Source organism: Oncorhynchus kisutch, linkage group LG3, assembly GCF_002021735.2.
Source record: "Oncorhynchus kisutch isolate 150728-3 linkage group LG3, Okis_V2, whole genome shotgun sequence".
Classification (NCBI taxonomy): domain Eukaryota; kingdom Metazoa; phylum Chordata; class Actinopteri; order Salmoniformes; family Salmonidae; genus Oncorhynchus; species Oncorhynchus kisutch.
In genome coordinates, this window is record NC_034176.2 from 10,281,627 (window position 1) to 10,403,522 (window position 121,896).

A 121,896-nucleotide genomic window follows, 5' to 3' on the forward strand; every position below is an offset into this window, starting at 1 on the left:
TGATAGTGAGTCTCCCTATTCCCCCCCCCCCCCCCCCCCTACTGTAGGCTACAGTACATAACGGACCGACCTGTTCACTATCTTCAGATGATATTGATGAGTCTCAGTAAACCATGGATCCTGTTATACCGACTCAGTAAAATTACCCTACGATATTTTAATATGAACACTTGCCGTAACTGAAGTGAACTTGATCAAACAACCCCCCCCCCCCCCTTAGAAACCCCTGTCAAGTGGACCACTCGTTTAAATGTTCTCTATGCTTGTGTACTGTTAATATAGTCAGTAGGAATTCTTCCTGCATCTTTCCCAACCCGCTTACCTACAGTCCCAGCAATACATGAAGGGTTGTAAATCAAGGAGGATTTGTATTCAAATACCATACTGGCCAGATCAAATCAAACATAATTGGTTGAATGTATTATGTTGATTAATCTACTCTTCCGACTATAATAAGGAGCAGCCTGACATCTATTTTTCCTTTTAAGATCTTGACAAATGACATGAGAAATGAGAGTAGACTGTCTCTGCTCATTCCCCCTCCTGATACAAGCTTTTAGTGGGGAACAATCATGGCTGCATACAAATGTATTTACTAATTAAATGTTTTGCTAATCATCATGAGTTCCTCGAGGCAGCCATTGCATGTTGGATAATGCCGTAATTGCTGAACAATTTTGAGGGAAATCTGTGCTCGAATGTTTATTTAAGAGCCCCTGACATTATAACAGGCGAGATCTCCAACTTGCAAGTACTTTCAAGCAAATAAACCTGACAAAACAAAGCAAAGAGCTGGAGGAGCACAGGAGAATATCATGCATAATGGGTGTAAAGTGATGTGGTGGATCTTAATGTTTTTCCTCATAATCCTGGACTATCGGACCACCATTTTATTACGTTTGCAATTGCAACAAATAATCTGCTTAGACCCCAACCAAGGAACATCAAAAGTCGTGCTATAAATTCACAGACAACACAAAGATTCCTTGATGCCCTTCCAGACTCCCTCTGCCTACCCAAGGACGCCAGAGGACAAAAATCAGTTAACCACCTAACTGAGGAACTCAATCTAACCTTGATGCAGTTGCACCCCTAAAAACAAAAAAAATGTCTCATAAGAAACTACCTCCCTGGTACACAGAAAATACCCGAGCTCTGAAGCAAGCTTCCAGAAAATTGGAACGGAAATGGCGCCACACCAAACTGGAAGTCTTCCGACTAGCTTGGAAGGACGGTACCGTGCAGTACCGTAGAGCCCTTACTGCTGCTCGATCATCCTATTTTTCTAACTTAATTGAGGAAAATAAGAACAATCCGAAATTCCTTTTTAATACTGTCGCAAAGCTAACTAAAAAGCAGCATTCCCCAAGAGAGGATGACTTTCACTTTAGCAGTGATAAATTCATGAACTTCTTTGAGGAAAAGATTATGATTATTAGAAAGCAAATTACGGACTCCTCTTTAAACCTGCGTATTCCTCCAAACCTCAGTTGTCCTGAGTCTGCACAACTCTGCCAGGACCTAGGATCAAGAGAGACGCTCAAGTGTTTTAGTACTATATCTCTTGACACAATGATGAAAATAATCATGGCCTCTAAACCTTCAAGCTGCATTCTGGACCCTATTCCAACTAAACTACTGAAAGAGCTGCTTCCTGTGCTTGGCCCTCCTATGTTGAACATAATAAACGGCTCTCTATCCACTGGATGTGTACCAAACTCACTAAAAGTGGCAGTAATAAAGCCTCTCTTGAAAAAGCCAAACCTTGACCCAGAAAATATAAAAAACTATCGGCCTATATCGAATCTTCCATTCCTCTCAAAAATTTTTGAGAAGGCTGTTGCGCAGGAACTCACTGCCTTCCTGAAGACAAACAATGTATACGAAATGCTTCAGTCTGGTTTTAGACCCCATCATAGCACTGAGACGGCACTTGTGAAGGTGGTAAATGACATTTTAATGGCATCGGACCGAGGCTCTGCATCTGTCCTCGTGCTCCTAGACCTTAGTGCTGCTTTTGATACCATCGATCACCACATTCTTTTGGAGAGATTGGAAACCCAAATTGGTCTACACGGACATGTTCTGGCCTGGTTTAGATCTTATCTGTCGGAAAGATATCAGTTTGTCTCTGTGAATGGTTTGTCCTCTGACAAATCAACTGTAAATTTCGGTGTTCCTCAAGGTCCGTTTTAGGACCACTATTGTTTTCACTATATATTTTACCTCTTGGGGATGTTATTCGAAAACATAATGTAAACTTTCACTGCTATGCGGATGACACACAGCTGTACATTTCAATGAAACATGGTGAAGCCCCAAAATTGCCCTCGCTAGAAGCATGTGTTTCAGACATAAGGAAGTGGATGGCTGCAAACTTTCTACTATTAAACTCGGACAAAACAGAGATGCTTGTTCTAGGTCCCAAGAAACAAAGAGATCTTCTGTTGAATCTGACAATTAATCTTAATGGTTGTACAGTCGTCTCAAATAAAACTGTGAAGGACCACGGCGTTACTCTGGACCCTGATCTCTCTTTTGAAGAACATATCAAGACCATTTCGAGGACAGCTTTTTTCCATCTACGTAACATTGCAAAAATCAGAACCCTGATAAAGCACTAAATAAACTTCAGTTAGTGCTAAATACGGCTGCTAGAATCCTGACTAGAACCAAAACATTTGATCATATTACTCCAGTGCTAGCCTCTCTACACTGGCTTCCTGTCAAAGCAAGGGCTGATTTCAAGGTTTTACTGCTAACCTACAAAGCATTACATGGGCTTGCTCCTACCTATCTCTCTGATTTGGTCCTGCCGTACATACCTACACGTACGCTACGGTCACAAGACGCAGGCCTCCTAATTGTCCCTAGAATTTCTAAGCAAACAGCTGGAGGCAGGGCTTTCTCCTATAGAGCTCCATTTTTATGGAACGGTCTGCCTACCCATGTCAGAGACGCAAACTCGGTCTCAACCTTTAAGTCTTTACTGAAGACTCATCTCTTCAGTGGGTCATATGATTGAGTGTAGTCTGGCCCAGGAGTGGGAAGGTGAACGGAAAGGCTCTGGAGCAACGAACCGCCCTTGCTGTCTCTGCCTGGCCGGTTCCCCTCTTTCCACTGGGATTCTCTGCCTCTAACCCTATTACAGGGGCTGAGTCACTGGCTTGCTGGGGCTCTCTCATGCCGTCCCTGGAGGGGGTGCGTCACCTGAGTGGGTTGATTCACTGTTGTGGTCATCCTGTCTGGGTTGGCGCCCCCCCCTTGGGTTGTGCCGTGGCGGAGATCTTTGTGGGCTATACTCAGCCTTGTCTCAGGATGGTAAGTTGGTGGTTGAAGATATCCCTCTAGTGGTGTGGGGGCTGTGCTTTGGCAAAGTGGGTGGGGTTATATCCTTCCTGTTTGGCCCTGTCCGGGGGTGTCCTCGGATGGGGCCACAGTGTCTCCTGACCCCTCCTGTCTCAGCCTCCAGTATTTATGCTGCAGCAGTTTATGTGTCGGGGGGCTGGGGTCAGTTTGTTATACCTGGAGTACTTCTCCTGTCCTATTCGGTGTCCTGTGTGAATCTAAGTGTGCGTTCTCTAATTCTCTCCTTCTCTCTTTCTTTCTCTCTCTCGGAGGACCTGAGCCCTAGGACCATGCCCCAGGACTACCTGACATGATGACTCCTTGCTGTCCCCAGTCCACCTGGCCATGCTGCTGTTCCAGTTTCAACTGACCTGAGGCCTAGGACCATGCCCCAGGACTACCTGACATGATGACTCCTTGCTGTCCCCAGTCCACCTGGCCATGCTGCTGCTCCAGTTTCAACTTCCACCTGACTGTGCTGCTGCTCCAGTTTCAACTGTTCTGCCTTATTATTATTTGACCATGCTGGTCATTTATGAACATTTGAACATCTTGGCCATGTTCTGTTATAATCTCCACCCGGCACAGCCAGAAGAGGACTGGCCACCCCACATAGCCTGGTTCCTCTCTAGGTTTCTTCCTAGGTATTGGCCTTTCTAGGGAGTTTTTCCTAGCCACCGTGCTTCTACACCTGCATTGCTTGCTGTTTGGGGTTTTAGGCTGGGTTTCTGTACGAAGGGCTATATAAATAAATTTGATTTGATTTGATTTGATGCTTGTTCGTTGGGGACGCCGGGGAAAATAAGAGCTTTGAACCAATCGACGGGTCAGATTATCAAAGCGCTCCTGTTTGGTCCATTCTGAAGATTGACAGAAAATGATCATCCCAGACGTGTCCCAAATTATACTTTATTTATTAGACACTACTTTAGACCAGGGCCCATAGGGCTGTAGTGCACTACTTTAGACCAGGGCCAATAGGGCTGTAGTGCACTACTTTAGACCAGGACCCATAGGGATGTAGTGCACTATTTTAGTGCTTATTAAAGGAATATGGTGCCATTTGGAAGCAGCCCCACACATTGCAGTTCTCAAACGGTTTATTTTGTTACATTCACTTGTGTTAATCAGAGGTAATAACAGTATCAACTATTTATAGAATATAATTATGTCTCCTATATGAAACTGATAATAACATTAAACAATCTATGGATAACACAGTACCTAACAGTGTGCACACAGAGAGACATTGCCATTTGGATTGGCCAGAGCTTTCACATCACTACAGACATCTGCCTGTGATGTGGTCTGTAGCTGTTGGTCAGGCCTCACAGCTCACTGGGCTGCCATCCTGCCCTGAGGCCCATGTCACCCATCTCCCTGCCAGCTGTTGGGGGTTGGGCCCTGGTCCCTGCCCCATGTTGGAGGGCACAGGGCCAGTGGGAACTGGATGGTGAGGGACTGTGGGCCTGACACGGACAGCACCGAGACAGACACATGACAGGAGCAGTACCAAGACAGACACATGACAAGGACAGTACCAAGACAGACAGACACATGACAGGGACAGCACCAAGACAGACACATGACAGGGATAGTACCAAGACAGACACATGACAGGGACAGTACCAAGACAGACACATGACAGGGACAGTACCAAGACAGACACATGACAGGGACAGCACCAAGACAGACAGACACATGACAGGGACAGCACCAAGACAGACACATGACAGGGACAGTACCAAGACAGACACATGATAGGGACAGTACCAAGACAGACACATGACAGGGACAGCACCAAGACAGACACATGACAGGGACAGTACCAAGACAGACACATGACAGGGACAGTACCAAGACAGACACATGACAGGGACAGTACCAAGACAGACAAAGAAGGGCACCTTGTGGTGGATGATAGGTAAAAATAGAAAAAAGCAGACATTAAATATCCCTTTGAGCATGGTGAAGTTATTCATTACACTGGATGGTGTATCAATACACCCAGTTAGAACAAAGATCCTACCACAGATGCCGGATAGTGGAAACCACTCAGGGATTTCACCATGGGGCCAATTGTGACTTTAAAACAATTACAGAGTTTAATGGCTGTGATAGGAGAACACTGAGGATGGATCAACAACATTGTAGTTACTCCACAATACTAACCTAAAGAAGGAACCCTGTACAAAATAAAAAATATTCCAAATCATGCATCCTGTTTGCAATAAGGTTCTCAAATAAAAAAAATAGAAATGTGGCAAAGAAATTAACTTTATGTCCTGATTACAAAGGGAAATCCAATACAACACATTACTGAGGACCACTCTTCATATTTTCAAGCATGGTGGTGGCTGCATCATGTTATGGATATGCTTGTCATCGGCAAGGACTAGGGAGTTATCTTTTAATAAAAAATAAACGGAATAGAGGTAAGCATAGGAAAAATCCTAGAGGAAAACCTAGTTCAGTCTGCTTTCCAACAGACACTGTGAGACAAATTCACCTTTCAGTAAGACAATAACCTAAAACACAAGGCCAAATATAACCTGTAGTTGACTAACAGCTGTATTCACATCCAAAGCTAATTCTAACATGTATTGACTCAAGGGCGTGAAAACGTACATTACCAGTCAAAAGTTGCGACACACCTACTCATTCAAGGGTTTTTCTTTATTTGTACTATTTTCTACATTGTAGAATAATAGTGAAGACATCAAAACTATGAAATAACCCATATGGAATCATGTAGTAACCAAAAAAAGTGTTAAACGAATCAATATTTATTCGAATCAATATCTATTCTTCAAATAGTCACCCTTTGTCTTGATGACAGCTTCGCACACTCTTGGCATTCTCTCAACCAGCTTCATGAGGTAGTCACCTGGAATGCATTTCAATTAACAGGTGTTCCTTGTTAAAAGTTAATTTGTAGAATGTCTTACCTTCTTAATGCATTTGAGCCAATCAGGTTAATTGAATTTATTTTGGGTAACAGGCATATACAATCAAATGCATTTGAGCCAATCAGGTTAATTGAATTTATTTTGGGTAACAGGCATATACAATCAAATGCATTTGAGCCAATCAGGTTAATTGAATTTATTTTGGGTAACAGGCATATACAATAAAATGCATTTGAGCCAATCAGGTAAATAACACATATAATGATTAAAACGTAAGACAAAATGACAAACAACCATAAATACATACATTTATATTGACATCCTAAAAAGTGTCACTATTCACTGCACTTTTCCCGAACCTTAAAAATCAACTATATTCATTTCACATTGTGTTGTGAAAAGGTAACGGTGGTATACAGAAGATATCCCTATTTTGTAAAAGACCAAGTCCATATTGTGGCAAGAACAGCTCAAATAAGCAAAGAGAAATGACAGTCCATGAAGGTCAGTCAATCCGAAAAATGTCAAGAACTTTCTTCAAATGCAATCGCAAAAACCATGAAGAGCTATGATGAAACTGGCTCTCATGAGGACCGCCACAGGAAAGGGAGTTACCTCTGCTGCAGAGGATAAGTTCATTAGAGTTACCAGACTCAGAAATTGCAGCCCAAATAAATGCTTCACAGAGTTCAAGTAACAGACACATCTCAAAATTAATTGTTCACAAGAGACTGCATGATTCAGGCCTTGATGGTTGAATTGCTGCAATGAAACCACTACTAAAGGACACCAATAATAAGAAGAGACTTGCTTGGGTCAAGAAATACGAGCAATGGACATTAGACCGGTGGAAATCTGTCCTGTGGGCTGACAAGTCCAAATTTGAGATTTTTGGTTCCAACCGCTGTGTCTTTGTAAGATGCAGAGTAGGTGAACATATGATCTCCGCATGTGTGGTCCCCACCGTGAAGCATGGAGGAGGAGGTGTGATGGCCACCCCCACCTGGTTTGACTTAGTGGGACTATCATTTGTTTTCAACAGGACAATGACCCAACACACCTCCAGGCTGTGTAAGGGCTATTTGACCAAGAAGGAGAGTGATGGAGTGCTGCATCAGATGACCTGGCCTCCACAATCACCCACCTCAACCCAATTGAGATGGTTTGGGATGAGTTGGACCACAGAGTGAAGGAAAAGCAGCCAACAAGTGATCAACATATGTGGTAAATCCTTCAAGACTGTTGGAAACGCATTCCAGGTGAAGCTAGTTGAGAGAATACCAAGAGTGTGGAAAACTGCCATCAAGGCAAAGGGTGGCTACTTTGAACAATCCAAAATATATTTAGATTTTTGTAATACTTTTTTGGTTACTACATGATTCCATATGTGTTATTTCATAGTTTGATGTCTTCACTATTATTCTACAATGTAGAACATAGTAAAACATTAAGAAAAAACCCTGGAATGAGAAGCTGTGTTCAAACTTTTGACTGATACTGTATGTTAATTAGATATTTATGTCGTTTTAAATCATTTTGCAAAAATGTCTAAAAACAATTTTCACTTTGTCATTATGGGGTATTGTGTGTAGATGGGTGAGATACAAAAAAAAGTATTTAATCATCTTTGAATACAGGCTGTAAAACAACAAAATGTGGAATAAGTCAAAGGGTATAAATACTTTCTGAAGGCACTGCACATCTTAGGATGGGTGAGGTTGATATAGACCTGACTATAGGCACCTACTGACATTAACTGACAGCAACACTAGATCTAGACGTGTGTTTTGATATGACTGTGTTCCTAAACTTACTATCTGTCCTGTGATGCATCCAGTTTGATCACAACAAAGGAAAAAGGATAAGGTGACATGGAGATAAAGACAGAGATACCATGGAGATAAAGACAGAGATACCATGGAGATAAAGACAGAGATACCATGGAGATAAAGACAGAGATAACATGGAGATAAAGACAGGGATAACATGGAGATAAAGACAGAGATAACATGGAGATAAAGACAGAGATACCATGGAGATAAAGACAGAGATACCATGGAGATAAAGACAGAGATACCATGGAGATAAAGACAGAGATTACATAGAGATCAAGACAGTGAAAGAGTGAAACCTCTTAGGGCATCTAAGTACTGTACACTGCACTTACCCAGCACTAATGAGCCTGAAGAGAGCTTAGTGGAGGAACCTTTCAAAATTAAAGTGATCTTGAGAAGAATCGCTCCTCCACTTAAAACAGCTATGAAATCATTCACGTATGAAATAATAAGCTACGAAGCACAACATTGAAAAATAAAATACTCTTGTGTTCACCACAGATGAAAACACACATTCACATGCAGACAGTGATGACCCGCTTGCTTGTTATCGCTGGGCTTCAGAGTGTCCTGCAGTGGGAAGATGTCTCCCTTAGCAGTCGTAGTGGGGAAGGCAAGGGGGCTCTAGAGCTGCTCTCCTGGCTGTGGTACTCCATTAGTAAGACGCACAGCCAGAGCAGAGCCAGCAACAACCGTCCCTTAGTGAGTGGCTCCCAGAAAGCAGGGGCTGATTGTGGGAAGACTGGCTTAGTCAGGGTTTTACAACGCTCACCTCGTTGACTGGGAGCTATCTCCCTGATGGCTTGGAGGGACTCAAACTGACAAACAATAAGATGACTCCGGTCTAAAGATCACACCATAGCCTTTAGATAAGAGATTTGGTCTGGTTTGGCTTTGTAGCATGCTGCAGCAAACAAGTGTGGAAAATCTGGTTTGGCATTCCAGAAAAGCCCTCATTGTCACCTTTCGTCCTCCTTCCACCCACTTCCTCCTCCTTATCGCCACACTGAGACCCCGGCGTGCGTGGCCAATCACAGTGAAGACGGGCTGCAGGGTGGAGATAAGAAGCTAAGCATTGGAGTTTGTTTGTTTACTTCATGGGTGCTTTGTCTCCATGTTTTGGAGGGAAACACCAGCTGTGTCTGCTGTCTGCCAGCCATCTTGGAGTAGCTGCCCACTCCTAGATGTCATGTCCAGCATTGGACTGTGACTGGTCCAGTGAGAGTCCCTCCAGAACGGATGTCATGCAGAGATATTTGTCGCAGGAATGAGTCACAGTGTGTTAATAACCACTCATTATACACTGAGTGTACAAAACATTAAGAACACCTTCCTAATATTGAGTTGCACCCCCCCCCCCCTTTTTTCCCCCAGAACCACCTGAATTCATCGGGGCATAGACTCTACAAGGTGTCAAAAACGTTCCACAGGGATGCTGGCCCATGTTGACGCCAATGCTTCCCACAGTTGTTTCAAGTTGGCTGGATGTCCTTTGAGTGGTGGACCATTCTTGATACACACAGGAAACTGTTGTGTGTGAAAAACACAGCACAGTTCTTGATACACTTAAACCGGTGCGCATGCCTGGCACCTACTACCATACCCCATTCATTCACCCTCTGAATGGCACACATACACAATCCATGTCTCAAGGCTTAAAAATCCTTCTTTAACCTGTCTCCTTTCTACACTGATTGAAGTGGATTTAACAAGTGACATCAATAAGGGATCATAGCTTTCACCTGGATTCACCTGGTCAGTAGTCTGGTACGTCATGGAAAGAGCAGCTGTTCTTAATGTTTTGTCCACTCGGTGTAAATGGCGGTCATTTGAATAGTCTGATATCTCAGTGTAAATGGCAGTCATTTGAATAGTCTGATATCTCAGTGTAAATGGCGGTCATTTGAATAGAGTCTGATATCTCAGTGTAAATGGCAGTCATTTGAATAGAGTCTGATATCTCAGTGTAAATTGCGGTCATTTGAATAGAGTCTGATATCTCAGTGTAAATGGCGGTCATTTGAATAGAGTCTGATATCTCAGTGTAAATGGCGGTCATTTGAATAGAGTCTGATATCTCAGTGTAAATGGCGGTCATTTGAATAGAGTCTGATATCTCATTGTAAATGGCATCGACTGAAATGGTCGCCCCGCAGTTGAAACAATGGAACACAGAAATGCAAGACATTGTAGAAACACTAAGTTTATCATTAGAATCATTCTCATCGTTTAAAACAAAACAGAAACATAAATGACTTTTAGTCATTAAGGTATTGAATTGCTGATTATAGTTTAATAACAGAGGTCATTAGAGGTCATCAGAGGTCATTAGAGGTCATTAGCATAACTCTTATATACAGTGACTGTCTGAGAAACGTATCAGTAATAATAGTTTATTGTATGTTTATTACGTGTAGTTGTTACCCATGACCTGTTCCTGTTTTGTGTCTATAGTATGTTTACATTATTTTGGTCATTGTTGTCAGCACCATTTCACCAGGTCAAATCACCGGCACATGTAAATGTACTTTGGGATATAAAGGTTTCTGATTGGCACATTACCATACTTTCTACAGTGTTTTAACTCTCCGTGCATGTTGTTTTCCTAGGACAAAGAGGGATTGACCTTGAGAGTGTAGTGGGATGAATACAATCTGTGTCTCAGAGCCAAGAAGATAGGAGTGGACCAGGTGTAGTAACAGTGGTGGAACAGGCCTCAGTATAACATATGGCACACAGAGAACACTTTGATTACCTGGGGCATGATCTGGGAAAGAACTGAAACAGCAGTACACTGTAAATCTCATATGTATGACACCTTCTTTGTAATGTGCTCACTAACATCAAATAAACACACACACACACACACACACACACACACACACACACACACACATACACACACACACACACACACACACACACACACACACACAAAATACAGTCTCACTACAAGAAATGTAAGGTTCAGTCCATTGACAATCTATTTTGTTCTCCATTTGTATTAACATCCAGAGATGAGTTTCTTGTTTAGTAAATAAACATGTTCAATGAATCGGATGTCTTCCTCTTGAGACGTTACTGACAGATACAATATATCTCCTCTTGAGACGTTACTGACAGATACAATATATCTCCTCTGTAGACGTTACTGGCTGATACAATATATCTCCTCTTGAGACGTTACTGGCTGATACAATATATCTCCTCTTGAGACGTTACCGATACAATATATCTCCTCTTGAGACGTTACTGGCAGATACAATATATCTCCTCTTGAGACGTTACTGGCTGATACAATATATCTCCTCTTGAGACGTTACTGGCTGATACAATATATCTCCTCTTGAGACGTTACTGGCTGATACAATATATCTCCTCTTGAGACGTTACTGGCTGATACAATATATCTCCTCTTGAGACGTTACTGGCTGATACAATATATCTCCTCTGTAGACGTTACTGACAGATACAATGTATCTCCTCTTTAGATGTTACTGACAGATACAATATATCTCCTCTGTAGACGTTACTGACAGATACAATATATCTCCTCTTGAGACGTTACTGGCTGATACAATATATCTCCTCTTGAGACGTTACTGGCTGATACAATATATCTCCTCTTGAGACGTTACTGGCTGATACAATATATCTCCTCTTTAGATGTTACTGGCTGATACAATATATCTCCTCTTTAGATGTTACTGGCAGATACAATATATCTCCTCTTGAGATGTTACTGGCAGATACAATATATCTCCTCTTTAGATGTTACTGGCTGATACAATATATCTCCTCTTTAGATGTTACTGGCAGATACAATATATCTCCTCTTGAGATGTTACTGGCTGATACAATATATCTCCTCTTGAGATGTTACTGGCAGATACAATATATCTCCTCTTTAGATGTTACTGACAGATACAATATATCTCCTCTTTAGATGTTACTGGCTGATACAATATATCTCCTCTTGAGACGTTACTGGCAGATACAATATATCTCCTCTTGAGACGTTACTGGCAGATACAATATATCTCCTCTTGAGACGTTACTGGCAGATACAATATATCTCCTCTTTAGATGTTACTGACAGGTACAATATATCTCCTCTGTAGACGTTACTGACAGATACAATATATCTCCTCTGTAGACGTTACTGACAGATACAATATATCTCCTCTGTAGACGTTACTGACAGATACAATATATCTCCTCTGTAGACGTTACTGACAGATACAATATATCTCCTCTGTAGACGTTACTGACAGATACAATATATCTCCTCTGTAGACGTTACTGACAGATACAATATATCTCCTCTGTAGACGTTACTGACAGATACAATATATCTCCTCTGTAGATGTTACTGACAGATACAATATATCTCCTCTGTAGACGTTACTGACAGATACAATATATCTCCTCTGTAGACGTTACTGACAGATACAATATATCTCCTCTGTAGACGTTACTGACAGATACAATATATCTCCTCTGTAGACGTTACTGACAGATACAATATATCTCCTCTGTAGACGTTACTGACAGATACAATATATCTCCTCTGTAGACGTTACTGGCTGATACAATATATCTCCTCTTGAGACGTTACTGGCAGATACAATATATCTCCTCTTGAGACGTTACTGGCAGATACAATATATCTCCTCTTGAGACGTTACTGGCTGATACAATATATCTCCTCTTGAGACGTTACTGGCTGATACAATATATCTCCTCTTTAGACGTTACTGGCTGATACAATATATCTCCTCTTGAGACGTTACCGATACAATATATCTCCTCTTGAGACGTTACTGGCTGATACAATATATCTCCTCTTGAGACGTTACCGATACAATATATCTCCTCTTGAGACGTTACTGACAGATACAATATATCTCCTCTTGAGACGTTACTGGCTGATACAATATATCTCCTCTTGAGACGTTACTGGCTGATACAATATATCTCCTCTTGAGACGTTACTGGCTGATACAATATATCTCCTCTTGAGACGTTACCGATACAATATATCTCCTCTTGAGACGTTACTGGCTGATACAATATATCTCCTCTTGAGACGTTACCGATACAATATATCTCCTCTTGAGACGTTACTGACAGATACAATATATCTCCTCTTGAGACGTTACTGACAGATACAATATATCTCCTCTTGAGACGTTACTGGCTGATACAATATATCTCCTCTTGAGACGTTACTGACAGATACAATATATCTCCTCTTGAGACGTTACTGACAGATACAATATATCTCCTCTTGAGACGTTACTGGCTGATACAATATATCTCCTCTTGAGACGTTACTGGCTGATACAATATATCTCCTCTTGAGACGTTACTGGCTGATACAATATATCTCCTCTTGAGACGTTACTGGCAGATACAATATATCTCCTCTTTAGATGTTACTGGCTGATACAATATATCTCCTCTTTAGATGTTACTGGCAGATACAATATATCTTCTCACAAATAACTAAACAAATCAAACTGAAAAAGAAGAACACACAACTTACTCTCTTACAGATGTAGGATCTTAATTTGAGCCAGTTTGCTGCAGCAGGAAAATAATCCTGCAGCGACAGGAAATGTGCATTTTAAGTGGATTATAATTAATGGACATTTTTGTAGGGTTTGATACATTTTTCTGAAAATTACAATTAAAAATAAATCTGAAATTACAAAGAGGAAATGACAAACTTCTAAAGCCCTTTTAAACCTCAAATACACTAACTGTAATGCATTGCAAAAAAGATATCCTGCAACAGGGTGATCAAATTAAGATACTACATCTGTACACTACTGTCCCATATGTTCTTTATTTACCACGAGTTCATCAACACATCAAGGCATCCAAATCTCTGACTCGTTCTGTTGTGTTTTCCAATCAATTCCATTTTGTTGTTGCTGTAATTGCTACATTAAAATGTTAACTGTTTCCAATATTCTGCTCCAGCAGGAGCTGTGTTGTGTTGGAGAGACAGAGGGAAGAGAAATACAGGGGGAACAGCGAGACAGAGGGAAGAGAGAGAGAGAACAAAGAGAGAGGACAGAGAGAGAGAAGGAACAGAGATACAGAGGGAACAGAGATACAGAGAGAACAGAGATACAGGGGGAACAGAGATACAGAGGGAACAGAGATACAGAGATACAGAGGGAACAGAGATACAGAGGGAACAGAGATACAGAGGGAACAGAGATACAGAGATACAGAGGGAACAGAGATACAGGGGGAACAGAGATACAGAGGGAACAGAGATACAGGGGGAACAGAGATACAGAGGGAACAGAGATACAGAGATACAGAGATACAGAGGGAACAGAGATACAGAGGGAACAGAGATAAAGAGGGAACAGAGATACAGAGATACAGAGGGAACAGAGATACAGAGGGAACAGAGATACAGGGGGAACAGAGATACAGAGGGAACAGAGATACAGAGGGAACAGAGATACAGAGATACAGAGGGAACAGAGATACAGGGGGAACAGAGATACAGAGGGAACAGAGATACAGGGGGAACAGAGATACAGGGGGAACAGAGATACAGAGGGAACAGAGATACAGAGATACAGAGGGAACAGAGATACAGAGGGAACAGAGATACAGAGATACAGAGGGAACAGAGATACAGAGGGAACAGAGATACAGGGGGAACAGAGATACAGAGGGAACAGAGATACAGAGGGAACAGAGATACAGAGGGAACAGAGATACAGAGGGAACAGGGATACAGAGGGAACAGAGATACAGGGGGAACAGAGATAAAGAGGGAACAGAGATACAGAGATACAGAGGGAACAGAGATACAGAGGGAACAGAGATACAGGGGGAACAGAGATACAGAGGGAACAGAGATACAGAGATACAGAGGGAACAGAGATACAGAGGGAACAGAGATACAGAGGGAACAGAGATACAGAGATACAGAGGGAACAGAGATACAGGGGGAACAGAGATACAGAGGGAACAGAGATACAGGGGGAACAGAGATACAGAGGGAACAGAGATACAGGGGGAACAGAGATACAGGGGGAACAGAGATACAGAGGGAACAGAGATACAGAGATACAGAGATACAGAGGGAACAGAGATACAGAGGGAACAGAGATACAGAGATACAGAGGGAACAGAGATACAGAGGGAACAGAGATACAGGGGGAACAGAGATACAGAGGGAACAGAGATACAGAGATACAGAGGGAACAGAGATACAGAGGGAACAGAGATACAGAGGGAACAGGGATACAGAGGGAACAGAGATACAGGGGGAACAGAGATACAGAGATACAGAGATACAGAGGGAACAGAGATACAGAGGGAACAGAGATACAGAGGGAACAGAGATACAGAGATACAGAGGGAACAGAGATACAGAGGGAACAGAGGGAACAGACATACAGAGTGAACAGGGATACAGAGGGAACAGGGGGAACAGAGATACAGAGTGAACAGGGATACAGAGGGAACAGGGGGAACAGAGATACAGAGGGAACAGAGATACAGAGGGAACAGAGATACAGAGTGAACAGGGATACAGAGTGAACAGGGATACAGAGGGAACAGGGGGAACAGAGATACAGAGTGAACAGGGATACAGAGGGAACAGAGATACAGAGTGAACAGGGATACAGAGGGAACAGGGGGAACAGAGATACAGAGGGAACAGAGATACAGAGGGAACAGAGATACAGGGATACAGAGGGAACAGAGATACAGAGGGAACAGAGATACAGAGGGAACAGAGATACAGAGGGAACAGAGATACAGAGGGCACAGAGATACAGAGGGAACAGAGATACAGAGGGAACAGAGATACAGAGGGAACAGAGGGAACAGAGATACAGAGGGAACAGAGATACAGAGGGAACAGAGATACAGAGGGAACAGAGATACAGAGGGAACAGAGATACAGAGGGAACAGAGATACAGAGGGAACAGAGGGAACAGAGATACAGAGGGAACAGAGATACAGGGATACAGAGGGAACAGAGATACAGAGAGAACAGAGGGAACAGAGATACAGAGGGAACAGAGATACAGAGGGAACAGAGTGAACAGGAAACAGAGGGAACAGAGATACAGAGTGAACAGGAAACAGAGGGAACAGAGTGAACAGGCATACAGAGAGAACAGAGATACAGACAGAACCGGAAACAGAGGGAACAGAGTGAACAGGGATACAGAGTAAACAGGGATACACAGGGAACAGGGATACAGAGGGAACAGAGATACAGAGAGAACATGGATACAGAGGGAACAGAGGAACAGAGAGAACAGGATACAGAGAGAACAGGATACAGAGGGAACAGAGGAACAGAGAGAACAGGATACAGAGGGAACAGGAAACAAAGGGAACAGAGGAACAGAGTGAACTCTGCAGGGCAGACTGAAGCAGTAGAGGCTTCAGTCTAGGAACTGTCATTAACAAGTATGAGCCTTACAAGCCCCATACGGAGTGACTTACCACCTTAACCACTCTCTGCATCCCAGATGGTACCCTATTCCCTATTTAGTGCACTACTTTTGACAAGGGCTTTTTGGCACATAGCGAGTGTTTGCAGAGTGATGACACATCAACCATACTCCACTAGGATACAGTATAAAGGGGAATTGGAGTTTCAGTAGAAACTGTTTAACAGCAGAGAGGCCTGTGATGAGAATTCAGGATTCCAGGTGTGACTATAGAGTGATATCATTTCATATTTGTATGAGGTAGACAGCAATCCCACCTGTCCAATAAAAACATCTTAAATAACCAGTCTGGAAATGTTGAAAGATTTGTTTACATAACCTAACAGAGTCTTTAGGATGGAAGGAAGAGCAATGCACCAATATCGCCATGATGACTGGGGAAACACCTAACTCAGTGAATAAAGAGAGCGGGATTCTCAGCTGTTGGAGGTAATAATGAAATCCACTTGACCTTTAAATTGTTTGGTCCATCGAAGCAGTAAATGCAAAGCCTTTTTCTCTCCACCATCAGCCTCCAGAGTGATAGGCTGATTAAAGAAGACATCAAGCCAGAACACAGAGCACTGCTAGTGCTGCCTGCCTGCATCCTCCAGTAAGCTACAGTATAGTTCTGCCTGCCTGCATCCTACAGTAGACTACAGTATAGTTCTGCCTGCCTCCTCCTTCAGTAGACTACAGTATAGTTCTGCCTGACTGCATCCTACAGTAGACTACAGTATAGTTCTGCCTGACTGCATCCTACAGTAGACTACAGTATAGTTCTGCCTGCCTCCTCCTTCAGTAGACTACAGTATAGTTCTGCCTGCCTGCATCCTACAGTAGACTACAGTATAGTTCTGCCTGCCTCCTCCTTCAGTAGACTACAGTATAGTTCTGTCTGCCTCCTCCTACAGTAGACTACAGTATAGTTCTGCCTGCCTCCTCCTTCAGTAGACTACAGTATAGTTCTGCCTGCCTCCTCCTACAGTAGACTACAGTATAGTTCTGCCTGCCTCCTCCTACAGTAGACTACAGTATAGTTATGCCTTCCTGCATCCTACAGTAGACTACAGTATAGTTCTGTCTGCCTCCTCCTTCAGTAGACTACAGTATAGTTCTGCCTACCTGCATCCTACAGTAAACTACAGTATAGTTCTGCCTGCCTGCATCCTACAGTAGACTACAGTATAGTTCTGCCTGCCTCCTCCTAGAGTAGACTACAGTATAGTTCTGCCTGAATCCTCATTCAGTAAACTACAGTATAGTTCTGCCTGCCTGCATCCTACAGTAAACTACAGTATAGTGCTGCCTGCCTGCATCCTACAGTAAGCTACAGTATAGTTCTGCCTGCCTGCATCCTACAGTAGACTACAGTATAGTTCTGCCTGCCTGCATCCTTCAGTAAACTACAGTATAGTGCTGCCTGCCTGCCTCCTAGAGTAGACTACAGTATAGTGCTGCCTGCCTGCCTCCTAGAGTAGACTACAGTATAGTGCTGCCTGCCTGCTACAGTAGACTACAGTATAGTGCTGCCTGTCTCCTACAGTAGACTACAGTATAGTGCTGCCTGCCTGCCTCCTAGAGTAGACTACAGTATAGTGCTGCCTGCCTGCTACAGTAGACTACAGTATATTGTTGCCTGTCTCCTACAGTAAGCTACAGTATAGTGCTGCCTGCCTGCCTCCTAGAGTAGACTACATTATAGTGCTGCCTGCCTGCATCCTACAGTAAACTACAGTATAGTGCTGCCTGCCTGCCTCCTACAGTAAGCTACAGTATAGTGCTGCCTGCCTGCATCCTAGAGTAGACTACAGTATAGTGCTGCCTGCCTGCCTCCTACAGTAAGCTACAGTATAGTGCTGCCTGCCTGCCTGCCTCCTAGAGTAGACTACAGTATAGTGCTGCCTGCCTGCCTGCCTCCTAGAGTAGACTACAGTATAGTGCTGCCTGCCTGCCTCCTACAGGAAACTACAGTATAGTGCTGCCCTCCTCCTTCAGTAGACTACATTATAGTGCTACCTGCCTCCTAGAGTAGACTACATTATAGTGCTGCCTGCCTGCATCCTACAGTAAGCTACAGTATAGTGCTGCCTGCCTGCCTGCCTCCTAGAGTAGACTACAGTATAGTGCTGCCTGCCTGCCTGCCTCCTAGAGTAGACTACAGTATAGTGCTGCCTGCCTGCCTCCTACAGGAAACTACAGTATAGTGCTGCCCTCCTCCTTCAGTAGACTACATTATAGTGCTACCTGCCTCCTAGAGTAGACTACATTATAGTGCTGCCTGCCTGCATCCTACAGTAAGCTACAGTACGGTGCTGCCTGCCTCCTACAGGAAACTACAGTATAGTGCTGCCTGCCTGCATCCTACAGTAAGCTACTGTATAGTGCTGCCTGCCTCCTAGAGTAGACTACGTTATAGTGCTGCCTGCCTCCTAGAGTAGACTACAGTATAGTGCTGCCTGCCTGCCTCCTACAGGAAACTACAGTATAGTGCTGCCTGCCTCCTTCAGTAGACTACATTATAGTGCTACCTGCCTCCTAGAGTAGACTACATTATAGTGCTGCCTGCCTGCATCCTACAGTAAGCTACAGTATAGTGCTGCCTGTCTGCATCCTACAGTAAGCTACAGTACGGTGCTGCCTGCCTCCTACAGGAAACTACAGTATAGTGCTGCCTGCCTGCATCCTACAGTAAGCTACTGTATAGTGCTGCCTGCCTCCTACAGTAGACTACAGTATAGTGATGCCTGTCTGCATCCTACAGTAAGCCACAGTATAGTGCTGCTTGCCTCCTACAGTAGACTACAGTATAGTGATACCTGTCTGCATCCTACAGTAAGCTACAGTGTAGTGCTGCCTGCCTCCTACAGTAGACTACAGTATAGTGCTGACTGTCTGCATCCTACAGTAAGCTACAGTATAGTGCTGCCTGCCTCCTACAGTAGACTACAGTATAGTGTTGCCTGCCTGCCTTCTACAGTAAACTACAGTATAGTGCCGCCTGCCTGCCTTCTACGGTAAACTACAGTATAGTGCTGCCTGCCTGCCTTCTACAGTAAACTACAGTATAGTGCTGCCTGCCTCCTACAGTAGACTACAGTATAGTGCTGCCCACCTCCTACAGTAGACTACAGTATAGTGCTGCCTGCCTGCCTGCCTTCTACAGTAAACTACAGTATAGTGCTGCCTGCCTGCCTTCTACAGTAAACTACAGTATAGTGCTGCCTGCCTATAGTAGTATATAGCAGTGTATTGTAGTATATAGTAGTGTATAGTAGTAAATAGTAGTATATAGTAGTATATAGTAGTGAGGGCCAATAAGAGGGCAGCTCTCCGGGGGGAGGTAGGGAGAAGTGGAAGGAGCAGCCAATAAGAGGGCAGCTCTCCGGGGGGAGGTAGAGAGAAATGGAGGGAGCATCTCTCTCTCTAGCTATCTATCTATCCATTTTTTTTACTCTCTCCCCATGGTAACCCTACATTTTACAGCCCGGTAATTACTAGGTAACAACTAGGTAAATGCCTAGTAACAAAAAGTTAATGCATAGTAACTATATAGTCCCAAACGTACTTACTGGGAACTGAGGAAGTACTACATATTAACTTAGTAAATACAAGTAACTAAATTAAATAATAGAGTATATTTCTTGTCCCAAAGTTAGCATTGAGAAACTTATAAGAACAAGGTACTTACTATGTAAATATCTAGTCACACCATATGTGATTTTACTTAAAATATATATTCAAAAGTATGTGGACACCCCTTCAAATGAGTGGAATCGGCTATTTCAGTCACACCTGTTCCTGACAGGTGTATAAAATCGAGCACACCGCCATGCAATCTCCATAGACAAACATTGACAGTAGAATGGCCTTACTGAAGAGTTCAGTGACTTTCAACATGGCACCATCATAGGATGCCAGCTTTCCAACAGGTCAGTTTGTCAAATTTCTGTCCTGCTACAGCTGCCCTGGTCAACTGTAAGTGCTGTTATTGTGAAGTGGAAATGTCTAGAAGCAACAACGGCTCAGATGCGAAGTGGTAGGCCACACAAGCTCACAGAACGGGACTACCGAGTCCTGAAGTGTGTAGTGCAAAGAAATGGTCGATCCTCGGTTGCAACACTCACTACTGAGTGCCAAACTGCCTCTGGATGCAAATTCAGCAGAAGAACTGTTCATCAGGAGCTTCATGAAATGGGTTTCCATGGCCGAGCAGCCGCACACAAGACTGAGATCACCATGCACAATGCAGAGCGTCTGCTGGAATGGTGTAAATCTCACCCCCGTTGGACGCAACTCCATAATAACGCCCATGATTTTGGAATGAGACGTTCGACCCACCCACCCCTGAAAATGTCACGTTGTATAAATGATTGGAGACAGGCGTAGGAATACGTAATAGGGAGTTTTAATACCACCCAAAAATACAACATGCCATGAAAGGCACGGGGGACGAAGCCCAAAACAAACACGTATACAAAAACACAGGGATGTAACCCAAACAAAAGAGTGAGGATAAACCTCTAATAAATACACGGGACGAGACCCGTAATAACTACACACGGGACGAGACCCGTAATAACAATACACAGGATGAGACCCGTAATAACAACACACGGGACGAGACCCGTAGTAACAACACACGGGACGAGACCCGTAATAACAATACACGGGACGAGACCCGTAATAACAACACACGGGACGAGACCTGTAGTAACAACACACGGGACGAGACCCGTAATAACAATACACAGGATGAGACCCGTAATAACAATACACGGGACGAGACCCGTAATAACAATACACGGGACGAGACCCGTAATAACAACACACGGGACGAGACCCGTAATAACAATACAAAGGACGAGACCCATAATAACTACACACGGGACGAGACCCGTAATAACAATACACAGGACGAGACCCGTAGTAACAACACACGAGACGAGACCCGTAGTAACAATACTCAGGACGAGACCCGTAATAACTACACACGGGACGAGACCCGTAATAACAATACTCAGGACGAGACCCGTAGTAACAACACACGGGACGAGACCCGTAATAACAATACACGGGACGAGACCCGTAATAACAACACACAGGACGAGACCCGTAGTAACAACACACGGGACGAGACCCGTAATAACAATACACAGGATGAAACCCATAATAACAATACACGGGACGAGACCCGTAATAACAACACACGGGACGAGACCCGTAGTAACAACACACGGGACGAGACCCGTAATAACAATACACAGGATGAGACCCGTAATAACAATACACGGGACGAGACCCGTAATAACAACACACGGGACGAGACCCGTAATAACAATACACAGGACGAGACCCGTAATAACTACACACGGGACGAGACCCGTAATAACAATACACAGGACGAGACCCGTAGTAACAACACACGAGACGAGACCCGTAGTAACAATACTCAGGACGAGACCCGTAATAACTACACACGGGACGAGACCCGTAATAACAATACTCAGGACGAGACCCGTAATAACTACACACGGGACGAGACCCGTAATAACAATACACGGGACGAGACCCGTAATAACAACACACGGGAACGAGACCCGTAATAAAAAGTGCACAATATACGCAGTAGAGAAGTCGAAACAACAATGCACAGGTACTCACAAGACCAACGGACATGGGAACAATAACCAACAAGACAATGGTGAACAGAGGGCACATATATACAACCAATAATCAGGGGGATTGGAACCAGGTGTGCAAAATGAGACAGTTCAGTGACGCCTAGAGGCTGGTGACATAGACCTCCAGAACTGGCGCATGGAATGAGGAAACCGTGACAGAAACATATTGATCACTAATTGATCTGTTATTGAAACATCACCGTTCAAAACAAACCTAACACAGACCAGCGTAATTGTAATTGTATGAACATGTATGAACTGAGATTTTGTTTTGGATGACTTCTCATTCGCCAACACACTTTGAAAAGGAGAAAAAAAAACATTTGGTTTTCTCTCTGAGGGCAAGGGCTTTGTCAGCCCTGAAGGCACAGACCAAAAGAGGAGTGTAGTCATTTTCTGTAGTCTTGTGGTACAGGCTACGTTACTCGTATGGTAAATAATTCCCTTCATACAGTCTATACATTGGACAGTGAGCTTTTGGTACTCACCACCTTTTGGATTGGGGTGATTCAATGTGGCATAATATGCAGTAGCACAAAACATGTTCTGTGAAAACTACAGCGCAAATGTTTCGTTTTTAACTGGGAAAAAGCTTGTTTTTTGTTGTTGTCTGTAACTGAAAACAAGTATAGTGAGCAACTTGACTGTTAACCCTAATCTCTCATTGAAAGACATAGTGTAACATAAGTCTGACTCAGGACTGTGAGATGTGACGAATAACGAGAACAATTGTTTTCCGGTGTGCTGGTTTTGTGTCACTGGTTTTTGAATGAATGAATGAAATATAATTTTTGTGTTAATATTGAGTATGTCCTTGAGTTGGACATCTTGAATAGGTTACCATGCCATCCGTCTGAATGTTTCTGCTTAACCTGGAAACACACACAGATACAGAAATCAACAAACATGTCAATCATAGCATAAATTACACAGTCAATCAAATAAATAAATAATAATAATAATTGGAAAACAACTCGCAGGCTTATCAGGGTTGTTTTCGATTATTACATCATCACGATTATTACATCATCATTATTACATCATCACCGTCGCTCATTCTCTCTTTCAATTGGCTTCATAATGACATAAAACATGAATACATCTGATGTGTTGTAAATTCAATTAGTGGTCTATTCTTAAACCTCGGAGGCGATAGGAGGGAGAGGGAGTAAGGCATTCTGGGGGAAATCAGCCGCTTTCTAACGCGTGCTGATTACAACTCCTCCTAAAATGTCAAGTTCATTTCCATTTAAAGTGTTTGCTTAAACAGGCATGAAGAGCAGGAGACGCCCAGGCCTCACAGAGCATCACAACTGACGGAGGGAGGGTAGCTCACTGTATGTACGTTTGCTTAAACAGGCATGAAGAGCAGGAGACGCCCAGGCCTCACAGAGCATCACAACTGACGGAGGGAGGGTAGCTCACTGTATGTACGTTTGCTTAAACAGGCATGAAGAGCAGGAGACGCCCAGGCCTCACAGAGCATCACAACTGACAGAGGGAGGGTAGCTCACTGTATGTACATTTGCTTAAACAGGCATGAAGAGCAGGAGACGCCCAGGCCTCACAGAGCATCACAACTGACGGAGGGAGGGTAGCTCACTGTATGTACGTTTGCTTAAACAGGCATGAAGAGCAGGAGACGCCCAGGCCTCACAGAGCATCACAACTGACAGAGGGAGGGTAGCTCACTGTATGTACGTTTGCTTAAACAGGCATGAAGAGCAGGAGACGCCCAGGCCTCACAGAGCATCACAACTGACGGAGGGAGGGTAGCTCACTGTATGTACGTTTGCTTAAACAGGCATGAAGAGCAGGAGACGCCCAGGCCTCACAGAGCATCACAACTGACAGAGGGAGGGTAGCTCACTGTATGTACTCTGCCAACGGCAACATAGAAATCCCCACCTAGCCTGGCTTCTCCTCCCCTACTCCTCTGTCATCTGCATTACAACTATGCCGTGTGCGTGTGCCATTTGTGTGTGTTTGTGTGTATATGTCTGTGTGTGTCTGTGTGTGTGTGTGTCAGAGAGAGAGAGTCATCTGCATCCTTTCCAACTAACTCTCTGGGGTTATTAGTAAAAATCAGGTGAACCCCCTGTCCCCAACACACCCTCACACCTCCTCCAGGTCTGACAGCAACGAGCCGTTTCCTCCCAGTTTGCATCAGTAATGAATGACAATCAGGTCAGTGTTCCAAATGACACCCTATTCCCTATGTAGTGCACAACTTTTGACCAGTGCCCTGAGTGCCATTTGGGACACAGACTACGCCCTGTCGAAAAGAAGGGATGAGATTAGCTCTCCCCTAGACAATTGAATACATCTTCAACATCAGACCCCTTAACTTATTCTAAAATGGATTAAATTAACAAAAAATCCTTAGCAATCTGCACACCATACCCAATAATGACAAAGTGAAAACAGGTATTTAGAAATGTTTGCAAATGTATTGAAAATGAAATGTCACATTTATATACGTTTTCAGACCCTTTGCTATGAGTCTCGCTAATTGAGCTACCCTCATCTCCGCATCTTGTTTCCATTGATCATTCTTGAGATGTTTCTACAACTTGATTGGAGTCCATTTGTGGTAGATTCAATTGATTGGACATGATTGTAAAGGCACACACCTGTCTATATAAGGTCCCACAGTTGACAGTGCATTTCAGAGCAAAAACCAAGCCATGAGGTCTAAGGAATTGTCCGTAGCACTCCAAGATAGTATTGTGTCGAGGCACAGATCTGGGGAAGGGTACCCAAAACAATGTCTCCAGCATTGAAGGTCCCCAAGAACACAGTGGCCACCATCATTCTTAAATGGAGTTTGGAACCACCAAGACTCTTCCTAGAGCTGGCCGCCCGGCCAAACTGAACAATCGGGGGAGAAGGGCCTTGATCAGGGAAGTGACCAAGAACCTGATGGTCACTCTGACAGAGCTCCAGAGATCCTCTGTGGACAAGGGAGAACCTTCCAGAAGGACAACCATCTCCGCAGCACTGCACCAATCAGGCTTTTAGGGTAGTGTGGCCATCTTACATAGTTTGTTTTGTTTTGTTGCACGGAATATGGCTAATTTTGCATTGATTTGATCACAATTCCCACAGTAAAGGGAAACGTTGATAGTGTTAACTAACGGGGAAACCTCTAGAATGTTGATAGTGTTAACTAACGGGGAAAACTCTAGAACGTTGATAGTGTTAACTAACGGGGAAAACTCTAGAATGTTGATAGTGTTAACTAACGGGGAAAACTCTAGAACGTTGATAGTGTTAACTAACGGGGGAAACTCTAGAACGTTGATAGTGTTAACTAACGGGGAAAACTCTAGAATGTTGATAGTGTTAACTAACGGGGAAAACTCTAGAACGTTCATAGTGTTAACTAACGGGGAAAACTCTAGAACGTTGATAGTGTTAACTAACGGGGAAAACTCTAGAATGTTGATAGTGTTAACTAACGGGGAAAACTCTAGAATGTTGATAGTGTTAACTAACGGGTAAAACGCTAGAATGTTGATAGTGTTAACTAACGGGGAAAACTCTAGAATGTTGATAGTGTTAACTAAAGGGGAAAACTCTAGAACGTTGATAGTGTTAACTAACGGGTAAAACTCTAGAATGTTGATTGAAGTTCAATCTTGTGCTTTTATATTTCACTGGTCACCTGCTGCTGATTATCAGGCAGTGTGCAGGCTGTTACTGAATGAGTGAGTGAGTGAGTGGTGAGGGAGGGCCGGAGGGGTGTGTGTGCGTTGAGAGCACTGGCTGGGAGAGTGCTGCAGCAGAGGAGGCATCTGAGTCACGAAGACAGAGCAGCATGCACGCACTTCGTGATTACTTTTTTTCCTACCAGTTGTAGGTAGGTTATTTAGGTTGGTAATTAAGGAGACACCCTTTTATTAACAAGATAAAACTGATGTAACCACAGCAACGCATTGGAAAACAACTTTAGGTGCACTACCTCTCTTTAGATGAGAGGTTTAATTTTCTCATGGATAAGCCTATTAACCGGAGGGTTTTACTCACGCTCAGTTCTAGGGTCTGGAGCGCTGTGTGAGTGGAACACCTGAAATGGAAGTTATGGAACTACGTCACCTGCTTCTGTTATGGGGGAAAAGTCCACAATGAAAACGACATTAAATGTGGAGAATGACTGTACATGTGCATCTGTTGGTCATCAAGTAGCCAATTAATTTCTATGCCATTATAGGCTACTGTAGCCTACCATTTGATACGATCTATAGGTTGAAACTACGATATCACTGGATCAATTTGAGCCACTTGTGTAGCCTCCCTGGAGCTGGCAAACCGATTGAATAAATAGCCTAGAACTCAGTTTGTTGTTGTAGCCTACCTGGAGCTGGCAAACCGATTGAATAAATAGCCTAGAACTCAGTTTGTTGTTGTAGCCTACCTGGAGCTGGCAAACCGATTGAATAAATAGCCTAGAACTCAGTTTGTTGTTGTAGCCTACCTGGAGCTGGCAAACCGATTGAATAAATAGCCTAGAACTCAGTTTGTTGTTGTAGCCTACCTGGAGCTGGCAAACCGATTGAATAAATAGCCTATTATGCCATTATTAATGGATATGTTTATTTAATTAAATTGTAAGTTATCAATTGTGATCATGGTTACAGCTCAATTGCAAATGTAAAATTCTCCACATTTAATTTGATTGTGGACTTTTGAAATGAGATGTTGGCCTATCAGGGGCTACAGGTTACCTGCATCTAGCTCAGCAAACCATGGTGAATTTGAATTACAAGTATAAACTCAGATTTTAGTCAGTAGCCTATGTCCTATCGAAATAACAAGTCAATCTTGCAAATAGGCCATTTACAGTGGTTTGTAGTGTTAACATCTGGCTCGTAATAACAGAAAATACCCCAACATTCGAGATTCTCTGTCCAACTTGCATCACTCCAACTCTCCTCTTGGATTTATCTATAGTTATGCACATGTGCAAACAGGATTTATTTACAAATATAAACTGGGTGGTTTGAGCTCTGAATGCTGATTGGTTGAAAGCCATGGTATTATCAGATCGTATACCATGGGAATTACAAAAATAAAGTGTTTTACTTGTCTAATTACATTGGTAACAAGTTTATAATAGCAATAAGGCACCTCAGGGGTTTGTGGTATATGGCCTATATACCATGGCTGAGGGCTACTGAATGTCCTAAGAACAGCCCTTGGTATATTGGCCATATACCACACCTCCCCGGACCTCATTGCTTAATCATAGCAGTCAAAACAAGTTCAATCAATATCCATTGATGGAACATGATCTGGAGAGTTTAATAAGGGAGATTTATTTTTTTCTCCTGCGACATATTCTTAAACACGCTAGAATTATTATTTTGATGGAAAACCAAATATAGCTTCTTGGTCTACGTCGTTAAAAATGACGTCGATATTGTTTCTTAATTAGCTCGATAACCTAAGACAAAAGGGTTTATTGTATAAAATTTGGGCTAGTTTTCAGGCCTTGTGGGTGGGTTTTCAGAGGACATTGGGCCATTTTTTGTAACTAGACCTGGCAATCTTACCCGGGGGAACTGCGCGCCTACGCCGGTTAGATGGAGCATTGGTTATGGGTGGTACACATATGTGTCACGCCCTGACCATCGAGAGCCCTTGTTTCTCTATGGTGTAGTAGGTCAGGGCGTGACTGGGGTACTCTAGATTATTATTTCTATGTGGGGTTCTAATTTATTTTTCTATGTTGGTGATTTTTATGATTTCCAATTAGAGGCAGCTGGTAATCGTTGTCTCTAACTGGTGATCATATTTAGGTAGCATTTTTCCCACCTGTGTTTGTGGGATATTGTTTTGTGTTCGTTTATTTATTTATTGTTTTGTTTTTGCTAAGTTTCACTTTATAATAAATATGTGGAACTCAACATCCGCTGTGCCTTGGTCCGTCTCTCCTCACGTACGTGACAATATGCCCATGGTGGAGGGGAATGTGCAGGGTATATGCAAATGAAATAGTGTACTACTATCTACTACAGTAACCACCTCCACCACTTCGTGTCTGCCCCCTTCATGTGTGTAAGGCCAGGAGAGAGTATTTACTGAACATCTGCTTTAAACTTTCAAAGGAAAGAAGCAGTTTGACCGAGGCAAGATTTGAATAATTCAGATATGTCTCTGAGCTAGAGTGCATGACTGCAGGTATGGAGTGGATTGACTTGGTAAAACTAGCAACATTTGATATTACATGGCGTGGAAACGTCATTAAGGTACGTTTTGTTTTGTTACTTGATTGCCAGATATAAAGTGACAAGGTTATTTTTATTGTAAACCTTTTTGGAAAAAGTATTTACCACATAAACAAATATTTTATAGAGGAAGAGTCAGGACCTTGACAGAAAAGCACTCTGAGAAAAGAAAATGGTACCGATTGGTTGTGGATGAGGTGAGTTGCTGTGTGTGCGCGTGCATGCGTGTGTATGCTCTTGCACTCTGAAGGTCCTCTTTGTCGGCCTGTCTGCATCTCACAAAAATATCCCCAGGATCTGGGCACAGTGGGAGCCTTTGAAGGTTTCCTGTGAGAGGAGTGATAATGAAATCCATCTCCTTTCTCTGTGCTCCAGCAGCCTTGCCTCAGCCCTGCTCTAGCCTTGTCTCAGCCGCCTGCCTCGACCCCTTCTCAACCAGCCTGTCTCAGCTCCCTGCCTCAACCAGCCTGTCTCAGCCCCTGCCTCAACCAGCCTGTCTCATTCCCCCTGCCTCAACCAGCCTGTATCATTCCCCCTGCCTCAACCAGCCTGTCTCAGCCCCTACCTCAACCAGCCTGTCTCAGCCCCTACCTCAACCAGCCTGTCTCAGCCCCTACCTCAACCAGCCTGTCTCAGCCCCTACCTCAACCAGCCTGTCTCATTCCCCTACCTCAACCAGCCTGTCTCATTCCCCTACCTCAACCAGCCTGTCTCAGCCCCTGCCTCAACCAGCCTGTCTCAGCCCCCTACCTCAACCCCTTCTCAGCCCCTGCCTCAACCAGCCTGTCTCATTCCCCTACCTCAACCAGCCTGTCTCATTCCCCTACCTCAACCAGCCTGTCTCAGCCCCTGCCTCAACCAGCCTGTCTCAGCCCCTGTCTCAACCAGCCTGTCCCGACTAGCCTGTCTCAACCCCATACCTCAACCCCTTCTCAACCCCCTGCCTCAACTATTGCCCCAGCCTCCTGAACATACTTAGTCTCCCACCAGCTGCATTACAAGAGATCTAAAGAGATGGCCTTCTGTTCATCACTCTAACAATGAGTCAGCACAGGTTAACCTCATCATTGATTACAGTGCACTAACCTCATCATTGATTACAGTGCACTAACCTCATCATTGATTACAGTGCACTAACCTCATCATTGATTACAGTGCACTAACCTCATCATTGATTACAGTGCACTACACTGCTTTTAATTGCACCAGATCACATCTTTGATATTCATGTGTGGTTTTCATCTATTGCAGGGATGGGCAACTTTGATGGGTGGTGGGGGACACCAAAAAACAAAATCAAAATCAAATCAAATTTTATTTGTCACATACACATGGTTAGCAGATGTTAATGCGAGTGTAGCAGTAATGCTTGTGCTTCTAGTTCTGACAATGCAGTGATAACCAACGAGTAATCTAACCTAACAATTCCACAACAACTACCTTATAGACACAAGTGTAAAGGGATGAAGAATATGTACATAAAGATATATGAATGAGTGATGGTACAGAACGGCATAGGCAAGATGCAGTAGATGGTATAGAGTACAGTATAAACATATGAGATGAGTAATGTAGGGTATGTAAACATTATATTAAGTTGCATTGTTTAAAGTGGTAAATTTTTCCATACATTTTTCCATTATTAAAGTGGCTGGAGTTGAGTCAGTATGTTGGCAGCAGCCACTCAATGTTAATGATGGCTGTTTAACAGTCTGATGGCCTTGAGATAGAAGCTGTTTTTCAGTCTCTCGGTCCCTGCTTTGATGCACCTGTACTGACCTCGCCTTCTGGATGATAGCGGGGTGAACAGGCAGTGGCTCGGGTGGTTGTTGTTGTCCTTGATGATCTTTTTGGCCTTCCTGTGACATCGGGTGGTGTAGGTGTCCTGGAGGGCAGGTAGTTTGCCCCCGGTGGTGCGTTGTACCCTTTGGAGAGCCTTGCGGTTGTGGGCGGTGCAGTTGCCGTACCAGGCGGTGATACAGCCCGACAGGATGCTCTCGGTTGTGCATCTGTAAAAGTTTGAGTGTTTTTGGTGACGAGCCTCCTGAAATGGAACTCATCACGAGGGCTAGTGGGTCTGCGGCGAAGAGAAACATTTTCGGTTTTCATGTTCAGTTCCTGCAATTCTGCCCATTTTGCCATGGGGCGTCAAGAACATGTTGCCGTTTTAAAGAAAGTTTGCTGCAATTCTACACATTTTGCCATAGGGTGAAGACCGATGTTTGACCAATGGGCTGATGATCAATGGGACCACGCCGTTCGGTAATTCAACCATGCTTACGACAAGTTTAGATAGCAAAGAAAGTTATTCTCGTAGCCAGCTAATTGAGTGACTGCTGATGCACTACCACATACTCAAATTGCGCCTTGTGTATTGTACTATTCTAACGCTCAACAGTAAGTTGAGTTCCCAAACAAATTGCCTAGTTCCCCTGATCTAGGGGAATAACGTCTACATTTAGAGAAGGATTTAGAAATAGATTTACTATCTACTGTATTATGGAGAGAAATTAACATTATGTTCTACAATTTTACAATGTTAATAATAATAAATAGTATTTCATTAATACTAAACTTAAATATTCAAATTATATTTATAATGATATTTAAAATTGTATTAATATTTCAATATGAAATATATTATAAATAGTATGATAGTATGAAATAGTATGAATAGTATATACTGTAGTGTCGTATCAGTTGTCTCCTGCTGTCACGTTCTGACCTTCATTTCCTTTGTTTTGTATTTATTTAGTATGGTCAGGGCGTGAGTTGGGGTGGGCAGTCTATGTTTGTTTTTCTATGTTTTGGGGTATTTCTATGTTTCGGCCTAGTATGGTTCTCAATCAGAGGCAGGTGTCATTAGTTGTCTCTGATTGAGAATCATACTTAGGTAGCCTGGGTTTCACTGTGTGTTTGTGGGTGATTGTTCCTGTCTCTGTGTTTGCACCAGATAGGACTGTTTAGGTTTTCGCACATTTATTGTTTTGTTAGTTATTTCATGTCTAGTTCCTTTATTAAAGAACATGAATAACCACCACGCTGCATTTTGGTCCGCTTCTCCTTCACCATAGGAAAACCCTTACACCTGCGTTCATCAAATGAACTGCACATTAACTTTGGAAAAGTGACATCGGGTACACGCTACAACACTACAACTACAATCAGTGCCATAACTCATTCGGATACGATGGCACATAGACAAAACGACAATGGTTATTAACACAAGAAAAACAGGCATCTTTAAAGTCTCCTCACCCTCCGGGTGATGAACTGAATGCATTTGGTGGCGGACGGACACTGGAGCAACAAAAGCCCCATTTGTGCATCGATCATTTTTATTCCTCTGCTCCATGTGCATATTTCAGCCTCTAAACAACAGGAATGACGGGCCTTGTAATGCACCATAATCACCATTTATTCCATCCACCTTTTTCCTGATCAAACACTCAGCGATGTGCCGGTGATTGATCTGATTTAATTAGTTTGCCAATGTAAAACAGGTCGCTGTGATAGAAAGGTAAAGACGACGAGCGTGGAGAGAGACATAAATAACACAGCCTCTCTCTTCCCCTCAGACTGCTGAATAATGATGGGGGTAAAAAATCTCATCACACTAAAAGGCTCTGTGTGTGTGGAACAATGGAGGGATGAGGATGGGCGGTGGATCTATTGTGAACCTGTTCTGGGGGATGAGGAAGGGTAGTGGATCTATTGTGAACCTGTCCTGGGGGATGAGGATGGGTAGGGGATCTATTGTGAACCTGTCCTGGGGGATGAGGATGGGTAGTAGATCTATTGTGAACCTGTCCTGGGGGATGAGGATGAGTAGTGGATCTATTGTGAACCTGTTCTGGGGGATGAGGATGGGTAGTGAATCTATTGTGAACCTGTCCTGGGGGATGAGGATGGGTAGGGGATCTATTGTGAACCTGTCCTGGGGGATGAGGATGAGTAGTGGATCTATTGTGAACCTGTCCTGGGGGATGAGGATGGGTAGTGGATCTATTGTGAACCTGTTCTGGGAGATGAGGATGGGTAGTGGATCTATTGTGAACCTGTCCTGGGGGATGAGGATGAGTAGTGGATCTATTGTGAACCTGTCCTGGGGGATGAGGATGAGTAGTGGATCTATTGTGAACCTGTCCTGGGGGATGAGGATGGGTAGTGGATCTATTGTGAACCTGTTCTGGGAGATGAGGATGGGTAGTGGATCTATTGTGAACCTGTCCTGGGGGATGAGGATGGGTAGTGGATCTATTGTGAACCTGTCCTGGGGGATGAGGATGGGTAGGGGATCTATTGTGAACCTGTCCTGGGGGATGAGGATGGGTAGTGGATCTATTGTGAACCTGTCCTGGGGGATGAGGATGAGTAGTGGATCTATTGTGAACCTGTCCTCTGGAAGCGCATGGAGACAGAGTGTGTTGAAGGCAGCTAGAGAACCCTGTAACTGACAATGCCACTTTGCATTGGTTGTGTTCCAAATGACACCATATTCTCTCCATGGACCCTGGTCAAAAGTAGCGCTCTAAGTAAAGGCATAGGGTGCCATTTGGGATACAATGTTTATCAGGAGGCACAAGCTGCTACTCAGGCAACTGCGCCCACCCCACACCACCCCACCCCGCCCGGCACCACCCCACGCCACTCCACCCCACCCTGCACCACCCCACGCCACACCACCCCACCCTGCCCCACCCCCCACCACACCACCCCACACCGCACCACATCACACCACCCCACACCGCACCACATCACACCACCACACTACACCATCCCACACCACCACACCACATCACACCACCACACTACACCATCCCACACCACATCACCCCACACTTCCTTTCTCCTTCATACTGTGAGTGTATGGCCCTGCGTTGACTAATCAAAGCATCAGTGCAAACAAGCATGTGATTTATCTACTGTCATCTGGAGAAAGAGAGGAACGGAGGATAAATCTCTTCTCTGTGAGAGGGAGCATTCTGTCTGTGGATCAGGATCTCCTGAAGGGTAGTCGTGACTATTTGAAAGGGCAACGTCCCCCTTGGCATTCTCATACAGTACAACACTGATAGGAAGAAAACTAAGGACAGGAAGAAAAAGAAAACATGTTTTTATCTGCCAACAAAATAGACATACAGTACAATTTGGACATGATAGGGGCAGCAGGGTAGCCTAGTGGTTAGAGCGTTGGACTAGGAACTAAAAGGTTGCAAGTTCAAATTCAAGTTCAAAGGTACAAAATCTGTTGTTCTGCCCCTGAACAGGCAGTTAACCCACAGTTCCTAGGCCGTCATTGAAAATAAGATTTTGTTCTTAACTGACTTGCCAAGTTAAATAAATATCCTGGATGTGGATATCAATCATTTCAGCATCAATAATGAGCAAGGAGCTCAGACACCCATCTATATTTTACTATCCCAATATCCAAGGTAAGATGAGCTTTGGGATATGAACTGAGGGATCACTTACTATTTCATATTCAGACTACTTAGAAGTATGGTGGCTGAAAGTAAACAAATCCAGTGTTGGCCACTGTGTCTAGAATAAGACAAGGCCTGCTTCCCAAATAGTACACTATTCCTTACATAGTGCAGCACCTTTGACCATTGCCCTGTTCCAAATGAGTCCACTATAGGGAATAGGGCGCCATTTGGGATGATAGGGAATAGGGCTGGAAATGGAGCAAAAGGAAACCATGTATTCGATGTAGTCGATACCCGTTCCACTGATTCCGCTCCAGTCATTACCACGAGCACGTCCTCCCTAATTAAGGTGCCACCAACCTCCTGTGGTGGAAAATACATTGGATATTAATTAATTAATTAATTAAATACAGTTGGGAAAGAGGTAGTTGTTTGGGCTAAATTATAGGTGGGCTATGTACAGGTGCAGTAATCTGTGAGCTGCTCTGACAGTTGGTGCTTAAAGCTAGTGAGGGAGATAAGTGTTTCCAGTTTCAGAGATTTTTGTAGTTCGTTCCAGTCATTGGCAGCAGAGAACTGGAAGGAGAGGCGGCCAAAGAAAGAATTGGTTTTGGGGGTGACTAGAGAGATATACCTGCTGGAGCGTGTGCTACAGGTGGGAGATGCTATGGTGACCAGCGAGCTGAGATAAAGGGGGGACTTTACCTAGACAACATAGACAAACCTTCTATAAAATATGTTGAATTTGTAGCTTTAAAACAACGTCAGATCTTCAACAAGACTGACTACTGGAGAATTGATCTATCTACAGCTACCCTATTACTCGTATCACCAATAATACTATTTAGGCCTGTATAATATTTACAAAGGCATCAACAGCTATTGCTTCGATTCATCCTGGGGTTCAACTACAAATAGACTATACATATACAGTAAGCCTAGGGTTTCAGGCTCGGGTTGATTTCAAATGTAATCTTCATGTTAATCATTAAAACGTTGGATTCACATCTCAATCTCAACCAAGAATACAACTCATTCAAATAAAACATTACTTAAAGTGAATTTATAGTTTAGATTAAATTAGATTATATTTAGTCCTATTCTTTAACTGTGACTTTTGGTTGAGATGGAGATGTGAATCCAACAGATGAGTTATTCATTTGTAGACAAACTGGGTATTGAACTGTGTTTTGGTTGTCAACACAACCAAATATATGTATGTTCTGCTTGGATAGTTCCATCTGTGATACTGACTTAGTCTGGCTTTAATTCTAGTTGGTCTACAAATTGATCATTGATATGTTGGACATTGTTTTTCCATTGGAATTTGGTTGTGCATTGAGATGGTTGAAAGCACAGTGATAACATAACACGTTGGAAATTCAACTAACTTTTGGCTGTCTTTTTTGAGTGGGTGGATATAGGTTGTAATCTCATTGAACAACGTCTCAACCAAATATGACCAAATTATCCAGGTTGAAATGACATGGTGGGAGCGTGTCTCTGTGTAATCAAAGGCAAGAAATGACCATGTTATTGTCAAATACAATATCTTATTCGGGCTTAAATTATAAAAAATAATGTTCAGCCCACCTGACCACCCGCTCAGAAAAAAATTGGCCTGCAGCTAAATCTAGTTTTACCTCTGTTCTAAAGGTTGTTGAATAATTATCAATGTGTTTACAAATGAATGTAAAAGAAACATTTATTATTTAACATCTATTTATTTGAATTGTATTTCCCAATGCTGAAACATCAGGGCAGTCTGTGGTTCCCTCCAAAAAGCTCCCTGAAAACAAAAATCAATCATGTTACTGCTGGTAAACAGACAACCTTGGTTTCACAGGCCAGACACTGTGTTCTGTTCTCATCAGATAATTACTGGAAACAAACTACCAGCTCCAAAATCCTTCAATCAACACCTCACACTCATCGACACAGTTCAGAATGTAATGATACGACCTACCCCAGTACCTCACACTCATCGACACAGTTCAGAATGTAATGATACGACCTACCCCAGTACCTCACACTCATCGACACAGTTCAGAATGTAATGATACGACCTACCCCAGTACCTCACACTCATCGACACAGTTCAGAATGTAATGATACGACCTACCCCAGTACCTCACACTCATCGACACAGTTCAGAATGTAATGATACGACCTACCCCAGTACCTCACACTCATCGACACAGTTCAGAATGTAATGATACGACCTACCCCAGTACCTCACACTCATCGACACAGTTCAGAATGTAATGATACGACCTACCCCAGTACCTCACACTCATCGACACAGTTCAGAATGTAACGATACGACCTACCCCAGTACCTCACACTCATCGACACAGTTCAGAATGTAACGATACGACCTACCCCAGTACCTCACACTCATCGACACAGTTCAGAATATAATGATACGACCTACCCCAGTACCTCACACTCATCGACACAGTTCAGAATGATAATCTCTTTTGCCTTCACGTGACAAACACAGGATGGTACACAGGAATTCCAGAATCCCCAACCTACCCTGACAACCTACCCCAGTACCTCACAATCTCCCCCAGGCAATGGAACAACCTGACGACCTACCCTGACACCCTACCCCAGTCCCTCACAATCTCCCCCAGGCAATGGAACAACCTGACGACCTACCCTGACAACCTACCCCAGTACCTCACAATCTCCTCCAGGCAATGGAACAACCTGACGACCTACCCTGACAACCTACCCCAGTACCTCACAATCTCCTCCAGGCAATGGAACAACCTGACGACCTACCCTGACAACCTACCCCAGTACCTCACAATCTCCTCCAGGCAATGGAACAACCTGACGACCTACCCTGACAACCTACCCCAGTACCTCACAATCTCCCCCAGGCAATGGAACTACCTAATGACCTACCCTGACACCCTACCCCGGTACCTCACAATCTCCCCCAGGCAATGGAACTACCGAACGACCAACCCTGACAACCTACCCCAGTACCTCACAATCTCCCCCAGGCAATGGAACAACCTGATGACCTACCCTGACAACCTACCCCAGTACCTCACAATCTCCCCCAGGCAATGGAACTACCTAACGACCTACCCTGACAACCTACCCCAGTACCTCACAATCTCCCCCAGGCAATGGAACTACCTAACGACCTACCCTGACTCCCTACCCCAGTACCTCACAATCTCCCCCAGGCAATGGAACTACCTAACGACCTACCCTGACAACCTACCCCAGTACCTCACAATCTCCCCCAGGCAATGGAACTACCTAACGACCTACCCTGACAACCTACCCCAGTACCTCACAATCTCCCCCAGGCAATGGAACTACCTAATGACCTACCCTGACAACCTACCCCAGTACCTCACAATCTCCCCCAGGCAATGGAACTACCTAATGACCTACCCTGACAACCTACCCCAGTACCTCACAATCTCCCCCAGGCAATGGAACAACCTGACGACCTACCCTGACAACCTACCCCAGTACCTCACAATCTCCCCCAGGCAATGGAACAACCTGACGACCTACCCTGACAACCTACCCAAGTACCTCACAATCTCACCTACTGTAGGCAAAGCTGAAATGGAGCATGTGTAAAATAATGCTATCAGATACAGTTTGTGTCAGTACAGTTTGCAGAAGGACCTCCCTCTCACCTTTGACCCTGCTCTATACACTGCTGAGGGTGAGCGGCGGCGGCGGCAAGGCACTCAATAGGTGAGGGGCAGGGTAATGGTTGCTCAGCGGGTTGTTGAGGGTTACGTTGAACGTGCCCTTCAGAACCGTGTCCATGATCGCTGGGCTGAGCTGAGAGGGAAACACAACAAAACAAAGGGAAAGATTCAAACAACCTGGGAAGGAACTCCCTAAAGGGCAACAACACAACCTGGGAAGGAACTCCCTAAAGGGCAACAACACAACCTGGGAAGGAACTCCCTAAAGGGCAACAACACAACCTGGGAAGGAACTCCCTAAAGGGCAACAACACAACCTGGGAAGGAACTCCCTAAAGGGCAACAACACAACCTGGGAAGGAACTCCCTAAAGGGCAACAACACAACCTGGGAAGGAACTCCCTAAAGGGCAACAACACAACCTGGGAAGGAACTCCCTAAAGGGCAACAACACAACCTGGGAAGGAACTCCCTAAAGGGCAACAACACAACCTGGGAAGGAACTCCCTAAAGGGCAACAACACGAGTAAAAGGTCAGTACTCCTTGTTGTAATCCATATGAGAACTGAATTCCATGTTTCCATTGCAACAGCGGTTCAGGGTGACCCAGTTTCCCTCTCACAGAGGTGAGTGATCAATAACATGGCGGATGTAGCTACTACAGTAGCTACAGAGAAACACAGTGAAGAGATGTAGCTACTAGCTACAGAGAAACACAGTGAAGAGACGTAGCTACTAGCTACAGAGAAACACAGTGAAGAGATGTAGCTACTAGCTACAGAGAAACACAGTGAAGAGATGTAGCTACTAGCCACAGAGAAACACAGTGAAGAGATGTAGCTACTTGCTACAGAGAAACACAGGGAAGAGATGTAGCTACTAGCTACAGAGAAACACAGTGAAGAGATGTAGCTACTAGCTACAGAGAAACACAGTGAAGAGATGTAGCTACTAGCTACAGAGAAACACAGTGAAGAGATGTAGCTACTAGCTACAGAGAAACACAGTGAAGAGATGTAGCTACTAGCTACAGAGAAACACAGTGAAGAGATGTAGCTACTAGCTACAGAGAAACACAGTGAAGAGATGTAGCTACTAGCTACAGAGAAACACAGGGAAGAGATGTAGCTACTAGCTACAGAGAAACACAGTGAAGAGATGTAGCTACTAGCTACAGAGAAACACAGTGAAGAGATGTAGCTACTAGCTACAGAGAAACACATTGAAGAGATGTAGCTACTAGCTACAGAGAAACACAGTGAAGAGATGTAGCTACTAGCTACAGAGAAACACAGGGAAGAGATGTAGCTACTAGCTACAGAGAAACACAGTGAAGAGATGTAGCTACTAGCTACAGAGAAACACAGTGAAGAGATGTAGCTACTAGCTACAGAGAAACACAGTGAAGAGATGTAGCTACTAGCTACAGAGAAACACAGTGCAGAGATGTAGCTACTAGCTACAGAGAAACACAGGGAAGAGATGTAGCTACTAGCTACAGAGAAACACAGTGAAGAGATGTAGCTACTAGCTACAGAGAAACACAGTGAAGAGATGTAGCTACTAGCTACAGAGAAACACAGGGAAGAGATGTAGCTACTAGCTACAGAGAAACACAGTGAAGAGATGTAGCTACTAGCTACAGAGAAACACAGGGAAGAGATGTAGCTACTAGCTACAGAGAAACACAGGGAAGAGATGTAGCTACTAGCTACAGAGAAACACAGGGAAGAGATGTAGCTACTAGCTACAGAGAAACACAGTGAAGAGATGTAGCTACTAGCTACAGAGAAACACAGTGAAGAGATGTAGCTACTTGCTACAGAGAAACACAGTGAAGAGATGTAGCTACTAGCTACAGAGAAACACAGTGAAGAGATGTAGCTACTAGCTACAGAGAAACACAGGGAAGAGATGTAGCTACTAGCTTTTATTGTATTTATTTAACCTTTTTTAACTATGCAAGTTACAATGACGGACTACACCGGTCAAATCCAGATGACGCTGGGCCAATTGTGCACCGCCATATGGGACTCCCAATCACGGCCGGTTGTGATACAGCCTGGAATCTAACCAGGGTCTGTAGTACCGCCTCTAGCACTGAGATGCAGTGCCTTAGACCGCAGCTACAGAGAAACACAGTGAAAAGAGCACAGCGCACAACACAACAAGGGGAAGGAAGGGCAAAGTGATGACACTACACTTTTGGGGGTGGAAAAGGGAATTATATATGGATTTATGCACTGATTTGTGGAGGGAAAACTCTCAGGTCATTTAAGGTCAATTTAACCTTTTGTTTGAGTGACAATCTCAGACAAAAATGCTGGCCTGTGTGTCACAGAATATGACTACATAAAAATGTTAGGTGTGTCAACAATTCAAACCTTGAAATATCTCTCCTGACCCCATTTCATAATTTGCCAAGAAGGAGATATCGCTGGTAGAGAATTCTGAACTTATCGGTATAACTACTATAATAACGTGGTTCACGCAGCTCTTGAAACAAAACAACATTTTCTTACAGTATGTAGCTCATTCCTCTAATCTTTCTTGTCCTTGTTTAATATAATCAAATGTAATTTGCAGTCAGTCAGAATCAGTGAGGTTGTAAAAACCATCTGTTCCTGTCACCGGGTAGACTACACCAGGCTGAATAACAACCTCAGCAGTCCTCAGTAACCTCGCTTAGAAAAAAAGGTGCTATCTAGAACCTAAAAGGGTTCTTCAGGTGTCCCCATAGAAGAACCCTTTGAAGAAACCTTTTTGGTTCCAGTTAGTTCTACATGGAACCCAAAAGGGTTCTACCTGGAACCAAAAAGTGTTCTAACTGGAACCCAAAAGGGTTATCCTATAGGGACAGCCGAAGAACCCTTTTTTCTAAGTGTTGACAGTCGGTGGAGTGCAACACCGAGCTCCACCACCTGCTGTGTTTGAGAGACTGTGTTTGTGAGACTGTGTTTGTGAGACTGTGTTTGTGAGACTGTGTTTGTGAGACTGTGTTTGTGAGACTTTGTTTGTGAGACTGTGTTTGTGAGACTGTGTTTGAGAGACTGTGTTTGTGAGACTGTTTGAGAGACTGTGTTTGAGAGACTGTGTTTGAGAGACTGTGTGTGTGTGTGTGTGTGTGTGTGTGTGTGTGTGTGTGTGTGTGTGTGTGTGTGTGTGTGTGTGTGTGTGTGTGTGTGTGTGTGTGTGTGTGTGTGTGTGTGTGTGTGTGTGTGTGTGTGTGTGTGTGTGCATGTGCGTACTCATACGTGTGTGTAGCCCCACCATGTACGCCTCCGCTGTGGTGGTGATTCCCTGGGTATCCCATCACCTGTTCAACTCCGGGGCACCCTAGTGCTAAACCCTCCCAAACACATCAAACAGATCGATTAGCACCAAGCTACTCCACCTGCTGACCTTAAGACCACTAGAGTAGACTACCACCTGATGACCTTAAAACCACTAGAGTAGACTACCACCTGCTGACCTTAAGACCACTAGAGTAGACTACCACCTGCTGACCTTAAAACCACTAGAGTAGACTACCACCTGATGACCTTAAAACCACTAGAGTAGACTACCACCTGCTGACCTTACAACCACTAGAGTAGACTACCACCTGCTGACCTTACGACCACTAGAGTAGACTACCACCTGCTGACCTTAAGACCACTAGAGTAGACTACCACCTGCTGACCTTAAAACCACTAGAGTAGACTACCACCTGCTGACCTTACGACCACTAGAGTAGACTACCACCTGCTGACCTTACGACCACTAGAGTAGACTACCACCTGCTGACCTTAAGACCACTAGAGTAGACTACCACCTGCTGACCTTACGACCACTAGAGTAGACTACCACCTGTTGAACTTACGACCACTAGAGTAGACTACCACCTGCTGACCTTAAGACCACTAGAGTAGACTTCTACCACCTGCTGACCTTAAGACCACTAGAGTAGATTACCACCTGCTGACCTTAAGACCATTAGAGTAGACTACCACCTGCTGACCTTAAGACCACTAGAGTAGACTACTACCACCTGCTGACCTTAAGACCACTAGAGTAGATTACCACCTGCTGACCTTAAGACCACTAGAGTAGACTACCACCTGCTGACCTTACGACCACTAGAGTAGATTACCACCTGCTGACCTTAAGACCACTAGAGTAGAGTCAGAGTGCAGTATAGGAGTGTGGAGTTCACTAAAATAGCCAACAGCACAAAAAGAGGAAATGGGTGGGAATTCCACATGCACTTCAAAGCTTGACCTCCCCCCGTCCTAGTTCTGAGATCCACAAATTCACATGCCGCGATCTGTATTCACAGAGCAGCTCGTGGCGGCAGCCCGATCTGTATGCCAGGAGCAACGTCGGGAGAAGAAGCGGCTTGGTGCTTATTGATCTGTTTGATGTGTTTGGGATGGGTTCAGCACTAGGGTGCCCCGGGGTTGAAGTGCCCCGCGGTTGAACAGGTGATGCGATGCCCAGGGAATCACCACCACAGGGGTGACACACGCATACACACTTATACAAGCACACACACGTACACACACACACAAACACAAACACAGTCGCTCAAACACAGACCCATTTGCTTGTTCTGTCTGTCACAATAACATATGTCCCTAGAAACTTTCAAACCATGTAGTTCCACCGTGCCGTTCCAACAGTGTATTGCTTTACAGTTACTAGCCAATCACAGTGATATGAACTACAGTTACTAGCCAATCACAGTGATATGAACTACAGTTACTAGCCAATCACAGTGATATGAACTACAGTTACTAGCCAATCACAGTGATATGAACTTCAAGGTTGTGTCCTAAATGGCTCCCTATTCCCTAAATAGTGTACTACTTTAGACCAGGTCTCTGGTCTCTGGTCAAAAGGTCTCTGATCTCTGGTCAAAAGGTCTCTGGTCAAAAGGTCTCTGGTCTCTGGTCAAAAGGTCTCTGGTCAAAAGGTCTCTGGTCAAAAGGTCTCTGGTCTTTGGTCAAAAGGTCTCTGGTCAAAAGGTCTCTGGTCAAAAGGTCTATGGTCAAAAGGTCTCTGGTCAAAAGGTCTCTGGTCTCTGGTCAAAAGGTCTCTGGTCAAAAGGTCTCTGGTCTCTGGTCAAAAGGTCTCTGGTCAAAAGTTGTGAACTACATACAGTATAGTTTCGGACGCAGACCAGCTATTGAACAGCTACTGACCAGCAATTGAACAGCGGGGGACACACCAGACCAGAACAGACCAGCTATTGAACAGCGAGGGACACACCAGACCAGAACAGACCAGCTATTGAACAGCTATTGAACAGCGAGGGACACACCAGACCAGAACAGACCAGCTATTGAACAGCTATTGAACAGCGAGGGACACACCAGACCAGAACAGACCAACTATTGAACAGCGAGGGACACACCAGAACAGAACAGACCAGCTATTGAACAGCGAGGGACACACCAGAACAGAACAGACCAGCTATTGAACAGCGAGGGACACACCAGACCAGAACAGACCAACTATTGAACAGCGAGGGACACACCAGAACAGAACAGACCAGCTATTGAACAGCGAGGGACACACCAGAACAGAACAGACCAGCTATTGAACAGCGAGGGACACACCAGACCAGAACAGACCAACTATTGAACAGCGAGGGACACACCAGACCAGAACAGACCAGCTATTGAACAGCGAGGGACACACCAGAACAGAACAGACCAGCTATTGAACAGCTATTGAACAGCGAGGGACACACCAGAACAGAACAGACCAGCTATTGAACAGCGAGGGACACACCAGAACAGAACAGACCAACTATTGAACAGCGAGGGACACACCAGACCAGAACAGACCAACTATTGAACAGCGAGGGACACACCAGAACAGAACAGCTATTGAACAGCGAGGGACACACCAGAACAGAACAGACCAGCTATTGAACAGCGAGGGACACACCAGAACAGAACAGACCAGCTATTGAACAGCGAGGGACACACCAGAACAGAACAGACCAGCTATTGAACAGCGAGGGACACACCAGACCAGAACAGACCAGCTATTGAACAGCGAGGGACACTTTTGAAAGGTTTCTCTGCACCGTAATGTTTAATGCACCATAGCCTAATAAGACTGAAGAGAGGTAGGAGATCATATCAAACACTTCACAAGTTTTATGACTACAAGGTAATTCCCAAAGCTTTATTTCTCAAAATAACAGAAAGATAGAGACTACAGTAGAGTGTACTGCCATGCTCTTTTAACTCACAGGCACATCGGAATCACAGAGCTCATTTGTCAAATACCTGTGAAATACATTTTGCATTACTTTCTACATTTTGTAAACAAAATACACCATTCATTTGTCTTTGCTACTACAACAGTTATATTCCAGTTGTCCAAGTCGACAGAGATGGCTCAATACTGTTCTGTGTTAATGTCACGATGAGGATGGCTCAATGCTGTTCTGTGTTAATGTCACAATGAGTGTTTGATAGATACCCTTTGATTTGATCTTTTCAAATACTCTCAGTGTTTGTTTAAGTCTGCCTGGAGAGCCACTGACATGCAGATGACTCAACACTATACACGTCAGCTACCGTAGCGACTGAAATGACTGCGACACTTAACACAGATCTGCAGGTAGTTTCAGAATGGGTGGCAAGAAGTAAGTTAGTCCAAAATATTTCAAAAACTAAAAGCATTGTATTTGGGACAAATCATTCACTAAACCCTAAACCTCAACTACATATTGTAATAAATCATGTGGAAATTGAGCAAGTTGAGGTGACTAAACTGCTTGGAGTAACCCTGGATTGTAAACTGTCATGGTCGAAACATATTGATATAACAGTATAATAAAGCACTGCTCTACCTTCTTAACAACACTATTTTTTATTTATTTATTTATTTTACCTTTATTTAACCAGGTAGGCAAGTTGAGAACAAGTTCTCATTTACAATTGCGACCTGGCCAAGATAAAGCAAAGCAGTTCGACAGATAAAACGACACAGAGTTACACTGGGAGTAAAAACAAACATACAGTCAATAATGCAGTATAAACAAGTCTATATACAATGTGAGCAAATGAGGTGAGAAGGGAGGTAAAGGCAAAAAAGGCCATGATGGCAAAGTAAATACAATATAGCAAGTAAAATACTGGAATGGTAGTTTTGCAATGGAAGAATGTGCAAAGTAGAAATAAAAAAATAATGGGGTGCAAAGGAGCAAAATAAATTAATTAATTAAAATTAAATACAGTTGGGAAAGAGGTAGTTGTTTGGGCTAAATTATAGGTGGGCTATGTACAGGTGCAGTAATCTGTGAGCTGCTCTGACAGTTGGTGCTTAAAGCTAGTGAGGGAGATAAGTGTTTCCAGTTTCAGAGATTTTTGTAGTTCGTTCCAGTCATTGGCAGCAGAGAACTGGAAGGAGAGGCGGCCAAAGAAAGAATTGGTTTTGGGGGTGACTAGAGAGATATACCTGCTGGAGCGTGTGCTACAGGTGGGAGATGCTATGGTGACCAGCGAGCTGAGATAAGGGGGGACTTTACCTAGCAGGGTCTTGTAGATGACATGGAGCCAGTGGGTTTGGCGACGAGTATGAAGCGAGGGCCAGCCAACGAGAGCGTACAGGTCGCAATGGTGGGTAGTATATGGGGCTTTGGTGATAAAACGGATTGCACTGTGATAGACTGCATCCAATTTGTTGAGTAGGGTATTGGAGGCTATTTTGTAAATGACATCGCCAAAGTCGAGGATTGGTAGGATGGTCAGTTTTACAAGGGTATGTTTGGCAGCATGAGTGAAGGATGCTTTGTTGCGAAATAGGAAGCCAATTCTAGATTTAACTTTGGATTGGAGATGTTTGATATGGGTCTGGAAGGAGAGTTTACAGTCTAACCAGACACCTAAGTATTTGTAGTTGTCCACGTATTCTAAGTCAGAGCCGTCCAGAGTAGTGATGTTGGACAGGCGGGTAGGTGCAGGTAGCGATCGGTTGAAGAGCATGCATTTAGTTTTACTTGTATTTAAGAGCAATTGGAGGCCACGGAAGGAGAGTTGTATGGCATTGAAGCTTGCCTGGAGGGTTGTTAACACAGTGTCCAAAGAAGGGCCGGAAGTATACAGAATGGTGTCGTCTGCGTAGAGGTGGATCAGGGACTCACCAGCAGCAAGAGCGACCTCATTGATGTATACAGAGAAGAGAGTCGGTCCAAGAATTGAACCCTGTGGCACCCCCATAGAGACTGCCAGAGGTCCGGACAGCAGACCCTCCGATTTGACACACTGAACTCTATCAGAGAAGTAGTTGGTGAACCAGGCGAGGCAATCATTTGAGAAACCAAGGCTGTCGAGTCTGCCGATGAGGATATGGTGATTGACAGAGTCGAAAGCCTTGGCCAGATCAATGAATACGGCTGCACAGTAATGTTTCTTATCGATGGCGGTTAAGATATCGTTTAGGACCTTGAGCGTGGCTGAGGTGCACCCATGACCAGCTCTGAAACCAGATTGCATAGCAGAGAAGGTATGGTGAGATTCGAAATGGTCGGTAATCTGTTTGTTGACTTGGCTTTCGAAGACCTTAGAAAGGCACGGTAGGATAGATATAGGTCTGTAGCAGTTTGGGTCAAGAGTGTCCCCCCCTTTGAAGAGGGGGATGACCGCAGCTGCTTTCCAATCTTTGGGAATCTCAGACGACACGAAAGAGAGGTTGAACAGGCTAGTAATAGGGGTGGCAACAATTTCGGCAGATAATTTTAGAAAGAAAGGGTCCAGATTGTCTAGCCCGGCTGATTTGTAGGGGTCCAGATTTTGCAGCTCTTTCAGAACATCAGCTGAATGGATTTGGGAGAAGGAGAAATGGGGAAGGCTTGGGCGAGTTGCTGTTGGGGGTGCAGTGCTGTTGTCCGGGGTAGGAGTAGCCAGGTGGAAAGCATGGCCAGCCGTAGAAAAATGCTTATTGAAATTCTCAATTATGGTGGATTTATCAGTGGTGACAGTGTTTCCTATCTTCAGTGCAGTGGGCAGCTGGGAGGAGGTGTTCTTATTCTCCATGGACTTTACAGTGTCCCAGAACTTTTTTGAGTTAGTGTTGCAGGAAGCAAATTTCTGCTTGAAAAAGCTAGCCTTGGCTTTTCTAACTGCCTGTGTATAATGATTTCTAGCTTCCCTGAACAGCTGCATATCACGGGGGCTGTTCGATGCTAATGCAGAACGCCATAGGATGTTTTTGTGTTGGTTAAGGGCAGTCAGGTCTGGGGAGAACCAAGGGCTATATCTGTTCCTGGTTCTAAATTTCTTGAATGGGGCATGTTTATTTAAGATGGTTAGGAAGGCATTTAAAAAAAATATCCGGGCATCCTCTACTGACGGGATGAGATCAATATCCTTCCAGGATACCCCGGCCAGGTCGATTAGAAAGGCCTGCTCGCAGAAGTGTTTCAGGGAGCGTTTTACAGTGATGAGTGGAGGTCGTTTGACCGCTGACCCATTACGGATGCAGGCAATGAGGCAGTGATCGCTGAGATCTTGGTTGAAGACAGCAGAGGTGTATTTAGAGGGAAAGTTGGTTAGGATGATATCTATGAGGGTGCCCGTGTTTAAGGTTTTGGGGAGGTACCTGGTAGGTTCATTGATTATTTGTGTGAGATTGAGGGCATCAAGTTTAGATTGTAGGATGGCTGGGGTGTTAAGCATGTTCCAGTTTAGGTCGCCTAGCAGCACGAACTCTGAAGATAGATGGGGGGCAATCAGTTCACATATGGTGTCCAGAGCACAGCTGGGGGCAGAGGGTGGTCTATAGCAGGCGGCAACGGTGAGAGACTTGTTTTTAGAGAGGTGGATTTTTAAAAGTAGAAGTTCAAATTGTTTGGGTACAGACCTGGATAGTAGGACAGAACTCTGCAGGCTATCTTTGCAGTAGATTGCAACACCGCCCCCTTTGGCAGTTCTATCTTGTCTGAAAATGTTGTAGTTTGGAATTAAAATGTCTGAGTTTTTGGTGGTCTTCCTAAGCCAGGATTCAGACACAGCTAGAACATCCGGGTTGGCAGAGTGTGCTAAAGCAGTGAATAGAACAAACTTAGGGAGGAGGCTTCTAATGTTAACATGCATGAAACCAAGGCTATTACGGTTACAGAAGTCGTCAAAAGAGAGCGCCTGGGGAATAGGAGTGGAGCTAGGCACTGTAGGGCCTGGATTCACCTCTACATCGCCAGAGGAACATAGGAGGAGTAGAATAAGGGTACGGCTAAAAGCTATGAGAATTGGTCGTCTAGAACGTCTGGAACATAGAGTAAAAGGAGGTTTCTGGGGGCGATAAAATAGCATCAAGGTATAATGTACAGACAAATGTATGGTAGGATGTGAATACAGTGGAGGTAAACCTAGGTATTGAGTGATGAAGAGAGAGATATTGTCTCTAGAAACATCGTTGAAACCAGGAGATGTCATTGCATGTGTGGGTGGTGGAACTAATAGGTTGGATAAGGTATAGTGAGCAGGACTAGAGGCTCTACAGTGAAATAAGCCAATAAACACTAACCAGAACAGAAATGGACAAGACATATTGACATTAAGGATAGGCATGCTTAGTCGAGTGATCAAAAGGGTCCGGTGAGTGGAGAGGTTGGTTGGTGATTTAGACAGCTAGCCAGGGCATCGGTAGCAAGCTAGCATAGGATGGAGGTCTGTTAGCCACCCCTTACGTTCCGTCAGTAGATTAGTGGGGTTCCGTGTGGTAGAGGGGATTAATCCAAATCACACAACAACAACAAAAATAAAAACAATAGATATAGTTATAGAGGCCCAAGAAGAAAACATAATAATAATAATTTAAAAAATAATAAAAAAATAATAAAAAATTGTCTGATTGTCTATTCAGATAGCAGCCGGTAAGACAGCTAACGGTTAGCAGGCCGCAGATGGGCGTTCAGGTAACGTCGCGACGGAGGAGCCAGCCGAATAACTCCTTCGGGTAGATAACGTCGGCAGTCCAGTTGTGAAGGCCCGGTGGGGCTCCGCGAAGGCAGTAAAACGGGTCCGGATAGGTGACTGCAGCCCAGGTGTGATTGATGGAACTCAGGAGTGATTGACGGAGCTTGCTAGCTCCGGAATAATTGATGTTTGCTCCGGAATCGACGAAGGCCGATAGTCACACGGATAGCAGCTAGCTAGCTGTGAGATCCGGGTATGAATGTCCAGAGAGCAGTCGAAATCCAGGGACATGGAGAGAAAAATTGGTCCGGTATGTTCCGTTCCGAGCCGCGCTGCGCCGTACAGAACTGGCGATAGATTTTCGAGCTAAAGGATAGCTGATGACCACAAACCGTGGTTAGCTGAATATTAACGATTTGCCAGTAAAGGAGCTAACTAGCTTCTGAACTAGCTTCTGGATTAGCTTCTGGCTAGTTTCAGGCTAGCTTCTTGGAGTTTCTGGCTAGCTTCTTGGAGGATTACAGATCTGAGGTAAATAATACTTTTTTATAAATATACATTGGTGAGGCGGGTTGCAGGAGAGTGTTTTGAAGATGAGTTGATGGAAAATAAAAATAAAATGTATGTGAAAAAGTTGTAAATATATATATATACAGGACACGACAAGATGAGGACAAAAGACGTCTGAACTGCTATGCCACCTTGGAGACACCCACCCTATCAACAAGGCAGGTCCTACAGGCCCTAGTTTCTACCTTCTTAACAACACTATCAACAAGGCAGGTCCTACAGGCCCTAGTTTTGTCGCACCTGGACTACTGTTCAGTCATGTGGTCAGGTGCCACAAAGAGGGACTTAGGAAAATTGCAATTGGCTCAGAACAGAGCAGCACGGCTGGCTGTAAAATGTACATGGAGAGTTAACATTAATAATATGCATGTCAATCTCTCATGGCTCAAAGTGGAGGACAGATTGACTTCATCACTATTTGTTTTTGGAAGAGGTGTTGACAAGCTGAATGCAATTTGGTGTCTGTATAAACTACTGGCACACAGCTCGGACACCCATGCATACCCCACAAGACATGCCACCAGAGGTCTCTTCACAGTCCCCAAGTCCAGAACAGACTGTGGGAGGCGCACAGTACTACATAGAGCCATGACTACATGGAACTCTATTCCACATCAAGTACTGTAACTGATGCAAACAGCAGAATTTGATTTAAAAAAACAGATAAAAATACACCTTATGGAACAGCGGGGACTGTAAAGAGACACACACACATGCACAGATACACGCATACACACACACACACACGCTAGCACACGCACTCTACACACAGGTACATTGTAATATTGTTGCATGGTGTGTTGTGTATGTGGTGGTGTGACAGTGTTATATGATATACTGTTTTATCTTTTGTTTTAAGTGTAATGTAACTGTGTGTGTTTGGACCCCAGGAAGAGTAGCTGCTGCCTTGGCAGGAACTAATGGGGATCTATAACAAACTCCAGGAAGAGTAGCTGCTGCTTTGGCAGGAACTCATGGGGATCTATAACAAACCCCAGGAAGAGTAGCTGCTGCCTTGGCAGGAACTCATGGGGATCTATAACAAACCCCAGGAAGAGTAGCTGCTGCCTTGGCAGGAACTCATGGGGATCTATAACAAACTCCAGGAAGAGTAGCTGCTGCCTTGGCAGGAACTAATGGGGATCTATAACAAACTCCAGGAAGAGTAGCTGCTGCCTTGGCAGGAACTCATGGAGATGCATAATAAACCCCAGGAAGAGTAGCTGCTGCCTTGGCAGGAACTCATGGAGATGCATAATAAACCCCGGGAAGAGTAGCTGCTGCCTTGGCAGGAACTAATGGGGATCCATAATAAACCCCGGGAAGAGTAGTTGCCGCCCTTGGCAGGAACTAATGGGGATCCATAATAGACCTCAGGAAGAGTAGCTGCTGCCTTGGCAGGAACTCATGGGGATCCATAATAAACCCCAGGAAGAGTAGTTGCTGCCTTGGCAGGAACTCATGGAGATGCATAATAAACCCCGGGAAGAGTAGCTGCTGCCTTGGCAGGAACTAATGGGGATCCATAATAAACCCCGGGAAGAGTAGTTGCCGCCCTTGGCAGGAACTAATGGGGATCCATAATAGACCTCAGGAAGAGTAGCTGCTGCCTTGGCAGGAACTCATGGAGATGCATAATAAACCCCAGGAAGAGTAGCTGCTGCCTTGGCAGGAACTCATGGAGATGCATAATAAACCCCGGGAAGAGTAGCTGCTGCCTTGGCAGGAACTAATGGGGATCCATAATAAACCCCGGGAAGAGTAGTTGCCGCCCTTGGCAGGAACTAATGGGGATCCATAATAGACCTCAGGAAGAGTAGCTGCTGCCTTGGCAGGAACTCATGGGGATCCATAATAAACCCCAGGAAGAGTAGTTGCCGCCCTTGGCAGGAACTAATGGGGATACATAATAAACCCCAGGAAGAGTATCTGCTGCCTTGGCAGGAACTAATGGGGATCCATAATAAACCCCAGGAAGAGTAGCTGCTGCCTTGGCAGGAACTAATGGGGATCCATAATAAACCCCAGGAAGAGTAGCTGCTGCCTTGGCAGGAACTCATGGAGATGCATAATAAACCCGAGGAAGAGTAACTGCTGCAATGGCAGGAACTAATGGGGATCCCTAATAGACCTCAGGAAGAGTAGCTGCTGCCTTGGCAGGAACTAATGGGGATCCATAATAAACCCCAGGAAGAGTAGCTGCTGCCTTGGCACGAACTTATGGAGATGCATAATAAACCCCAGGAAGAGTAGCTGCTGCCTTGGCAGGAACTCATGGAGATGCATAATAAACCCCAGGAAGAGTAGCTGCTGCCTTGGCAGGAACTAATGGGGATCCATAATAAACCCCAGGAAGAGTAGCTGCTGCCTTGGCAGGAACTAATGGGGATCCATAATGAACCCCAGGCAGAGTAGCTGCTGTCTTGGCAGGAACTAATGGGGATGCATAATAAACCCCAGGAAGAGTAGCTGCTGCCTTGGCAGGAACTAATGGGGATCCATAATAAACCCCGGGAAGAGTAGTTGCCGCCCTTGGCAGGAACTAATGGGGATCCATAATAGACCTCAGGAAGAGTAGCTGCTGCCTTGGCAGGAACTCATGGGGATCCATAATAAACCCCAGGAAGAGTAGTTGCCGCCCTTGGCAGGAACTAATGGGGATACATAATAAACCCCAGGAAGAGTATCTCCTGCCTTGGCAGGAACTAATGGGGATCCATAATAAACCCCAGCAAGAGTAGCTGCTGCCTTGGCAGGAACTAATGGGGATCCATAATAAACCCCAGGAAGAGTAGCTGCTGCCTTGGCAGGAACTCATGGAGATGCATAATAAATCCCAGGAAGAGTAACTGCTGCCTTGGCAGGAACTAATGGGGATCCCTAATAGACCTCAGGAAGAGTAGCTGCTGCCTTGGCAGGAACTAATGGGGATCCATAATAAACCCCAGGAAGAGTAGCTGCTGCCTTGGCACGAACTTATGGAGATGCATAATAAACCCCAGGAAGAGTAGCTGCTGCCTTGGCAGGAACTCATGGAGATGCATAATAAACCCCAGGAAGAGTAGCTGCTGCCTTGGCAGGAACTAATGGGGATCCCTAATAGACCTCAGGAAGAGTAGCTGCTGCCTTGGCAGGAACTAATGGGGATCCATAATAAACCCCAGGAAGAGTAGCTGCTGCCTTGGCAGGAACTAATGGGGATCCATAATAAACCTGAGGAAGAGTAGCTGCTGCCTTGGCAGGAACTCATGGAGATGCATAATAAACCCCAGGAAGAGTAGCTGCTGCCTTGGCAGGAACTAATGGGGATCCCTAATAGACCTCAGTAAGAGTAGCTGCTGCCTTGGCAGGAACTCATGGAGATGCATAATAAACCCCAGGAAGAGTAGCTGCTGCCTTGGCAGGAACTAATGGGGATCCATAATAAACCCCCAGGAAGAGTAGCTGCTGCCTTGGCAGGAACTCATGGAGATGCATAATAAACCCCAGGAAGAGTAGCTGCTGCCTTGGCAGGAACTCATGGAGATGCATAATAAACCCCAGGAAGAGTAGCTGCTGCCTTGGCAGGAACTAATGGGGATCCCTAATAGACCTCAGTAAGAGTAGCTGCTGCCTTGGCAGGAACTCATGGAGATGCATAATAAACCCCAGGAAGAGTAGCTGCTGCCTTGGCAGGAACTAATGGGGATCCCTAATAGACCTCAGTAAGAGTAGCTGCTGCCTTGGCAGGAACTAATGGGGATCCATAATAAACCCCAGGAAGAGTAGCTGCTGCCTTGGCAGGAACTCATGGAGATGCATAATAAACCCCAGGAAGAGTAGCTGCTGCCTTGGCAGGAACTCATGGAGATGCATAATAAACCCCTGGAAGAGTAGCTGCTGCCTTGGCAGGAACTCATGGAGATGCATAATAAACCCCAGGAAGAGTAGCTGCTGCCTTGGCAGGAACTAATGGGGTTCCATAATAAAGCCCAGGAAGAGTAGCTGCTGCCTTGGCAGGAACTCATGGAGATCCATAATAAAGCCCAGGAAGAGTAGCTGCTGCCTTGGCAGGAACTCATGGAGATCCATAATAAAGCCCAGGAAGAGTAGCTGCTGCCTTGGCAGGAACTAATGGGGATCCATAATAAACCCCAGGAAGAGTAGCTGCTGCCTTGGCAGGAACTCATGGAGATCCATAATAAAGCCCAGGAAGAGTAGCTGCTGCCTTGGCAGGAACTCATGGAGATCCATAATAAACCCCAGGAAGAGTAGCTGCTGCCTTAGCAGGAACTCGTGGAGATGCATAATAAAAAACAAATACAAAAAATGCAGCCATTTTGCGACTTTTCTATTGGTTTATTAAGACAGGCTCAAAACGTCACAAATAAAGTGTTTGAATCGATTTTGAAACTGAGATTCTTATAATGTTGGGGCAATTCATGTACGGGTAAGCATCTCAGGTAGACTGATGTTACATGGTAAAAGCTAGTCTGATAGTGAGTTACCTCATAGGTGCCTGGGCCGGGGTTGGTGTTCTTGGGGCCTTTGAAGCGATCCTCCCTGGACACGATCAGAGCCATCTGGGGACTGGACTTGATGTCAGGACTATACTGACCTGGACCTGGTGAACAGAGGAGAGGAAAGTAGAGGAGAGGGAGAGGAGGAGAGGAGGACAGGAGGAGAGGAGAGGGAGAAGAGAGGGAAAGGAGAGGAGGAGAGGGAGAGGGAGAGGAGAGGGAGAGGATGAGAGGAGAGGGAGAGGAGAGGAGAGGAGAGGAGAGGAGAGGAGAGGAGAGGAGAGGAGAGGAGAGGAGAGGAGAGGAGAGGAGAGGAGAGGAGAGGAGAGGAGAGGAGAGGAGAGGAGAGGAGAGGAGAGGAGAGGAGAGGAGAGGAGAGGAGAGGAGAGGAGAGGAGAGGAGAGGAGAGGAGAATAGAGGAGAATATAATAGAGAAGAATATAAGAGAATAGAATAGAGAAGAAGAGAATAGAATAGAGAAGAATAGAATAGAATAGAGAAGAATAGAATAAAATAGAATAGAGGAGAATAGGGGAGAGGAGAGGAGAATAGAGGAGAGGAGAGAAGAGGACATTAGAAATGAACAATAAAATAGAGGAGAGGAGGGAAGGGGATAGGAGAGGAGGGGGAGGGGAGAGAAGGGAAGGGGGAGAGGAGATGAGATGAGAGGGGGAGAGGAGATGAAAGGGGGGAGAGGAGAAGAGAGGAGGGGGAGAGGAGATGTGAGGGAGGGAGGGAAGGGGAGAGGACGGGGGGTGGAGAGGAGAGGAGGGGGAGAGGGAGAGAATAGGTGAGGGAAGGAGAGGGGGAGAGGAGAAGAGGGGAGAGGAGGGGGAAGGAGAGGGGGAGAGGAGAGTCAGGCTCTGAGACTCATCACCATAAACCATTCATATTCCAATAAGATACCACTTGAGAAGAAAAGTGTAGAGTAGGGACTGAGCTAACTCTCAACAACTCACTCACTCGGTCACTGATGTAAACAACAAATGATCCTAGCAATACAGAGTGAATGAAAACATGACGAGGTAATACAACTGTTTAAGTATGCTAGATGACATTTGGACTAAATGATGAAAACAAGGTTGAGGAAGAAAATTTAACCGGTAAGCCTGGGGGTTCCCGCGCTAGGTTTCCCAATCACTTGTCTGACCCCCAGCTAACTCAAAGGTGCTTACCGCCACAGAAAAAATTGATTGGTTTCTAGAGTTATTTTGCATTCTAAACATTCCCATTTCACCTGGAGCAGATTCCGTGTCATAAAGCCCATTTCTACCGCAGCCATTGGGTGACTGCAGAAGTATACACCTAATATTGTTGAACATATTCCAATCAAGTTGACATCAAAATGTGATTGGAAAAAGCCATGGATGAGGGGTGAAATAATACCCCATATTCTGAAATGCAAATTAAATAATGGCTGAAATGAACTTGTGTTTGAGAACACACTTTGCACACAGCCAGATCTATTTATATGCAAATCAATCTCTTGTTAAGGGGTTGAGTCTTGGGTAAAATAGGTTGCATAAATTATCCATATAAGTCATGAATCTTTTTTTGAAAGAACATTTGCAATGAAAGTATAATTGAAGTAACAATTAGGCTAACCACAAAGAAAAACGGACACTGTATTTGAATGGAAGGACATTGGTCTCCTCAACAAGCCCAGTCTATAGTCTCCACAACAAGCCCAGTCTACAGTCTCCACAACAAACCCAGTCTATTGTCTCCTCAACAAGCCCAGTCTACAGTCTCCACAACAAACCCAGTCTATTGTCTCCTCAACAAGCCCAGTCTATTGTCTCCTCAACAAGCCCAGTCTATAGTCTCCACAACAAACCCAGTCTATTGTCTCCTCAACAAGCCCAGTCTACAGTCTCCACAACAAACCCAGTCTATTGTCTCCTCAACAAGCCCAGTCTATTGTCTCCTCAACAAGCCCAGTCTATAGTCTCCACAACAAACCCAGTCTATTGTCTCCTCAACAAGCCCAGTCTATTGTCTCCTCAACAAGCCCAGTCTATTGTCTCCTCAACAAGCCCAGTCTATTGTCTCCTCAACAAGCCCAGTCTATTGTCTCCTCAACAAGTCCAGTCTACAGTCTCCTCAACAAGCCCAGTCTACAGTCTCCTCAACAAGCCCAGTCTATTGTCTCCTCAACAAACCCAGTCTATTGTCTCCTCAACAAGCCCAGTCTATTGTCTCCTCAACAAGTCCAGTCTACAGTCTCCTCAACAAGCCCAGTCTACAGTCTCCTCAACAAGCCCAGTCTATTGTCTCCTCAACAAGCCCAGTCTATTGTCTCCTCAACAAGCCCAGTCTATTGTCTCCTCAACAAGCCCAGTCTACAGTCACTTTCTAGCTATTTGTTCAGTTGATTTGACTCAACATCACTTCAATGAAATGAATAAAGAGTAAAAGATATCAGATCCGCTAGAAAGCAGCATGTTGAGCAGTGCTTAAACCTTGACGGTCAGTACAGTAGCCCGCTACAGTGTGAAGATACAGATCTAGGATCAGCTTTCCCTGCCACAATCTTAACTTTTAACCATTAGTGGGGATAAAGCAAAACTGACCCAAGATCAGTGTCTAGGGGGCAACTTCACACTACACCACAGTGTAGCCTACAGCAGTGGTTCCCAACCCTGTTCACTCAGGCCCCAGTTCCAGCATTGGGGAACATCCTGATGCACCCACCCAATTTCAAAATTACACCTTGTGCATTCTACTATTACAACTTTCAGGAGTAAGTTGAGAGCCGGAGTTCCTAGGGGGCCCCACAGTTTGGGAACCACTGGTCTAGAGTACCTGGGAAGTCCGGATCGTAGCTCAAGAAGGAGGAGTGTCTGGGTGCTGCGCTCAGGAATGAGCTCTGGCGTCTCCTGCCCCCCTCGCTCCTGGGTTCTGAGAAGGAGGCGCGGCCATACGTCTTCTCAGAAGACTCCCGCACGTTGTAGGAGCTGGGAGGAGGGGTGTCCTGGAGAGAAGAAGAAGAAGACTTTATTGTCCATTAACTGGTAGAAAACAAACATTTGTTTTTATGCTCACAACCCCAGAACCCGAGAGGGGTTGGAAGCAATGGGTCTGGCGCAGAGCAGCACCCCTGGAGAAATTGAAGGGGGTTACGTGCCTTGCTCAAGGTCACAACACAGAGAGATGACGATATGACCACAACACAGAGAGATTACGATATGGTCACAACACAGAGAGATGACGATATGGCCACAACACAGAGAGATGACAATATGGTCACAACACAGAGAGATGACGATATGGTCACAACACAGAGAGATGACGATATGGCCACAACACAGAGAGATGACGATATGGTCACAACACAGAGAGATGACGATATGAAGGTGTGCCAATCCAGACGAACAGAGGGGAGGAATGGAGAGGAGGAACAGAGAGGAACGGAGAGGAGGAACAGAGAGGAGGGACAGAGAGGAATGGAGAGGAGGTACAGAGAGGAGGAACAGAGAGGAACAGAGAGGAACAGAGAGGAGGAACAGGGAGGAATGGAGAGGAGGAACAGAGAGGAGGAACAAAGAGGAGGAACAGAGAGGAATGGAGAGGAGGAACAGAGAGGAACAGAGAGGAGGAACAGGGAGGAATGGAGAGGAGGAACAGAGAGGAGGAACAGATGAGAGAACAGGGAATGAAGTATACTGATATAGAAATATGATTTGGGTTTTCTCACCAGAATAAATTTGCTCAACATTTTGACTGATCCAGACAATAAGCATTTTTATTTTAATGATCAAATCCCTCGGTATGACCTTGGCTGCAATAACACTGGTCTGAGAAGTCAACAGACACCATAGCCTTCTCTGACATCCTAGCTGATTGGCTCACCACAAAACATTGTGACGGGAACATCTGACAGGCACTCCTATCAATAACATGTTTCTTGTCTAATGACATCGTCCATTCACAGTATAGTGGGATCTAATGAGCGATCCTGTTCCCTCCATGGGGCTGTTGGCTGGCCCTCAGTAGCCTCTCTACAGGGGGAGCCTCATTACATACAATAAATGACCCTTCAGCCTGACATAATAACAATTAATAATAATAACAACTGACCACACCAGCCTGTCAACATCACAACACTGACTAAATCACTCATTGACTGTAATGACCAGAGACCAGACAAGGAAGACACATGTCTCAAATATGACCTGAGAAAACTACAATTATAAATGACTATGAATAATGTCATTACGAGTCATATGGATTATCTGTCTAAACCAGGGAGGAGATGTGTATTTTTCCAACCTAGCACTACTTGATTTCAAACGATATCTCCTTCCTCTTCCCATTCACTCCACCCTGAATTCCAGCTCCTCCCCGCTGGACGCAGATACAGACTACCTAAGGTTGAAAAAAATAAGTTATCTTTTGTTCCGAATGCAATTTTGCAACTTAACAAAATGTTGGACTAATTGCTCTTAGCACTTGCACTATGAAATCGCACTGACCCTGCCTAATTGTTTGTAAATATCCTTTGTTATTTATTGTACATTTCTAGATGTTGTATGTTTTATGACTGCTGCAAGATTACCTCGTTGACGAAATTAAAGTTTTCTGAATCTGAATGATCCCCTACTGCTCAGACTCCTCCTACCACTGCTACAAATAGTTTTAGTGACGATGAGAGAGTGCTATGACTAGCTCAGCTACACTACCTAGATGAATACTGCAGGGCTATATAGCTAGCTCAGCTACACTACCTAGATGAATATTGCAGTGCTAGCCTCTCTACACTGGCTTCCTGTCAAAGCAAGGGCTGATTTCAAGGTTTTACTGCTAACCTACAAAGCATTACATGGGCTTGCTCCTACCTATCTCTCTGATTTGGTCCTGCCGTACATACCTATACGTACGCTACGGTCACAAGACGCAGGCCTCCTAATTGTCCCTAGAATTTCTAAGCAAACAGCTGGAGGCAGGGCTTTCTCCTATAGAGCTCCATTTTTATGGAACGGTCTGCCTACCCATGTCAGAGACGCAAACTCGGTCTCAACCTTTAAGTCTTTACTGAAGACTCATCTCTTCAGTGGGTCATATGATTGAGTGTAGTCTGGCCCAGGAGTGGGAAGGTGAACGGAAAGGCTCTGGAGCAACGAACCGCCCTTGCTGTCTCTGCCTGGCCGGTTCCCCTCTTTCCACTGGGATTCTCTGCCTCTAACCCTATTACAGGGGCTGAGTCACTGGCTTGCTGGGGCTCTCTCATGCTGTCCCTGGAGGGGGTGCGTCACCTGAGTGGGTTGATTCACTGTTGTGGTCATCCTGTCTGGGTTGGCGCCCCCCCCCCCCCTTGGGTTGTGCCGTGGCGGAGATCTTTGTGGGCTATACTCAGCCTTGTCTCAGGATGGTAAGTTGGTGGTTGAAGATATCCCTCTAGTGGTGTGGGGGCTGTGCTTTGGCAAAGTGGGTGGGGTTATATCCTTCCTGTTTGGCCCTGTCCGGGGGTGTCCTCGGATGGGGCCACAGTGTCTCCTGACCCCTCCTGTCTCAGCCTCCAGTATTTATGCTGCAGTAGTTTATGTGTCGGGGGGCTGGGGTCAGTTTGTTATATCTGGAGTACTTCTCCTGTCCTATTCGGTGTCCTGTGTGAATCTAAGTGTGCGTTCTCTAATTCTCTCCTTCTCTCTTTCTTTCTCTCTCTCGGAGGACCTGAGCCCTAGGACCATGCCCCAGGACTACCTGACATGATGACTCCTTGCTGTCCCCAGTCCACCTGGCCATGCTGCTGTTCCAGTTTCAACTGACCTGAGCCCTAGGACCATGCCCCAGGACTACCTGACATGATGACTCCTTGCTGTCCCCAGTCTACCTGGCCATGCTGCTGCTCCAGTTTCAACTTCCACCGGACTGTGCTGCTGCTCTAGTTTCAACTGTTCTGCCTTATTATTATTCGACCATGCTGGTCATTTATGAACATTGAACATCTTGACCATGTTCTGTTATAATCTCCACCCGGCACAGCCAGAAGAGGACTGGCCACCCCACATAGCCTGGTTCCTCTCTAGGTTTCTTCCTAGGTATTGGCCTTTCTAGGGAGTTTTTCCTAGCCACCGTGCTTCTCCACCTGCATTGCTTGCTGTTTGGGGTTTTAGGCTGGGTTTCTGTACAGCACTTTGAGATATCAGCTGATGTACGAAGGGCTATATAAATACATTTCATTTGATTTGATTTGATTTGATTTGATTTGATTTGCAGGGCTATATAGCTAGCTCAGCTACACTACCTAGATGAATATTGCAGGGCTATATAGCTAGCTCAGCTACACTACCTAGATGAATACTGCAGGGCTATATAGCTAGCTCAGCTACACTACCTAGATGAATATTGCAGGGCTATATAGCTAGCTCAGCTACACTACCTAGATGAATATTGCAGGGCTATATAGCTAGCTCAGCTACACTACCTAGATGAATACTGCAGGGCTATATAGCTAGCTCAGCTACACTACCTAGATGAATACTGCAGGGCTATATAGCTAGCTCAGCTACACTACCTAGATGAATACTGCAGGGCTATATAGCTAGCTCAGCTACACTACCTAGATGAATACTGCAGGGCTATATAGCTAGCTCAGCTACACTACCTAGATGAATATTGCAGGGCTATATAGCTAGCTCAGCTACACTACCTAGATGAATACTGCAGGGCTATATAGCTAGCTCAGCTACACTACCTAGATGAATACTGCAGGGCTATATAGCTAGCTCAGCTACACTACCTAGATGAATACTGCAGGGCTATATAGCTAGCTCAGCTAGACTACCTAGATGAATACTGCAGGGCTATATAGCTAGCTCAGCTACACTACCTAGATGAATACTGCAGGGCTATATAGCTAGCTAAGCTAGACTACCTAGATGAATACTGCAGGGCTATATAGCTAGCTCAGCTAGACTACCTAGATGAATACTGCAGGGCTATATAGCTAGCTCAGCTACACTACCTAGATGAATACTGCAGGGCTATATAGCTAGCTCAGCTACATTACCTAGATGAATACTGCAGGGCTATATAGCTAGCTCAGCTACACTACCTAGATGAATACTGCAGGGCTATATAGCTAGCTCAGCTACACTACCTAGATGAATACTGCAGGGCTATATAGCTAGCTCAGCTACACTACCTAGATGAATACTGCAGGGCTATATAGCTAGCTCAGCTACACTACCTAGATGAATACTGCAGGGCTATATAGCTAGCTCTTATCACTTTTTTTGCATTCCATTAGACTTCGATTGTGTCTGAAATGGCACCCTATTCCCTATATAGGGCAGTACTTTAGACCTATAGGGCTCTGGTCAAAAGTAGTGCCGTTTTGTTTAGGTAATAGGGTTCAAGTTTTAAGTTTTACAGTTACGTGCACAAGCACAGTGAAATGCCTTTCTTGCAGAGCAAAGTTGGGTCAGAGCTCGCAAGACGAAAGCCATACAGTACAGATAGCTTGCCTGATCTGTAAGATACCATTCCATTCATTCTGTTCCAGCAATTACAATGAGCCCATCCTCCCCAATTAAGGTAGCACCAGCCACGAGTGACGCATACACCACGAGGTGTTGGAAGCAATGGGTCAGGCGAAGTGCAGCGCCCCTGAAACAATTGCAGGGGGTTACGTACCTTGCTCAACGGCACAACACAGAGACACAGAGAGATGACGATATGGTCACAACACAGAGAGATGACGATATGGTCACAACACAGAGACACAGAGAGATGACGATATGGTCACAACACAGAGAGATGACGATATGGTCACAACACAAAGAGATGACGATATGGTCACAACACAGAGACACAGAGAGATGACGATATGGTCACAACACAGAGACACAGAGAGATGACGATATGGTCACAACACAGAGAGATGACGATATGGTCACAACACAGAGAGATGACGATATGGTCACAACACAGAGAGATGACGATATGGTCACAACACAGAGAGATGACGATATGGTCACAACACAGAGAGATGACGATATGGTCACAACACAGAGAGATGACGATATGAAGGTGTGTGAACAGGGACCCCCTTGGGACTAGAGAGAAGAACTGAGAGAGGAAAGCTGTGGCTAGTAGCAAATGAAAATCGCACTGAAATGAATTGAATGATCGAGATGGAAATGATAGGTTGGCTGTACCTGTGAGGCTATACCTGTGAAGGCCGGCTGAAATGATAGGTTGGCTGTACCTGTGAGGCTATACCTGTGAAGGCTGGCTGAAATGATAGGTTGGCTGTACCTGTGAGGCTATACCTGTGAAGGTCGGCTGAAATGATAGGTTGGCTGTACACGTGAGGCTATACCTGTGAAGGCTGGCTGAAATGATAGGTTGGCTGTACCTGTGAGGCCATACCTGTGAAGGTCGGCTGAAATGATAGGTTGGCTGTACACGTGAGGCTATACCTGTGAAGGCTGGCTGAAATGATAGGTTGGCTGTACCTGTGAGGCTATACCTGTGAAGACCGGCTGAGATCTTTTTCTAACAATATTACACATTTCATTTGTCCTCTCCTGTCTGTCACGGAGCCCCAATATGGCTGTAATTACACCTGATGGGAATTTAACTACCGTTCTCACCACCTCTCACCTATTGACAGTAGTCACAATACACTTAATTACAGAGCAGTGCGCCAGCCACGTCTGTCCAATTTCTCTCTCTCGTTTATCGCCATCTATATGCATTTAGAAGTTTCATTTAACGAGTGCTCACACACGTCGGACATGAAACATAATGACACGGAATACTGATGTGATTTCCCCCTGATTAGCGTCTAGACGTGTTGTCACCAACTAGATGTTTTGCGATTCTTTTCGACACTGAAGAATATAGAGAATTCAAACTAGGACAAGTCAATTGGTTAATTGGGCATGTGTTTAGAATGGGAGCTGTTATGGATTCCCTATTGTTCCGGTTGAGTTCAGGGGTCAGAATTTTTTGACTGGTCAGAAAGGTAAACAGAGTGTAATGCCAGAGTCTGGCTTAGCGGGAGTGCGGCTGACGTGACATGTCCCCAGACGGGGGGGGTCCCTGAGTCCTAGCTGCCGTCTCCCCGTCTAGTCCTATTGATGACAATAATTAATCAATATCTCAATCAAATAAAACATCTGAAACAGAAAGAAAGAAACAGGGCAGAGTTGAAGTGAACCAATGATTCCACCTTCGTGGGACATGTACTAATCACCATCTGGCATCCTATTCCCTACATAGGGAACTACTTAATATGTATGACCATACAGGCTCTGGTCAAAAGTAGTGCACTATATAGTGTGCCATTTGGGATGAAGCCAGACCTTTTTTAGCTCTGCCTGACAGCCTCACACTAAAGACCATGCGTGTGACATGAACAGTGTACCAGCCATTCCTCTTTTTCTCAGCTCACAGTAGAAGACTATTCCTCATCTCATTAAACCCTCCCCATTAAACAATGACAAAGTTATTTTCAGATGAGGCGGCCATTTAATTTTTCCACCCCATAAATACTGGGCTATATTTATAGTGTATGTTTCATTGAAGCTTCTGCACACTCAGCCGCAGTGGTTAAATAATCGTTTTCTGCTTTATTTAGTTCAAGGGGAGGAATTTGGTGTTCTAATGGGCTCTTAGATGGATCATAAAACCACAGGAATGATAGGGAATCACCATATGCTTGTAGTAGGGTTTTATAGATACTATACTATGATGGCGACCGATCTGCTGCCATCTTCCTCCTTCTTCTCTCTCTCCCATAAATGTGTCTGACATAAATCAAACCGGGACTTTCTCACAAAACCAGATGAAGAATTTTATATTCTATGTTTACATATCCGCGATGTGTTGTGAAAACAGGGGAGTGCATAAATTCTCTTATCGTAGCAACAATTACGAATACAAACTACGAACAAATATGAAAATGTACACACTCGCTACTTTAAGTTGCTCTGGATAAAAGCGTCTGCTAAATTACTAAAAATGTAAATGTAAAAATGAAACAGAGAAGGACATTCTAGTCAAAGGGTGAACAGATTTAACACATCAATACGTTCAGTCTTTTGATGGCTTGTTCCTCTCTCCTTCTCCCATTCCCTCTCTTCCCCCCCTCCCTCCCTGAACTTCACCTCCCTCTCTCAGTCGTTCCTTTGTCATCACTTTGTATTCCCTCTCTTCCCCCTCCCTTCACCACACCTCCCCCTCTCGGTCTTCTCTCCCTCCCTCTCTTTCTTTCTCTAGCTCATCTGGCGGTGAGCGGAGTGACCTGGCTTTGGCAGTGGAGAATCCTAGGCAACCACCAGGCAGCTATACTGTTGGCCAACCAGCTGGGTCCACTCAGCTACCAGACTAACAGACTGTCTGCAGCCTCTTGGCTGTATAAACAGGCAGAAGCCCTAAACCGCACCGGGCCTCGTCCCGTCACTGTTACCAACACGCTCCCAGCATCCCCCTCACCTGTTCCTCCACACACAGCTGTCTACACACACAGCTGTCTCCCACATGTTCCTCCACATTCCATGAGGAAGAAAAGGGGAAGGAAAGAGGGGGGGGGGGGATATATAGCACAGAAAAATAAGATTCAGGAGAAAGATCTCCCTGGTATTCCACCGTAGGACAGAACTGTGCATTGCCTACTGATAGAGATGGAGGTATGGTGTAATCCAGACGCCATATTAAAATCTTGAAGAGCGTGAAAAACATCAGTCGGACAGCAGGTCAAAGAATGCAATGTTGACTCTTTTTGCTGTAGTTCTTGCAAGGCACCAAGCCTCTGTTTTTAAACATGATGTCAGAACAGAGACACTGTGATAGATATATGTCTCAAAGTCAGGGTTTTGTTGGTTCTTTGCTGTGAGGGATTTGTTGGGTCTTTGCTGTGAGGGATTTGTTGGGTCTTTGCTGTGAGGGATTTGTTGGGTCTTTGCTGTGAGGGATTTGTTGGGTCTTTGCTGTGAGGGATTTGTTGGGTCTTTGCTGTGAGGGTTTTGTTGGTTCTTTGCTGTGAGGGATTTGTTGGGTCTTTGCTGTGAGGGATTTGTTGGGTCTTTGCTGTGAGGGATTTGTTGGGTCTTTGCTGTGAGGGATTTGTTGGGTCTTTGCTGTGAGGGATTTGTTGGGTCTTTGCTGTGAGGGATTTGTTGGGTCTTTGCTGTGAGGGATTTGTTGGGTCTTTGCTGTGAGGGATTTGTTGGGTCTTTGCTGTGAGGGATTTGTTGGGTCTTTGCTGTGAGGGATTTGTTGGTTCTTTGCTGTGAGCAGAGTTGTAGAGTAACAGATTACAAAAAACGGTAACTGTAATCTGTTAATTTACCAGCAAAAATATTGTAATCAGATTACAGATACTTTTGAAAAACTATGATTACTTCGAGGATTACTTTTAAATCCAGAAAGGATGTTCTCGAGAAGAAAAAAAAATGGACACTTCAATGTTTTCTCAATGACATTCAAATCAGCATTGAAAAAAGGCGCAAGTTTAAGTTTGTTCCACCTGAGTGAGTCTGACCACAAGTCAGAGACCACTATGATGTCAGAGACCACTATGATGTCAGAGACCACTATGATGTCAGAGACCACTATGATGACACACCAAATGTGTTTGATGGATTGCTGGAAAAGAACAGGAATAGGTTTTTGTAGGCTACAGTCCAAGTTATGTCTTCCAATGGTGCAACTGCTGTCGGCATCCAAATATGATCCAACTTGAATGCTTGGAGGTAAGGATGACAGCAGTGGTGTAGTCTACAGCGATACAGATATCACTTATTATTGATATCTACATAGCACATTGATGTGAATCACACTGCTGCTCTCTCATTTAGCTATTTGCACCTTAAGGATTATGGTTGTTGTGGATGGCTGTTCACAAATCTAAATGTGTATTTGAACCCAATAATGGTTGAATTCAAGAAGTTTAAGCTGCCTATCAATCATTGATTAGAAACCAGTGGACAGCCAGTGAAAAATGTGCTCTTGCAACAGCTGCACAGTGTGGATCCCAGTCTATGGAACAACAGCTGCACAGTGTGGATCCCAGTCTATGGAACAACAGCTGCACAGTGTGGATCCCAGTCTATGGAACAACAGCTGCACAGTGTGGATCCCAGTCTATGGAACAACAGCTGCACAGTGTGGATCCCAGTCTATGGAACAACAGCTGCACAGTGTGGATCCCAGTCTATGGAACAACAGCTGCACAGTGTGGATCCCAGTCTATGGAACAACAGCTGCACAGTGTGGATCCCAGCCTATGGAACAACAGCTGCACAGTGTGGATCCCAGCCTATGGAACAACAGCTGCACAGTGTGGATCCCAGCCTATGGAACAACAGCTGCACAGTGTGGATCCCAGTCTATGGAACAACAGCTGCACAGTGTGGATCCAAGTCTATGGAACAACAGCTGCACAGTGTGGATCCCAGTCTATGGAACAACAGCTGCACAGTGTGGATCCCAGTCTATGGAACAACAGCTACACAGTGTGGATCCCAGTCTATGGAACAACAGCTGCACAGTGTGGATCCCAGCCTATGGAATAACAGCTGCACAGTGTGGATCCCAGTCTATGGAACAACAGCTGCACAGTGTGGATCCCAGCCTATGGAACAACAGCTGCACAGTGTGGATCCCAGTCTATGGAACAACAGCTACACAGTGAGGATCCCAGTCTATGGAACAACAGCTACACAGTGAGGATCCCAGTCTATGGAACAACAGCTGCACAGTGAGGATCCCAGCCTATGGAACAACAGCTACACAGTGTGGATCCCAGTCTATGGAACAACAGCTACACAGTGAGGATCCCAGCCTATGGAACAACAGCTGCACAGTGTGGATCCCGGCCTATGGAACAACAGCTACACAGTGTGGATCCCAGCCTATGGAACAACAGCTACACAGTGAGGATCCCAGCCTATGGAACAACAGCTGCATTGTGTGGATCCCAGTCTATGGAACAACAGCTGCACAGTGTGGATCCCAGCCTATGGAACAACAGCTGCATTGTGTGGATCCCAGTCTATGGAACAACAGCTACACAGTGTGGATCCCAGCCTATGGAACAACAGCTACACAGTGTGGATCCCAGCCTATGGAACAACAGCTGCACAGTGTGGATCCCAGCCTATGGAACAACAGCTGCACAGTGTGGATCCCAGTCTATGGAACAACAGCTACACAGTGTGGATCCCAGCCTATGGAACAACAGCTACATAGTGTGGATCCCAGTCTATGGAACAACAGCTACATAGTGTGGATCCCAGTCTATGGAACAACAGCTACACAGTGTGGATCCCAGTCTATGGAACAACAGATACACAGTGGGGATCCCAGTCTATGGAACAACAGCTACACAGTGTGGATCCCAGTCTATGGAACAACAGCTACACAGTGTGGATCCCAGTCTATGGAACAACAGCTACACAGTGTGGATCCCAGTCTATGGAACAACAGCTGCACAGTGTGGATCCCAGTCTATGGAACAACAGCTACACAGTGTGGATCCCAGCCTATGGAACAACAGCTACACAGTGTGGATCCCAGCCTATGGAACAACAGCTACACAGTGTGGATCCCAGCCTATGGAACAACAGCTGCACAGTGGGGATCCCAGTCTATGGAACAACAGCTACACAGTGGGGATCCCAGTCTATGGAACAACAGCTACATAGTGTGGATCCCAGTCTATGGAACAACAGCTACATAGTGTGGATCCCAGTCTATGGAACAACAGCTACACAGTGTGGATCCCAGTCTATGGAACAACAGATACACAGTGGGGATCCCAGTCTATGGAACAACAGCTACACAGTGTGGATCCCAGTCTATGGAACAACAGCTACACAGTGTGGATCCCAGTCTGGAACAACAGCTACACAGTGGGGATCCCAGTCTATGGAACAACAGCTACACAGTGGGGATCCCAGCCTATGGAACAACAGCTACACAGTGTGGATCCCAGCCTATGGAACAACAGCTACACAGTGTGGATCCCAGCCTATGGAACAACAGCTACACAGTGTGGATCCCAGCCTATGGAACAACAGCTGCACAGTGGGGATCCCAGTCTATGGAACAACAGCTACACAGTGGGGATCCCAGTCTATGGAACAACAGCTACACAGTGGGGATCCCAGTCTATGGAACAACAGCTACACAGTGGGGATCCCAGTCTATGGAACAACAGCTACACAGTGGGGATCCCAGTCTATAGAATAAAAGTGGGGCTTTTATTGCTCAATCTAATTCATGCTGATAAAAAAATACATCCATAGACCTAATGGACACATGCTTAAACTCGCACACTTCTGATAGACTTAAAGGGGCAATCTGCCACATCCATTTCTGGACTTTTAAATTATATATTTTTTCATTGATTCTTGACGAATATAACTTAGAAATCCCTCATGAGCTTAGTTCAACTGTCATATCAGAACACCAAATAAAAGCTTGTATTTCTCCAATGTTTGTAAACAAAGTGAATGTAAACAAACACTGTATAGCCTCATAACATGGTTAAAACAATAGTTTTGATATCATGGAGGGTCAGTCCTCGCATCCATAGCTCTGTCTATTAATCTGAGACTGGTTACATTTCTCCAGGCCCGTCCCTTAGCTTTTTACCAAAACAGAGGCGGGGCGACCGTTTGGTTATTGTTTCATCTGTGGATTTGTCCTTTAAACAGCTGCATATTATCAAGATATCAAAGTGTCACCAACTAAAAGGTAAACAATAGGCCTGTAGCAAATGCAGCATATGGCATTACTTTTTCACAAAATAGCACTTTTCAGTAGTATTCAAAGCATGCCATTCCATGAGCGCAGCATTTATTTTTCAACTCGAATCAATGAGACCAATCAGTCCTCCATGACAACATCGTAAACAACAGAGTAGGGCTGGCTAATAAGTCCTTCGTTTTGGGGTCACGCTCAGGTAAAACAATTAGGCTAATCTATACTTCCATATTTCCAAGTCCTATTCTTGAAGATCAAGGGGTATAACATTTATTGGAATGACTGGAAAACGTTGGTTTTTAATGTAAAGATATAATTTAATCGTATTATTATTATATGTAGTAGAAAGCGATGGGTTAGTAGAAGCCTACATGACCAACCCATAAAGTAAAATGTAACATACATGGCTAGCTATGTAAACTTTGACATTGATTTATCCTGCAATAGATGTCATTCAATTGGTAACAAACATTTTTGTCTTCTTCTAATGCCTCTTAATAACGAGAAAGTAATCTAAAAGTAACAGAATGTAATCAGGTTACATTACATGAGTTTGGGTTATCCAAAAGTTGCGTTACTCATTACAATTCAGGACAGGTAACTAGTAACTGTAACAGATTACATTTATAAAGTAACCTACCCAACCCTGACTGTGAGGGATTTGTTGGGTCTTTGCTGTAATCACTTTAAAAGTGATCCTTCTCCCAAGTCTGTGGCCATTTGCTGACCAATCAGTTATTGCCAGAGTTACGACAAACAATACCATCTATATCCTCCTGCATATCCTACAGTTGAATGTTTTTTTTTAAACAGATCAATAGAAATTACATTTTCAAAATGGGGTGTGTTGCTAAGATGAATGATTCTGACATTCAACGGACCAATGGGTGCAGCTCAGGGGCTTCATTGATCAGAAACTAAATTCAAAGTTGGACTCTTGCGCTTAAGGGGGGTTGAACAACGAGGTAGGGTTAATAATTCTCTACCCCCTCTCTCTTTCGGTGTCTCTGCCTCTAATTCTCTATCCCCTCTCTCTTTCTGTCTCTCTGCCTCTAATTCTCTACCCCCTCTCTCTTTCTGTCTCTCTGCCTCTAATTCTCTACCCCCTCTCTCTTTCTGTCTCTCTGCCTCTAATTCTCTACCCCCCTCTCTCTTTCTGTCTTCCTATAATTCTCTACCCCCTGTCTTTGTCTCTCTGCCTCTAATTCTCTACCCCCTCTCTCTTTCTGTCTCTCTGCCTCTAATTTTCTACCCCCTCTCTCTTTCTGTTCCTCTGCCTCTAATTTTCAACCCCCTCTCTCTTTCTGTTCCTCTGCCTCTAATTCTCTACCCCCTCTCTCTTTCTGTCTCTTTTCCTATAATTCTCTACCCCCTCTCTCTTTATGTCTCTCTTCCTATAATTCTCTACCCCCTTCTCTTTCTATCTCCCTATAATTCTCTACCTTCACTCTTTCTGTCTCTCTGCCTCTAATTCTCTACCCCTCTCTCTTTCTGTCTCTCTGCCTCTAATTCTCTACCCCCCTCTCTCTTTCTGTCTTCCTATAATTCTCTACCCCCTGTCTTTGTCTCTCTGCCTCTAATTCTCTACCCCCTCTCTCTTTCTGTCTCTCTGCCTCTAATTTTCTACCCCCTCTCTCTTTCTGTCTCTCTGCCTCTAATTCTCTATCCCCTCTCTCTTTCTGTGTCTCTGCCTCTAATTCTCTACCCCCTCTCTCTTTCTGTGTCTCTGCCTCTAATCCTCTACCCACTCTCTCTTTCTGTCTCTCTGACTCTAATCCTCTACCCCCTCTCTTTCTATCTCCCTATAATTCTCTACCTTCACTCTCTCTCTCTTTCTGTCTCTAATATTCTACCCTCGTTCGCTATTCCTCTCTCTATGAAGCAATGTGGATCTAAAACAAGTAACCAGCCCAAGCATAGTAACAAAACTCTGATATACTCTGCAGTCGTACTAAAATAGGCGAATGCATCACTGTTGTGACACTGAGCTCAGACACAGAGCGTGCTGTTAAGATCTCTGCTAACATAAATCTAACGTAATGGTTTTAAAAGCTAATGAGTTGCTCCGCTAGATAGCAGACACATTGTTATTTTCAAAACCATACCATCTGTTGGAACGGAAGAAGACGACTGGAAAAAAATACAGATTATGCGCCTGAATCTTTGCTAATTATTTCTGGGTTTACTTGGATCTCCCATTAGCCATTCCGACTGCAACAACTACTCTTCCTGGGGTCCCCACACAACACACAACACGCAACACAGAACAATAATAAACAACAAGCAACACAGATCCAACAAGACATTAAAATAAAAGAATGAGACAACAAGACAACAAAAGGAGAAGACAATCTATCATCAAAGTCAACAAAATATCAAATGTAATGGACACACACACGCGCATGCACACACACATGCACACACACACAGCAATAAAACCTGATCCAAACAGATGAGGTCTGCTATACTGTGAGATAGTGAAGGGATAGTGCAGTCTGTTCCAGAGGCTGGTAGTAAACGTTAGCACTAACAGCCTTCTCTGGGCTTCTCCGGGCTGCACTAATAAGACTCTCTTCTTTCTCTCATTAAGTGTGTTTAAGAGCCTGTTTTATTTCGTTTTTCCTCAGGCTGCTTTTTCAACACCAGTCAGCTGATCAGACATTAGGTGGATGTGAGCCAGCGACTCCCTCTGATCCACGGTGCCGTTATTAGCTGAAACACGTGGAATCCTGCATCCCAAATGGCACACTCTTTACTATATTTGGGACGCCACCTTCATAATGGCCAGGAAGGAAGCATGGTATGGCTGAATACTGTTTGTTCAGTCGACCCGAGACACTCCCTCGTATTTTAATGGGGAGCAGACTAAAGTCAAGACAGACAGAGACAGACAGACAGACAGACAGACAGACAGACAGACAGACAGACAGACAGACAGAGACAGACAGACAGACAGACAGACAGACAGACAGACAGACAGACAGACAGACAGACAGACAGACAGACAGACAGACAGACAGACAGACAGACAGACAGACAGACAGACAGACAGACAGACAGACAGATAGATAGACAGACAGAGACAGACAGACAGACAGACAGACAGAGACAGACAGACAGACAGACAGACAGACAGACAGACAGACAGACAGACAGAGACAGACAGACAGACAGACAGACAGACAGACAGACAGACAGACAGACAGACAGACAGCGCTGGCTCTAATCAAACAGAAAACATGGTACTGCATCAAACTGGGCCAACTGATAGCACTGGCAAGGGGAGACTGCCATGTCAAAGATCAGATTTCTTAAGTGTATTTAAAGTCGCTAGTTAACAAAACACTGTCTGTTTACAATCTCTATTGTTAAAATGGCTAACGACTGTTACATATACAGTATCTAATTAAAGTCACACTGCAGTGTGCCTTTTTAAAACTTTGTTAAGAATCCTCTCACAGTCTGTCTACATCATTATCCCCTCTGTTCGGACTCCAGTTAATGTACCACAACGTGGAAGAAGTCTGAACTGAAATGTTCCAGACAGAGCGGCACAGAGCTGCATGGGGTCACCTGCAGACGATCTGGTAGACAGGGGTCTTGGCTCGATAAAAACGTTATTACCGAGGGGAGGCTGTCAGAGACACTGGTCAATACAGCCGTAGGACTCAACTGTCCCCGCACCGCTTTCATCTTACCAACATCCTACCTCTTTTATGAAAGTGACAAGAAATTGAGTTGAACTCGATAGACTAAAATAGCAGCGGAAGGATGCCTAAGGCAGCCCACTTCTCACGCCACATGAACCCTCTCATGGGTTTTCTAATCACCGTCATGCATATGACAACTGACAGCATAATCTATAGCCTCTTTCCATTCTTTCAGACAGCCTTCTTCGGTCTTGCAAACCGTGTAAATAGTTCCTCCCGATAGTCAGTATACTGTACATACATTAACCCCAGGAACCTCTGCATGACCAAACTCTCACCAAACTCTCACATCCGTTTGTGGGCAACATGACCAAATTCACATAGAAATGTGAGTTATAGATTTGTCATTCTTGTTGAAAGCTAGTCTAAGAAGCAGTAGATATGTTCTATGTGCGCTATTTCTATTGTTCCCGTTCTTAAGTTTTGTTTTTGCATCTTTTACTTCCGGTTTCAGCTTCAAACAGCTGAAAATACTATATTTTCGGTGCTGGAAAAGATATTTCACAGCGGTTTAGATGGTACAATGACTCTCTACACTATACACTGCTCACATGAACTGAAATTAGGCAAACTAATAGAATTTTAGCAACCGCGAAATGGCGGAGCTATTTCCACATATTGCTACTTTAAATTAATTACTAAACATCATTTTAAGCTTTATCATAATAATTTATAAAAACGATCTGTCAGCTGGACCAGGCAAAGAGTACGCCCCCCCCCCCCCCATACTTCTAGGTAGGTGGTTCACCACGGCGCAACGATATGCATGCAGAGAGTATCGTGAGTGGAGGAGGAGAGAGTGTCGAGATACACACACAGAGTTTGATTTGACTTAGCCTGCCGGTGATGGTCAGGCCTTGCAGGAGGTATGCTGTACATTAATTTGATCAAGCTATGTAGCCTATCGATTCCTTCTTGATGAATAGATCAAACAAACATGTTTTGTTGTTTCTCTGTAATACTAGCCACCTAGCAATGTTATGAAGTTGGCATTAGCTAGTCAGCTAGATCGGTTCCCAATCTCTCAACTTCCTAACTAGCTACCAAGCCATTTCAAGCTAGAGTAGCTTGTCTAACTATCTCAGCTGCCTGCTGACAAGGTTGATAGACTTTAGAAAATACTCCATCGTATTTCATTATTGGGTTATAATACTATATAACAGTGTGACAGTTGTACTAATCTAAGGTAGGGAAACGATTCTTAATGTGCTTCATTAATTCAAATGACAATAGAACAGGTAAAGAGGTATGCGTAGATAACCTATTTCGAACAATATACATAGTTGAAGTGTACCTATGATGAAAATTACAGGCCTCTCTCATCTTTTTAAGTGGGAGAACTTGCACAATTGGTGGCTGACTAAATACTTTTTTGCCCCACTGTACATATACAATGATTATGACTCTAGACTGCAGGAAAAAGCTGTTTCAGGTTGTTGAAAATTTGCTAACCGCCCCCCCCGTGCACGATTTGAATGAAACTTCCAGATGGAGAAGCGGGTGCATTCTGTCTAAAGGACAAGGAATTGTCCCTAAGGTAAGCATGCTGAGACGGACGCAGGTGCCTCTCAGGACGAACTGTTGCCTCGAGCACTGGCAGCATGTAGGCAGCGTGTTGCTTTTGTTTTACAAGTTGAATACTTCAAGAATATAATGTGTGCAAGCACACACACACACACACACACACACACACACACACACACACACACACACACACACACACACACACACACAGGGAAACACATACTGTAGAGTAAGCATAGGCAAGCATGCACATAATCTCTTTCTCTCTCTCAATTCAATTCAAGGGGCTTTATTGGCATGGGAAACATGTGTTAACATTGCCAAAGCAGGTGAAGTAGATAATATACAAAAGTGAAATAAACAATAAAAATTAACAGTAAACATTACACATACAGAAGTTTCAAAACAATAAAGACATTACAAATGTAAAATTATATATACTTTTTTTTTATATATATATATATATATATATACTGTGTTGTAACAATGTACAAATGGTTAAAGTACACAAGGGAAAATAAATTAGCATAAATATGGGTTGTATTTACAATGGTGTTTGTTCTTCACTGGTTGCCCTTTTCTTGTGGCAACAGGTCACAAATCTTGCTGCTGTGATAGCACACTGTGGAATTTCACCCAGTAGATATGGGAGTTTATCAAAATTGGATTTGTTTTCGAATTCTTCGTGGATCTGTGTTATCTGAGGCAAATATGTCTCTCTAATACGGTCATACATTTGGTAGGAGGTTAGGAAGTGCAGCTCAGTTTCCACCTCATTTTGTGGGCAGTGAGCACATAGCCTGTCTTCTCTTGAGAGCCATGTCTGCCTACTTTCTCTCTGTAAAACTCACTCTCTCTCTGTAATACTCACTCACTCTCTCTCTCTCTCATACCCACATGTGATCTCTCTCTCTCTAATACCCACTCACTCTCTCTCTCTCTCCTTTCTTTCATACCCACTCTCTCTCTAATACCCTCTCTCGCTCTCTCTAATACCCCCTCTCTCTCTCTAATAGTTTACTGCAGAGATAGCCTGCAAAGTAATGTCATACTTTCCAGGTCCATACCCAAACAGTTCGAACTACTAATTTGGAAAATTACTCTCTCCAGAAATAAGTCTCTCACGGTTGCCGCCTGCTACCGACCCCCCTCAGCTCCCAGCTGTGCCCTGGACACCATTTGTGAATTGATCGCCCCCCATCTAGCTTCAGAGTTTGTTCAGTTAGGTGACCTAAACTGGGATATGCTTAACACCCCGCCAGTCCTACAATCTAAGCTAGATGCCCTCAATCTCACACAAATCATCAAGGAACCCACCAGGTACAACCCTAACTCTGTAAACAAGGGCACCCTCATAGACGTCATCCTGACCAACTGGCCCTCCAAATACACCTCCGCTGTCTTCAACCAGGATCTCAGCGATCACTGCCTCATTGCCTGTATCCGCTACGGAGCCGCAGTCAAACGACCACCCCTCATCACTGTCAAACGCTCCCTAAAACACTTCTGTGAGCAGGCCTTTCTAATCGACCTGGCCCGGGTATCCTGGAAGGACATTGACCTCATCCCGTCAGTTGAGGATGCCTGGTCATTCTTTAAAAGTAACTTCCTCACCATTTTAGATAAGCATGCTCCGTTCAAAAAATGCAGAACTAAGAACAGATACAGCCCTTGGTTCACCCCAGACCTGACTGCCCTCGACCAGCACAAAAACATCCTGTGGCGGACTGCAATAGCATCGAATAGTCCCCGTGATATGCAACTGTTCAGGGAAGTCCGGAACCAATACACGCAGTCAGTCAGGAAAGCTAAGGCCAGCTTCTTCAGGCAGAAGTTTGCATCCTGTAGCTCCAACTCCAAAAAGTTCTGGGACACTGTGAAGTCCATGGAGAACAAGAGCACCTCCTCCCAGCTGCCCACTGCACTGAGGCTAGGTAACACGGTCACCACTGATAAATCCATGATTATCGAAAACTTCAATAAGCATTTCTCAACGGCTGGCCATGCCTTCCGCCTGGCTACTTCAACCTCGGCCAACAGCTCCGCCCCCCCCCGCAGCTCCTCGCCCAAGCCTCTCCAGGTTCTCCTTTACCCAAATCCAGATAGCAGATGTTCTGAAAGAGCTGCAAAACCTGGACCCGTACAAATCAGCTGGGCTTGACAATCTGGACCCTCTATTTCTGAAACTATCTGCCACCATTGTCGCAACCCCTATTACCAGCCTGTTCAACCTCTCTTTCATCTCGTCTGAGATCCCCAAGGATTGGAAAGCTGCCGCAGTCATCCCCCTCTTCAAAGGGGGAGACACCCTGGACCCAAACTGTTACAGACCTATATCCATCCTGCCCTGCCTATCTAAGGTCTTCGAAAGCCAAGTCAACAAACAGGTCACTGACCATCTCGAATCCCACCGTACCTTCTCCGCTGTGCAATCTGGTTTCCGAGCCGGTCATGGTTGCACCTCAGCCACACTCAAGGTACTAAACGATATCATAACCGCCATCGATAAAAGACAGTACTGTGCAGCCGTCTTCATCGACCTTGCCAAGGCTTTCGACTCTGTCAATCACCATATTCTTATCGGCAGACTCAGTAGCCTCGGTTTTTCGGATGACTGCCTTGCCTGGTTCACCAATTACTTTGCAGACAGAGTTCAGTGTGTCAAATCGGAGGGCATGCTGTCCGGTCCTCTGGCAGTCTCTATGGGGGTGCCACAGGGTTCAATTCTCGGGCCGACTCTTTTCTCTGTGTATATCAATGATGTTGCTCTTGCTGCGGGCGATTCCCTGATCCACCTCTACGCAGACGGCACCATTCTATATACTTTCGGCCCGTCTTTGGACACTGTGCTATCTAACCTCCAAACAAGCTTCAATGCCATACAACACTCCTTCCGTGGCCTCCAACTGCTCTTAAACGCTAGTAAAACCAAATGCATGCTTTTCAACCGGTCGCTGCCTGCACCTGCATGCCCGTCTAGCATCACCACCCTGGATGGTTCTGACCTAGAATATGTGGACGTCTATAAGTACCTAGGTGTCTGGCTAGACTGCAAACTCTCCTTCCAGACTCATATCAAACATCTCCAATTGAAAATCAAATCAAGAGTCGGCTTTCTATTCCGCAACAAAGCCTCCTTCACTCAAGCCGCCAAACTTACCCTAGTAAAACTGACTATCCTACCGATCCTCGACTTCGGCGATGTCATCTACAAAATTGCTTCCAAAACTCTACTCAGCAAACTGGATGCAGTCTAGCACAGTGCCATCCGTTTTGTCACTAAAGCACCTTATACCACCCACCACTGCGACTTGTATGCTCTAGTCGGCTGGCCCTCGCTACATATTCGTCGCCAGACCCACTGGCTCCAGGTCATCTACAAGTCTATGCTAGGTAAAGCTCCGCCTTATCTCAGCTCACTGGTCACGATGGCAACACCCATCCGTAGCACGCGCTCCAGCAGGTGTATCTCACTGATCATCCCTAAAGCCAACACCTCATTTGGCCGCCTTTCGTTCCAGTACTCTGCTGCCTGTGACTGGAACGAATTGCAAAAATCGCTGAAGTTGGAGACTTTTATCTCCCTCACCAACTTCAAACATCAGCTATCTGAGCAGCTAACCGATCGCTGCAGCTGTACATAGTCTATTGGTAAATAGCCCACCCTTTTCACCTACCTCATCCCCATACTGTTTTTATTTATTTACTTTTCTGCTCTTCTGCACACCAATATCTCTACCTGTACATGACCATCTGATCATTTATCACTCCAGTGTTAATCTGCAAAATTGTAATTATTTGCCTACCTCCTCATGCCTTTTGCACACATTGTATATAGACCCCCCCTTTGTTTTCTACTGTGTTATTGACTTGTTAATTGTTTACTCCATGTGTAACTCTTTGTTGTATGCTCACACTGCTATGCTTTATCTTGGCCAGGTCGCAGTTGCAAATGAGAACTTGTTCTCAACTAGCCTACCTGGTTAAATAAAGGTGTTCTCAACTAGCCTACCTGGTTAAATAAAGGTGTTCTCAACTAGCCTACCTGGTTAAATAAAGGTGTTCTCAACTAGCCTACCTGGTTAAATAAAGGTGTTCTCAACTAGCCTACCTGGTTAAATAAAGGTGTTCTCAACTAGCCTACCTGGTTAAATAAAGGTGTTCTCAACTAGCCTACCTGGTTAAATAAAGGTGAAATAAAAAAAATAAAAAAATACCCACATGTGATCTCTCTCTCTCTCTCTAATACCCACATGTGATCTCTCTCTCTCTCTCTAATACCCACATGTGATCTCTCTCTCTCTCTCTAATACCCACATGTGATCTCTCTCTCTCTAATACCCACATGTGATCTCTCTCTCTCTCTCTCTCTCTAATACCCACATGTGATCTCTCTCTCTCTCTCTAATACCCACATGTGATCTCTCTCTCTCTCTCTAATACCCACATGTGATCTCTCTCTCTCTCTAATACCCCACATGTGATCTCTCTCTCTCTAATACCCACATGTGATCTCTCTCTCTCTCTCTAATACCCACATGTGATCTCTCTCTCTCTCTCTCTAATACCCACATGTGATCTCTCTCTCTCTCTAATACCCACATGTGATCTCTCTCCTCTCTCTCTAATACCCACATGTGATCTCTCTCTCTCTAAATACCCACATGTGATCTCTCTCTCTCTCTAATACCCACATGTGATTCTCTCTCTCTCTCTCTAATACCCACATGTGATCTCTCTCTCTCTCTCTCTAATACCCACATGTGATCTCTCTCTCTCTAATACCCACATGTGATCTCTCTCTCTCTCTAATACCCACATGTGATCTCTCTCTCTCTCTAATACCCACATGTGATCTCTCTCTCTCTCTCTAATACCCACATGTGATCTTCTCTCTCTCTCTCTAATACCCACATGTGATCTCTCTCTCTCTAATACCCACATGTGATCTCTCTCTCTCTCTCTAATACCCACATGTGATCTCTCTCTCTCTCTCTTAATACCCACATGTGATCTCTCTCTCTCTAATACCCACATGTGATCTCTCTCTCTCTCTCTAATACCCACATGTGATCTCTCTCTCTCTCTCTAATACCCACATGTGATCTCTCTCTCTCTCTCTAATACCCACAGGTGATCTCTCTCTCTCTCTCTAATACCCACATGTGATCTCTCTCTCTCTAATACCCACTCTCTCTCTCTCTCTCTAATACCCACATGTGATCTCTCTCTCTCTCTCTAATACCCACATGTGATCTCTCTCTCTCTCTAATACCCACATGTGATCTCTCCTCTCTCTCTAATACCCACATGTGATCTCTCTCTCTCTCTCTAATACCCACATGTGATCTCTCTCTCTCTATACCCACTCTCTCTCTCTCTCTCTCTCTAAATACCCACATGTGATCTCTCTCTCTCTCTCTAATACCCACATGTGATCTCTCTCTCTAATACCCACATGTGATCTCTCTCTCTCTCTCTCTAATACCCACATGTGATCTCTCTCTCTCTCTCTAATACCCACATGTGATCTCTCTCTCTCTCTCTAATACCACATGTGATCTCTCTCTTCTCTAATACCCAGTCTCTCTCTCTCTCTCTAATACCCACATGTGATCTCTCTCTCTCTCTCTAATACCCACATGTGATCTCTCTCTCTAATACCCACATGTGATCTCTCTCTCTCTTCTCTTCTAATACCCACATGTGATCTCTCTCTCTCTCTCTAATACCCACATGTGATCTCTCTCTCTCTCTCTAATACCCACATGTGATCTCTCTCTCTCTCTAATACCCCAGTCTTCTCTCTCCTCTCTCTAATACCCACATGTGATCTCTCTCTCTCTCTTCTAATACCCACATGTGATCTCTCTCTCTCTCTTCTAATACCCACATGTGATCTCTCTCTCTCTCTAATACCCACTGTGATCTCTCTCTCTCTAATACCCACTCTCTCTCTCTCTCTCTCCATACCCACATGTGATCTCTCTCTCTCTAATACCCACTCTCTCTCTCCTCCTCTCTCTCTAATACCCACATGTGATCTCTCTCTCTCTCTCTAATACCCACATGTGATCTCTCTCTCTCTCTCTAATACCCACATGTGATCTCTCTTCTCTCTAATACCCACATGTGATCTCTCTCTCTCTCTAATACCCACATGTGATCTCTCTCTTCTCTAATAACCCACTCTCTCTCTCTCTCTCTCATACCCACATGTGATCTCTCTCTCTCTAAATACCCCCTCTCTCTCTCTCTCCTAATACCCACATGTGATCTCTCTCTCTCTAATACCCTCTCTCTCTCTCTCTCTCTAATACCCACATGTGATCTCTCTCTCTAATACCCACTCTCTCTCTCTTCTCTCTCTCTCTCATACCCACATATGAATCTCTCTCTCTAATACCCTCTCTCTCTCTCTCTCTCTCTCTCATACCCACATGTGAATCTCTCTCTCGTCTCTAATACCCTCCCTCTCTCTCTCTCTCTCTCTCATACCCACATGTGATCTCTCTCTCTCTCTAATACCCCCTCCCTCTCTCTAATACCCACTCTCGTCTCCCTCTCTCTCTCGTCATACCCTCTCTGTCTCTCTCTCTCTCATACCCTCTGTCTCTCTCTCATACCCACTCTCTCTCTCTCTCTCTTGCATACCCCTCTCTGTCTCTCTCTCATACCCTCTCTCTCTCTCTCTCTCATACCCTCGCGGTTATATATCTCTCTGTCTCTCTCTCATACCCTCTCTGTTCTCCTCTCATACCCCTCTCTGTCTCTCTCTCATACCCTCTCTCTCTCTCTCATACCCTCTCTCTCTCTCTCTCATACCCTCTCTGTCTCTCTCTCATACCCTCTCTGTCTCTCTCTCATACCCTCTCTGTCTCTCTCTCATACCCTCTCTCTCTCTCTCTCTCATACCCTCTCTGTCTCTCTCTCATACCCTCTCTGTCTCTCTCTCATACCCTCTCTGTCTCTCTCTCATACCCTCTCTCTCTCTCTCTCTCTCATACCCTCTCTGTCTCTCTCTCATACCCTCTCTGTCTCTCTCTCATACCCTCTCTGTCTCTCTCTCATACCCTCTCTCTCTCTCTCTCTCTCCTACCTCTCGTCTCTCTCCTCATACCTCTCTGTCTCTCTTCTCTTCCATACCCTCTCTGTTCCTCTCTCTCATACCCACTCTCTCTCTCTCTCTCTCTCTCCATACCCCTCTCTGTCTCTCTCTCATACCCTCTCTCTCTCTCTCTCCATACCTCTCTTGTCCTCTTCTCATACCCTCTCTGTCTCTCTCTCATAACCCTCTCTGTCTCTCTCTCATACCCTTCTATCTCTCTCTTCTCTCATACCCTCTCTGTCTCTCTATATACCCACTCTCTTCTCTCTCTCTCAATTCAATTCAAGGGGCTTTATTGGCATGGAAAACAGTGCGGTATAACAAGCAAGTTGAGGTAGACTAATATACAAAAGTGAACGTAAACAATACAATGAAAAGTAGTAAACATTACAACATACAGAAGAATTTCAAAACCAATAAAGACATTACAAATGTCATATTATACAGATATATATATATATATATACAGTGTTTTTGTAACAATGTACAAATGGTTTGATTTGATTTGATTTGATTTAAAGAACACAAGGGAAAATAAATAAGCATAAATATGGGTTTGTATTTACAATGGTTTCTCTCGCTCTCTCTCATACCCACTCTCTCTCTCTCTCTCTATCTCTCTCACCCACTCTCTCTCTCTCTAATACCATCTCTCTCTCTCTAACACCATCTCTCTCTCTCTCTCTAATACCCTCTCTCTCTCTCTCATACCCACTCTCTCTCTCTCTCTCTCTCTCTCTCTCTCTCTCTCATACCCTCTCTCTCTCTCTAATACCCACTCTCTCATACCCTCTCTCTCTCTCTCTCTCATACCCTCTCTCTCTCTCTCTCTCTAATACCCTCTCTCTCTCTCTCATACCCACTCTCTCTCTCTCTCTCTCTCTCTCTCTCTCTCTCTCTCTCTCATACCCTCTCTCTCTCTCTAATACCCACTCTCTCATACCCTCTCTCTCTCTCTCTCTCTCTCTCATACCCTCTCTCTCTCTCGCTCTCTCTCTCTAATACCCACTCTCTCTCTCTAATACCCACTCTCTCTCATACCCTCTCTCTCTCTCTCTCTCTCTCTCTCTCTCTCAAACACTCTCTTTCTCTCTCTCTCTCATAGCCTCTTTCTCTCTCTCTCTAATACCCACTCTCTCTCGCTCTCTCTCTCTAATACCCACTCTCTCTCATACCCACTCTCTCTCTCTCTCTCTCTCTCATACCCTCTCTCTCTCTCATACCCTCTCTCTCTCTCATACCCACTCTCTCTCTCTCTCTGTGTGGCAAATTGCATAATTTCTTCTGTGGTGGATCTGCGATTGCTCGTTTTGCTTCTCTGCACGACGGTAATTAAATCGATGCAACTCTTGTTCAATAAATGTATGTTTAGCAAGACTTCTAATTATTTCCGGCCACTCTAATTGAATAGATTACGTGCTCACGGGCCTGTTGCAGGGGACAGAGAACAAATGATTTTTCCATTCCCTGTCATCACCACAGCGTTGATATACTTAACCTTGACATAGTCAGTACCTATTAGTAGCTGGCCCGTGTTCTCGTCATATTCTGTCTCGTTCCATAACAACGCTTAGATTGACAAGAAACATAAAAACGTACGTTTTGTTCCTTCCTCGTATGCATAACGGATATTACAGTTTTAGCAGCCGTGTTTTGATCAACAGGGATGATATTCTCAGCTAGTTACTTTAGGGGTGGCTGGTAGAAATGTGTAATGCTGCGAGGTACAGCTCTCTGTCATATACCCGCAGTTCCAGATTGTACACGGCTACACAACAGCAGAATGATATTGGCAATCACTGCTCAGTGCTCAAACACAATGCTTTCTTCTCTGGGTGGGATGAGGGAAGAAATATCACTGATCTATAGATGTAAAGAATTCTGCCCAAGGGCAAGCATCAGCCCTAAATGAAATTGGACTATCCCTCTGGCTAGTCCCTAACCTCTGTGTCTGGGGGTCAGAGCCATTATCTACAGGGTGCTTCATTCATTTGAGCTCAGTTGCTTCTTATAATTTCTGATACCATCATTTCTGTCATTTCTCCAATAAGAAAAGAGATACGTCTCTAATGACACCCTATTCCCTATACAATGCACTGCTATTGACCAGAGCCCATAGAGGACTTGTGGATGATGATCTAAAGAAGAAGAATACAGAATACAATAGGGACAGTCCTTCTGAATTGCGTTATCGAAAAAGGATTATACAGAAAGTGGGAAAAACACTGACCTGTTTTTCTGTTATGCAGCAGCGCACGGATCTCCATTTTACACAAAGCACAGTCGAACCGTCTTGCAAAAAAAAAAAATGAAATCATGTTTGACCTCTTTTGAATTCAAGCTTAAGAAGTACAGAGGAAAAGGGATAGTAAAGAGATGAGGTTTTTCTCTTTTTTGTTCTCCCCACATCACATAGTCCCTTCTTTGATAGAAGCGGCCTGATTATACACTGATTAGACACTTTTAATATCCATCGCTGTGGGAACCAGGGGGAAGGAGAGCCGCAGCACGGCGCTAACTGCTACGGCGTCTCGGGGTTTTTCATTAACTGCCCATAAAGGAGGCCCAGCATGGCGTTATTACAACTCTCTCAGATCCAGCTCCACACAGGAATCTGTTCAGACCCACCGTGTGTGTGTGTGTGTGTGTGTGTGTGTGTGTGTGTGTGTGTGTGTGTGTGTGTGTGTGTGTGTGTGTGTGTGTGTGTGTGTGTGTGTGTGTGTGTGTCTGCGTGTGTGTAGGAGAAAACCGCAGGGAGGCAGGGGGACAGAAATGGTAAACAGGAAAAATACCCAGTCTCATCAATAATCACGGATGTTCTCTGACAATGGGAAAGAAATAGTCATCGAATCAAATCCTCCTTCAGTTGACTTCATTGTCAAACACTGGCTATGAGATTAAATTGCAAATTACGTTGTTTGATGGAATATTCAATGTTTTTAGTCCCCAAACTAATGGCGCCGTGGTGTAGGATGACTGTTGATGTGTGACCGTCTGGGTGATGTCTTTATTCAGAAGATGAGTTGTCATTTAGGGACAGTTGTTTGGGTTGCTTTTGTTGAGCTTTTTCTTTGACCGGTGTTTCCAGCATTATCCACTAGGTTTACTGCAGGTAGAAAATAGTAGGACATGTTCTTTAACTGACACAAGCTGTCTCCAATCAGTCAATCAATCAATGTCTGGTAGTGTGTGAGTGTTTGATGCCAGATAAGGCGTAGCTCTGTGAATCTTAATCACACAAAGCCGATTATTTTGCAGGAAATACAATTTGTATATCAGTGAATCTACACCTCACTTAGCTCAAGCTGATCCTCTCCAACGGACTAGGAAGTTGTAGCTAAAATGTCTTCAATTTGGGACAGTTTAAGAGGAGAATCAATGAAACCAACCATGGAAGGATATTGTAGCTCAAACCCGTGTCCAGTGACTGTCAAGCCAACACATTAACCATCGGGGGTAGCCCCAACCGGGACTTGGCTTGACCGGGACTTTGGCTTGACAGTCGCTGGACCAGGGTTTGTGTCCCGGTCGGGGCTGTACTCATTTGTGGATGTCCATCACTCATTTCGTATGATATGTTACGAATTACAATTCATATTATACATTACAAAAATATCCAAAACATACAATATTTCACAAATATGCAAAAGTACAATATGTTAAGAATTTGCAAAACGTATGATATGTTACAAATTCTAGCTAGGTGGCTAGCATTAGCTAGGCTAGGGGTTAGGGTTAAGGTTGGGGTTAAGTTTAGGAGTTAGGTTAAAGGGTTAAGGTTAGGGTTAGCTAATATGCTAAGTAGTTTCAAGTAGTTGAAAAGTTGCTAATTCGCTAAAATGCGAATTAGCAACAATGTCAGTGATGAAATTCGAACTCGCAAGCTTTAGGGTGCTAGACATTTACGTTATACGCCCAACCCCACAACTTTAGCTTTTGCCTAAAGTAACCATCTGTCTTATATAACCATACCAAACATAACATATCTAATCTGAGTATCCCGGATTTATGTTTACTATGTTACGGCTAGTCTATGAGACCAGGCTGATAAAACGGTAAGCAAACATGTTGAATTTGGACATATGTGGAAATGTGCCTTACTGCCTTTTGAATTCTGTGTAATGTCATCAAGGAAGCATCATGCTAAATATATTGGCACACCAAATAAATTGGAACGTGCTGTCACCTGCTTTAATAGTAAACTTTGAGGTGGTACCACCCAACACATCTAGAAGGGAGTGGATTTCATACCGTACTCCTTGCTTGAGGTGGTACCACCCAGCACATCTAGAAGGGAGTGGATTTCATACCGTACTCCTTCCTTGAGGTGGTACCACCCAGCACATCTAGAAGGGAGTGGATTTCATACCGTACTCCTTCCTTGAGGTGGTACCACCCAGCACATCTAGAAGGGAGTGGATTTCATACCGTACTCCTCACCTGAGATGGTACCACCCAGCACATCTAGAAGGGAGTGGATTTCATACCGTACTCCTCACCTGAGATGGTACAACCCAGCACATCTAGAAGGGAGTGGATTTCATACCGTACTCCTTCCTTGAGGTGGTACCACCCAGCACATCTAGAAGGGAGTGGATTTCATACCGTACTCCTCACCTGAGATGGTACCACCCAGCACATCTAGAAGGGAATAACCTCACCCAATCAAAGGATCAGAGAATGAATCTAGTACTAGCTAGCTAACACTGTAGTGTATAAAATGTGGTGAGTAGTTGACTCAAAGAGAGAGAAAGACAATAGTTGAACAGTTTTGAACAAATTAATTTCTTCCAAAATGAAGAAGAAGCAACAGAGAAATAGAGAGAGATTGTCTTTTTTTTCACTTTCAGTTTCACTTACTTAGCTAGCAAATGCAGCTATCTAGTTTAGTCTACTGAAACACCCTGCTCAGAGGGATGCTATGTTAGCTAGCTGGCTATAACAGAGGGATGCTATGTTAACTAGCTGGCTATAACAAGGGGATGCTATGTTAGCTAGCTGGCTATAACAGAGGGATGCTATATTAGCTAGCTGGCTATAACAGAGGGATGCTATGTTAGCTAGCTGGCTATAACAGAGGGATGCTATGTTAGCTAGCTGGCTATGACTTTCCAACACAACCCTGTAATTCTTCCAAGTCAAGGTACGTTTTTGGTATTACTAATTCATTGCCGTGGGGCCCGCCGATGTAACTGCTTACTGACTGTACACTAACATTACTGCATGATTGTAGCGGGTTTACTATTAGCTATGCTGAATATGACGTTACTTTAGCTAATATGGTGACAACGATGTAGGCTGTTTGTAGTGGTTTGCCTTGGAAAGGTTTTTTCACCTGGTCACATACAGCTGATGTGTTGTACATTGGAGTCCACAAGCGTAGGGAAGAGAAGGAATACAACGTGGCTGTTATGAGAGTGAACTGTGTTTACGTGTGATCAGGGGTGTATTCATCCCACCGATTCTGTTGAAAAACGTTTCTTAAATGGAAACAAACAAAACAAAACGGGGATGAACATACCTGAATTTGTCCAATAGAAACTCTCGTTTGCAACTTTTGGACTATTGATTACACCCTAGATCAGCTAGATGCAGGCAAGAGTGTTCAAGGTGGTATTGAATGTCACTGTCTGTCACCTCAAATTTGTCTCTCGACCTGTGTGTACATACGTTGTAAACTTTCATTCGTAGGCTAGGTTGTAGCAACCTCATAATAGTATTGGGAAAATTATAGTATGATGTAGTAGCCTAAACCTATCGTTGTTACATTGAGCTGGGGGAATGGAATATGAATGTCAGTCATCCAATAAGTTGTAATAGAAATAAGGCCATGCTCAAAACAAAAGAAATCACCCTCCCTCCTCTTAGTAAACGGCACTGACCGCCACTGTGGTCATAATACCTTTGAGCGTTTCTATCCATCTGCATCTGTAGCCAAAATTCATTTTATTGCACATTTGTATAAGACTCATATCACAGTAAATGCTGTTCTGTCAAACAGGGTCTTTGTTAGTATGGTATGGTTCATTGTGGAGGTACACCTTACACCAATTGACCAAGCTCAAAATGCCCCTGACTGACACGCCTTCCTTCATATTATTCACCCACACAGCTTAAGACCTGGGTTCAAATACTATTTGAAATTATTTAAAATATTTTATATGTGCTTGATTGAGCTTGCATGGCTTAATTACCAATAGAATAGTCCCAAAAAGGAAACCCCGCCCATGTAGCACTCCAGAGAAGCTGGAAAATGTTCAAAGTATTTGAAAAGTTTTCAAATAGTATTGGATCCAGTTCCGTACATCTTAGATTTTGGCTTTGTGATGATATGCATACTTCTGACTCTTGTCTCGACCTAGAAACCCCAACAAACCACACGACAAGCGTTCCTATCAAACTACAAACGGCCCCAAAACATTCTTCCTCTGTCAGTGCACTTCAGTACCATTAGACCCCCCCCCCCCCCCCCCCCCACCCCCACCCACCCCCACCCCCAGTAAGGCTGCTATGTTAATGGAGGCATCACAAGTAGCATCCTAGTGTCTGGTCAAAAGTAGTGCACTACACAGGGAATAGGGTGCCATAGGGCTCTGGTCTAAAGTAGTGCACTACACAGGGAATAGGGTGCCATAGGGCTCTGGTCTAAAGTAGTGCACTACATAGGGAATGGGGTGCCATAGGGCTCTGGTCTAAAATAGTGCACTACACAGGGAATAGGGTGCCATAGGGCTCTGGTCTAAAGTAGTGCACTACACAGGGAATAGGGTGCCATAGGGCTCTGGTCTAAAGTAGTGCACTACATAGGGAATAGGGTGCCATAGGGCTCTGGTCTAAAATAGTGCACTACACAGGGAAAAGGGTGCCATTTGAGGCACAACATACAGCTGTTAAAGGTGATTAATAAGAGAAGCAACTTGCTGGGAGAGAAATTAATTACACGTCTAGTTTTATGATGGTCCGGAATTGATCAATATGGGGGGAAATGGGGACGGCGTTGTGCGTGGAATAAATTGTAAGTGTTGACAGAGGGAGTAGCGTGCTCTGGCTGAGCTTCAGGACAACCTGGGACAAATGCTGCCAGCTGAGAAGCACAATTTAGAGAGGACAGCTTAAACCCAGGCTTATTACTCCCACTGAACTGCTGCACACATACATACACACACACACACTGACAGCAGCACAGAGCCTCAGACCTTCAGCGAATGTGTGTGTGTGTGTGTGTGTGTGTGTGTGTGTGTGTGTGTGTGTGTGTGTGTGTGTGTGTGTGTGTGTGTGTGTGTGTGTGTGTGTGTGTGTGTGTGTGTGTGTGTGTGTGTGTGTGTGTGCGTGTGTGTAGGAGAAAACAGCAGGGAGGCAGGGGGACAGAAATGGTAAACAGGAAAAATACCCAGTCTCATTAATAATCACGGATGTTCTCTGACAATGTGTGTGTGTGTGTGTGTGTGTGTGTGTGTGTGTGTGTGTGTGTGTGTGTGTGTGTGTGTGTGTGTGTGTGTGTGTGTGTGTGTGTGTGTGTGTGTGTGTGTGTGTGTGTGTGTGTGTGTGTGTGTTTACAGGTTGGCCATTTATAATTGATACTTCCTTAGCAGACTAGAGAATGCCGTTCTGAGGGAAGGTGGAGTATCTATTGTGAAAGCTTTCAGACTGTATGTTGTTGATACTCTCCTTAGTTCACATGCTGACTTGATGCCTGTTCTAAACAGCTGTATCACAGCATGCATGCTGAGTCCGTGCTGGTGGTGTGTGTGTGTGTGTGATGAATCAATGCCCCGTAGTCTTACTTTAGCCACCAGGGATATGGCCAGTCGTTCTGTGGCCGACTTGAATGCTGCTGTGTGCTGCTTCTTGTACAGCTCCTCTGTCTTCTTCTCCACCTAGACACACACACACACACACACACACACACACACACACACACACACACACACACACACACACACACACACACACACACACACACACACACACACACACACACACACACACACACACACACACGGGAGATGAGAGTTTTTGCTGAGCTCTGTAATAATCCCCATGGTTCTACCACACTACAGATCAGATCATGGGCTTGTCTTTCTAGCAGTGCTGAGAGCAAGTCCTACCTTGTACTGGCCAGGCCCAGGGACCTCTTCATTGTTGTGGAACATGAGACTGCGTTGGGCTGTCGAGCCGAAGCCTCCCTTCCTGGTACTCTCTAGGTAAGCCTTTTTTATGCTGTCCTGGGCCAGGCCATATTCAAACATATTATAGGCACCAGGACCTGAGGTGGGAGCAGAGCATTAACACAGGTGGGGGTGGGGACTGTGTTGATGTGTGTGTGTGTGTGTAAGAGAGAGGCAGTAAATGAATACATGTGGGGGAATGACTGTTCAATTACCCAGCATCCTACCTTGATACATTAAATCTCTCCCTGTACACACACTAACACTACAATACATAAAAGCTCTACTTCACACGGACTGACGTTTCAGTCATCACTGAAACTACCTTCAGCCATCTATCTATGCCGGGCATTTATGCACTTGTCAAATGGCAGTATTTCCAGATGATGTACTGCCACCGTGTATCAGCCATAAAACATCTGCCCGGGCCGTTAAGTACATAAACACACACTGGGTCAGCAATGTGAGTAACGGGGAGTGTTTGAGAGGTGTGGGGGAGACAGAGTGTGTTGTGGATATATATATTATACACACAGACACACACACACACACACACACCTGGAGTGGACTGTTTCCGGCTGTCAGGGAGGAACCGAACAGCAGTCAGACCAAAGGGATTTCTCTGCATTCCAGTGGTCTTCTTGAGGATCTCCAGAGCACAGCGCGGGTCATTGTACATACCTACAGGAGGAGCCAGTTCCTTCACAGGCCTGAACCGCTGAGAGGGAGGGACAGACAGACAGACAGACAGACATGTCATCCACTCACAATGCTGCTATCCTGGGTATCGGTATGTTTCAGCTCTTCATGTTTGGCATGAAAATGAGTGGCAAGGAGTGGCATGATGGCACAAACAGACGGGTGCCCTGTCTACAATGCTCCATGCATTATCTGCTATCTACTGTAGCTACACGCCTGACTACAGATCATTATCTGCTATCTACCGTAGCTACAGGGGGAGGGAGGTAAGGGGGAGGGAGGGTTCAGTCAGGACGCAAGCAAGGCTGAATATGCCAGATTGTATAAAGTGCTACATTAACTCATGTGGGGAAACTGAGGCTGAGGTCTACAGTACCAATATAGGGCTCCTGAGGTGAGGTGAGGTGAGGAGAGGAGAGGAGAGGAGAGGAGAGGAGAGGAGAGGAGAGGAGAGGAGAGGAGAGGAGAGGAGAGGAGAGGAGAGGAGAGGAGAGGAGAGGAGAGGAGAGGAGAGGAGAGGAGAGGAGAGGAGAGGAGAGGAGAGGAGAGGAGAGGAGAAGAGAGGAGAGATGAGAGGAGAGCAGAGGAGATGAGAGCCGAGGAGAGGAGATGAGAGGAGAGCAGAGGAGAGCAGAGGAGAGGAGAGATGAGAGGGTGGGCTCCAGCTGCTCCACTCATTCCCCTTCCTTCTTCTGGATAAGAGTGTCAGATGGCGTGGGTGGCGCAGAGCCGGAGAGACGAGGATCACAGAGGCAGAGCGTCCTAGCTGAGAGACCTAGAGAGACGACTTCACAGGGCAGAGCGGTATGCTGACGCAGTGTGGGGCCAGAGAAACCAGGTCAGAGCCGCTAACTCCCGCTAACTAATCTGCACTAGCTCCAATTAATTCTCACTAACTCCCGTTAACTCACACTAACTCGCCTAACTCCCCCTTACACCTGCTCTGTAGAGTCCAGAAAGAAGACTGTCTGTCAACTCCAACCTGTCTGTCTCTCATCAGAAACTATAGAGGTGTTTTATATGCAGATGTCGCTGATTTGTACCCCAGTGGAATGTGTATTGGGGGGATGTGTGTGTGTGTGTGTGTGTGTGTGTGTGTGTGTGTGTGTGTGTGTGTGTGTGTGTGTGTGTGTGTGTGTGTGTGTGTTGTGTGTGTGTGTGTGTGTGTGTGTGTGTGTGTGTGTGTGTGTGTGTGTGTGTGTGTGTGTGTGTGTGGAGGCTGAGAGAGTGTTAATTAAGACATCTGTCAGGAGTTTCTTTGAGTCTAGCTATCCACATGACGCAAAAAGAGTTCTGCTGAAATGCTGTAGCAATCTGAGCTCCTCCTAATCCAGGAATTAATCTGAGGTCTAAATCCCAAATGGCACCCTATTCCCTATATAATGCACTACTTTAGACCAGACCCTGGTCAAAATAAGTATATTTATATTTAAATGTTTAACAGGGAAGAAATATTGAGACCTAGGTTTCTTTTCCAAATGTGCCCTGCACTATACAACATAAATACACACATTATACACATATTATACAGTATATACAGTACCAGTCAAAAGTTTGGACACACCTACTCATTCAAGGAGTTTTCCTTATTTTTACTATTTTTTTAAATATATATTGTAGAATAATAGTGAAGACATCAAAACGGGCGGCAGGTAGTCTAGTGGTTAGAGCATTGGACTTGTAACCGAAAGGTTGCAGGATCAAATCCCCGAGGTGACAAGGTAAAAATCTGTCGTTCTGCTCCTGCTCCACTGTTCCTAGGCCGTCATTGAAAATAAGAATTTGTTCTTAACTGACGTGACTAGTTATATAAATAAATAAAATAAAACTATGAAATAACACATATGGGATCATGTAGTAACCAAAAAAGTGTTAAACAAATCAAAATATATTTGAGATTCTTCAATGACAGCTTTGCATTCTCTCAAACAGCTTCATGAGTTAGTCATGAATCTAAAATATATTTTGATTGGTTTAACACGTTTTTGGTTCCTACATGATTCCATATGTGTTATTTCATAGTTTTGATGTCTTCACTATTATTCTACAATGTAGAAAATAGTCAAAATAAAGAAAAACCCTTGAATGAGTAGGTAGGTACACACTTTTGACTGGTACTAATTCTCATATATATTAAAATACAAAAACACAGTGATGGGAAGCACAAATACAACATCACAAATCCCCCAGAAAAACAGACACATTCATCCACAAATAATTCCCCAATCAATACTTTAAACTGCCCCGAACGACACCAGAACAACCAATACTTTAAACTGCCCCGAACGACACCAGAACAACCAATACTTTAAACTGCCCCGAACGACACCAGAACAACCAATACTTTAAACTGCCCCAAACAGCACCAGAACAATCAATACTTTAAACTGCCCCGAACGACACCAGAACAACCAATACTTTAAACTGCCCCGAACGACACCAGAACATCAGGATGAAAAGGATTTAGAATTTTGTTCCAGCAATACGGTGCTTTAAAACTAAATTTACCTAGAATGGTGAAGAACAAAAGAAACTCAAGCATCCAAAGGTTTATGATTAGTAGCAGCTGCCCTTTGATAAATAATATCACCATAATCAAGAACAGATAAAAAAAGATTGACTGAATAATCTACTTCCAGACATGATCTGTTTCTGGAGAAAAAAACGACTTTGAATCTTAGCTTCTGTAATAGTGCCTGTGTGTAGCTGGTGTAGAGGAGTCAGGCGCAGGACAGCAGATATGAGTAATAAATGTACTTTACTCAAATATTCACAAATACAACACAATAAATTGAGCCCACAATAACGGACCGTATTACAAACAATCAATCACTCACAAAGAACCATGGGAGAACACAGGGTTAAATAATGAACAAGTAATTGGGGTATAGAAACCAGGTGTGTAAGACAAGGACAAAACAAATGGAAAATGAAGAGTGGATCGGCGATGGCTAGAAGGCCGGTGACGTCGATCGCCGAACGCCGCCCGAACAAGGAGAGGGACAGACAAGGAGAGGGACAGACAAGGAGAGGGACAGACAAGGAGAGGGACAGACAAGGAGAGGGACAGACAAGGAGAAGGACAGACAAGGAGAAGGACAGACAAGGAGAGGGACAGACAAGGAGAGGGACAGACAAGGAGAGGGACAGACAAGGAGAGGGACAGACAAGGAGAAGGACAGACAAGGAGAGGGACAGACAAGGAGAGGGACAGACAAGGAGAGGGACAGACAAGGAGAGGGACAGACAAGGAGAAGGACAGACAAGGAAAGGGACAGACAAGGAGAGGGACAGACAAGGAGAGGGACAGACAAGGAGAGGGACAGACAAGGAGAGGGACAGACAAGGAGAAGGACAGACAAGGAGAGGGACAGACAAGGAGAGGGACAGACAAGGAGAGGGACAGACAAGGAGAGGGACAGACAAGGAGAGGGACAGACAAGGAGAGGGACAGACAAGGAGAGGGACAGACTTCGGCGGAAGTCGTGACAGCTTCTTAACCAGCTCATCTATATGTTTTTAAATGTCAAATCCATATCAATCCAAATGCCTAGGTATTTATATGCGGGAACACGTTCGATTGGAGAACCATCTAATGAGTTAACATGTAGTTCATCTGAAACATTCTTACGAGAGTTTAAAAACAACATGCATTTCGTTTTGCCCCTATTAAAGCACAAGTTTCAAATCAGCAAGGGAATCATGCATAGCTATACAATCTCACAGATCAACAGTCGGGGCAATAGCATACATAACACTATCATCCTTATATAGATGAAGTTTACAATTTGTGAAGAGAACTTGGCCCAGATTCACAAAAACACTTATAATGCAAAAACTGAAGAAGCTTCTTAAGAAAAAACAAGTTCATAAGATTCCTCAACAATATTTTAAGATTTAATGATTTTCTTAAGCACTTCTCAAATATCTTCTTACAAATTTCTTAACTGTTTTCTTAAGATGTTTGTTGCTAGGCAACCGATTTAGCTAGCAATGGCAACCATGTTAGCATATTTCAGAATCTTAGCTAGACAAAGAAGCCTTGAAATGGGGCGATAATGATTAAGATCTCTACTATCCCCGTCCTTATGAAGTGGCAGCACAAGAGCTGATTTACATACTTTAGGAATATTTCCTGATAACAATGATAAATAACTAATGTGGGTTATTGAGCCAACAATGATGGGCTCTGCACACTTAAGAAGACCAGGATCCAATTCTTGTTGTTTATTGCTAGCAAAGCATCCAGGACTTATTTTTCTGTAAATAACCTAAAAGAAAAGCTTTGACTATCATTTCTCTGATCATTCAGAAAGTTTCCCCCTATAAGCATCCAGCCCAGTATCATTGTGAATAAGCTTAGAAGTTATTGCAAAGAGAGAGCCCGCTGAAATAAAATTATGATTAAATGCATTAATAATGGCATTTTTTCCCATAATGAGGCCAGTGTCTGAATTAATTTGTTGTGGCAGAGAGGAGGAAGTAGAACCCTTCAGGGATTTGACAGTTATCCAGTATTTAGCAGGGTTCCCATTACAATGAGAAAGAGAGGTTACATAATAATCAGATTTAGCCTTTCTGATTTGTCTTACACAGTGATTCCTCAGTTGCTTAAAAGCTTGCCAGTCCGGGCCTAAGCCCTGTGTTCCTGGCCTTGACACAAGCGTGATCTCTTTTAATGAGTGACTTCTGATAATTCCAGAGTGTACCAGGCATTCCATCTACCTTTACACCTTAATTCTTTGAAGGGAGCATGATTATCCACAATAGTCTGAAAGCTAAATCAGGTCCTGTGAAATACAGTCAAGGTCACTAAAATAAAGATCATGTTAAAAATACATTTTTGCTGAACTTTTTAAAGTTCCTCTTCGTGACGACACGAGGTTTAGAAATGGTGTATTCTCACATTTCTAACACAAACAACTGGGCAATGGTCACTAATATCCTGGGCAAAGACACCAGTAGAAACATATTTAAGTTAAGATAAGATCAATCAGAGCTGACCTGGAAGGATATTTAGGGTTGGGCCGTGAAGGCGTAGTCATCAGCTGGGTTAGGTTTAGATCATGACACATTTATTTTGATTGTCTGAAGCCTGCATTTCCCAATCATAATTTAATATCTTCTGATTTAGTAAAAGAAGACACCAAACTAATTAACTCCTCGAGTGCACAAAGGTTAGCTGAGGGAGGAAGATAAGACCCTTATAACAGTTATGGATACATTTCCCTCAAACAAAAGGCTTAAAAATGTCAGTAAAGAGACAGATAAATAACTTCCAATAAGAATGGCCACTCCAACACCTCTACCCTGCCTGTCAGCTCTGAACACATCACAACCCTCAATATTAATACCAGAATGTCCCCAGAGATCTAAGTATCAGCCAATACCAGAATGTCCCCAGAGATCTAAGTATCAGCCAATACCAGAATGTCCCCAGAGATCTAAGTATCAGCCAATACCAGAATGTCCCCAGAGATCTAAGTATCAGCCAATACCAGAATGTCCCCAGAGATCTAAGTATCAGCCAATACCAGAATGTCCCCAGAGATCTAAGTATCAGCCAATACCAGAATGTCCCCAGAGATCTAAGTATCAGCCAATACCAGAATGTCCCCAGAGATCTACGTATCAGCCAATACCAGAATGTCACCAGAGATCTAAGTATCAGCCAATACCAGAATGTCCCCAGAGATCTAAGTATCAGCCAATACCAGAATGTCCCCAGAGATCTAAGTATCAGCCAATACCAGAATGTCCCCAGAGATCTAAGTATCAGCTAATACCAGAATGTCCCCAGAGATCTAAGTATCAGCCAATACCAGAATGTCCCCAGAGATTTAAGTATCAGCCAATACCAGAATGTCCCCAGAGATCTACGTATCAGCCAATACCAGAATGTCACCAGAGATCTAAGTATCAGCAAATACCAGAATGTCCCCAGAGATCTAAGTATCAGCCAATACCAGAATGTCCCCAGAGATCTAAGTATCAGCCAATACAGAATGTCCCCAGAGATCTAAGTATCAGCCAATACCAGAATGTCCCCAGAGATCTAAGTATCAGCCAATACCAGAATGTCCCCAGAGATCTAAGTATCAGCCAATACCAGAATGTCCGGACACATCTGTATTGCCATAATCTTGATGTAATCCAGTTTAGGATCTAAGCTCCTAATGTTCAGATGCATCAACCCAAGTCCTTTTACAAATATTTTATTCACATGGAAACTCCAACCCAAACAAGCTATGTTGAATAGGTGGTTTCAGGCCCTGTCTGATGGCTGATATTGATATAGTTGGTATGGCTATAAGATTGCCTAGGACTGCACCATTTGGTCTATCCCTAGTAGTAATAGAAGAGAGAGTAGAAGATTAGGCACCATTCGGCCTGAGACCTCAGCCTATTTCAATATGAGGACCTCTCAGAGTAACCAATGATGGAATGTTATAAACTGACTTACATGGGGTTTGGTTGGCATCGTGCAACAGCCAAAGTTCTCTACGTGATTTGAAAAATGAGGGGCTGTTCAAGTTTATGGAATTCACATTTCAACTAATAGTACTGGGTGAGCAGAACACAGTGGGCATCTCTTTTGAGCTAACAATAGCAGATCTAAGAGTGGAGTTCAAATTGATTGGTACAAGATTACAACTGACAACACCCCTGGCAGTACAGACACCAGTACGACGATAACACTTAGAGAGGATGGGAGGTATTACCTGAGCGGGTTTGGACTGCCTCTGAGTCAATATCTTAACGCAGCCGAGAAATGTGAAGAGAGGGTCCAGACTCCTAGATGGTTTGTGTCCATCATCTTTGTAGAGCATCTTTTGTTTCCAAAAAGTGTCGAAATTGTTAATAACAGTTGTGCCAACAGAGTGGCGGTAGTCTTTAAGCCAGATATGAAGAGCTAAGATTCCCGCTGAACATTTCACAGCCACCACCCAGCGACGGCACGGGGCCAGAGATAATCGGCTGCTTTTTCTGAGCCTTTCAGGGTGTTGATCAGCTCAATAAAATCCTGTTTCATTTTCTCTGATTTACCCTTTTGATATCATTTAATCCCACATGCACTACGCAGCAGCAGCCCTTGGCTGGACACACGGAATAAACCCTGTGATATCCTTCACCATAGCCTCCGGGGTAGCACAGGGTTTTTGCTCCAGAAACCGAGATGTGCCTCACCATGGAACTACCAATGAGGAAGGTGAATGGCCTTTTCTGTGCCTCCTGGAGGATCGACGGGAGATGGGGGACGGAGGAAGTGCACTATATATTTAGGATGTAGATTGAACCTGAATGAAAATGAAATAGTCAATTGTACTGTATACTGATAGCTGAGTTGAACTCCAACGGATCCTAAGATAGTACACTAATATAACCTTCCATCTGTCCCTAAAACAGAGAGGACTCTGGTCAAAAGGGCTTACAATGGTGTCTTGTCTGAGGGTCCATCACATGGTGTGTCTGACAGACTGCTTCACACCACAGGAAGCCAAAGTGGCAACCATGGCTGAGTCGGTGCCCATTCTCCACCCTTCTCTCAAAGTATACACTTACACACGCTCTCGCATGGGATCCCTAGTCAAAAGTAGTGCACCCTATTCCCTATGTAGTGCACTACTTTTGACCAGGGCCCTCCCTAGGTTGCCATATTGGACGCACATTAGTTTAGTTACGGTCACGATTCAGGATGGTCTGTTGTGTTTCAGGATGGTATGTTGTGATTCAGGATGGTCTGTTGCGATTAAGGATGGTCTGTTGCGATTCAGGATGGTCTGTTGCGATTCAGGGTGGTCTGTTGTGATTCAGGGTGGTCTATTGTGATTCAGGATGGTCTATTGTGTTCAGGATGGTCTGTTGTGATTCAGGATGGTCTGTTGTGTTTCTGGATGGGCTGTTGTGTTTCAGGATGGTCTGTTGTGATTCAGGATGGTCTGTTGTGATTCAGGATGGTGTGTTGTGATTCAGGATGGTCTGTTGTGATTTAGGATGGTCTGTTGTGATTCAGGATGGTCTGTTGTGATTCAGGATGGTCTTTTGTGATTCAGGATGGTGTGCTGTTTTTCAGGATGGTGTGCTGTTTTTCAGGATGGTGTGTTGTGATTCAGGATGGTGTATTGTGATTCAGGATGGTGTGCTGTTTTTCAGGATGGTGTGTTGTGATTCAGGATGGTGTGTTGTGATTCAGGATGGTGTGTTGTGATTCAGGATGGTGTGCTGTTTTTCAGGATGGTGTGTTGTGATTCAGGATGGTGTGTTGTGATTCAGGATGGTGTGCTGTTTTTCAGGATGGTGTATTGTGATTCAGGATGGTGTGTTGTGATTCAGGATGGTGTGCTGTTTTTCAGGATGGTGTGTTGTGATTCAGGATGGTGTGCTGTTTTTCAGGATGGTGTGTTGTGATTCAGGATGGTGTGTTGTGATTCAGGATGGTATGTTGTATTTACTGTACCTGCGCCTGAGAGAGGAAAGGAGGGCTGAAGACAGGTAGATTGCCGTACGGGCTGCTCGGCTTCTCAAACTGACTCCTGATATGGTACTGGCCTGGACCTGGCACTCCCTACAGACAGACAGAGAGAGAGACACAGAGACAGAGACAGAGAGAGAGACAGAGACAGAGACAGAGAGAGAGACAGAGAGAGAGAGAGAGATACAGACAGAGAGAGAAAGAGAGAGACACAGAGAGATAGACAGACAGAGAGATAGATATATATAATATGACATTTGTAATGTCTTTATTGTTTTGAAACTTCTGTATGTGTAATGTTTACTGTTAATTTTTATTGTTTATTTCACTTTTGTATATTATCTACCTCACCTGCTTTGGCAATGTTAACACATGTTTCCCATGCCAATAAAGCTCCTTGAATTGAATTGTATTTAATTGAGAGAGAGAGAGAGAGAGAGAGAGAGAGAGAGAGACAGAGAGAGACAGACAGAGAGATAGAGAGAGAGAGCGAGAGAGAGAGAGAGAAAGAGAGAGAGATAAACTCCCATATCTATTGGGTGAAATACCACAGTGTGCCATCACAGCTGCAAGATTTGTGACCTGTTGCCACAAGGGCAACCAGTGAAGAACAAACACTATTGTAAATACAACCCATATTTATGTTTATTTTCCCTTTTGTACTTTAACCATCGTTACAACACTGTATATATACATCATCTGACATTTGTAATGTCTTTATTCTTTTGGAACTTCTGTGAGTGTAATGTTTACTGTTCATTTTTTATTGTTTATTTCACTTTTGTATATTATCTACTCCACTTGCTTTGGCAATGTTAACACATGTTTCCCATGCCAATAAAGCCCCTTGAATTGAATTGAGTTATTGGTTTATCCCAAGAGGGAGAGAGGAAGATAGAGTAGCTTGGTGATTTTGGATGCCATCTGAGCCCTTCCAGCTGAGGACTGCAGAGGTGAGGACTGCAGAGGTGAGGACTACAGGGGTGGGGACTACAGAGGTGAGGACTACAGGGGTGGGGACTGCAGAGGTGAGGACTACAGAGGTGAGGACTGCAGAGGTGAGGACTGCAGAGGTGAGGACTGCAGAGGTGAGGACTGCAGAGGTGAGGACTACAGAGGTGAGGACTGCAGAGGTGGGGACTGCAGAGGTGAGGACTGCAGAGGTGAGGACTACAGAGGTGAGGACTGCAGAGGTGAGGACTGCAGAGGTGAGGACTGCAGAGGTGAGGACTACAGAGGTGAGGACTGCAGAGGTGAGAAAAGTAATAGTACTGGGTGAGCATTAGAGTCAATTATGACGATGAACATTCCGAGCGGGCGGAGATGGAGACTGAGTGAGGGATGTCAGAAGAAGAATAACCTACCTCTGATTAGACATTAGTAGCGCTGCATCCCAAATGGTAGGGTATTCCCTTTTTACTACTATTGACCAGGGCCTGGTGCACTATCTAGAGAATAAGATGCCATTTGGGATGCAAGCCTGGGTTACAGTGAGGGGAGTGGAGTGGGCCATTAGAATGAAGTCCTCCCCATAGTGGCCCTTTCACCCTCCCCAGGAGCCATGTCCCACATGTCCTCCAAACTGCTGCATGATGTAGAGACCATTAGAGTCCCACATGTCCTCTACACTGCTACATGATGTAGAGACCATTAGAGTCCCACATGTCCTCCACACTGCTACATGATGTAGAGACCATTAGAGTCCCACATGTCCTCCAAACTGCTACATGATGTAGAGACCATTAGAGTCCCACATGTCCTCCACACTGCTACATGATGTAGAGACCATTAGAGTCCCACATGTCCTCCAAACTGCTACATTATGTAGAGACCATTAGAGTCCCACATGTCCTCCACACTGCTACATGATGTAGAGACCATTAGAGTCCCACATGTCCTCTACACTGCTACATGATGTAGAGACCAATAGAGTCCCACATGTCCTCCACACTGCTACATGATGTAGAGACAATTAGAGTCCCACATGTCCTCCACACTGCTACATGATGTAGAGACCATTAGAGTCCCACATGTCCTCCACACTGCTGCATGATGTAGAGACCATTAGAGTCCCACATGTCCTCTACACTGCTACATGATGTAGAGACCATTAGAGTCCCACATGTCCTCCACACTGCTACATGATGTAGAGACAATTAGAGTCCCACATGTCCTCCACACTGCTACATGATGTAGAGACCATTAGAGTCCCACATGTCCTCCACACTGCTGCATGATGTAGAGACCATTAGAGTCCCACATGTCCTCCACACCGCTACATGATGTAGAGACCATTAGAGTCCCACATGTCCTCTACACTGCTACATGATGTAGAGACCATTAGAGTCCCACATGTCCTCCACACTGCTACATGATGTAGAGACCATTAGAGTCCCACATGTCCTCCAAACTGCTACATGATGTAGAGACCATTAGAGTCCCACATGTCCTCCACAAAGCTACATGATGTAGAGACCATTAGAGTCCCACATGTCCTCTACACTGCTACATGATGTAGAGACCATTAGAGTCCCGCATGTCCTCCACACTGCTACATGATGTAGAGACAATTAGAGTCCCACATGTCCTCCACACTGCTACATGATGTAGAGACCATTAGAGTCCCACATGTCCTCCACACTGCTGCATGATGTAGAGACCATTAGAGTCCCACATGTCCTCTACACTGCTACATGATGTAGAGACAATTAGAGTCCCACATGTCCTCCACACTGCTACATGATGTAGAGACCATTAGAGTCCCACATGTCCTCCACACTGCTGCATGATGTAGAGACCATTAGAGTCCCACATGTCCTCTACACTGCTACATGATGTAGAGACCATTAGAGTCCCACATGTCCTCCACACTGCTACATGATGTAGAGACAATTAGAGTCCCACATGTCCTCCACACTGCTACATGATGTAGAGACCATTAGAGTCCCACATGTCCTCCACACTGCTGCATGATGTAGAGACCATTAGAGTCCCACATGTCCTCCACACCGCTACATGATGTAGAGACCATTAGAGTCCCACATGTCCTCTACACTGCTACATGATGTAGAGACCATTAGAGTCCCACATGTCCTCCACACTGCTACATGATGTAGAGACCATTAGAGTCCCACATGTCCTCCAAACTGCTACATGATGTAGAGACCATTAGAGTCCCACATGTCCTCCACACTGCTACATGATGTAGAGACCATTAGAGTCCCACATGTCCTCCACACTGCTACATGATGTAGAGACCATTAGAGTCCCACATGTCCTCTACACTGCTACATGATGTAGAGACCATTAGAGTCCCGCATGTCCTCCACACTGCTACATGATGTAGAGACAATTAGAGTCCCACATGTCCTCCACACTGCTACATGATGTAGAGACCATTAGAGTCCCACATGTCCTCCACACTGCTGCATGATGTAGAGACCATTAGAGTCCCACATGTCCTCTACACTGCTACATGATGTAGAGACCATTAGAGTCCCACATGTCCTCTACACTGCTGCATGATGTAGAGACCATTAGAGTCCCACATGTCCTCCACACTGCTACATGATGTAGAGACCATTAGAGTCCCACATGTCCTCCACACTGCTACATGATGTAGAGACCATTAGAGTCCCACATGTCCTCTACACTGCTACATGATGTAGAGACCATTAGAGTCCCACATGTCCTCCACACTGCTACATGATGTAGAGACCATTAGAGTCCCACATGTCCTCTACACTGCTACATGATGTAGAGACCATTACAGTCCCACATGTCCTCCACACTGCTGCATGATGTAGAGACCATTAGAGTCCCACATGTCCTCCACACCGCTACATGATGTAGAGACCATTAGAGTCCCACATGTCCTCTACACTGCTACATGATGTGGAGACCATTAGAGTCCCACATGTCCTCCACACTGCTACATGATGTAGAGACCATTAGAGTCCCACATGTCCTCTACACTGCTACATGATGTAGAGAGCATTAGAGTCCCACATGTCCTCCACACTGCTACATGATGTAGAGACCATTAGAGTCCCACATGTCCTCTACACTGCTACATGATGTAGAGACCATTAGAGTCCCACATGTCCTCCACACTGCTACATGATGTAGAGACCATTAGAGTCCCACATGTCCTCCACACTGCTACATGATGTAGAGACCATTAGAGTCCCACATGTCCTCTACACTGCTACATGATGTAGAGACCATTAGAGTCCCACATGTCCTCTACACTGCTACATGATGTAAAGACAATTAGAGTCCCACATGTCCTCTACACTGCTACATGATGTAGAGACAATTAGAGTCCCACATGTCCTCTACACTGCTACATGATGTAGAGACCATTAGAGTCCCACATGTCCTCTACACTGCTACATGATGTAGAGACCATTAGAGTCCCACATGTCCTCCACACTGCTGCATGATGTAGAGACCATTAGAGTCCCACATGTCCTCCACACTGCTACATGATGTAGAGACCATTAGAGTCCCACATGTCCTCCACACTGCTACATGATGTAGAGACCATTAGAGTCCCACATGTCCTCTACACTGCTACATGATGTAGAGACCATTAGAGTCCCACATGTCCTCCACACTGCTACATGATGTAGAGACCATTAGAGTCCCACATGTCCTCTACACTGCTACATGATGTAGAGACCATTAGAGTCCCACATGTCCTCCACAATGCTACATGATGTAGAGACCATTAGAGTCCCACATGTCCTCCACACTGCTACATGATGTAGAGACCATTAGAGTCCCACATGTCCTCCACACTGCTACATGATGTAGAGACCATTAGAGTCCCACATGTCCTCCACACTGCTGCATGATGTAGAGACCATTAGAGTCCCACATGTCCTCCACACTGCTACATGATGTAGAGACCATTAGAGTCCCACATGTCCTCCACACTGCTACATGATGTAGAGACCATTAGAGTCCCACATGTCCTCTACACTGCTACATGATGTAGAGACCATTAGAGTCCCACATGTCCTCCACACTGCTACATGATGTAGAGACCATTAGAGTCCCACATGTCCTCCACACTGCTACATGATGTAGAGACCATTAGAGTCCCACATGTCCTCTACACTGCTACATGATGTAGAGACCATTAGAGTCCCACATGTCCTCTACACTGCTACATGATGTAAAGACAATTAGAGTCCCACATGTCCTCTACACTGCTACATGATGTAGAGACAATTAGAGTCCCACATGTCCTCTACACTGCTACATGATGTAGAGACCATTAGAGTCCCACATGTCCTCTACACTGCTACATGATGTAGAGACCATTAGAGTCCCACATGTCCTCTACACTGCTACATGATGTAGAGACCATTAGAGTCCCACATGTCCTCCACACTGCTACATGATGTAGAGACCATTAGAGTCCCACATGTCCTCTACACTGCTACATGATGTAGAGACCATTAGAGTCCCACATGTCCTCCACAATGCTACATGATGTAGAGACCATTAGAGTCCCACATGTCCTCCACACTGCTACATGATGTAGAGACCATTAGAGTCCCACATGTCCTCCACACTGCTACATGATGTAGAGACCATTGGAGTCCCACGTGTCCTCTATACTGCTACATGATGTAGAGACCATTAGAGTCACAAGACTGATGTTAGATACATGGACACACACAGACATATCAACACACACACTGAGAAACCAAGCTGCACACAAAGTAAGCAAACATACACTCAGAGGAAAATTGTACACTTGTACACTAAGCAAGCACACACACACACATATACACACACACACACACACACATATATAAACACACACACACACACACACCTCTTTGGTGGGCAAACACATTGGAAGCGGTGAGGAATAATGACGTCTGGAAGAATGAATGTGGTCGCTGTGCGTGCAGCTTCTGTTTCTAGAAGTCTGCTGCCAACTCTTTAGAGGTCAACTAAAGACTGTCACTGCCTACGTTCCACAACAGAATACCTCCAGCCAGCACATCCAATCCTACAGTCTCCTGTGTATGAGTCCTGTGGGCTCTGGTCATTAGTGAGACTATAAAAGGAACTGGTTGCCATTTGGGGCGGCAGGGTAGCCTAGTGGTTAGAGCGTTGGGCCAGGAACCGGAAGGTTGCAAGTTCAAATCCCCGAGCTGACAGGGTACAAATCTGTCGTTCTGAACAGGAGGTTAACCCACTGCCGTCATTGAAAATAAGAATTTGTTCTTAACTGACTTGCCTGGTAAAATAAATAAATAAACCATGGGCATAAGTAGACCTACGGAGAGGTCTTGGTAGACCTACGGAGAGGTCTTGGTAGACCTACGGAGAGGTCTTGGTAGACCTACGGAGAGGTCTTGGTAGACCTACGGAGAGGTCTTGGTAGACCTACGGAGAGGTCTTGGTAGACCTACGGAGAGGTCTTGGTAGACCTACGGAGAGGTCTTGGTAGACCTTTGGAGAGGTCTTGGTAGACCTACGGAGAGGTCTTGGTAGACCTACGGAGAGGTCTTGGTAGACCTACGGAGAGGTCTTTGTAGACCACTGTAGGTATCCAGGGCTGGGGTCTGTTCAATTTGAATGCCATTTTTTCCCCTTCTCCTTGAAAAGCATTGGTGAATGTTCCCATTGATGAATTGACTGAATTGAAATGGAGATGACAGTATACAGTGCAGGGTTGGGGTCCAATTCAAATCAAAGTCCGTAAATTCAGAAAGTAAACTGAAATTCCAATTCAATAATAAGACATGATAAACTGAAAAGGAGAAGCTACTTATTTAAAATCTGAATTCTGAATTCAGTGACTTCAACTGAATTGAGTAATTCCTTGGGTGTCCATGGTGTGTGTCCGTACTAATAATAACCCATCTGCCAGGGGGGGGGGGGGGGGGGGGGGGGGGGGGGGGAGGGGGCGTGCCAGCCCCTCTCTAATGATGATGGATGGAAGCCCAGACACCACTGAGGGATCCACAGCAGGGGACACACATCGTGGGGCAGCCACACACACGCCCCAGTCTGACCATACCGCACCTCCCCTCACCGCAAAACACATTGGTCTGAGGTACACAGTCCAGAAAGAGACGGAGGCAGCTTGGACTGTTTGTTCTGATGTACTAATTCTATTGTCGTTTCTGTGTTCTTTAACTGCAATATAATATACATACTATACATATGTGTTAAGTTGTAATAAACGTGTAAAGATGTAATAAATAGTTGAAGGTATCATTTCTGTAGCCTTCCTCCTGGAAATAAAGGGAGGTATAAAAGTCAAACACCCCTTTAATAAGTGTATCACATTTAATTCCTCCAGACTATTAGAACACCATCAAGCATCATTATGAAGCTACCAATATCTATACCACCTTTAATAAGTGTCACATGTAATTCCTCCAGCCTATTAGAACACCATCAAGCATCATTATCAAGCTACCAACATCTATACCACCTTTAATAAGTGTCACATTTAATTCCTCCAGACTATTAGAACACCATCAAGCATCATTATCAAGCTACCAACATCTATACCACCTTTAATAAGTGTGTCACATGTAATTCCTCCAGACTATTAGAACACCATCAAGCATCATTATCAAGCTACCAACATCTATACCACCTTTAATAAGTGTGTCACATGTAATTCCTCCAGCCTATTAGAACACCATCAAGCATCATTATCAAGCTACCAACATCTATACCACCTTTAATAAGTGTGTCACATGTAATTCCTCCAGCCTATTAGAACACCATCAAGCATCATTACCAAGCTACCAACATCTATACCACCTATAATAAGTGTGTCACATGTAATTCCTCCAGACTATTAGAACACCATCAAGCATCATTATGAAGCTACCAACATCTATACCACCTTTAATAAGTGTGTCACATGTAATTCCTCCAGACTATTAGAACACCATCAAGCATCATTACCAAGCTACCAACATCTATACCACCTTAAAATAATATATCACGTGTACAGTAATTCCATCCAGCCTATTAGAACACCATCAATAATCATTATCAAGCTACCAATATATATACCACATTTGTGCATTCAAGTTCATTTGCAGGTCAAGGAGTAGATTGAAGTTGCCCCTAGATGATGATCTTGGGTCAGTTTTGTATTTACCCCACTAATGCTTAATGTTAAGATTCAGGGAGGGAGGCTGTTCCTAGACCTGTAACCTTGGAGAAACTTCACCCTGGAACACATTGTATTAGCAGGTAGTGCACAAGCTCCGTCCAAATGTGAAGCTTGAATGCCCTCTAGTGGTACATGATATAACTGGGACAGGAAGTTGAAAGTAGAACACGACAGTGTCACGCATGCAATAAGCATTTCACTGGAAAGACATGGGGAAAGGAAAAAAGAGGAAATGAGAGGAGAGGAGAGAACATGAGAGGAGAGGAGGGGAGAGGGGGAGGAGAGAAAAGGGGAGAAAGGGGGAGAGGGGGGAGGAATACACACAGATAGGGAAAGCAAGGGAAAGGAGAGGGGAGGAGAGAAAAGGGGAGAAAGGGGAGAGGGGGGAGGAAAACACAGATAGGGAAATTAAAGGAAAGGAAAGGAGAGGAGAGGAAAGGAAAGGAAAGGAAAGGAAAGGAAAGGAAAGGAAAGGAAAGGAAAGGAAAGGAAAGGAAAGGAGAGGAAAGGAAAGGAAAGGAGAGGAGAGGAAAGCAAAGGAGAGGAGATGAGAGGAAAGCAAAGGAAAGGAGAGGAGAGGAAAGCAAAGGAAAGGAGAGGGGAGGAGAGGAGAGAAAAGGGGAGAAAGGGGGAGAGGGGGGGAGGAATACACACAGATAGGGAATTAAAGGAAAGGAAAGGAGAGGAGAGGAAAAGGGGAGAAAAGGGGAGAGGAGGGGAGGAATACACAGATAGGGAAAGGAAAGGAAAGGAGAGGAGAGGAGAGGAGAGGAGAGGAAAGGAGAGGAGAGGAGAGGAAAGGAAAGGAAAGGAAAGGAAAGGAAAGGAAAGGAGAGGAGTGGAAAGGGAAAGCAAAGGAGAGGAGTGGAAAGGAAAGGAAAGGAAAGGAAAGGAGAGGAGAGGAGAGGAGAGGAAAGGAAAGGAGAGGAGGAAAGTAAAGGAGAGGAGAGGAAAGCAAAAGGAAAGGAGAGGAGAGAAAAGCAAAGGAAAGGAGAGGAGAGGAAAGGAAAGGAAAGGAGAGGAGAGAAAAGCAAAGGAAAGGAGGGAGAGGAAGTAAAGGAAAGGAGATGAGAGGAAAGCAAAGGAAAGGAGAGAGAGGAAAGCAAAGGAAAGGAGATGAGAGGAAGCAAATGAAAGGAGAGGAGAGGAAAGCAAAGGAAAGGAGATGAGAGGAAAGCAAAGGAAAGGAGAGGAGAGGAAAGCAAAGGAAAGGAGATGAGAGGAAAGGAAAGGAAAGGAGAGGATAGAAAGCTAAGGAAAGGAGAGGAGAGGAAAGGAAGAAGGAGATGAGAGGAAAGCAAAGGAAAGGAGGGGAGAGGAAAAGCAAAGGAAGGAGAGGAGAGGAAAGGAAAGGAAGGAGATGAGAGGAAAGCAAAGGAAAGGAGGGGAGAGGAAAGCAAAGGAAAGGAGAGGAGAGGAAGCAAAGGAAAGGAGAGGAGAGGAAAGCAAAGAAAGGAGATGAGAGGAAAGGAAAGGAAAGGAGGGGAGAGGAAAGCAAAGGAAAGGAGATGAGAGGAAAGGAGAGGAAAGCAAAGGAAAGGAGAGGAAAGCCAGAGCAAGGCTGGAGACATTCCAGAAAAAAAACATGCAAACACATAGCTGTTGTGACTAATGAAAATAATGTTTCATCTGAGATTGAAAAAGATATCTTTCTATGATCTTGAAGAGAAGAATAACACTCCAGTCCCTGAGGATTGTTGGAGACCTGCTCCTCTGTTTTATGGGACTAGGAGAGAAGTTTCCTTTCCAGCAGGGATGGAACACACTCTAAGGCCCCTTCCAGAGCTTCTAGATTGGCACAGTGCTGACTTACTGTCTCACTAGGAGAGGGTTGGGAGTGCTTACTCCATGCCCCCATCCTTTCCTCCCTCCCTCCCTCCTTACCTCTCTCCCTCCTATCCTCCCTCCCTCCCTCCCTCCTTTCCTCCCTCCCTCCCTCCCTCCTATCCTCTCTCCCTCCCTCCCTCCCATTCCTCTCTTTCTCCCTCCTATCCTCCCTCCCTCCTATCCTCTCTCCCTCCTATCCTCTCTCTTTCTCCCTCCCTCCCTCTCCCTCCCTCCCTTCCTCTCTCCCTCCCTTCCTCTCTCTCCCTCCCTCCCTCCCTTCCTCTCTCCCTATCTCTCTCCCTCCCTCCCCTCCCTCCTTTCCTCTCTCTCCCTTCCTCTCTCTCTCCCTTCCTCTCTCTCTCCCTCCCTCCCTCCCTTCCTCTCTCCCTCCCTCCCTCCCTTTCTCCCTCCCTCCCTTCCTCTCTCCCTCCCTCCCTTCCTCTCTCCCTTCCTTCCTCTCTCCCTCCCTCCCTCCCTCCCTATCTCTCTCCCTCCCTCCTTTCCTCTCTCTCCCTTCCTCTCTCTCTCCCTCCCTCCCTTCCTCTCTCCCTCCCTCCCTTCCTCTCTCCCTCCCTCCCTCCTTCCCTTCCTCCCTCCCTCCCTCCCTCCCTATCTCTCTCCCTCCCTCCTTTCCTCCCTCTCTCCCTTCCTCTCTCCTCTCTCTCCCTTCCTCTCTCCCTCCCTTCCTCTCTCTCTCCCTTCCTCTCTCTCTCCCTTCCTCTCTCCCTCCCTCCCTATCTCTCTCCCTCCCTCCTTTCCTCCCTCTCTCCCTTCCTATCTCTCTCCCTTCCTCTCTCTCTCCCTTCCTCTCTCCCTCCCTCCCTCCCTCTCTCTCTCCCTCCCTCCCTCCCTCCCTCCCTCCCTCCCTCCCTCCCTCCCTCCCTCCCTCCCTCCCTCCCTCCCTCCCTCCCTCCCTCCCTCCCTCCCTATCTCTCTCCCTCCCTCCCTCCTTTCCTCTCTCTCCCTTCCTCTCTCCCTCCCTTCCGCTCTCCCTCCCTCAGGCTCCCTTAACCTGAAAGCTGTCCGCTGAACAGACAGCACACTCCCCCCTCAGCCCCAAAAGGCCCTTTGAGAATGGGTAGGAAGCAGATGTCACCAGTAGTGTTTTCCCCCCATTCCGGTCACTCCCTCTCATTCTCAACGCAGTGCATTCAAACATGCTTAGCGTTGCTCCTCCAGTCTAGTCTAGGTGTGGACCATACTCCAAGTCTCATGCTCAAGTATCAAGTAGCACTATGAAAGAGGGACGAGGGAGACTAGAGGTGTCACTGTGCTGACGATGATTAGGGTTGTTACAGTATGGCGATGTGGCATCACTGGTATGGACACATCCCTTAAGGAGTTACCTTCTTCTCCTCCTGCAACGTGACAATCTCGTGGTAGCGTGGGACGACCAGCTCGGCCCGACTCTTCTGCCCCTTCCTCACATTGACGTTCTCGTACTCCGTCGTGGAATACCTGCGGACGGACGTGGGATAGGTGGAGGAAATGGGAAGTGTATTTGTCAGCAGCGCTTAAGCTTTTAGGAGGGAGGATTTATTTCCCCTGTCAATCATCTCCAAATGACCCTGTCAAAATCCAATCCAATTTTATTTGTCACATGCTTCGTAAACAACAGCTGTAGACTAACAGTGAAATGCTTACTTACGGGCCTGTTAATCACATCTATCTGGGAATGGGAGATGGGAGAGGATGGGAGAGGCCTGATTTACACGTCCAAACCAAGCTCAATTGAAGAGAGTGGGGGATGTGATGGCTGAGGGAACGCAGGTGCCCTCCCTACTATTGAGCTGTTGAAGCCTTTCAAATAACTATGTCGGGAGGATGCCCACAATATCCAAAAGTGCTTAGTAAGACTCATTCTCACTCACCATCAATAATACTGTCAGGAAGTGCATTGTAAACAATGTTAAAGACTTTAATTTTACTTTGGAGGCAAAAATGACTGAATAGTGGAGCGTATATCCTGTGTTGTCATTTGGCCTGAGTGGATTTCGATAGAGGAAAACGAATGCACATTTCAGAGAATTTGATCCTGTTGTACCAACTGCCTATACAGTTGAAGTCAGAAGTTTACATACACTTAGGTTGGAGTCATTAAAACTTGTTTTTCAACCACTCCACAAATTTCTTGTTAACAAACTATAGTTTTGGCAAGTCGCTTAGGACATCTACTTTGTGCATGACACAAGTAATTTTCCAACAATTGTTTACAGACAGATTTCACTTATAATTCACTGTATCACAATTCCAGTGGGTCAGAAGTTTACATACACTAATTTGACTGTGCCTTTAAACAGCTTGGAAAATTGCTTGAGAAGCTTCTGATAGGTTAATTGACTTAATTTGAGTCAATTGGAGGTGTACCTGTGGATGTATTTCAAGGCCAACCTTCAAACTCAGTGCCTCTTTGCTTGACATCATGGGAAAATCTAAAGAAATCAGCCAAGACCTCAGAAAAAAAATTGTAGACCTCTACAAGTCTGCTTCATCCTTGGGAGCCATTTCCAAATGCCTGAAGGTACCATGTTCATCTGTACAAACAATAGTACGCAAGTATAAACACCATTGGACCACACAGCCTCATACCGCTCAGGAAGGTGACGCGTTCTGTCTCCTAGAGATTAACGTACTTTGGTGCGAAAAGTGCAGATCAATCTCAGAACAACAGCAAAGGACCCTGTGAAGATGCTGGAGGAAACAGGGACAAAAGTATCTATATCCACAGTAAAATTTGTCCTGTATCGACATAACCTGAAAGGCAGTTCAGCAAGGAAGAAGCCACTGCTCCAAAACCGCCATAAAAAAGCCAGACTGTGGTTTGCAACTGCACAAAGATCTTACCTTTTAGAGAAATGTCCTCTTGTCTGACAAAGTCAAATTATTGGAGTGGCCATCACAAAGCCCTTACCACAATCCTATAGAACATTTGTGGGTAGAACTGAAAAAGCATGTGTGAGCAAGGAGGCATTCAAACCTGACTCAGTTATACCAACTATGTCAGAAGGAATGGAACAAAATTCACCCAACTTATTGTGGGAAGCTTGTGGAAGGCTACCCAAAAATAAAAGCTGAAATAAATCACTCTCTACTATTATTCTGACATTTCACATTCTTAAAATAAAGTGGTGATCCGAACTGAACTAAGACAGGGAATTTTTACTAAGATTAAATGTCAGGAATTGTGAAAAAAAATGAGTTTAAATGTATTTGGCTAAGGTGTATGTAAACTTCCGGCTTCAACTGTAGATGTGTGACTGCCGTGGTCCTATGGATCTGAGTCACTGGAATGGAGAAGGCTAGGCGTGTTTTTAGTAGCAGTGAAGTGTTGGATGTGAGGATAGGCAGACAGCACTCACTCTTCAGGATCATATTGCCCTGGTCCAGGGCCCTCTTCTCCCTTCACCTCGCCTCGCTTCCCTGTCATCTTCCCAAAATGGACGCCTTTGTACTTCAGAGAGAAGCTGGTTTCTGCCTGTGGAAATAAAACCGTGACGATAGAAGGGGGGGTTGTTTCTATTTTAGAATGGTGTTTTTTTGCTTAGCTTTCTTTAAGATGGGATGATGAATCTCCACTAAATGTCAGTGTATTTCAGAACAGTTGAGATTCAGCGACCAGTAATCTCTTTCCTTTACAACCTCCCTCACTTTTACTCTGGCATTTGAGATATGGCACAGGGGCTATTAACACACAGGAATGACAATAAAGTCAGTTCTGGAAATGAGCAGCCCTTTTCTAAGTAATCTTGGGTTCAGAATGACATGGCAGGTTTGAATTCAATCAGCGACACACAAACAATAACTGAATATGTCAGTCAACAACACAAGCTGCATCCAATTTGCGAACACTACAAACTTATCTTTAACAAAAAATACCGTCTAACAAAATGGTACCAAAATACGAACTCCTAAAGCAAACCAAAGCAACTCAGGATATAAGTAACTTAGTCTGCTTTGAAATTAATTGTACACTGTGATGCATATTGAAGTTAGGGAAAAAAATGTTTATTCATCAGACACCCAATAGATCAGTGGTGCCCAAACAAGTCTTATCAGCATAGTTTTCCCTATTCTGAAAGAATGCCATTAGACAGCTACTTAACTCCATGACCTGATACACTTGGTGGTTAAAAACACATGTCAGTCAGGAGATTTAAAGCCCTTAAAGACAAGGAGCGAGAGGGAGAGGAAGAAAGGAATTAATTGATGCACTCTTGATAACCCTAAATCACTGAGCTCTTTCTGTCAGCCTGGAGTGTTGATATAATTCCTACTTGATTCATCTCTTTCTGCCAGCCTGGATAACCTACCTGACTAATCTCTTTCTATCAGCCTGGACGGTTGATATAATCTACCTGACTAATCTCTTTCTGTCAGCCTGGAGTGTTGATATAACCTACCTGACTAATCTCTTTCTATCAGCCTGGAGTGTTGATATAACCTACCTGACAAATCTCTTTCTGCCAGCCTGGATAACCTACCTGACTAATCTCTTTCTGTCAGCCTGGAGTGTTGATATAACCTACCTGACTAATCTATTTCTGTCAGCCTGGAGTGTTGATATAACCTACCTGACTAATCTCTTTCTGTCAGCCTGGAGTGTTGATATAACCTACCTGACTAATATCGTTCTATCAGCCTGGAGTGTTGATATAACCTACCTGACTAATCTCTTTCTATCAGCCTGGAGTGTTGATATAACCTACCTGACTAATCTCTTTCTGTCATCCTGGAGTGTTGATATAACCTACCTGACTAATCTCTTTCTATCAGCCTGGAGTGTTGATATAACCTACCTGACTAATCTCTTTCTGTCAGCCTGGAGAGTTGATATAACCTACCTGACTAATCTCTTTCAATCAGCCTGGAGTGTTGATATAACCTACCTGACTAATCTCTTTCTGTCAGCCTGGAGTGTTGATATAACCTACCTGACTAATCTCTTTCTATCAGCCTGGAGTGTTGATATAACCTACCTGACTAATATCTTTCTATCAGCCTGGAGTGTTGATATAACCTACCTGACTAATCTCTTTCTATCAGCCTGGAGTGTTGATATAACCTACCTGACTAATCTCTTTCTGCCAGCCTGGATAACCTACCTGACTAATCTCTTTCTGCCAGCCTTGAAGGTTGATATAACCTACCTGACTAATCTCTTTCTGCCAGCCTCGAAGGTTGATATAACCTACCTGACTAATCTCTTTCTGCCAGCCTCGAAGGTTGATATAACCTACCTGACTAATCTCTTTCTGCCAGCCTTGAAGGTTGATATAACCTACCTGACTAATCTCTTTCTGCCAGCCTCGAAGGTTGATATAACCTACCTGACTAATCTCTTTCTGCCAGCCTGGAGTATTGATATAACCTACCTCAAGGACGTTGTTGACTTGGTTAGTCATTAGCAAATTAAATATTGTTTAATTGAAGGCCAGACCAGTGGGCGGTGCATTATTTTAAGTGAATATTGTAATATAACTTGAAGAATAATTACTAATGGTCCTCTTTGTTGACACCAGAATAAATGAACAAGGTGCTTTGTGGAACTCCGATCATTAGCTATGGAAATAGTTTTCGGGCAAATTAAGAGGCCCACTGGTGCATTAGATCGGCTGCTGCTAATGGAACTCTCTCACACAGAGTAAGTGCAAACACACACACACACACACACACACACACTCACTAATGAATTTACTCTCACCACTCTCACTGTCATAACTTGAGTGAGCGAGCGAGCATGCGTGTGAGCGAGTGAGCGTGTGTGTGAGTGTGTGCGTGCTCCTCTCTTACCACCACTGGGTTGTAGAAAGCAGGTCCTAATGTATCATCCTTTTCTGGTGCCTTTTGCTTGCAAAGAAATCCCTGTCCATTGTCTTCATAGCCAAAGGCCTGCCCAGGTGACGGGATGGAAGGAATGTCTGGCTGTGGCAGGAACTTGAGGCGAGTAGGAACACCCCGAAGCCACTAGTGGAATACACAACATAAGAAACACATTAACATGCCCAGCCAATTCCTGAATAGGAAACATGAAATTCACTACTTCCATGTATCTGCTCCCCTGCCCTCATATGTAGCCGTACATTGAAGTGTTGTACCCTCGTCTTTTCAGGACAACCAGGGCTACAAGTAGAACACAAAACAACATAACATAAACAGTTGCAGTCATGAGTTTTATTGACAAAAGCAAAAACCTGATCAAAATGTTTTTATTTGACTGCTGTAAAGACAGAAATGGTTTACTCAGTGGGAAAGGAATATCCAACTACTCAGCGACAACTGTAAGGAGTTTGGAATTTGTGACAGCAACTATATGAGCTTATTACAATATTATAGACACTATGTCCTGGGCGACAAACCCTTACTCTTACATTCTAACCACTCTTGTGTCTCTTGTAGGCGTCATAGAGAAAAACAGATTACATGTGCATGTTTGAGAGAGTCTCAGCTTTTCATATTGTGGTTTTGTAAGAAGAACCATTTTTGGATCCGTCTCACAAACACTGCTCTCACAAACACCTGCCCCAATCAACGGTCGGTATCAGCAAATGCTGAAGAAATAGACGAATCCAGAAGTCTGTAGCACAAGCACACAATGTCTAAGAGGGTGTGGAAGCACTAAAAAAGATCACAGATGATAGCGTGGGACTGAAATTATTCAATGGCTTTTTTTTCTACATCTTCTTCATCATCTGGTTTAAGTAGCATCATTTGATTTGAGTAAAAATGTTGTTGTACAGACTTAAAATATGTGCAGTGACAAGTTGGGATGGTTCCCCACTCATCTTTGCAGTATGTCACAGAGTGTGCTAAGATGGAATAGCTTAGGCTAGTACATGGGTGTATTCATTAGGGCACACCGTAGCAAAACATTTCGCAGTGGAAAACAATTTTGCAATGAAAACAAGTGTTTCTTATTGGACAAATTCAGGTAGGTACCTCCTCATTTGGGCCTGTTTGCTTCTAGTGAATACACCTCAGGGACACATACCACCTTAGTCCGTCTCTTCCCCGGAGGCTCACTCTCAGCTCCCCTCAGTGTGTTTCCTGCTGCCTGCCGGACGTTGTACGTTCCAGGGCCCGGGACTTCTGACACCACCTCATTAAACCGCTTTGATCGATTCTTTAGACTTTGTCCTCCCAGAATGTTATCCTACAAGGTTCAGATCAATGTCACCTTGGTTTATGATTATCTAAGCTTGGGAATCAAATTGAACCCAATACATTGATTCTTCAGACCCATTTGACAAGACTGCTAGAAAGACAAGTGAATTCAATTCACACTTGGATGGATGGATGCAACCATGACGTACCTTGCTATGTGAGCTGTTGTATTGTCCCGGTCCAGGCAAGGCTTTGTCATTGCTGGACCTGTGGAACATAGAGGGCCGCTTGGAGAGTGAGAGGAACGGAGCATAGCCATCTGCAAAACAGTGACAAATGTCAATGGATATAGACCTTATGGATATGGATATAGACATTTTCAATTGCTTTCAAGAACAGCATACTTTATGAATCTGAGATCAACATGATTAAATATTGGATTCATCACAAATTGTGCATGTATGTAACAAAGGCTACCTTCTGCGTCAATATTGCTACTTCAAACACAAAACAGCACTTTAGCCATAGGCCTGCCCTACATGGATTTCAGATAAGCAACAGTCATAATAACTCGTTTAAAAAACGGACAAATTATGACAATTTGCGAGCTTGTTCCTAAAGCGCTGTTAAAACTTCCTTTTGAAAACATCAACAACCCTACCTGATTTTTTGGTTTTGTATTGAATGACCTCGTATGATCCTGGCCCAACTTCGGACGTGGTGCTGCCCACGGTGAGGTAGGTAACTCTAGGAGCGCGCCCATACATTTTCACCAGGAATGACGCGAAGACAAAACAACTCGGTAAAATGTCAAATGAAATCCTCGTAGACGTCGTTTTAGTCGTTTCCCTCAGTAATTTGGAGATAGTAAAAAAATTAAAAAAAATCCTAATGGAGCAAAAATTTATTTATTTATTTTCGGTGCTACAATGTTATTGTGCGTCGTTGCTTAGATACTGACGACGCCAGTTTGGAGTCGCGTTTCACCCGTTGAACAATGGAAGGATAATGGAGATGGAACTTTACAATGATTCTATAAAGGCTGTTCATTATCGCACCGTGGTTGAACCTACTAACATGCAAAAAAGCAAAATATGAACTTCTGTAATGTATCAGCTATTACGAGGATAATTGTTTGTTACCTCATTGGAAGGCAATATCAAAAGGAGGGACCCCTTTATTTAGAACAATGATGCCATCTAGCGGTTTAACACATGTCATGCAGTTGCATCTTGATGACGCTCAGTCACTGTGATGCTCCCAGCCCATGTGATTTGATAGAGCAGAAATAATTTATAGATAAGACAAAAAAAAATGTTGAATGACAACGTATTCCATGCAATGGCATTTCATGAGTTGCTATGTAGGGGAATGCTGAGGATCGATGATCTGGGCATAGTTTTGAGGAAGAAACAAATAAATCAGACATATCCAATTCAATATTTTAACGATCTGATTTCCAAAAAAAAGGTCACGAAAGCCTAGAATTGGAATTAATGTCAAATCCATTTGATTCGGTGCATTCTTCCCAACTGCAGGTGGCAGCACAATATCGTCCAGTCGGTCGGAATGCTACAATGTACAAGAAGAAGATTGAATAAACTCGCGAGAAGTCCCGGAACCGTTTCTGCTGCTGAGAGAGGTGCATGAAGAAAATACGAAACACAACAAAGTAAAACTGGCGCGGGCGCTACTTTTAATAAGAACTTTTTCATAAATGTATAGTTACAGACCACAATAACTAACTATTGAAACGTGTGGTATTAATTTAGTTAAATAACGTCGTTGGTAGAATTTCATAATGCCAAGTAGCACATCTTTGTTGGAGACCGAGGAAACCGAGCCGGAGATCCCGCCACTAGTTGTGCATGCATTCGGCGACATAGGCCTGTATGACCACTACAGACACACGGAACAACCCGCGAGCCTTTTGCATCCACGCCCGGTCTCTCATTTCAATGTGCTTGGTGCCGTGCTGGACCTGCAGCCTATACAGCACCACCATCCGACACCGACGGAAGAGGACGAAGAAAGAGCCAACGAAGACGTGTTGGGAGAGGATGATTTCAACAAGACGCTGCTTGTGCAGGCCCAAGTCTCGGGACTAGGCTCTGTTATGCTACCTGGAATGGATACGCCCGAGACACTCTTGCTGTACAATGAGTTTGACCACGGCACACTACAACAGGCTACGGGAATGCTGATTTTACCGCCTGTGTATGGAGAGCCTGGCTATGAAGTTGAGACATCGCTGCTCATGCGGAGGAAGAGTGTGAACACAACAGAGTGTGTCTCGGTGCCCAGTTCAGAACATGTTGCCGAGATTGTCGGTAGACAAGGTGAGTAAACTAGCTAGTATTATTTATTTTAATTAGCCAGACGTGTATGTTGGATGCTAAGCTTGATTTCGGTAAGAGTTAGATTTTTATGTATGTTGGCAGTTTGTTATAATTGACATGGTAAAATGTAATTTGGCAAAGCAAATATCGTTATGTTGATTCTAGCTATCTTTCTCAAGCCATGTGATTGATGCACATTTGGATTGCAAGGTAACTAGTTACTAGTAGTTAGCTACCTAGTTAGTTACGTTTAGCTAGTTTCATGGTGTGCTAATTATCGAACCTAGGTAGCTTTGCTTTGTCCAGTTAGCACCCAAAATGATTGCTTTGCCTTTGTTGATTACCATGCCACATCAGCTAGCAAGCTATCGCGAGCAAATCGGTGTAATATACCGCGATTTTAGTTTTGCTAGCAATCTATCAAATTGTCTTTTCATAGATGGGGTACATTTTGATCCGCTTAACTTTTTGTATCGACTGGACTGCCATATAACATGTTTGGCAAATAGTTTGTCTGCATCTGTTATAGACCTCGCCATCTTGTAGTCCTAAAACCCGGAAATAAGTTAGCAGTCCCTGGTTCGTTCAGCCATCCCTATGGGGAAAGAATGGTGTTTTGGAAAAAAAACGCCGAAAATAAAGTCTGAGGTTATCACCGGTTTAGGAAATCTTATACGTTTTGATCTGAGCTAATAGCAGTCAGTTAACAAGACCTTTATGAATTATGAAGCCTTTGATGTGTTTTTTATTACATGAATTCTTAGTGACTTTAGCTGATCTCAAAGAACAAAACGTATAAGATCTCCTAAGTCTGTTTACGACAGACCTTTGTTTCAGCGTTTATCGAAAAACGCCATTCGTTTTTCTCGTAGGCCTACAAAAAGACGCCATTACTATTTCTGTCTGTGTAGGGAATGGTGGACTGTTGTTAAAACCATGAGGAAACCGGAAATGACAAAATGTATAAATTGGACTTAACACTATCTACAGCAAGACATCTAGCTATGAATTGTTAGTCATCTCAGATTTCACAATAGTAAGAAATAAAGATTATAATTATAAGGATAAAGATTGTCTGAGGTTCTCCCTTCCAACGTGTATTATTATTATTTTCTTAGGTTGCAAGATCAAGGCATTGCGAGCAAAGACCAACACCTACATCAAGACCCCAGTGCGAGGGGAGCAGCCGGTGTTCGTGGTGACAGGGCGGAAGGAGGATGTGGTCATGGCCAAGAGGGAGATCCTCTCGGCGGCTGAGCACTTCTCCCTCATCCGAGCCTCCCGGAACAAGGCAGGTTCGATGGCTGCAGCAGGGCCAGGGTTACCTGCTGCACCTTCCCTACCTGGTCAAACCACCATCCAGGTGCGTGTTCCCTACCGCGTGGTGGGACTGGTGGTTGGGCCCAAGGGGGCGACCATCAAGCGCATCCAACAGCAGACACACACTTACATTGTCACTCCTAGCCGTGACAAAGAGCCAGTGTTTGAGGTGACGGGCATGCCTGAGAATGTGGACCGAGCGCGAGAGGAGATCGAGGCCCACATTGCCATACGCACAGGCAACTGTGTGGAGATTCCAGGAGACGAGAACGACTTCCACTACAACGGCACTGACGTCAGCTTCGAGGCGGGAAGCTGTGGGGCGTGGCTGCAGTCAAACCCAGCCGCACCTGCCAGTGCCCAGCGCACCGGCAACTGCGGTGTGCGCATGACCGCCAACTACCGCAACGACAGCTCCAGCTCTCTGGGCAGTGGCTCCACTGACTCCTACTATGGCGGGGGGGGGAACCGCATGGCCGACTTCAGCCCCACCAGCCCCTTCGTCAACAATAACAACAATGTTGGGGCCAGCTTCTGGTTTGAGGAGACTCTGCTCCCCTTGGCGTCTGAGGAGCTGGCAGCACTGGGATCTCCTGGGTTTGACCCTCTGGCCATCACCACAGCTGCTCCTGCACCGCAGCCACAGGTGGTGTGGACCCACTTGGAACAGGGTGTCCAGCTGTTGGGTAGCCGCCAGGCCCCTGTCCGGGACAACCAATCCGGCACACCTCACCTCTCCCCTGCCTTCCAAGAGGCCTTGGAACACCCCATGGCCCAGCGGGTTCAAAGGGTCTCCCTCAGCGTCTCAGAATCTCAAAAGTTCCCAGTCTACGGCCCCACCTTCTCGTCCTCCAGTGACAGCTCCAGCTCTCCCCCAGACTCATGCAGAGGAGGCCAGGAATGCATCCGTTGCCTGGAGAGTGAGATCATCGCAGCCCTGGTGCCCTGCGGACACAACCTCTTCTGCATAGAATGCGCCAACCGCATCTGCCAGAGCCCCGAGGCCATCTGCCCAGTGTGTCAGTCACCAGTCACCCAGGCCATACGGCTGAGCCTGCCCTGAGCCCTGACGGGGTTGGTTGGGGGAGAGGGGCAGAGTGGGTGGTGTGTGGGTCCACACACGTGCCTAGTATTGTCCTCCTGGTCAGACTTGCTAAGTAACAATGGGATTCCCTGAAATACTATTTTATTTTGACATGTTAATACTCTTCCTACCTTTTTGTGTTTTTATTTTAAATGTAATGTATCACATTTTAGGGGATCACTGAACTTATCCTAGGTGTTCAACTGTCTTTGAATCCAGGTTTAAGTTGGTTATAACATTTTATTTCTCTCCTGGCCTTAGTTAGGCCTTTTATTTTTCTGTTAGTCTTTTTTTCTTTTTATATGAGAAAATACTTCTCCCTGTCTGTTATTAGCTGTGCTTACAGACAGGAAGTACCAGGACGTGCTACTTCAGTACTGCCATGCTTTCCATTGCAACTTGAAAACATGATCTGTTTACAGTAACTCGTGCCTAATTCCACTTAAGTAATTGAAACATACAACCGGTTTTGTGGGTACGCAGTGTTACCATAGAACTCTATAGAAAAAGCCTGTGGCCTTTTTTTAGATAGCATGTATATTATTGAACACTATCACTCAACCCTTCCGCTTCAGGAGGTCAGACTGACCATGCATCTGGGTAGTGACCTGGTCTTCCGTTGTGGTCAACTCATGCTCCTATGTAGGTGGTTGGGTTCCTGACATTCCAGCCATATTATCCAGTATTTTTTTTTTACCCACATTGAACTTAACTAGCCTACACCTACCCTAGTGTGTTAAATTGGACTATAACGGCCTCCTGACTGTGGTACCACCTCTTCATATGATCTGCCTTCTCACATTTTGAGTTTTATCATGTGCCCAAGCACTGAGCCCATCTCTTCTGCTGACAGATGATACCTAGTATTACCCCGGCTGTCATCCTCTCATCCCTGTTCCCGTCCACTGTAGGCTGCATTACACAGGCAGTCGAATTCTGATATTTTGCCCAATTATTGGCAAAGCTTTGATTTGATTGGTCTGACCAATAATTGGGCTGGCTGTAAATGCAGCTCAGGTGTGTTATTCTAACTTCTGGGGAATGCATTGGTCCTAAACCTCTCAACCCTAATCTTTATATTTTGTGTATGGAATATTGTTAATGACAGGTAAATATAGACATTTATTTTTATTTCACTTGAAGTTACATTATATACTGTATATAAATATATTAAAATGTTTACAAATAATGATTTTTCCTCTGTGCAGAACTGGGAGGGTGAGTTGCGGTGTACTGCAGATTGTCGGTGATATTTGCTTGTAGTATATTTCACCAGTGTTGAAAAACGATTAGCTGCCGTCTTGTAGTTGAGGGAAAGTACACATACGCATGATTTCATAATGTACTACATTGTACACTGCAACTGTAAAGGCCAAGGATCAAACATGAGCTGCACCTGTACGCTACCAAATTAATTGAATACATGCTTCTTAAATATCTATGCTGTACCAACAGTTAAAGAATTTGCTAATTTTACTACACTTCTGTTATGTATATGTAGGGAAGACTAATGACAAATTTAACAAATTGAGTCAAGTTGAAAGCAAACTATATTTTATGATAAATGGCCTTCTAAGTCGTGGCCAAAGCACTGATTTATATATTTGCTGTAAAGAGAATTATAAGAGTTTTATTTTTCTGATATTACTTAATAAAGATGGTTTCATTCAAAACCTTGTCTCGTTTTGACTTAAACATTTTTTACATTGTTCAAACGGCTGCTGAATGTTCATTCCTAATCAGTAAATGGTTACATTACTTTCTAGAGATCTGTATAGGCTGGGGTTGTTTCTGAAGTTCCAGGAAATATGGTTTTCTACCTCACTGTTAGTGGGGCATGAGTCAAGACCAGGGGCCCCCTCCCCCGGTTGCACTTTTTGTTTTTTGCCCTAGCATCACACAGCTGATTCAAATGGATTATTTGTAGTGCTATGGCAAAAACACCTGTGGTCTAGATTTAGACAAGGAGCTAGGCAACAGGCACTGGGTGTGTTGTACTGCACAGAGGCATGTACTTCCCTAGCACAGCGTCTGCCGGACCCTGGAGTTGATCTGC

At 44.6% G+C, this 121,896-nt stretch overlaps 2 protein-coding genes across 2 annotated transcripts; one reads left to right on the forward strand and one right to left on the reverse strand.

The window, feature by feature from the left end:
- Positions 1–33,600: 33,600 nt before the first annotated feature.
- stpg2 (sperm-tail PG-rich repeat containing 2) lies at positions 33,601–116,246 on the reverse strand. Its single transcript, XM_031817178.1, has 14 exons — positions 115,759–116,246; positions 115,307–115,416; positions 114,985–115,146; positions 113,787–113,960; positions 111,356–111,471; positions 109,343–109,454; positions 97,988–98,095; positions 89,389–89,548; positions 88,771–88,928; positions 88,447–88,539; positions 56,405–56,573; positions 53,588–53,703; positions 37,597–37,747; positions 33,601–35,711 (listed from the first exon to the last, which is right to left on the reverse strand). The coding sequence occupies exons 1-13, from the start codon at positions 115,862–115,864 to the stop codon at positions 37,610–37,612; spliced, it is 1,722 nt and encodes a 573-aa protein (XP_031673038.1). The 5' UTR covers positions 115,865–116,246; the 3' UTR covers positions 33,601–35,711; positions 37,597–37,609.
- A 457-nt stretch (positions 116,247–116,703) lies between these two features.
- Positions 116,704–121,513, forward strand: mex3c (mex-3 RNA binding family member C). Its single transcript, XM_020467344.2, has 2 exons — positions 116,704–117,436; positions 118,555–121,513. Exons 1-2 carry the CDS (start codon positions 116,899–116,901, stop codon positions 119,817–119,819), a joined length of 1,803 nt encoding a protein of 600 aa, XP_020322933.1. The 5' UTR covers positions 116,704–116,898; the 3' UTR covers positions 119,820–121,513.
- Positions 121,514–121,896: the final 383 nt, after the last annotated feature.

Bases quoted from the DNA above. Each gene is read 5' to 3' on its own strand.
- stpg2 (XM_031817178.1), bottom strand. From the start codon at position 115,864: ATGTATGGGCGCGCTCCTAGAGTTACCTACCTCACCGTGGGCAGCACC. The intron at 111,472-113,786 runs GTAAGAGAGGAG...TTATTTCCACAG, and splicing joins CTTTCTACAACCCAGTGGTG to GCAGAAACCAGCTTCTCTCT. The intron at 109,455-111,355 runs GTGAGTGCTGTC...GTCCGTCCGCAG, and splicing joins GGGCAATATGATCCTGAAGA to GTATTCCACGACGGAGTACG.
- mex3c (XM_020467344.2), top strand. From the start codon at position 116,899: ATGCCAAGTAGCACATCTTTGTTGGAGACCGAGGAAACCGAGCCGGAG. The intron at 117,437-118,554 runs GTGAGTAAACTA...TTATTTTCTTAG, and splicing joins CGAGATTGTCGGTAGACAAG to GTTGCAAGATCAAGGCATTG.